A 144179-nucleotide genomic window follows, 5' to 3' on the forward strand; every position below is an offset into this window, starting at 1 on the left:
GCAAATTATATGCCTTTTAATTCAAAGCGTTTACATGCAAACATCCTGTGTTAAATAAGAAAAAGGGAAAACATATTCATGCTTTGCCGCTGAGGTTTAGATTTTTCTTAGCCGGAGTACAGAATGAGTCAGCAGCTGTTTGAATTCATGTGATCGGAAACTGAAACCTCTCTCCACAGCGGCTTCTCGTCGGCATAACGCAGGCTGTGCTTTCTCCAGCAAACATTTTCTGATCTTAAATGTTTTCTCTCAGCAAAAGTGACAATGCAGAGAACAATTTGATTCATCAGAGGTGCAGAGAGACTAGGATGCCTGACGTCTATTGCTGGGCTGTAAGTGGCTGTTGTGGCGTTTTTGAAAGGGAATTTAATGAATGGTCAATCGCTGGCTGTTTCTTTGTATCACAAAAGGTGTTCATATAATTCCCGTCCAGGCAGCTGTCTCTCACGAACCCACGAGACTCTCCTGAATCCTGGTCCTTTCTTTTTTTCCCTGCTGCCTCAGATTGTTGACGAGTGTTTTCTGGCAGCACGCTCCTCTCTTCTGTTCCTGCTGCCTGGAAGTGGCCTTTCAGTGGATTTCAGCTCTCGACTTTGTTGATGATCTCTCACTTGTCTTGTGTACTTTTGCCAGTTGCCATCATCACACAGTCTGTGTCTCTGCTGTCGTCTGCACCCTCTTTGGATTGGACCCTCTGGGCGTCATTGTTGACTGAAAAGTTGTAAAAGTTCACAACTCTGCCTGGTCTTCTTAAATCTGAAAAGAGATGCCTCCCGAGTCCCTCGCCGTGTTTAATTATCAACACTCTGCTGAGAATTTGCCACACAATAATCCAATGTACTTCGCACTTATCAGCAGTGATTGAGATTGGCTGCAGCTGACACACAAATCCTGGTTAAAAACAACTCAGCTGACCACATGTGAACATTTCTGGAGCAGTGTGGCGCTCTTGAGGAAATCCTTGGATTGAAGAAACGCTGGTCGCCCATCCTATCCTACATATGCATGACAGGGTGTTTGTCACAGTGAATGAGCGCATTCTTTAATCCCTGCCGGGTGAGCTGACAGAACCAGTTCCACACTAATTGGGTCCTTTAATCAACTGTTTGGCTCCCCAGCTGAGAGCCAGATGGCACACAATGAAGTCTTGGCTTAAACTGTTCAAAACATAAACAATAACAATCATGTGCAGAACAAATCATGACTTCTAACCAGTATAAGACCTGTATTCCTGGCGGGACTGTTCAGGCATATTGTGCATGGACGCTTGCAATACAGAGGATTTTCTTATCTTCTTTTTCTTGGAAAGTATGGCCTGTTTGTGCAACTATCTACTGATGTGTATTGTTTTAATTATATAGAATTCAGAGATAATGTGTTTGAAGGAGTTGAATACATGGTTTTGACGGGCTACATCATTTGCATGTAGTTTAGAATGCTACCTCCCACACAAACAAGGAAACCAGTGTTTGCGCAGCCAGCAGCAGACCTGGACCTGCTGCCAGTATAATGCATGTTACAGGCTCTTTTGTCCTCCTCCTATTTTAGTCTCCTTTGTGTTATTTTTTCCTTGAGGACTCCGTTCATTTGCAGGTGGCAGAGAGCTTCAATCACGGCGGTGAAAACGCTTGTTTAAATGGTCAGGCCGGGAAAGTTATATTCAAATGGAAATAGTTTTAAAGGCGTTGAACAGAAAAGTCATGTCATTTTGTTTATAGATATCATAGGAAAGCTTCAAGAGGGAAGACGTGACACCAGATAATATGTGTGATAAAGTTTAGGAAGGGAGTAAATATGCTGCACAAAGTCTGCACACTGCTCAGCAGCTCATTTCCATGGTCATACAACTAACCAGTGCTGGTGCTGATATATTAATTTGTTTTATACAGAATGTTGTGTGCATCATCAGTCATTACCAAAGGGTTCCACCAGGGGGCTGAATTTACAGTATTTTATGGGTTGTTGGTAGAAAATGCCCAGAAGGCTTTGAAGAAAGGGAGAGAAATAAGGGAAATAATGCAAAAGGGTGTTAACTATTTTGACAATGACAACAAAGCTGAAGAAGTTTTATCTTTTGCTTCTAGTGACCCCATCTGGCCAATTAGCTCCACTTTCCAACGCACATGTTTTTGTTTTTTCCTCCAGACAGCACATTTCCTGCTTTGTGTTGTTTCCTAATTGGAAGGGCTGCTCATATTCTGTATTTTTTATTATTTTTTTTAAGCCAGCTTGGAGAAACAAGAGAGACTCAGTGAGGATACACCTTGTATGTTTCTCCACAGGCCTGCACCACACAGCCTCCACCTGCGCCACAAAAACACTGGAAAGGGCTGAAAACATAAAGAATGCAGATCCTTATTCTGATGCTATATCTGGAATTTAAATAGTAGATGTGAAAGGCAAAACTATTTAGAAGGCTCCTGATAATTGCTTTCCTGATCTTGCTGGAGGAAATGTTAAGCGACACACTCATTTCCACCAGTGTGAGATTGTGTCATATTACGTAGGTGCACGTATACCTTTACGGTAAACATTCCTTTGAGGTGACATTCTTCTCTAATGCAAACTGTCTCTCGACTTGTTTGAGCAACTATGACTGAATAGTGACATCAGCTGAGGCTCATGGATTTTAGGACATTTCACTTCATTTTTTTGTCTCGCCATCTGTCAAGTGAGCTATCAAAAGCTCAATGGCAGGAAATCCTCCCGGGGAGGAAGAAACAAGGAAAAACAAAGCGTTATCTCAAATTTCTGTCATGGATTATGGGTTTAGGGTCTGTTTCTTTTGTTATTGACACTACTCACAAAAAAAATCATCCAGGTTACCATGGAAACAAGCTGCTGGCACTGCAGCATGAACTTACTTACAGATGTCAATCACAACGGCCTTGACAGCACAGTGTATATGTGCCACTTGTAAGCACAAATTCCTCATAAACAAGCTGCTTTACGCCACCTTGCCGAAATGTGAAATTAGCTGCTTGTAGATCAAACCTTGGCGCATTTTGTTTGTTTACATGCTCATATTGTCATAAAGGATCATATTCTTTTGCACCATCATGATGAATAAGCTTCAGGAACAGCCATTTTGCCATCTGGATCTTATTTTCAAAGGCAAAGGTACTGATTTAAGTGCTAAATGTAGCACTTCAATTCACAATGATGGTAGTTGGAGGTTGGACATTATCCACCAGCAGTGTGCTGTGGATGTTGCTGAGTAAGGTTTTTGCAAACCTCTGCAGCAGCTTCCAGTTGTTTCCCTCCTATCATCACGCATCAGTTTACAAAGAGTCACTTCAACAGCCAGAACGTGATGATACGCTGCAGCACGAGCCAGATATGAATCATGGATGCTGTAACACAGAGCGGTACCCAGGAAACTGTGCCTTTTTCAGATGAGTGTCAGCGATGTGTATGTAATTAGACAGAAATTATCACAAGGTGATTTGAAAACATATTTTCACAGGTGACTTAATGGATGGAAATGTGAAAAACATTTGATCAAAATCTGAAAAATGCACACACAAACTGCTGATTGATGCAGAGTGGGCAAAAATGACAGCAGGCGGTTTTACCTGCAGTCTTCAAACCAAAACCACCGTCTGCAACGGCAGTTTTTAAACACTGTGAGGGTAAATCTGAAACACATACACACCTGCACTGCACTGTGCACTGCATTTCCTTTCATTTTAAGCAAATCCAGGTTGTTCTGTTTGAAGGCAAGGAGGCAATTGGACCATTAAATGCACCAACATAAATTACTGAATATATCTGGGGTTTATTCATGTCTGATATTTTCCTAAAACTAATGGACAGTGAAGGCCTACACTGCCTCTAGTGGTGCAGCTGCCGCACCACAGCTGACTTTATCTGTTTCTACTCTGTTGGATATTTATTTTATATTAACAGACTCCAAACAAGTGAGTAAAAATGCATAGGCTACTTTTTTAAAACCTGATAGACTGTACACTGATGGAAGGTGACTGAAGAAAGCTTTGGCAATATTTCTCTTTCGGATATTTAATGTTGTGTCAAATCTCAGCACATATAAACTCTGAGCACATGTAACAGACTGACCATTCCAACAAGCTAATTGGGAGTAGCCAAAAGGCACGGACGGGGTTCGAACCCGCGATCTTCGGTTTACGAGACCGACGCCTTACCACTTGGCCACCGCGCCTGCGCTAAAAAAGCCGGCACAATCCTCTATATTCCTTACAGATCCTGGTATATGCGTGTTATGCGATATGTAAGATATACGTATGAGGGTGTGATCGGTCACAATTGGCCATTATTCACTGCCGAGGCCCTGCTTCCTCCCTCAGACACACATGTGAACCACGGGAGCTGCCGAGTCATGATACTTGTATAAATGTATTGTTGCAATTCGGCCGCAAGGGGGGGCTGTTCTCTACCATGTGCACCGACATGTGTCTTTATCTTTGCAGGTCTCTGCTCTCCTTCCTCCAGTGTTGGCAACAAAGAAGCACCAAAGAAGGAGGTGAGAGCTTACTCTTTACAGTCTTTTTCTTTGTTTATTATTAAACATGAACTTGTCCAATTTGCTGTGAAACAAACCAGTTCAGGAAAAGTAAAGGCAACAGGCTGCAATGATTGCACCTACAATGCAAATGTGCGATGGGATGGACAGGAAAACACACCATCCCGTGAGTAGGGGGCAAAAATATAAAGTTTGTCCTGAGGTTGGTAATGAGGGAAAGGCCAGTGGGTCATTAAGATTAAAAAGGCTGATCTTCATGAAGTCACATCAATCTACCCATTAGATTTTAACGGATCTTGTCTACCAGACTGATAGTGGCTGAAAATGCCACCAAAAGCTTTAAGTGATATAATCATCCATTTTTGTGTAACCTCAACTATGTATAATGACAGAGAGAAAACACAAAACAGTACATACCTTGTCAAGGTGTGGTCAAAGGGAAATTTCTGGAGGCCAGGGGGTCACCATAATCACCAGGAGTCCTCTGGGGACCATTAACATCCAAACTAAACCATGTATGTTAGGTCAGTTCTCCTGTCAGTGCTGCAACTATGACTGTATGAAACAATAAAAATCTTCTTAAACTTATAGGTAATCTGTGCAGTACCTTCAAGATGTTTTGTTCCGCATCAGTATCGAACAGGCTGAGTTTGAGCTTGCATAGCAAATAACTATGAGAACCAGTAGGCTGCGTGTAATTCTTTTCTCAGCAATACAATATGCATGAAGCCCGACTGCAGCTTTTCTCTGTCTTTCTTTTCAAAACATCAAAGATGAATCCTCGCCTGAGGGGCTTTTTCTCCCTTTTATTTGGATCAGATATCCTAGAGGCTGTTTGAAAAATGAATAAGACTCATTTCCATTGGGAATGAGTTAGCGGTGAAAATCACAGATGTGGAGTATTCACCTTGACCTGCTTACAGCAAGTCGGCAGCGCACAGACCAGAAGAGGGGCTTCTCTTCACCATAACCGCAGAGGTAGATTTAATTCAGAGCACAATGAAATGTGACAGGATTTCTCTGAAAGTCCATCTTTGCTTTAGTGTGCCGTCTGTTTGGAAAAAAAAAAAAAAGGAATTTTAGACAGCATTTATGCTCACCAACAAGTCATATCATATGCAGATACACTATACATCCATGTCCAAGTCCCAAGGTTTTTGGGGGAAGTCTGAATTCTGAATGTTGAACTATGATCTAGGGAATAAGGATTTGTTATTTCTCTGTTGTTTAGGCCCTTAAGATGAAGCTTTATTGAACAAAATATAAAAGCAAGTTACCTGTACCATCGATGACAAAACAGGATAAGCATCCATTAGTGACTCTGAAGGATTTTCAATTGCTGGAGGTGCTTATAGTCAATTTTATGTCGCATGGAATTGATCCTTTTCAACAGCTCTGCCTTTTTTGTAATCATAAACCTCTTCTACATCATAACCTGAGAGATACAGTATGTTCCAGTCAGAGATCACATGAATCTGGGGCATTTTTGTTCATATGGGGAACACCAAGCAGCTCACTCCCTCAGAGAATACGAAGTATTACTGTAGCAATCTATTTAATTATTTATTGGTGTATTGCTTTGAAGAATCATCTTATTTTGCCGTGCTTGTGCAAGAATACTCCTGTGCCCTGAATCTGTGTGAATATATATTTTTTTTGTTTGTTTAACAGACACACTTTTTTTGTGCAGAACTCTTTTGTTATGTAAACAAGAGTGAGTCTCAAGTGCATTTTCTGTATTTGAATTCTGATAACTGACCAGCGAAATGATGTACTGCAACAACCCAGCAAGCTTCCTCTGGCTGCTTTGTATTTCTCTAAGCATGTTAGCACAGTCATCTTGGCTCTGAGTTGCTGTGGTTTTTGAGTTTTTATTTAATGTAAAAATAGCTAGATTCCTGCAAGATGTCTCCATAGAGCACAAAAGCAAGGCCACAACAGTATCTGTGTTTCATAGCTCATAACATGGCATCATCAGTCACACTCAAACCCGAATGAAATAACTACAAATCAGATAAATTGCATTCCTTTCTGCATGACACATCCACAGACACGTTTATTTTCGTTCTACGATGCTTGACAAGCTTCCGTCTCATGGTACCACGTTTGAAAAGATTTCACTATTTTAATTTTAAGCAACAAGCGAACTCCCTCTAAAATCTTGAATTGTCGTTTTTCCGCCTCAGTCTTTGTATGGATTCAGTAAATGAGACATAATGTGTGAATTAGTGAACTGAAGATTGCTGGTAAGTGGATTTTGCTGCCTTTGGCAGACTCAACCGTTTCCACGTTTACAGTGTTTGTAGTAGTGCTAAAGCTAACCTAGCTGCAACTTCGCGTTAGCATTTAATGTAGCATTTATTGCTAACTTCGGCAAAAAAAAGCGAACAAACATGAGGTTATTTTCCACAATGTCGAACTGACCTAGATATTCAATCATGTATAGACAGTGTACAGCTGTGTTTAGTGGTTTCATTACTTTGACACAGATTACACTGTAGCCTTAGCTAATTGTTACTTGTAGCTAGGTGTGCACTGAGTATTAAAGTAACGTTGACGTTACAATTACCTTTCGCAGCCGTTTTCCCTTTTTACAGTCTTACACAAGGCTGTTAACAGAACACACGCGCATCAGGCAAAACAATGATTGGAGAAAATTATGATTGTTTAACAAAATTAAGAGGTAACGTTAACAAGTAGGTTAAGTTAGCTAAATGCTAACGCTAGCTTTTTGTGGAAGAGTTTTTGTGTTAAAGCAAGCTAAGGTACTGTCTTGGACCACCCTGAGGCAAAAGAATAACACATCATCTTAAACTTACTGATGAGTTTTGCTTCTATGTTGCTACATTTTCCTTTTTTTGACCTCTTATGCCAATGTACCTGCTTTTTCTTACTACTAAACTAAATTTCCCCAGTGTGGGATGAATAAAGTCCTATCTATCTATCTATCTATCTATCTATCTATCTATCTATCTATCTATCTATCTATCTATCTATCTATCTATCTACATTATTTGTTGTGGCTAGCTCATTTTCTGAAAAAACAAAAACAAAAACAAAACATTTAGAGACAAATCTGAAAAGTATAAAGCTTAATTAAAATCAATGGTTTGCTCAATTATTTTATGATAATGTGTAACCTATAATGTGTTCCTGCTATTCATCTGAAGAACATCAGACATCCTTAGTTTTTTCAGATCGTTCAAGTTATTTGGCATATTCCTCTTTATCTTGTGGTGTTTTATGATTTCACTCTTGCTGATCTTTTGTAACTTGTTTTATTTTGTGAAAATGTCGTTTTTGATATTAAGTAGGCTATGTGTTTGTACAGAATACTGACAAGTTAAAATCTGGGAGTAAAATGCGTTTAAAGGCATCACAATCCAAACAAAAAAGTGGCAGGCGGCACCGTGGGTCTTTGCTGGCGCAGTGCGAGGAGAAAATTGGTCATTGTGAGAAGGGTATGCTGGATCTGACCCTGGCTCCAACCAGACATGCAAGTGTGAAATCCACTTGAAAGGTAAGCAGCAGATAAAGCTACACAACAAAGGCAATATCATTTCTCCCCCCTTTCTCCAAAAATTCTTTTCATCCATCTTTTTCCTCCTTTCTTTGCATTCACCCCCTCAATCACTGGGTTATTTTCACAACTTCATACAGCAGATGGATGTGAGTTTTAATAAAATATCAATTAGTGACGCGATTCATTGAAAAGCCTTTGGGGCTGAAATTTGTAATGTCTAAGAAACCAATTTGATTTGGCACAACGCTGCTTAATTTATGTTTCTCTTTTTTTCTGTTGCTTAATGTGTACGGAGCAATTAGGTGCACAATCACTCATGCCTGTTGGGTCTGTTACCATAGCTACAATACGATTGTGCAGACAATCATCTGGTCCTTGTTTCCTCCAATAGGGTCGCACGGCTGAAGCTGCAATACAAAGTAAAGATGCTCATCTTTCAGCAACACACTAGGAAGAATGAGAAACAGGTTTATGAGTACGAGAAAGTATTGCAGAGTGGCAGGCAGGGGACTGCGCCCAGTCATGGCGGACAACAGAAACCAGATCCGACGAGCCACACAGCAGGAGAGGAAGGTGAGAGCATCTGCCATTTTGAAATTCAACTCCTCTTATTGTTCACTGAAAGAGTTTGGCGGAACAAAACAGTGACAGTAAACAAGATATGCCTTTGCATTCGAGCTGTGAATGCAGAAAAGAGCCAGGAGGAATCAAAAGGAAGTGTCACTTTAAATGAAATGCATTAGTTGAAGGGAAGCAGACAGTCTGCTTATCCATGTAGTCCGAGGCTACTCAGGTCAAATTTAGTTTCAGTTGGTGAGATCAAAGAGCCCCAGCTGAGCGTTGCTTAAAAGGAAGATGTGCTTTTTTATGTTATGTATGATGGAACAGCTGGAAATGGGGAAAAAAAGGTCAAAACTATTTATTGGCTTAAATGATCAGAATCTATGGTTTATAAATTTGCAAGTGGTTATACAGATGTGGCCTCAATCAAAGAGACCTCCAAATCCCATCAATCAGAGCGCTGAGGAAAAGATGCGTTCAGGGACAATCATGGTGGAGCTTTGAGGCCAGGCTTGTCTAAATCAAAGGCCTTAGAGCTGAAATAATTTTTTGCAGGCTGTCTGTATCATTCTGAGAAAAATAAATGTGGTCAGTTAATCTGCGGCTTGGAAAAGGACAACAGCCAATGCAGCATGTTCAAGCTGCCCCCCTACTGGGCGGCCCATGAGCCTGTCGATATGGTGGTTTGATGTTGGATGGAAAATAAGAACCCCCCACAACAAACAGAGGGCTGGAACAGAGAGACTGGAACAGAACGAGAGGCTAGAAAGGGAAGAACCATCGACAGATGGACTCTGTTGTGATTAAAGATGGCGGCAGTCTTCACTGCAGACTACGAAGGACTATACTCGATCCATAGAAAAGCGGTGGGAGTAGTCTGCGATTCAACACAACAAAACCAAGACCCACACAGTAAGGTAAACCGACAGGTATGATGTCTGCTTTTGAATCTCTGAGGATGAAACCTACGGTTAGCAGTAACTTTCCATTGTACTGTTTATCGTTCTATTATGTCTGTTATCGTTTTTCATGCCAGTGCCATACTGGTTTTGTTGTGTCCTCCCTCTCATCAAAACCGAAGCACATCATTTGATTTGACCAGTGAATGTGCATCCCATGACCAGACGGCTGAAGACCCCGATAGACTGAACGCTTAAATTAATTTGATTTTTTTTTTTCAAGCCAGCAGATGTCTGACAACGTACTTTCGCCATTTGGTACATGGCTACGGACGTACGTCTTTGGTATTATATCACCATAGGAAATAAGGGCCTTTTAATAAGATTTTTTCCTTTTTCTGGGAATCTGGTGCTCTGTGAGCTAAAATATCCAGCAAAATAAACTCAAGTCTGCAAATTGCTCAATCCTCTGTGCCTAATCCACTCCAAGCCTTGTTAGTCATGATATATTCATCTAGGACAAAGGATATCAGCAGGACTCCAGAATACATTTTCTGACAGTCTTTTGATATTACTCTCTGAATCATTTTCAGAACTTAAAACAAACACTGAATACCTTTTAATACGCCTGACACATTTTCATTAAAGCCCTCTTATCTAAATAACTTGATTAATCATGTCTGTGGTTTGGAGTGTCTCAATTTAGTCTATAAGCTCCATGTATGTTTTCCACTTTTAATTTTGAGGGCTTTAAAAGATGTCTTCGTGTCTTGTTGTTTCTTTTGTTCGTCTTAACTTTTAGTGAATTCTTTGAAGACGGCCAATTTGAAAAATAGAAATCTCTATTGTGTGCACTCAGAATGGGAGCATTCATTTAAACGCCTTAATGGGCTTTTGTTCATCAGAGAGTCTTCAATAGAGATAAGCCTATTTCAGCCAAGGCCTACTAGGGAGTCTAAATCCACACTGACAGGTGGAACAAAAGACAACTGAAAGGAGTGAATTGGGAAACATGAAGTTGTCCTCTGGTAACACTTAACAGCAACAGCATGTTTAAGAACTCCAAAATATTTGAAAACATTGTTATTATTTCCGATAAGGAACCAAAATCATTGAATGCATCCTTCGTTAGGAGTCACGATTGGAACAACTGTTTTTACAAGCCACAAAGTACAGAATTAGCATTTTTCTGCAATCAGAAAGTAATATCACTGATCAATGAACACGCTAAAAAATAATCGGGAATAACTCTTATTGCAGGCTTTTCACAACTACATTTCTTTCATAATTCTGACACTAAATACTACTTATACATAAGCTTCTCTGATTTCATAAATAAGAGGTCTGCTTCATACAGTCACACCTTTGAGCCGGACAGAGAAATGTCTGCTTATTGTTCCTCTGCCTACTGAGCAGCTCTGCTTGCCAGTTGCTTAAGGGCTTCTTGTTTGTGGTTGCTGAGGAAGGGAAGAGTATTTTTCCTTCACCCTCCGTCTCTAGCTGTTCAAGAGATTCAATTTACCAACCTCCTGGTCACACGACTTCACGCTCTTGTGTTTCTGAAACATTTCGTTAATGCAGTTTCCAGTAAAATGTTTGTGAAAGTAGTTTTTAAATAGGATGCCAGTACAAGTCAAACTGCATTATTATGACACAGGGATGGAAATCTTTTAGAATATTTTTGTGCTATTGTCCATTATGTTTTTCTTTAGTTGCAAATAAAGCTTTGTACAATGGATTAATGCTCTAGCAAATATGACCATAAACTACCTGATGTGACTGTTCGCTGTTATTTTGATTGTACTCACAGCTGTTTCTGTGCCGAAAAAGTTGTTTATAATAATCCTGCTTGATCAATATCGTGAAATGTGCAAAAACTAAAAAGGAAAACAAAGAAATGGGTGCAGCTCAGTATTGAAGTTCAGCAGATGCCCAGTTGGGCCACAGAGAAAAAGCACTAATGTATAGACACATTTCTTTCTGATGAGTATGTCAATAGTGAAGTAACCTTGAACCTCCGCATGTGAGAAGTCTGTCCACATCAGACACTGCTTTGGACCGACCCCAGCTTCGGTTGATCAGGGTGGACTGATACGCAGTCGCGTCGGCCCTCTTGAAGCTGTGTTTGTAGTTTGTGTTGTAGTTTTCATCGCCCTCCTCCCTTTGATTAAAAACTAGCTGCTGCTCTGAAAACACTCTGCGGCTCATCGTCTTGCCTCCACACCAGCTGCCTGCAGCACTCATTTACAGGCCCCTTTTTGCTTGTTTCATCAGCACTGCCCTCCATTTGATCATGCTGGGTCCTGACCACCGTTCTGATGTTTAAAACAGCACTGCTGATAATTCAGTGCTGCTCCAGCTAGCAGGAAAGCTGTGATGGGCGTGAGAGGGTGCTGTGTAAATGTCCACTCGATGTGTGATTTGCCTGTCTGGTGACTCTTCCACCTGCACTCTCTTCCACGTCAGCTTGTAAAAGCCAGAGTTTATGCGCTGCTCACATGGACGACAATGAAATCCGCTCTTTAATCAGCCGCATTAAGTTTAGCTGCTGAGGCTTCATGATGGGTCCAGGCATCTGGACGTAAGCGGTGACTGTTGAAGTTCTAATCTGTGAACACTTCATGTGTTATGTCTCACTGGATGTTAAGTCCAAAGGCTTGGTATTAAGCAGTAGATCGTGTCTCCATGAGTATGCCGTCTGTGTTGTAAGACAGAAAATGTACTCTCATGCAAGAAATCTTTCCTGGGGGTGTTGCAGGTTTGATTCTGACTCATTATGTGTGTGTTTTAGCGACAACAGTGTCACATGCTGTCGCCAGAGGGATAGAGAAAAGGAAATGTTTTCAATCTGGTAAATCTTTATATTCAGAAAGCCACTGTTGGGAAAACTTTGTTTCAAAAGCAGGCACCATGCTACCTGCACTGCGATATAAAGCAGACTTAACAAATATTTCTTCTTCTTCAGGAGCAAATGGATGGCGGAGACAAGCTATTATGGCGACATTCTGCTTTGGCCAGGTCTTCTTGTGTCGAGATGATGAGAGGGATGTTTCCACTACTGCAGCCCGATGTGTTTAATAGCCGTGCAATGGAATCCTCAATAAATGGATGTACTCCTGGAGGCTGTGTGAGGAAGACAATCAAACTCAAGGTAGACCATTTGCATGTTTCTCCATCATCTTCATGTGAACTGTTTACAGAATGAAGACCCAGTACCTGTACGTACACGGGCAGAAGACTTAAGAAAACCGGTAAAAGAAAAGCATTTGGTTCATCTTTAGCTCTTAACCTCTTTGCAAGTGGCAGTAACTTATCTTTATCTTCATCACATGCAGCAGCGTGACTGGTCTGTTGATGATGACACAGTGACACCCAGTTTGACCATCGAAATGAATGTTCAGTGAGAGGAAGCTCACTCGTTGAATAATGCACTTTAGCTTGAGTACCAATTAAAAAGCCTGACGTGCCGAGATTGTTGATATGCCGTTTGCCCAAATTCAATTTACACGTTGTCGTGACGATACCAGACCTTTGCCTTGAAAATTAAGTATGCTAGTTTTGCAGTTTCACCCGCCCTCACACGAAACAGCCTCATGGCTTATGTGTTTCAGCAGAGTACATGGATGGGCTGTGAATGAGGTTGAGGAGGCTTTGTATCTGTCATAAAACAGCAGATAGCTCTGCAGACTGTAGACTGTCAGCTACGTTGTTGGCAGAGAGAAAGAGTCACATCCTCAGCCTTAACTCTCTTTTTTAATAGTCAAACTTTTGTCAAGTCCAGTGTTTTCATGGTTCACGGTGTGTGAGTGTGATTGAACAGCATTCAGGAATCAACAGAGGAGTGTAAAGAAATCAGTGTTATGACTGGAAAGAAATTCAGAAAACAATTGATGTCTTATACAAAAAAAAAAAACTGAATATTTGAGTATCAGGATGCTTAAATTGTTGCTGCCAAAAAATCAATTTTGCCTTGAGGAAGCTGAAGTGCGTTGGGTCTTTTTCGTGTTTTATCTTGCTGGCATGAATATTGTAAGCACAGCGCACACTACACACTTTAACAGGTTTCTGGGTTTGAGCAGGTATTTCAGGTGATATGATGAGACAGAGTGTGAAATATATATTCCTGTTCTTTCTCGTGCTCTCGAATGGTTTGAGCTAATTACATAATCAAATGCATTTATGTTTTTATGGCTTAACATCGGCCTTTCATCTTCGACTCGGTAAATTCGCGCGACGGCTCAATGACTGCTTGGCATGAAAGCGTAGGAATCGACAACAACCTTTATTGCTGTGTTTGGTCTATCCTTTCATCTTTGCATTGTAAAGTTCTGAAGTAATGGCACACTAAAGTCTGTTTAACCGTGCTGCTAAAATGTAGTGACATTCTTGCATTGAGTTTCTTGTTTGAAAGCATCATCACCAGCTGTTACAGTGTATAAAGGCAAATTATTGCAGTTCTGCGCGCAGGCTTTGTGGCATAACGGTCAAATAAAGATCTAAATTATGCCTAATGGTGCAAAGTGGCATGTTGATGGTTGTTTGTAACACTGCGGTGTTTATGCAGAAGACTGAGACCAGCACTGATATATTGGTTTTATTCATAAACATGTTGAAACAGGTGTATCTCCAATGCAGTCGCAAAACTTTGGCGACTGCGGGAGCGAGGACACATCATTTAAACAGAGGAATGTTACAAGTCATTGCAAATTATTGTTGCATTGAATGCATCCCAAGCATTTGTGTTTGAGTGGCCATGTCACTGTTAAATATGACTCAGACAGCAGACAGTATGTGTGTACTGATGACCACTGATGAAATTGACTCAGAAATGTTGCTGTTTACCGCACCGTTATGCATGTTGTGACAGAGACTGGCCTGTTATTGTCCTTTATGTGATGCAGTAAAATATCATTAACTCATAAACTCAACTATCGTGGAGTTTCCTTCAGTTTATCGCTGCAGTTTGTCAGCTGTTCTGCTGAAACTTCCTGGTGCTAAGATTCATGGCAAAGGCCACCTGAATGCAGCACGTTACAGGAAAGCTAAAACGTGTGCCATGGTACAGTGATTTAACTGATGAAAGCGCCTTCATCCCATGTAAACTAATCAGTGAAGTGATCTGATGCAGTCTTGAAGTTGGAATGAAAACCCGCAGACCGGCTGTCTCCAAAGCACATTGTTGCCCAACCTGCTCTGTAAATACGTTTCACATCCAGATTGAATTAGTAACACTCAAATAGCGAATATATGCACCGCATATGTCTTGTAATCTTTTGCCTGAAAAGGGCCCCAAGCGAGATGAAGCCATGGCAGACGGGCCCTTTAAAACCAAAACAACTCTGCTTCTGCTGCATCAAGTTTGTCCACCAAGTTTGTGGAAATGCAAAAACGAAATCTCCGGAGTGCAACTTTATTGCTATGCAGGCTGAAGATCTGACATGATGAATAATCCGATTTGCATTTGTACAAACATCTTCATCATTTATATACAGCATGTACACAATCGACACACAAGATCGCCCGTGCTTATTTAATTCTTCTTGAATGCTTACAGTGACATTGAGATTAATATGTTGAATGTATTGATTTATTCCCCCAATAGATGTTTTTGTTTTGAATTAAGTCAATAAATAAAAAAAATAAATAAAATTTTTGGATTTTAAGCCAAAAAGCAAAAGAGGGAATACCACAAGCTCATTTTAAGGCATTTATTTTAATTCTTGAGACAGAGCGAGACACACACACAAAAAAAAGTCAGTGTACCACATGTACCAAAACTAAACACTGGCAGTTTGTGTAGTGAACGGGCGAGGCGCTGTGCATCATCTCCGCGTAGCCTCGGCTCCGCACAGACAGTGAGAGACAGCCATGGAGAGGTGGAGAGCGGACTGTTTTCTTTGTTATTTTTAAAGTCTTGCAATTCGCAACTATGACACTGTTGGCGGTGACTTGTGCGGGTCCAAATTCCCGATGCACTCGAAAGCAGCACGAAGATTTCCACCGGTTAAGTATATGTCACTTTTTTCTCCCCCAGCTCAGAGATTGGGATTGCGGTAGTCGGGAGATATGTGCCATCGCTTTGCTGGTTGTAAATCTATCCGGGGATTGATGTGGGGTTCCCTCCGTGTCCTCTGACGGTAGGGGAAATGTTTGCGGTCGTCATGTTGTTCGTTTAGTTTAGCAGCTGTTAGCGGAGGTATCACAGATATTAATAGGTGAATAGTGTGACAAAGTTGTGCACTTGTCGGTCGGCTGCTGAAAGGCCTGGCTGTGTGTGTGTGTGTGTGTGTGTGTGTGTGTGTGTGTGTGTGTGTGTGTGAGTATGTGAGTGTGTGTGAACGGAGTTTGTTTCTGGCTCCCCTCCCCCACTAGCCGCTGCTGCTCTGCTCATTCTGGAGAGGCCAAGACATGAATGTGATGAGAGGCTCACTTCAGAGGAACAAACGGATACAGTTTCGGTAAAATAGGGACATTTGCTGCACCTGGCTGTGACCGGCTGAATCCACGCCTGAACCTTTCTAAATATTCCTGTCAGGCCGCACACCTGTGATCGCAGAACCGCTAATTTAAATATTCGTGCGCTAACCGAGCAGCTCCGGAGCCGACGCATCATTACGTACAGGTAGCGAGATGACTGCTGGTTTGACCAGGGGATTCGTTCCTTAGCATTGATAAACAAGGCATGAAATGTATTAAAACTGCCTAAATTCTATAGCTGTCATTGTCAGCCCTGCACACCTGTCCTCGTGCACAGTGCACGCGCTGCTCACACTTCAGGATTGTGCAGCGAAAAGCCTCTGCTGCCAATTTTCTCTTTACTGTCTTTGTTCAATCAGGGAAATGATTTGTATCTGTATGAGCAAGGCAGAGAGTGGGTGTGCCCTAAAGGGAATGTAATGGCAACCATTAAAATAAAAATGTTTTTGATACCACAGCCAGAGCAAACCCTAGCTGTCAAAATTTTGGAAATGATCAAGCTACTTTTTCCAGATTTATTGCCAAACCATTAGCATTCATTTGCATTTAAAATGGCACAAAGTGAAGTCAGGGCCATTTGTGTAAAATGTATTTTAACCAAACGCTTACTCTCCTTGTTTTGATTGGTCACAGCCATTACTAGTCACCATGATTTTGTCCTGCCCACAGCTGTCAGGAAATAGTGACTGCTTGCTGTGTGGATGTGAGAATTGAAACACTCAGAGAAAATTGGCTGTTTTTCCTGCGCCGTGGTTGCATCAGGAAATCTGCACTAAAGCGGTATCAGGGAAGCTTAATCATAAGGTCCAAGTGCAGTCCGGAGAGGTGGAGATAGTCACTGCTGTGTCTCTGCTCAGCAAGAGAGCACGAGGACTGGGATGTGTCCTTGAACAAGACATTCAATCCCTAAAATCATTAGGTATGCTATTCTGCAGCTCTGATAACAGGGAAGTGCAATAAGGAGAGACAAAGATCAATAAAGTATCATTTGCAGTGCTGCTCATATCAGCGAACAGTAGAGAGACGAAGACTGCTTGATTATTGCGTTCATGCTGTAAACCTCCAGTGACTTTATCATTGTGATAATACACTAATACTAATTTGGATGAAGCTGGTGCAGCAGTGCGAAGTAATGATGTGCTTATGCATATAAATCAGAGGATATTACTGAAAACTGCATAAGCACTGTATTCCTGGTCCTGCCCAGCAGAAAGCTTCCTGGCACTGAAGCCATGACTCTTGGCCTGGATTACCACAACGCTGCCACGTACCTCTGAACGTGACTCAGTGCGGCACCATTATCGACTATCGAACCACGTTAGAAGCCCGATGACTCCAGTTTTCAATTTCTGCATAGGTTTTCAGATATAGTGCAGAATGCGTGCTCGCTTATCAAGTGCATGAAAGTTCTTCAGTGTATTCTTGTGTTGTTTTCTGATTTCATCACCAGTTTCAATAGCATTTCTACTGTATTGATTCCCTAATTCAAGTCCAAGTTTACTGTACCAGCACTGTAGTGTAGCCAAAGAATGTAATAATACATGTAAACAGCCAACCGCGCTGAACGCTCTGCATTTTAAAGCAAACCGGAAGCTACTTTCTGCTTTGAGAGCTTCAGAGTAGCTCGTCTCGCATTTTCAAATCCTCTGGATTTCTGCAGAATTTGTATTAATTTTAATGCTCAGCTGGAAACTGGCCACATGATGACTTTTTCATGAAAATGTGATGAAAATGCAAACTCTGCAAAATTCCACAAATCCCTCAAGAGGTACTAGTCCTCTTCTAACCAGGCATATAGTTGATATTTTTGACACATACTCCACTGACCTTTTGTCAGCACTGTATCTGCTAATATGAATTCATTTGAAGGTGTTATCAGTAAATTGCTGCATTGAATGTTTTTGCCATTAATCTAGAGTGAATGTTAGAATATCTTCTCATAGTAGTGCCCTGTCGTGGGTAGGACTACTCTACCTTTCAATGATGTGGTGAAGCTGCGTCTCATTGTATATTTTTCCTCCTTGCAGGAGTTTTTCAGCAGTGGCATAAGTAGAGGTCTGGATCTAATAGTTGTGCAGTGTGGGCTCTACGGGGACGTGGTTTTTGGATGCTGGGACTATGAGCATAAGCGACAAAAGGGGCTACTTAGCAGACCTGGGAGGCAGCTTCACTGAGGATGCTCCCAGACCTCCAGTCCCAGGAGAAGAGGGAGAGCTGGTGTGCAGTGATGGACGCCAGTACAGCAACCTTGGCTTCTCCTCAAAGAACGAGAACCTCAAATGTGAGGCGTCTGTGGCTACACCCAGGCGACCTGACTTGGACCTGGGTTATGAGCCGGAGGGAAGCGCTTCCCCTACGCCACCCTACTTAAAGTGGGCAGAATCTCTTCACTCCCTGCTGGATGACCAAGATGGCATCCATCTGTTTAGGACGTTCCTCAAGCAGGAGGAGTGTGCAGATATGTTGGACTTCTGGTTTGCATGCAGTGGCTTCCGCAAACTTGAAGCTAATGAGGGTAACGAGGAGAAGAAGGTGAAGCTGGCAAAAGCTATCTATAAGAAATACATCCTGGACAACAATGGGATTGTTTCCAGACAGATCAAGCCAGCTACCAAGTCCTTCATCAAGGATTGCGTCATGAAGCTTCACATTGATCCTGCGATGTTTGACCAGGCTCAGACTGAGATACAGACAATGATGGAGGAAAACACCTACCCGTTATTTCTAAAGTCTGACATTTATTTGGAATATACACGGACAGGAGGAGAGAGCCCGAAGCTGTACAGCGATCAGAGCTCCGTTTCCGGGAATGGAAAGGGGCTGTCTGGTTATTTACCGACTTTAAACGAAGATGAGGAGTGGAGATGTGACCACGAGCCGGAGGAGCAGCCAGAGTGTGACCCCACACCGAGCAGCCGGCTTACTCAGAAGCTGCTAATGGAGACGGCACCACAGCGTGCCGCCAACAGCACGAGATTCCAGGACAGTCACGAGTACAGGTAAATCCTCCCTGCAATCTAGAAGGCTTCACTTCAGCTCTAACTACATAGATTTTCTCTGCAAGCCTCTGAATTAGAAATAAACCTGAAACCCCACAATACCATGAACGCTGCTTGAAGTTTGAAATGAAAAGAGTCTGAGTGTAGCACAAGAGACAGCTGATAAGAGGAGGGCGGCGTATTTACACCTGTGGTGGAAAGGGATCTACCGAGGCTGTGTTTGTTGTTAGAAGCTTGAAGTAGTCTTCTTTGCTTTTCTTGTGCAGGTACTGTGGGAATCATGTTTTCCCATCGGGCAAGGTTTCGTAGTGAAAGAGTTCAACATGATTTTGTTAAAGGAGGAGCTTTGTGGAATCACTTACCCTGGAAACTGTAATCTTTGCCTTCCTCTTCCTCCTCTTCTTTGTAGTATCACGTCTGCATTTATGGGGAAAATAGTTTCTCTTTGCATAATGAAATTTGGAGATCCCACACTTTCATAATATTGACTGAACACAGCCATGGATATTGACTTGGTTTGATAGCTGTGCCTCTGATCTTGTCAAACACATTTTTAAAAAGGAGGAAAGTGTTGCAGCAGTGAGACATTGCACAGCACACCCTCTTCTTGACTTTATCTATTTACATTAAAATGCACATCTGCTGTGAACTTCTTGAATTTGAAATGAAGGACAATGTGCTCCTTAAAGGTGGAAATGCCTTCGACTTCACACACTTTTGTATCAGAATCAATACAAAAAGTAATGTTTTATTTTCCCTAAATTTGAAGTAGAGCACTCGGCTCGATACCCAGGTTCAGTCGAGCAAACAGCTCAACCTGTCAGTGGAAGCAGGTAGTCTAGAAAGTTTTGATTTCTTTGGACTGTTTTGCTGCAGGGCAGGAGCTTTGTTGGCCAACTATGTGTGTGTGCAACAGCGGCCTTAAAATAATGCTTTTCATTGTCAATGTGAGAGGTCAAAGTAGTTTCACCCTAATGTTTTAATCTGTGCAACGGCACATCTGCTGATTGATGCTGGAAAACATTATCTTTCAGTGAGTTTGATGCACGTCGATGTATAATTAGAGGGCTGTGCTAAGATTAAAATCCAGCCGTCAGTTGTTTTTTGGAATGATCAGCATCTGTCCTGCTCCTGTCTGTGTTTCTCCTTTGATGGCTGAGTTGTTTGCGTTTTATGGCTGTGTGAGCTTCTTGCGCATCCAGTTCATCTTCATTTAGCTCAGTGTTTTGCTTGATGTACACCTCTGCTGTTCGTCACGACAGTAGTTAAAGTGATAAATTAAAAGATGAAACAGGTGTAGAGCTACATCTAAAGCTTTTTTAAGGTATGAAGGGATTTTTTTTAAGTGGAAAAAACTTCCTCATATGTCATTCTGATGAACAGAGATGAGTTTTTTGAAGTTTAATCAATGCCTGGAGAGGAACTCCAATAATGTGACGGTATGATGGTATATACCAAGCGACAGTAGAAATGCGTCCACCGGTATAGACTTCACAATTCTGTTTCCACTGTGGAAGCTATTCTTTAAGCCGTACTCACACACTGTCATTCACACTGCTGCCCTGCCACACAGCGAGCCAGCGGGCGAGTCGATGACATTGATGACATTGGGGTGTACCTGCTTGGTACTCTTCTCTGCTTGCCTTTATATTGCTTTCCACTCTTTCATTGATATTGCGGATATGTTCAGATACATATGTGTGCCTTGCAAAGTCACGTGATTTGCGCAGCAGGATTTGGTCTGAACAGTCAATCAAAATGTTATCGAGTGCTATGTGCCAAATGCAATATCCAATCATTTTTTTGATGAAGGCGAAATGCGTCACAGTATACCATTAGAAATGAAGCATTGTGCTGCTGGAGACGCCCCGGCCTACAGGCCATATTCTCCAGAGGTAAGGGAACATGCTTGCTTGGTACAGACCCCACCAAAAATCACATCATCCCAACCCAAAAGTGACCACTAAAATCATGACTCATATCGCAGTCGTGTTATCTATATTAATAATTTTCACCTCAGTCATTTTGACATGTCACAGTAGGAAAAGCAGCGCAAATGTTATGGCAGTAAAAAAAAACAACATGGAGCCGCAGATTCATGTTCTGCAGTTCAGTTTCATGTCACATCCTTCTGAAGACTGCAGTTTTAGGCACAGCATGACAAACGCCCCGCTAATATTAAAACAAGCTCGCTACAGATTATAATGGATGTTTTGACAGCAGCCAGGTGGGAAATCAGAGCATTGATCTGCTCAAACTGCAAGAGTGGTATGCCAGAAATCCATCAGCTCAGGGAGAATGAATACATTAATCGTCAAATGGCAACCAATCTGGCAGAAATTTGGCCCCATTCTAAAATTAGTTTGGGGTGACCAATTTGTTCCTAAAATTGGGTTTAGTCCATACAGCGTCTGCCAGGCTGAACACACAGCAGCCTGTAGAAAAGGGAGGAAAGACAGTGATTGACTCTTAAAGGCTCTGAGTAATCAGACTGGGGATGCTTGTTTACATACTTGTGATCCTCTGGCATAAGAAATTGTAATCATGTTAAACAAATGAAAAGTGGCTTACCATTAGTGACATGTTTACGCTGTAAATCTCCTTGCAAATGAAAATGTAACTCAAATGAGAACTGAAGCGATTGCTAAGTACAGCAGCTCATGTCACTGAAACTCGTAAAGCTTATTTTATGTTGATGTTGGGGATTGTGCAGCGCTCATAGATCTGGGTATAACTCCGCGTGTCTACTGTAGTTTGATTGCACATGTGTGCTGCTACGTCGACTGTGTCTCTCGAATGCCCAAGTGAGAATTTTGCATTGTGCAGCACCTTGTAGCTCTGGTTTAGAAAGGCACTTTAGAAAGAAAGTTTACTTGCTCAAATAGCAGGGGCAGCACTGCACCGAACTCCTTAAGCCACACGAAAAAAAAAGAGAGAGAAAAGAGTTTATTTTGCCCGTGTAAGTCTTAATATTATTGTCCAGTCGGCAGCCTGAATATTGCTGTGACATTCAGCAGCCTGAATATCACTTTCCAACCAGAAGCCCCGCCCCCCGGTGATTTCAGTCAGATCGAAAATCGCCATACGCATTGATGCTTGCTCGGACGATACGTACAGCGTGCGGAAAAAAAATAAATAAATAAAAGATACTCACAGTGCGTGCACGCATCAAGACTTGGGACTCGAGAACGACATGGCTAGCAACTGCAACTCCATCATTTCTGACTGAATTACCATTCAGTCGTCAAGTGATGAGTGAGTGTGTTATTAAATGGTGAGTTGTGTTATGTTGTGCTCTCCAAATGTTGAATTGTAAATAGTTGTATTGATTGCATATTGCCAGCCAAATACTGTATATACTGAATATGTTCTGGAAAGATTTGATTAATTGTAGTTTTGATGATAATATAATATAATTTGATTTGATTTGATTATTGCCATGGCATCCATGATGCCTATAAATTGTAGATTGTGCTAAACAGTGATTTCATGGGCAAACTAGTAGATGAAAATGTATCTGTTCATGGCCACGGTGGAAGTGTTTTATTGTGGAACCTAATTTATTGTATTTGAGACATTTAGCTTGATATAGCTATACAAAAATACTGTACAGTATGTACAATTCATGTCTGGTGCTGCCATCTAGTGGTTGAACCAGAAAGCTAACAGTAACTAACAGTACAATGTAACATTGTAAAGTTAGCTATCTGACTTTTATTTATTATTATTTTACTCGTTGAACGGGTCATCTTAGCCATCATCGCAACAGTTGCCCCCCCCCGAGAAATTTGTCGGAGCCGCCACTGTCAAATAGTAATACGGTTACATTTTCAAAAGAGGATTAAGGCCCCTCGGAGTAGAAAACAATGTGTCACCGTGGACCATCTCAACAGAATGATTGAAGTCACTGTCAGACGCTGCAGAAACGTTCCCATATTTGACCTCTGCTGCAGCAGCACCAGTGTTATGTGGAGAGACAGGAATTCACGTCAGCTGACAGACAGACAATGCCTTCCAGATTAGACCCTCTCTGCAACTAAAACACTGGACACGGTGCAATACTGGCAGCGGAGACACATCCTAATGACAGTTCGTACAGTTAGAATATATCTGACGTCTGACATCGACTGGGCAGCTGCTTGTCTTTTCTATGGTCCGGTCTGGCGTCTCATTACGTTCTCCAGTGTTGGCATGCAGCTTTTCTGGTTGATATCCGCAGAACACAAGATGAAGAAAGTGCTTGTTTGTGTTTGATTTTTTTTCCTTTTTTTGGCAGGGGGGGCTAACCAAAAGCAATTGCATTGGAGATCAATGTTTGCTTGAAGTATGAGAGAAACACAGGAGTTTTAATTAGTGAGTGAAACACAGTTTTGGGTTTATTTTCACATCATTATTTCAGCAATCAAGCTTTTTGGCTGGAATTACAGAACGACACGCTTCATTTTTAAATAGCCTTTTAGCAGCACCCTTCGGGTTTTTGTGAAGCTAAATTTTACATCAGCTGTGTCTGATTTCTTCAGAGACAGGCAACAAAAGACATTAACTAGTCTTTCAGATCAGCTTTAAAAAAATCAGCCGACTTGAAAGAGAATGACCTACGTGTTCATTAATGTTCGGTGAGATTTCTGAAATGTGAGCAGCTCAGTTTTGTTCTCATTCAAGTAAGGCGTGTACTTCAAAGGCAAAACTTCATCGTCTTTGTAATTTTAATGAAAGTTGTTGTTTCCTTTGAGTGATCTTTTGAGGGTCCTAACAGTCTGCATGTGGAAGTAAAGCTGAGACAAACGGGGAATAGCAATGCAGATGAGCAATGTGTCAAACCAGATTCAGTTCAAGTTCAGAGTTTGGAGATCTTTTTGTAGAAAGGGAAATGATGCATTGTCTTTTTTTTAATGAGTTTTTGTATCCTTGCATTTATTTAACAGCTGATGAGAGAGAGAGAGACAGGCAGGACAAGTGGAGAGACAAGGGACATGCAGGCCTGCTGAGGACACCATAGCCAGTATCTTTGAAAAATACATGTGTGAGAAATGTTTGACAAAACGCATCTATTTCTGAAACAGATGTGACCAGCAAAACACATTATGTGAGCAGTGTCTCCAAATATCTTCATTATTTTCTCAACGAGTAATACTTTCTGACTCCTGCCTGGAGAGAAAATGTGCTCAGGCTCAGGTGGCGATGGGGAGTCTGGTGTTTTTATTCTGTCATTTATTGCTGTATTATTTCTTATCAGCTGGATTTTAAAAATGTGAGCACTGATTTGTTGATGGTATTGTGCAAAAATAAGGATTAAAGCGTCAGTGATGAGGGTCCAAGCAGACTGCAAGTACTTGGTTTCTTATTTAATTGACAAGAAGCAAAACTCCTGTCCCATCGTGGTCATGATGGTGGAGTTTATGACTGCGTTTGTTGCTGTTTTAATTCATGATGGACTGGCTTGTACGGTGGAAATGGATTGACGGATTGAAATATGTTTAATTTTCGAGATAAGTGACATGATTGAGTACGAAAGGGGCGTCCTCGCAAGGCTCAGCCGTTCCCAAGCGAGGATGGAGTGAGGATCACCACTTTGTGAACACATGATTAGATAAAGGATATTACTACATGGGCTCAGGAACACTTTGGAAAACCATTATTGGTAAACACGGTTCGTTTCACACAGCATCCGAATGTTTTGGGGTTTTTAAGAAGAATAATGAGAACAAAACAAATAGGGTTCCTGCAGGGAAGCTTTTCTGCTTGGACTCTTACTAAAACAGGAAACACTGAACCATTTTTCAAGTGAATATCCAGTGATTTCTATATGTACTGCACTGTTTCCACAATGGCTCGGCCACTGTAAGCAGCGTTTTGCTCAAGGAATAGTCTGTCTCTCGTCAAACGGCAGATCAAGTTAAATTATGTCCGCTTCTTTCATCGCGCATCATCAGAAAAATTGCGAGATATAATCACAACCAGAACTCGTTTTCTTTGGACTGCACGTTGTATTTATCCCGACTCTTCGCCAACCTGCCGCTGTAATTATTCACTGTTGCTGAATGTGGATGTTAATGAAAATCAGTCGGTCACAAAGGTTTCATTTTGAACTCTGGGCGCTTCTGCATTCCAAACAGGGAGAAAGCTGGGGATAAATGCTCCAGGGATTTCCAATTTGAATAAAAAGAGATGATGCCTAACATCTTTAATTCATGTGTACAAAGCCCTGTAAGAAGTGCGTTCAGCGAAGTCGGTGACTGCGAATGTAAATGGTGTCAAATGAAGCTCCCCCTTATATCTGCGGACGCTCTCGGAGAATGCGCGTCAAAATGTGACCTGCAGTCGTACTCCACTGTTCAGTTCAGTGTTTTCACAAAGGCTGTTGAGATATAATGACATACGTGGTTTGTAGAAAACACCAGTGTGCTCACTGTGGCTGTAGGTTTGTTTGGATGACGGCAAACAGAAGCAAGAGGAGTTTGAGGAGCTGACGGAATCAGAAGGGCTGACAAATTGCAGGCGATGGCAGTTTTATGGACGGGGGGGTGAGCTTGTGTGCACATTAAATGGTCAGCTGACCTGACTGCTATAACCTGACAAACACTGGATATCGATATTTGTGGCATGACTTTTCTTCTGTATATACCAATATATTCATTTCTTTTACTGGTCTAGTTATACTGCCTGTGTACACAAGGGCGACAGAAGCAAAATGGCATAAATCATTTGCCATTTTTTTGTCATTCTGACTCGTGTCATGTTTCTTAACATGTTACGCACGAACTGTCGTGTCATGGCTCGTCTGGAGCATCAAACCAACCCAAAAGAAATGGAAGACAGTTGGATTGTAAATCACAAAGTCAACAGTCAGTCAGACAGTGAACAGACAAACCACGTCCAGACAGATGTCCTCTTGCAGTGTCTAATAATTCATGATCAAGCAGCATGTATGCTCTTGATTTAAGATTGCATCAATGAGACGTGTTTATGTTTAAGCATGTCTACTATGTCACGGCCGTTTTCTCAGCATTTCTCGTCTTCCTTGGTTTTTCTAGGCATGCACCATGTCGGGAGCCCATCAACCCGTACTATGTCAACACAGGCTATGCTATGGCTCCGGCCACCAGCGCCAACGATAGTGAGCAGCAGAGCATGTCCAGCGACACGGACACAATTTCCCTCACCGACAGCAGCGTGTATGTATTTCATCATCACACACACACACACACACACACACAGACACACATTTCATGCATAAAAATGTCATCGCAGGTTATAAAGGCTATGCCAGGCTGCATTTTTTTGGCTGGAAAAGGAGTTTTGACTGAATACTCGACAAAGTTTTCCCAGTTGTTATTTTAACAAAAGGCATCCTGTGAGTTAGCATTGCTCTAAGACAGAAATAGGAGTTTAATTGGCTTCAAAATTGCACTTCTTGTTTACCTGTGCTCAGATTTAAAGAGCCGCAGCTGAAGTCCCCTCTGCTCATCACCGAACCAGCTGTTGGAATTAATCTCTAATGCTAATTAGGAATCCTAAAAACTCAAAACCGTGTCTGATAGAATGTGCAGGAGTGAAACTACTAACCTGCTGACCTCCTTTGCAAACGTGACACATGAGCATGTTTGAAATATTTCCACAGTGAGTCTTTACAGAGCAGAGCTGGTGACTTTCCGTGGGCACGAGTATGAGTCAAATGCTTTTCACCATCTGGGATCACTTGCGTGCAGGAAACCAGGCATGTGCTGGTGAAAGAAGATTTTAAAAATAATGTTTTCTAGGTGCAGAGATGGTACTGTGGAATTACACCAAAGAGACTTCAAAGCTTGCACAACTGGACAAAAATGCGTTTGAAGCCGAATGGATTAGGGGCTGTTATCACCTAATTGGTCCAGAGCTTCCAGCACAGGGGAGTGTGAAACCCAGCATGACCAATACCACATGGAAATACAGAGTCACGGATGTGTTAACATCCGTAATCTGCCAGACCACTTGCGGTGCAGGAGGGACGCAGTAAGCCTGTGAGAATGCCTGTCCTGCTGTACTGATTAATCAAGACTTACAAGGTGTTCGTTTTCGGCTAAAACGCAGCCCGAAAGCTTTCAACTTCAAAGCTGCCTGTGTTGTTTATTCATGAGGATGTTTTATGAAAATGTCTTTGTTGTTAATTCCAGAGATGGTGTTCCACCCTACAGATACCGCAAACAGCATCGCCGGGAGATGCACGAAAGTGCCAAAGCAAATGGGCGAGTGCCACTACCTCATATTCCAGTGAGTTATTCATGGGTTCTTTCCCTTCCCTCTCACTTTCTGCTGCCACACTTCTCTTCAACTGTCTGTCTCTGCCTTATTTTTTCTGTGCTCCACCATTGGAGATGTGCATATTTAAGTTCTGCTGTGTCGCAGGGCCTGTGATGGAGTATAAGAATAGCTGATGGTGAAAGAGAAGGCTGTCTAAATGCAGCTTGATGCTTTCCTAAGCTGTGCGCGCTGAAGCCTAGCAGACATGAAGCTCCCCTGTGACAGCCCGATGCCTCACTGTGCAGCTTACACTGTCTCTTGGTAGGAAAACCCTGGCCCTAATTAGGCCTCGGAGTAAAGAGTCAAATTAAAACTCCACACGTAGCATCCTATTAGGATGCATGAATTGACTGTATAGGAGAGCGCAGATTCCCCCAAGCATCGCTCTCACGTTTCCCTGCCCCAACAAATTAATCATGACTGCACGTCATTGGCAATAAGGAAAGTGACAGTGGCTGATAGGCCTTTTTTTCTGAGGTGACTCTTTTTTTTTTTTCAGGAGTTAACAATTTTGAATTTTGATAGTTGCAGTGCAGAAACTGGCTCTCACAGGAGAGGAAATAAAAGTCACTCACGTCCTTTGTGTAGCACATTTCCTACTCAGAAAGTGCTTTACATAATGCATTTTCCTCCCTGTTTTGTGTTCCCCACAAAATGTAGAAATGTAACATAAAACAAAAAAGTAGGTGTCAAATCTAGGTTGAGTCTTCTTGCCTTTTATTTGAAATGTTAATTTACAGCCCCTTTGGACGTTCAGCGCTTGACACGGTCTTCTTTAATGTTTCCTGCTTGTGTTTTAGTCTCTTCGCGTGGCCGCTGACAGGATGTTCAGAGGTCAGGGTGGTTAAACACCCAATGTGGTGTTGACAGCAGTGCAGCAGTGACAGATACTCACAGAGAGTGCTTACATTTTGACATTTCTTCCGCCAGCGCACAAACCGGATTCCAAAGGACATTCACGTGGAGCCGGAAAGGTTTGCTGCAGAGCTGATCAGCAGACTGGAGGGCGTGCTAAGGGAGAGAGAGGCTGAAGAGAAACTAGAGGAGCGACTGAAGAGAGTACGATTGGTATGCTCGCTTGTTTTTTTTTGTTTTTTTCCTGAACCAGCATGTAAAGCACAAGCAGATCCACTGTTTTGATAATTTGGTTTAACACGTGTGAATAAGCAGTTGTTGCAGAGGCTCACACTGGAGAGCACTGTCTGCACACTAAATGACCCCGAACATAATAGAGTTGAGACCGTGCAAGGAAGGAGAAGGGACAAACGTTTTGACTCTCAGACCGATTCTGAGCTGCTTTTAGTCAGCGAAGTTACTCGTTCGAATCACGTGAGGCGCTGTTAGCATCTGATTATTGCTGCTACCACGTTAGCTTCTGGTGACACCAGCTGAATAATATTAGTGGGCAGGGAGGAAAAGAAAACTGAAGTGTGGATCCCTGAAGTAGAGGCCATTTTGGGCTAAACGGCTCATCTTATTTCTGAGCATCAGTGTCTTTTCCAGTTGTTCCCGATGAGGAGAAAGTGTTTGCGCCTCCATGCTAGGCTGGAGAGAAAAGCGCTGTGCTCGGCATGTTTCTTAAGAGTGTCGTACTAGCTTCTTGTGCTCCCCAGTGCCCTGTTAGCGCTGTTCTTGGGACATGGGGCATCAATAAAATGTTGGAAAATAGTGAAAAATGCCTATTTTAATTTCCCAGAGCGCATGGTAACATTGTCAGATTCCTTATTTTGTACGATCAATAGTTCACAAACCTAAAGATGTTCAGTTTACTGTCATATTTAACAAAGAAAAGCACAAACTGGAATCAAAGACATGTCTGACATTTTGCTTGAAAAATGACTGAAACAATTAACTTATTATTATAATAGTCAGTCAATAGTCAACCCACTAATCAATGAATTGAGGGATGAACTTAGCTGGAGTGCAGTTTGTATTATAATGGAAATTTTTAGATTGCATCCTGACTTATTTTTTCATTCTCAGACTTTTAAAAGACAAAACATACGTGAGGATCCTTTTAAATCCTCATTCTTGATTTCAAAATACCCGAGTAACTCGGTTTTATTTCAAGAAAAGAATGATTAAAAAAACCCTGATCACAGATAAGGTATTGAAAAGCAGACTGAATATTGAGCAGCATCAGTAATACCACCAAAGCCTGTTTCTGAGCCAGAAAGCGAGATGTGTGTCTGGCCGTTGGGCTTAAAGTTTTCAGTAACAAAGGAGACTTAAATCCGTCTGGCCTTAATGAAATTAATGAGGCTAGCCATTTGAATGGGGAATAAAAAAACATCATGAATCATTTGGAGAGTTCCATCCTCGGCCTGTCAGCGATCTGGCTTTGTCGATGAATCAGATGGAGCACCTGCACGCTCGGCCACTTGTAAGCCTGGAACAGCGTGCCGCCTGTTTGATGTCACTTGAACGGTGATGAAATGGTTGCTGCCTCCACAAATGAAATCTCCCTCAGTGCACAGAGCCAAGTATTAAGTCTCAAGGCAGACAATTTGTGTGGTTTGGCCCTGAAAGGGAAAAAAGCTGCCATCACACAGCTCAGGGTTTGCTTTATTAAACCTGAAGGCAAGCATGAAATGAGTGCCTTCGTTCAGTGATACTCTGTGCATCTAGAAACGGAAATCAGAGGTATTAAAAATGATGTGGTCATAACGCATGAAGGACTCCTGTAGCATAAAATCAGCTTCAACAATCCAACATCTGTTTAAAAATTGATGTTATTGTTTTATTTCTGAGAAAAAGCAGTTTCACGAGGATGTGAGCAAGTTAACTTACTGACGCACAGTCTGCTGGGAATTAAATTGTGGCTTCACGTAATGTAATCTTTGGAACAATGGACCTTGTGGCGCAGCTATGCACTGGATAATTCACATGAACAAGAGCAGCAGCATGCTGTTCACACAAGTAAATCAACGGCAAAGAGACTCATGTGAGCAGGACGGTCATCGCTAGTCTGAATTGAATTGTTTTTTGATGTTAACGAGATAACAGCATGCAGCTGTGTGCGCTATCACTCGTCACAAGGGGAAGCGTCATGTTACTGCTGTTACCAGTGAATCCCCGTCCACCACCTGAGCTAACCTGTAGAATCTCAAATATCTGCCGTTGTTCAGAATTTTCGTTTTCAAATGTGTGGGAAAATGTGCTCAAATGAAGATGTCGCGGCTCCACAAATAGCTTCCTGTGGGCTCAGCTAGCACAGATACCTGGATCTGGTGCAGCGATATGCACACACATCAATTATTAAGAAGCTGCCAAGAAATATTTGGCTGTATACGGCATCTTTTACAATATCGCTGACTGTAAGAAAGCAGGGAGGTACAGGGAGTTTAAGTTAGGAGCAGGATGAGAAAGCCTTAAGTGTTTTATACGATACAGTTATAGCAAACGGATGGTGAGCGCAGGGCAATAGCAAACCCAGTAGGTTTGGCATGTTCACAAGTCAACATTTATTTAATTATTAACATAACCAACATAAAAAGTTTGGGCTGGCGAGAAGATAAAAGTGAAACCGCTACCTGCTGTTGTCTTCCCACTATATCTCTTTGTTCTCTTCCCTCCCTTCGGTCTCGGCCCAAGTGTTTCTAACTTCTTAGAAAAAAGCTTCACTGCTCCAGCTGCTTTAGAAACATTTTCCGATGCTGTTATGTGACCGTTTCTTAAAAAGTCAGGACAAAATATTCAGCGATGCAACGAAGTACGCGTCAGATGTGCAGCTCCGGTGAGAAAATATTGGGTTTAGAATTTCATTTATTCATAGCTTGTGTGGTATTGGTGGTGTTACAGCTTCACCATTAACAGTTGAAATGATTGGATTTCTCCATCTGCTGCTGTGCTTATCGCTGCACATCCTCCACTCCTCGCTGTGCCTGCTTATCAAAAGCTGAAATGAATGCCTGCAGCACCCCACCCCATGATTCCCCCCCGAGCAGACGGTGTCAGAGCGTGATTTTGTCCCGGTCGCACAGAGCTGAAACCGAATCGGCTGCACTGTCATTACATGAAACAGCACAAACGTGCTGTGTGCACGCTCAGTTTCCCCTGAATCTGACACTGTCGTATCCTTGGTGTGTCTCCAAACCTCTGCAGTAGGAATGAGAAGACACGTATTGGCATGTGGTGAAAATCTGCCATCTACAGGGTGAAATAAGTACAACATATGAAGCCTTAGGGAAAGAAAACATCAGCTTTGTAAAACGTGTAAAGAAAGCTGCTGGATGTGATAGTACCCCTCAGACAGTCACACCACGTCCTTATAACCTTTTTTCTACATTAGATTTCTTTTCTCTCAGTGATGTTTTGTTTTGTTTTGTTTTGTTTTGTTTTGTTTTGTGTGTGTTTTGTTCTTAAGGAAGAGGAAGGTGATGAAGTCATGTCCACAGCCACAGCGTTATACAGTCACAGGCTCCCCCCTGGTGCTTATCCGCAGAATTACATCCCCCGCTATGCTGACGTCACCTACAGTGGGCCTTACATGAGAGATGCTCATGAGGAGAACCCAGAGAGCATCCTGGACGACCACGTCCAGCGGGTCATGAAGACCCCCGGCTGCCAGTCACCAGGTACAGGCCGTCACTCACCCAAGTCGCGCTCACCAGACGGTTTCCCAGCGGGCAAAGGGATGGGACATGGGACGGCGCTGTCAGCCCCAAGTAAACATCTGTCCAGGCATGGTGTCAAGGGAGAGACCAGCCACCTATACCACCACAAACACATACACCACATCCACCACACAGGCGTCGGGAAGCCCAAAGAGCAGGTGGAGGCTGAGGCAGCCATGCGTGTGCACGGGAGCTTTCCCTGGAGCATGGAGACGAGTCATTACGGATCAAAGTCTCGCAGCTACGCAGACGGCATGGGATCCAGCCCGATGGAGCATACGTGCTATAGGTGTGTACCGAACTCAAGCATTAACACCCCTTTTCTCATTAATGCACCCAAAATGCTTTTTTGCTTTTCTGCTTACCCGGCGTTTTCTTCCATTGTACAGCAGCAAAGGTGGCACGCAGTGTAAAAGAGCATTCAAGAAAGGCGAGGAAGCGCGGCCTTATGACATGCCAGGGCCTGGCGACGAGATGGAGAAGAACCAGAAGATTCTTTTGTGGCTGATGGAAGGACAAAAAGAAATGGTTCAACATAAGAGGAGCCCGTACGGGTCAGTGATGACAGTTAACTGTATATGAGGCCAAGCACTTTTTTTAACATTTACCATTAAGAACATCTTATGAACAGATATGCACTCCAGCCAATCCAGTAAACAAGAGATGAAGTTGAATTGTTGATGTTCAAAAACTTTACATTTCAGGAGCACTGCAGGGTCCAAGAGGACCGCTGGCCACGAGGGGTCCCGCCTCAGCTCAGCGGAGCGATCGGGGTCGATGCACCCGTGCGTCGCCACCCAACTGCGGAACAACGTGCAGCCGTCTCACCCTTTCATCCAGGATCCCACCATGCCCCCAAATCCAGCTCCCAGCCCCCTTATCCAGCTGGAGGAGGTGCGCCGGCGGCTTGAGGAGGAGAAGATTAAGTCTGGGACTTTACAACCCAAGCAAAGGTAAGTGGACGGACGTGTCCCAGTACCACGGTTATCTGTCCCTTTCTTCAACTCATTCTATTTAACTTGATCCGCAGGGGAAAAGGCCAAGTCTGTCCTTTCTCTTCAGTCAAAATGAAACAGTTACTCTTTTGCTGTCTAGCCTGTGTGCCCCTTAGGGCCGGTCTGTGTCTAACCACTGGGGTGTTCGGTCCCTCAGGTATGTGATGGAGGTGATCCAGAGGGGTCGCACCGCAGTCAGGCCTGCACTGTTCCCTCCGCTCAGCGTGGTGCCCGCCGTTTCAGACAGCGAGCTCTCCGAGCCCGAGTATGTCTACTGTGTCCTACCAGTAACTTTTCTCCAAATAACCCCATAGGTTAACGCAACCCACTTCACTTCCCATTCTCATTACTGGTAGATTAGTTACCCAGGACTGTGTGTTTTTTGTAGAGCTAGAGCTACTGTAATGAGCGATTTCCTTCCCTAATCCCCTCCTCTGTGTGCCGCATTTGTAATGTCATCATGTAGTGTCCCACGATCTGTCCCTGAATTTGTTTTGATGTGGCATCTTGCCTAGTGTGCAGTAAGACTCAGCCAGCATCCACATACTCCTTATCATTTCAAGATGGCTGCTATTGCTTTATCTCTTGCATGTTAAGCCAGTGGAGGGTATTAAGTAGCAATAATATACAAATTGGTGTCCAGAAAATATGAGCTAATGGACTCGAGGGGGCATTTAGAACAGTGGTTAAACCATCGACCGGCCATCCAAGTGAGAAAAGACTATTTTCAGTCCATGGTATAAACCATTATCCCTCCATGTGACTTGATGGTAGAAAACATCAGATCCCTTGCTGCTTATTTCCCATGAAGACCAGAAACAGGATCACACAGGAAATAGAAGTGTTCTTACTGAGGAAGTATTGAGGAGAGGGTTGGCTTTTTGATGTTTTGTCAGAAATGTGTTTCTGTTTGATGTTCGACCGCCCTCACAGATGGTTTCTTAACAGAGGGAGGGGGGTTAGGGAACTGTGTAAGAGGTAGATGAAAGGCAGATTACGTGGCGCTGTCAGAGGGCGAAGCCTCCGGTCAGATATGTGAGGACTGGGGTTCAGGACTCGTGCCTGGATCACGATCGACTGAACCTTTCGGTGCCTCCGAAGCTGGAAAATGTGTGAAGGAGAGCTGAAAGATTGGGGAAAAATGAGGGATGTTTGTTGTGAAAGAACATGGCGCTGGTGTTTTGAGGTGCAATGTTCCATTTCACTGCTAAAGAGAATAAGATATGAAAGAGGGGCAGGCTGGGATGATAATTCAGGCTGAGTCATCCGTCAAGGCCACTCTCCACATTCACTCCGTTCACAGCAGACCACACTGCCTGTCAGCGTCGTGTTGGAATATTTTTTCTGTTTACTGCTTATGCCAGTAACATGTCCACAGTTTCAAAAGTTAGTCAAGTGCACTTCCATAAATCAGGCGCTTCTCGGGGTCCAGGCCTGACATGACAGTGTAAAGTGTAGCAGTATTTCCAAGCAGTACCAGCACTTAAAAAACACGATGTTTCACAGGGAAGCTCCGGAGTTTCTTTTTCCTGTGATTTCTAAGCGGTTTTATTAATTGTGTCTTGGGGAAATTCAAGTCAGACTGAATCTAAAGATATGTTTATTACATCTGATGGAGTTATGACCCAGATAAGGATTGCTGTTTCTGACGCAATTCCGGCAATCTGGTGCTAAGGGAGGCTTTTTAAGTGCCTTATTTGCCTCCATGAGCTGTTTGTCGCCACTGCAGCTAATCTGACTGTCTGTCATAATATCCTGTCATGTAACGCTGGCCACCCCCTGCGTGTTGGCACCTGTCTGAGGGCAGATTGATGTAATGCTGTGTAAATGTACACCCACAGTTCAGTGACATCACTCAGCTGCAAGGGCTTTTTTTTTTTTAATCTTTTCCAAATGTTGGTCTTAAAACAGTGTGTTAACCACGACACTGCTACATGTATATCTGAAACCTGTAGCAACCGGATCACTCTCAGGTCCGTTGTCGCTGCACATTCAAATGCTTTGCAGTGACAGAAACAGATGCAGTTATGTGGTAGTTCAAGTTACAAGATATGTTCAGCTAAAACCATCTGCGATCACGTATGATCTCACTGTGCATCATGGCACACCCAAAGGCTGCTGGTAAGATCATTTCAGAGCCTCTCCCTCTCAGAGGAAGTCATGAAAACTATAGAACACCCATTTACTGCCGGCCAGCTGACTGATAATGACCCATCAGCAGCAGACCTGTGCACAAGTATCTTTAAGCATATTTTCCACTTCCACGGGTGGTATTCAGCCCAGATATCTATGGGTTTGCCAGTATTTTCTCTTAAAGCAGAAGATAGCAAAAGTTTGTTTTGTTTCCCAGTTCAAAAGTGTACTTTTCACCAATACCTCCTGTTGACGCAGTGCTGGTCATTTTCCCTGTTTACCATGTGGTTTTTGTTGTCCGTCTCCAATCCCAATGCCCGAAAAGTAGACGTGTAAAACACAAATAAAACAAATGTGATAACTCACAAATCCTCTCTGACATATTCTCAATTTAAAACAGCACAAAGACAATATATTTAATGTTTCACCTCATCAGCTTCATTGATTTGTGTAAATGTATGTTTATTCTGAATCTGATGCAGCAACATGTTTCAAACAAGTTGGGACAGGAGCGACTTAAGACTGGGAAAGATGTGGAATGCTCCAAAAACACCTGTTTGGATCATTCCACAGGTAAACAGGTTGATTGGTAACAGGTGATAGCATCATGATTGGGTATGAAAGGGGCGTCCTGGAAAGGCTCAGTTGTTCACAAGTGAGGATGGAGCGAGGTTCACCACTTTGTGAACACATGACTGTAGAAAGGATGTTACTACATGAGTTAGTTTGCAAATGATTGTTCTCTTTTTTTTATTTACATTTTACACAGCCCCCCATCCTTTTCCAACAGAGGTTAAGCTGTTATCATGAGGCAGCGTCAGCGTTGTTTCCTCCAGAACTGATTATTGAAACAGTCTGCTTGTTGTCCGCCGGTCTGTTCTAATCTGAAACTCAGATATGTCCAGCTTGTTCAAAAGTCCGGTCAGTCAGCATGTGAAGCAGAAGACAAGGGGATGTCAGCTTTCTCCCCTCACTCGCTCTGTTAGTGCACGCATTGATCAGAAACCGGAAAGATGCAGAGCATACAATGACGTCACTCCTACACGTGTGCAGCACTTACTGTCACTAGACAATTTAACATGCTCATTCCACGTATTTCACTCGGTTATTTAGTCCTTTCATCTTTTTATTTGTTTTTTGTGCATCACTGAACATGTTCAGTATGAGCACGTTTGTAATCGTCATCCCCCCCCACGTCTTAGCGACCCATAGTCCACATGAACATGTCAATGATGGGAAAGTGTCAGGTTTTTCTGATGTTTTTTTTCTCTTTTCCACTTGCAGACATAAAGCCACTAAAAAGCAGCCATGTGAGAACATTACTGTGGCGTATTACTTCTGCGAGGAGCTGATACCGTACAGGACGTCTGTCAAAGGGCGGGTCGTCACACTGGGCCAGTTTAAAGAACTGCTAACGAAGAAAGGAAACTACAGGTGAATCTATGGTGCTTTTTATTTTCCAGGGACATGGAGATGCTAAAATTCACAGCTAAAATTCAGAATTTCTCTTTAATAATTAGCAAGCAGGGTTGCATCAACATTGTACTGTACCTCTACCTGGAGCCCTTAAAATGTTATTAGCGCTGTAGCCAGTTCAAAGAAATTGTCAGGTAGCTTGTGAAGATTTTTTGTTTCTGAAAACTTAATTTCTATCATTATTTAATTTTGGTTTCTGATGTTGTAACGATTAGATATCTCTTGTGTCACTGCAGGCCATAATGTAAGTAAATGTCACAGCTTCTGACCCTGAAAAGTTAACTTTGCTCTGTCCGTTTTCAGGTATTATTTCAAGAAGGTAAGCGACGAGTTTGACTGTGGGGTGGTGTTTGAAGAGGTACGTGAAGATGATGCTATCTTGCCCATCTTTGAGGAGAAGATTATCGGGAAAGTGGAGAAAATCGATTGAAGCCCGCATGTTGAAGATGAAAGAGTGGAAAGGCCGGCGCGCGATAGACCGAGGAGCGATTGGATGGTGAAGAGGAAGTGTTTTAGGACTGAAAGTGGAGGAGCGGAGAAGAAAGTGGTGCAGTAGAAGTGGATCTGGAGTTGAACAGCAGTCACAGCAGATGGCTTCTGACTTTGGAGGCTTGATAGCTCCGCCGCAGGGGCCGTGGACTCGAAGGAAAAAAGACCTCATTCACTTCTTTGGAGTGTAATGTAGCATTGTAAAGTTTACTAGATGAATGAAGAACAAAAGTGCTACTAAAGCTACATATTTTTGATATGATGTATCAGAAGGTGTCCTTTCTAAAGTAACCACACTTGTAATTTTTTATATGTATTGGTACCAGATGTGTACAGTTTGTGTTAAAAGATAACAAAATTTTATATCTATTTAAGTATTTAAAATGCTCATTTTCAATCCTATTGAAGCAGGAGTGTCGCCCCTGTTGAAGACGATCAAAATCCTTAATAGGGCTGCGTTTTGCTTGCTTTTGTCTCATTCATTTTAAGAGCCCTCTGGACTCTAATGTTTAGTGCTTTTAACACTTAACTTGCCAGTACTTTGTTCTGCCGCATTCAGTCGGGCTGCACTTTCATTGCATTATATACCACTGACCGTGTCAGCGTGGGCTGCAACATGAATTTCTACAGCTCCAAACATGAGCGACCAGAGAAATACAAATCCCTGTACAGTCTAATGCAGTCCAGCCCAGTGTCTCACGGTCAAGCTTTGAAGAAGATGACGGTCTGTTCCAAATCCAACAATGACCACAGAGTCATTATTTATTGTAGGGCTGTTTTATTGGGTTGCACTACTGCATAAAGCACAGGGTGTTGTGTTTTGCTGGTCATTCGCTGTGTGCTGCATGTAAACGTAGCTAATGGCTATGTTTATGTACGGTCTTCAACTTCATTGTTTTCAACCCAACCCAGTTAGAGTTTAAGAGAATTGCCTTTTGACTAACACAGTAGATGCAATAATACTGGAATAAAGATGTGATTGGAAACTGCAAGGTGAATATCTATGCAAGGTGGTTTAATCATTTATAAATAAATAAATGCATCGGGCATTTTTATTAATTAACCCGGTGAATAAGTAACATTAGAAAAATGTTTAAAATAACTGTAATCAACACATAAGAACAGTCAAGTTTTTAAAAGCCTGTTTGAATAAGTGTCCATTAATTTAATCCATTAGGCTGAAATTTGGTTTGATGCTAAAAAGGCTTTTCTAAAAATTGTACAGTTTTGGTGATTATTCCTGATTGTGGATGACTAATTTGATGTTTTTGAAATCAATCCCAATGAAAATTAGGCTCGTAATTACTCACAGGAGGCCAGTTTGGCACTTTTCTTTTGATTATTTGCAGTGAAACACTTCATTTTCTGGAGTGAAGTACTGCTTTCAGCATTAGAGGTTAGTGCCACTTATGGAATAGAAGAGCAGCTTGTAGACTTGCCCACTCGAGTTCATGCCTGCAGTGCAGAGAGGTCCTTGCACCTGTTCATCAGAGGTCATATCACAGTAAGAAGGCCGGTGACTGTCATCAGGATGCTTTCAAAATTTGCCGTGTTTGTACAGTGAAGGTCACATAACGGCATATTTAAGGACACTGTAAGTGCTCTCCCATGTAACAGCTCAGCGCAGAGGAGGGCTCAGCACTGCAAACACATTTTATTCCTGGAAGCTGATGAGGGCAAACGCACACTGAAATGTCCCGATTGTGTTTACATCAAGGTTTTTTTTCCCAGCTGCGACGTCCGTACGTGGTTATTTCTGTGATCCCGAGGCTTCAGAAACTTTTAATGAGCTGATCTCTAACCTGTAGCCTCCTCCAGCTCGTCACAGCTCCATCCTGTGCCTGGCAGGAATGAGTTCAGTGCAAACGATCTACTTTTGATAGATCACGTTACACCAAAGAGAAAACAGTAGATGGGAGGTACTGTAGGCTCTTGAATGACCCTTTCACGCTGATATCCCTCATGTTGTGGCAGCACTGGTTATTTGGTATCATGAAAACATTGACACTCTTGCATGAAAGGCCAGAATGTGTTTTTTGTTTGTTTTTTTTTGTTTTTGGGACAACATGTATATGATTGCAGTTTCCTGATGCATCTTTTTATGAACGTCAGATACGTCGTGAGGCTTGCGGGGCATTTAAATCTTATTACTGCAGCACTCACTGACAGGATCTCTCCTGCAGTTTCTATTTATTTTCTGCCCCTTCTTTTTGCCATTGTAATTGACCATTTTTGCACTGGAATAGCACAAATGAAAGTCATGATACAGTCAGCTGGAGAAGCTGCATGACATTAAGATTCAAGGCCACCATGTTTTTTTTTCCTGTACCTCATCATTGTGCTGGCATCCACAGTGAGGAATGTGCTACGATAAAAGCCTTTTTGTTATGTAATAACAGGCCGAAAGACAAGTGGACCTTGAAACCAGAGTGCTGTATCGCATGTGTCGCTGCATAGAAACCCAGCGTGAGGAATATCTGCTGGTTTTTGGTGCTGCCTTTTCTTTGACCCCTAACCTAAATCACTTTAATAAATTTAGCACGTTTGCCCCCAGTGGTGGTTTGTATGTTAAGTTATATATTTTTGAGTTCATGATCAAGTTAAATGCTGTGTGTTTTCTTGATTTTCATTGTTTGTTTCTTTGGAAATACAGAGTATCAGATCTGTTGTGATTCTTACTGTGAAAGCCCCCAAATTAAACTTCCCTTATTTAAGATCAATGAAATGTATATAATAAACATCAGAGTGCCTTTATTACTATGCTAATGATGTCTGCAGTGTGACTTTCAGACAGAAGTGGGGACATGAACACCAGGGACTTGCTTTATATTTTATTGTTTAGCCTTTTTTTTTCTTGTTTGTTTATGTAAATATGTACAATTTAAATTGCCATCAACCAGCAGCACATTCAGTACCCTGGACCTGTTTCTGTTCACTAACTAGCATGGTTACCATTTAAAGGTACCTGGACAATAAATTCATGCAATAAACCAGCGCTCGAGTCCTGAGTGTGCTTGAGAAAACCTTCATCGTCATTTGCCTCACGCAGACGCGAGTTAAAGGACCCGCAGAGGCCGAGCGTTCACAATGTGACAGATGACTTCTGTTTGCTTCCTAGTGAGTTTCATTTGCATTAATTACAAATGCAGCATCGGGTTCGTTTTGAAGTTGAGCAGAACTGCAGTGCCGCTCCGCAGACTGAAGAGGGCGCTCTTGTTTTACAGGTAATACTTGATGCTCTGTGTTCATGGGACAGAGGTTCCTCCACCAAAACCGTTCAGACAAGCACATCAGGTGATATGCAGGCAGCGAGCTGTGGCTCAGTGTGTACGCTGAATGTAAAAACACAAGTGAGGAGGTTTTCCTGTGAAATCCTCACTGAATAACCTGCACTGCCCTCCAATCACAAACACTGCTCCTCTCTCTCTCTGGCTGTTAACATATTGATTTAGAGTGAATAACAATTAGCAATTTCCTGCAGACATTGCGAGGAATTGTTCTGCTTTTACCTCGGCTCATCTACGCTTCCTGCTCGGGAGAGCTGTTCAACACGATGCGTGGAGCAATTAAGGCTGCACTGCTGCCATCGCCCATAATGTGTTATAGTTGTGCTTTCAACCCACAGGCTCATATTGGACTAATGATTGACGAGCCGGCTCATATTAGAACATAAATAGGCGCTCTTTGGGTAATATGAACATGCTGTTTAATCAATGCCTTAAAGCACCTTGTGGAGTAAATCAAAGACAACCTTTAATTAGAGTTTCCTTAAGTTAAATTGAAATCTCTGTGTACTGAAGTCTTCATAGCGTGTAGCTGCAGGTGATCTGACAATTACTCCGCAGCTCTCAAAGACACTGTGTGCTGCCTGCTGTTTCTTAATGTTCCTGGTGATGAGCTCTCTCTGCGACATGCTGACCTGCCTGTAAACAGCTTTGGTCTCACTCAGCTCTTCCTCTGACTCAAAGGGCTGCGGGTTAGTAACCTCAGTCCACGAGGCGAGGCGGCTCGGTTGTACAGGGCCTGTGCGCTTTTCGCTCTGCGGTAGATTTACTGGTTTTAAGCAATATGAGCAACAAGGACAAGATATTCACATCATAGTTTTTGAGTAAAATCAGGTCAGATTCCTGGAACAAATGTCACGATTAACAGAAAACATAAGAAGGCGAAACTGGAACAAGTTGTGTTGGATTCTGTATGATGGCGTGTCGATGAAATGTGTGCTGTGTCATCAGAGCGAGGTGAAGCACACAGAAAATGTCAGCTATTGATTCTCACTCAGTGTGCGGATGTACTTGATATCAGGTACTTTACTCTGATGGTCAGTGATCGCCTCAGATATTATGTCATTGATTTGGAGAGAAACATAATTGTGTTTTAAATACTCATACTATGAATAGTCATCCCACCCAGATCTGAGATTTATGTATCTTCGGTAATATGACTATTTGATAAAGTCAGACCTAATTATGGTAAATAATGCTCTCTTCTCACTGCAGCACCATCCTCTTAACATTTTGGTTAAAAGTTTTTATGTCATGATTAAAGAAAGTGCTGATGCATGTAAAGCCAGATGAAAATCACCCTTTGAAGATAAGCAGTGTCCCCAAAACTCAGCTGCTTTTACAGAATGATTTCACACCAACATGAACCTTTAACAAATTACAGGATGGTTTCCAGAGCAACTGCAGCACCGACGCAGACTCTGTCAAGGCTGTAGGTGACATAGATTTCCTACAGTCACCTCTAACCTTACAGGCTTAAGTTCTGCAGCTGATCACACGAGGCATCAAAATACACACAGAGAACACACACTCCTAACCGCACTTTGTAGAAACACATTCAGTGTCGATGTGTAAGACGTGTGTTTTAAAAGCTGTGTTCCCTCAGCAGCAGTTCATCCAACGTCTCTGATAATGGAGATGCTGTTGGTGTGGGTTTATGCGCCTCTCCAGATCAAGCACCCATCATTGCCTGGCCGAGCATGCTGCTAAATAAATGGATTTAACAGGATGCAGAACGTAGTACATGCTGTGTTTGTCGGCAGTAGGCAGATCCAGATACAGCCCCAGACTTCGCTTGTATGTGTGGTAAGCGTTCTGGCACAAATTGGCTGCTGTACATCACCCAGGTGGATGCTACATGTTGATGACAGATAGATTAGGTTGATATTCTCTAGTAGCGTTCAAACTAAAAATATTTGTGAGCTAACTCAGTTTACGTTTGCTGAAATCTCAGTTTGTGTGTCCTGTGGTGTCGTGATGCTCAAGCAAGTGGAGCTACGGGGTGAAAATGCTTTTAAATTACTTTTATTAAAAGTTAATGGGTCATTTTTGTTGATTTAAAAGAGAGCATTAACGGCAGGGCCAAGAAATCCAGTGTGGCTCAGTGTGAGGTCGTGTCAAAGGGACATCTTTTCACCTGTTGGGACAGGTGTTGATGCAGGAGTTAAATATAATTTATTTTATTTTATTCCCTCAATGCCCATTTTGAATCGGAATAAAACCTCTGCTAAAATCTCACAGCAGAAAATATTTTATTAAGCAAGTGTTTTAAGCACATTGCGTTCTAAAACATTTTGATAAGTATCTATTTAAATATATATATATATTCTTAAAATCTACAGGCTGTTACATTTGAAAAGTACATGACGAAATGGAACAGGGAGTATATACCACAGACACAAAGGGCAAAATCACAGACTGGAGGAAAATTGGTCAGTGCAAAAGGAGAATGCTCTGTCTGGAAATTATTCTCTGATGAAGAAAATTGCATCTTACACAATCTGAACAGAACACAACTAAGAGGCAAACAGATTTTTTCTTTTCACGGCTCTGAGGTAGGACACAAGCTTACAGCAAAACACAGAGAGAGAGAGCGAGGATCTGGTTTCATCTGGGAAAAGAAACTGAACGAACCATGTTCACAGCTTTCCGAAGTTTGGAATACACGAAATACACACATCTCAAAATACACAACTCATAAATGCTGAAGTGCACTCATTGATAAACATATTAATTTAAATACATAATATCTTACACCGAAGAGAAACATGCCATGAATACAATCATTGCAAAATACAAGAAAAGCAAGAACATGTCTTCTCCAGAGGTCCAGAAAGAAGAGCTGTTTGTTTTTCATCAAGAAAACATCACATGTTTCTCGAGTCCAGTTAAAAATTTGAGATTTTGAATGCTGGTATGAAACTGAAATATAACTGAATATCATGTTTGCACACATTTTCAGATCTTTTTTAATGTTATAACATAGATAATTCAAATATACCAGTAATATCTTGACAAGACAGAAGAGCATCTGCATGCAACCTTCATAAAAGACTTTCCAAACTAGTCGAGAGGGTTCAATCAGACTTTGAGTTTGACAGCTGTAGTTGAGACCCTGCGGTGGTGTGTTCACTGTCACAGGACGGACCGCTCTGCAGAGGAAAGCCTGTCCTTCAGACTTCACGAGCAGGACAGTGACCTTAAACCTGCATCAAAGCCTGTTTGAAGAGCAAGCAGTGCTGACTCGCTTGAATTTCCCCCCACAGTCGCAGACCTTTGAACGTCTTTGGGACAAATTGAAAAACATATGAGACACATTCTGTGCTGCTCTTGAGAAGTGCTGCAATAATGTAGATTTTCAAATGCTGAAAAAACGTGAATAAATAGAGGTGCAAGCCATGGTTAAGGCAAACGGTGGAAACAGGAAATACTGAGACTCTTTCCCTTTCAGTAGATACAAACCTTTCTGTTTATCTGTTAGAGGAACATTAAGAAACGCAGCTTCTGACAAAAGGTAAATGACGGCACGCATGAATCCTTTCATCTCCTCTCTGGTTTGCCACCAAAAGTGTGAATATTATGATGAAATTGCACGTTTTTTTTTTAATATTAGCTGCAATGTCTTTCGCATAAGGCAATCTTTACTCAGCAGAGCTGAATCACTTGTCAAGTCTGTCGCTGAAAGGGCAGATTCAGCGTCACCGTGGCCTCTCTTGGCTCTGCGATCGGCCTGTTAATCATTTCACATTCGTTCTGTCGTACGTTCTCCTCGTTCATCTGCGACACCTCTGTGGAGCCTGCTTCGAACCCGGGCACAGTGTTGGCCACGTGGACCACATGAACCTTATTTCTCCCATTTTTACTGAGGATGCAGCTGAACACTTTCTTGAAGCCTTTGCGAAAGTGCTTGGACACCAGAGCGTACACGATGGGGTTGACGCAAGAGTTGGCGTAGGCCATGCAGTGAGAGAGGAGCCTGAAGGCATACGTGGTCTGATTGAAGGGGAAGTCTCCGTACAGGTAGCACAAGATCACCACGTGGTACGGCAGCCAGCATATGCAGAAAAGAACAGTGACAATGATGATCATTTTGGTGACTTTGCGCTTGGCCCTCTTGGATTCTGACATGCCGTCCAGAGGGTCGACGGCGGTCCACAGATACTTGATGGTCCGAGTGTAGGAGAGGCTCACAATGAGCACGGGGATGACGTAGCCGAACAGGAAGGTGCACGTGTCCAGCACCTTCCGGTTCTGCTCCTCCCAGCCGGGGATGCACACCGTGCTGTTGGCGTAGTCGATCAGGTCGTAGTAGCTGAGATAAGGACCCGCGAAGACCAGAGAAAGACCCCAGATGATCACCATGGCGACCACTGCGTTACACGGGGTCCGTAGCTCTCTGGAACGCAGCGGGTAACGAATGGCCAGATACCTACAAAGAGACAAAACAATACTCTCACAACACGATAACTGTTAGACATCCTTAATCATTTTACCATGGATTTAATCTCAGATACACAGAGCACTGAATGAGCGAAGAGGAAATGAAACTTCACCAACAATTTGATCACATGAAGGGAAAATCCACCAGGGCCACCTCCACAGTCACTGCTACGGGCGTCACGGCTATTTGTGGGCTTATTGAATAAAAACGCCTCAGGGAAATGTGTTAAACAGAAAGGTTTGGAGGGATGTGAGCCATGATCTTGCATGTACCGCTTGGTAAAACCATGACAACTGCACAGAACATGACTGTGCCTCGTGGTGAGCTTTTGCTGTTGCTGAGCAGGAAGGCAATACGGGCGCAAATCCCAGCGCGCATCACATGCTATCAGGAGGAGACAGCCTGAGGTTTTTATAGCACCACTCACTTTCAAGGTGCAGGTTGTTTATTTCTCAGGGTTGTATAACGAAATGCTAGCTGTAGCGCCGTTATGCTACTCGCAAAACAACACTTGCATAGATGGATTAATAAATAATAAGTCCTAAAAATCTATTTTTAATGATGGAGTGCAGAGGAGCCTCACAGCCTGAGAACAGACACCACACTGCTTGTCACATGGTATTGCAGAAGTTATTGCCTCCTCACCGCCTGTGTTTTTCTTTTTTTTTGTCTTTGAACATGTTCTCACCGTATTCAGTATGCTGCTTTATAAGATAACGTTCTCTGAGGGAGAGGGTGTATTTGAGGTTTTGCAGGCCTTTTTGCCAAAGGCAGGGATTCTGGGTAAAGCTGCAAATCCGTGTCCTCCACGTTTGCGTTTACAAGACACTTCACCTGGCTCTCCACAACGAGAAGGAGCTGCCACTCCGGTCTTTGAACCCTCACTGAAATGAGGTTCAAGACACTCGAGTTGCACATGAAAGGAAAAAGCAGATTCCTTGAACCTACTTGTCACATATGGAGGCTCAGCGGCATGGACGACTGCGAGGACTCAAACATTGCATGCTTGAGTGCTTGGGTAATTTCCAAAAAAAAAAAAAAGCCTGTTAATGTCTGAGACGATTTTTGTGTTTTTGCTCAGATTCTAAATGATGTTTTGCTGAATCAGAAACCAAAAAGGGATAGTCGGGTATAGACAGTGGATGGATGGATGGATCCCCGACTTCCCAAAGTACTGCCCAACCCAGACCTCAAATAGATAACAGATAAACAGGATTGCACGAACAACTCCCTCCTCCACCACATCCTCTGAAATTCCAGATTAGGAGCAGCAATGCCAAGTAGTTTTATTTAATATGGAATCATACTCAGGTTGGATATTTCTCTGGTTATAAAATCACAGTAAATGAAAACGTGTGGGCAGCACTCTGCAGCAGCAAAGACTTTGGATTAAAAGACCCTGTGAGTGTGTGTGTTAGCTGCTCATTGAGGCTGAACTGGGATTTAATTCCTGCTGGGGACTCCTGGTCTGAATTGTAACTGCTGCTTTTTTTCACTTGTTACACAGGAACTGAGGAGGAAAAGCAGCAGAAATTCATTAACCTCCCAACTCTGCTCCTTTCCGGGCTGTGCAGGAAGCGTCTGGCTGGCAAGATGAAAAATCTATTGAATCCTCTAAAGTGTAAACAGAACCAGTGTGAGCAGAGGCTGTCTGCTGCAGAGGGCAGCTGCACACACACTCTGTCCATATTGACTGAGCTGACAGTGTTGCACAACAACTATAATGATAGATTAGAGGGGGGACCTGATTTACAGCCAGGGATAATGAACTAGCTCTCTTAAGATATTCAATTACACATTCATGCCCGTGATGTTACCAGACTTGTTTTTATCTTCAGGTTAGAAAAACACATCAGTGATTAATTAAATGCACCTTACTGTGACACTACGTGGTAAAGCAGCAAATGAAGGAATTCGTAGCAGCTTGAATAAAAGCTTTTTACAGCCGCCCCTTCATGGTTTTTTCAGCCTTGATTCGCTGCTGTCTTATAAAACCTGTTTGTACTAAGATGTAAATATGATTTCCATTAACAAACGCTGAGGATGCTTGCAAGGTTTCACACTATAATTCGGATGCAAAACATGTAGCAATGCATGATGCATTGATTCATGATGAATGAATCCTGTTAGTCACTATTAAGAGAAGCACAAAGAAACTGTGAATTAGCACTCAATGATTGAACATATGTTGAGTATTAATGAATCACATATACTGATTTGCTAAAAGTGATACATCCTGCTCTATAATGAAACCATCATAACTTATGTATTGCTGCAGCATTTCTCTCAGTACGTTTTTTTTCTGTGCTCATTATAAAGTGTTGGCCTTGCAGGTCAGAGCAGCAGCTGCGCTCCATTCGACGCTGTGTGTCCACTTGAATATCAGCTGGATTCCTTCATGGCACAAAACAGCAGGGAAGTGACATTCCTGCAGTGCAAACAAAGCTCTCAGACCTCTTCAGTTACTAGTCTGTGTGCTCAGTGGAGCACGCAAATCCTAGGATCACTTATTCAAAGCCTTAATAAATTCACTCAAATTGATAATGTGTGTCCTTGCATGACTAAATCTTTCATGCATTTGTTCTCTTTTGCTTCTGTTGTGGAGGCAGTAAATAAAAGGCAGTTTTTATGCATCAAAAGACGTCTGCATCAAAGTGTTAACTCTCTCCACTTTGAAGCCATAATACAATACTGTGCTCAACAGCCAATCCATATATCTACGTTGGCGTTTCAAACAAAAAATACATTTTGAGGGTGTTGAGAAGATGAATGGAAATAAAGGTCATGACTACAGCTGAAGGACTAAATGAAGCGATTTGACAGGGCAATGCAATATTAGTTAAATGGGGAAAAAAATTTTAATTTGAGGGAAGGAATCAACAAAAGAGGAATTAGCGACTCGAGAAAGTCAATTCTGTTAATCAATGAATAGTTTATGTCATTTATGAGGTAAAAATGAAAACATTGCTTGCTTCCAGCTTCTCAAATGTGAGTATTTGCTGTTTTATATCAGTGTAAACTGCATACGTTTGGAGTGTGGTCCAACAAAACAATCATGAAAAAATAATTGACAGAATAATAACTGCTGTGGTCGCAGCCCTAATAACAACAGCCTCTTGCAACAGGAAGAAAAATGCTTTATGGGCATTACAGCCTTCATTTCGCTAACAAGCATCCAACGTTGTCTCATTTAATTACAATAATTATTTCAAGGTCATTTGAAAATTGTACATGGATGTTTCAAATACCACATAAGGGCCTGGTGGGTGGCTGGAAATTAGCACTTGCTGTGTTGTATAATATGTTGCGTTGTGTTTATGTGCACAATTAAATAATTCCTCTAATGATGAAAATACCTGTCAACAGAGACGGCGGCGAGCGTGAAGCTGCTGGCGTACATGGTGAGGTTGATGAAGAAGTGGACCACTTTGCACATGAAGGAGCCGAACACCCAGCCCTCCAGAGAGTAGATGGTGGCTTGGAACGGGACGCAGAAGATGATGAAGAAGAAGTCGGCCACGCTCAGGTTGAGTATGAACAGGTTGGTGGTGTTGTATCCCACCTGGCCGCTCCGCAGGAGCACAGCGAGCACCAGGCTGTTGCCGATGGTGCCCAGCAGGAAGATGAGGGAGAAGACCACCGACACGATCACGCTGGTGGGGTTCAGCTGGTAGCTTTCAGACACATTCACCTGGCCTCCTGGCTTGCTGAAATCCTCGAAGTCAGACATTTTGCAAGTCTGAAATAGCAGAGGAGAGAAGATGCACATGTCAAGCAAATCCTAATCGCTCTCCTGGAGCTTTTTGCCTGTTTTACGGTGTCTCCTCTTGTGCAATTGCATTTCCCAATCCAGTATCATCCACTTCTCTTAAAGCCAGGGTTCATGCACTGATGGTCAGTATTGATAGGATGACAAAGGAGCCCCCTCAGAGGGGGTTTAATGATGAGTTAGTCTCTGCAACTTTTGAAATTGCTCTAAGAAAAGTTGACAAGGCTGCACGCACCAGAAGATTTCTTTATCCAATTAATCCCCAGTTGAGTCACGTCACACGTTAGTAAGACAAGAATTAGAGGCTGCTTTTAATTGGCTGGTGATGTCTTGTCAGACGTGTCCAGTGAATATTTTCACTGTTTAATCAAGATTGCCATGCAGCGTATCTCCAGATTTAAGTTTCAATTTCTATGCAGGAATAATGGTGATACTAAATAAATCTTTTTTTTTTTAAAAAAAAAAAAAGGTTATCACAGTGAGGAAGAGGGTCACTTTTAAATTTTAATACTTTGCTGGCAATTAATCTTGTGAGACACTGCAGCAATTTATTGGCTTCATATATGACATGGAAGGTTTTCAGGTAAGTGCGTTGAGCCACTCACAGAGGGTATTTCAGCCCCTCTTCTCTCTCAGGTAATTGTCTTAAACCCAGAGCTGTCTGAGTGCTGTCAACTGTCAGAGTTAAGAGCAGAAGTCCATCGCATCCGGGGGGTGGGGGGGTGGGGGGCACCTGTCCTTTCCGCCAAGAACACACCGTTTGTTCATGGTGGGCAGTGGTTTATCTCTGCCCATTTCTAACCGGCAATAATGTCATGTGACAGCTTCTGACGTGTTGGTAAAATGACGTCTCCAGTGACGCCAGTGTGCACTCACAAGCTTTTTTGAGGAGCAAAATTGGGGCTTGATGGTGAAGTCTGAGTCACAGTGAAGAGAGACACACACAAGCTTGATGACTTCAAATGCTTAATCGAAAACGTCAGAGAGTTCAATCCTGGATAGAGTACATGAAATGAGCAGCAGAGACTGCAAATCCTGTGCTCTTGGTTATGTTCCTTGGAATTTAAGTGTTCAGTGCTTGAACCATTTAGTAGTCATCAACCGGATAAAAATGACTCCTGCACTTAGCCGCCATTCAAAAGACTCGAGGTTTAAAGATTACTTGACGTTATCAGGCCTCTGTAATTCATCCTTCCAACTGCCATCCAGAAGCTTTGGAGTACCAAACGTAATGAAGGGATGCTGAAGCAGATGCACCATATGTGGTTCAAGTCTTTAATCAGCTCCTCGTGCTTCAACGATGGCCTGCATTTAGAAGTAGTGCTTTTGTTGTGGCCTTTTTGTATAAAAAAACAAACCCGAACCAAGCGGCAAACCACAGATTTTCATCCCATTCTGTTATCTTCCTGATTACTGCCACAGAATCTGTGCTGTGCTTGCAATTTCCAGCCATGACAGGGACAGAAAAAGAGGAAACAACCCACATACAGGATAACGCCACGCTATGCCAAGCTCAGCTTCAAGCATCACAAGCATTTTGAGAGTAAAGAGAAGAAGAAAAAAGGATTCCTCATGGAATCACCCTAAAGCAAGAGAGCAGCTTGATCTGAAAGAGCATGAATTGATGTTACTAATTAATACTGTACGTTTATGACAGCACAAATCTGTAAATAATAAAATTCATGGAGCTCAAATAATATCGCAGCACTGAGAAGCTCAGACTGCAACAAAGCAACTTGTAGACGGACAGATTTTATTTTGGCTGTTGATGAAGAAACCAATCACAGATCGGTGAAAATTACATTTCTGTAAGTACAGACCATTAAAAAGTGAAATGTTGTGCCATTATCTTAAGTCGTCCTGAGGCTTTTTTTTTTAACTTCCATGCCTCAAATCTCAGCAATAACCTGCTTACAATGAATTATTAAATGTTATTAAACTTTCAACATCCTCAGAGCGTAAACTCTGCTCCCAGTCTCGCTGCATAATCCGAATCGTGACTGAGGATGAAACGAAGAGGATGCTGATCACAGACAAATGACACTCTAAAGAGGATATAGAAGGAATATATTCTTATTAGCCTGATAAAGAGGCAGCATCAGAGCATCGACTGCTCGATGCTGCAGAGGAATTTTCTTCCGAGCCCATGCTTGACTTCAGCAGCCTCTTTCATGGTCTGGCTGATTCCCTTTCCTTCTCACCAGAGAAAACAATCTGGACTGATATTAAATTTCCGACTGCAGTGGAATATCAGGGCAAAGGCTCCAGCCAGCGCAGAGCGTGTGCAAGAGTCTCAGGAGGGATCAGAGACGGGAGGGATAGACATACAGAAGCTTTAGGAGCCGTTAATAGAGCGTGTTGGACCTGACAGGCTGTGGAATTTGCAGACTTTGGCTGAGCTCAGTGTGACAGATGTGACGGTGTAATTCAGATTCTTTGCAACAATGAGTAACGAAAACAGCAGAGCCAGAGAGGAGGAAGACGAGGAGGAGGAGGGTGGTGGGGATGCAGCGCAGGCTAAACAAGACTGTGGGAAAATATCTTCATTTTGACAGGAGAGAAAAAAACCATGAGCAGACAACAGATTGCATCACCATGCTTTGTATCTTTATCAATAAGCAGCAGAGCTAGAACTAAATATGCGATCTCAAATCTTCCTCTGATGAAGGTAACAGCCAAACTTTTGATATCAGCTGAGCAGCTTTAACATTTCTGCGTCTGCCAGTGAAATGTTTAGAAAGAAAATGCTGACTGTGATCATGAATCTGAATTGTTAATGTGCTGTAGATCCTTTTCAACATGTCTATTTGCATGCAAACAGCAGAATCAGCATGCAGATGCAGTGCGATAGACCTACCCGGCTGATCTGATGATGGCTGGGCAGAATCCAAAGCAGCAGCGCTCGGCTCAGATTAAGAACAACGCTGCCGGCAGACCTGCTCTGTTAAGATGCTCATACTCTTTACACTGAAGCCTCTCTTCTCCCACTGTACATCGCTATCTGCCCGTGTTGCTGGCATCTTACTCTTCCTCCGCCCCCCCCAGCCAACAGCCCCCTTCTCCACCCCATCCCCTCTCCCCACAGTGAGGACTCCTCCTCCACATTCACTTTAATGTTCACACTTCACTGCAGACAAGGATTGCAGAGCGAAGGTATGGAAGGAGGCTGCGGTGCTTGGCAATCTGTTCACAATCAGTGCATAATCAGGAGGTTCCCTGACAAATTCAAGCAGCACCGGTCGCCCCTCTAAAGGGTCCGCACCTGCACCCAAATACGCCTGTCTTCAAATAACCCAGTGACCTTTGCATTCATCTTAACAAGGCTTATTGTGCAGAGACCACTGTTTGAGAAGAGGGAGCACAATTAGCCAATCAATGCTGGAGGGACGTGGGGAAAAGCAATAAATTCTGTGTGGATGTTGTTAGAGCTTTAACGCGTGGGCAATGCCGGTTCAGCGTCAGCTCTTCTAAATTAAAGCAGGCGGGTGACGTCACGACAGCTGCCTGGGACTTCCAATATGATTGTGTCTTTAGAAGCCTGAGTGTCCCAAAAGTGAAAAAACTCATAGTCGCAGGAAGTCGCTTGTCATCCAACATCTAAAAATAAACCTTGCAACTCACATGATTATATATTTCCAAACATCTTTTGTTCCCATTCAGTAACCGTCCGACAAAATTTAGAATCAGATGAATGACTTCAGGAGTTTTCATATATTATTCAACAAACTCCATCCATCCATCCATCCATTGTCTATACCCGACCATCCCTTTCAGGGTTGCGGGGGGCGCTGGAGCCTATCCCAGCTGTCATTGGGCGGAAGGCGGGGTACACCCTGAACCGGTCGCCAGTCGATTGCAGGGCTATTCAACAAACTGTGTATTCAATTCCACATCCTCAGGCGAAACGTTGATGCATACGTGACCGTTGGCCCAGAGGTCTCAGTGGTTAACAGCTCCGCTGGGTTTGGATTCACTCGTAATTACTGAGCTGTCTTGGCCTGCGGGGTATCATGAAATGCATGCATAAAAAGTCTCTCCTGGCTTGATGTTGCTGTCGTCATTACTTGTTTTTATCAGTAATATCACAATCACAATGACCCCACATGTCTTGTACGAAAATCTGACTTTTAATATGTAGAACTATTTAACTAGACATGTGGTGAAAAAGGTAGTGAGTGTTTCATATGGACCGCAGGAAGAATAACTGCATGACACAATCGAATCCAGAGAAGAACGCCATGGAATGAATGAGCGGTGAGTGAAAAGGTTAAAAGAATCAGCAAAGGGTCAAGCTGACTTGCCATTTCAAGAACAAACAGGGGACAAAAGTGACTCACGCGTCAGAGAATAGGCAGCAGGCAGGACCAATGTCATCAGCTGTTAATTCGGTGCTGTGATTCACTGAGTCATGACCAGAACAATCTGCTCAATAAAAAGCCTCTTTATGACAAAGTTTGTAGGTGTGTGACACAAATGCATGAATCAGTTGGTACGATTGTGATTCTAAAGAGTTTATTTTTGAAATTTATTCCTCTGATTTAGCTTTATGTGTTTTAATATTAGTCCTGAGAATGTAATACTTAGTGTCTCCAGCCTCCCACCCATCCATCAAACTGCCAAGTGTACACACAACATCACCCGGTGGATCTCGTCACCTCTTATAAAGGATCCGTGTGCAGCGGGGAGAAGGTCTTAATAACCTGGTGCTGAGCTGCATTTGTTGAGGAAAAGACTGACTTTCACCTCATTGATTTACTCACAGCTTCGACTGTAAACTCAGATGAGTCATTTAAGTTCCCGGGCATCATCGCCAGCTTCTATACGCTCCAGTGTGGCTCAGAAACATTTTGCCAACAAGGTCCGTCGTGGGCTGCTCCTCCTGCGGTGGTTGATTTGCCTCTGGACCCTGAGCCTGATCAGACACAACCTCACAACCTTCAGCCTGACATGTTTCTGCCCCCTCCTGCTCCAAACACGAGCTCTGGCATGTTGTCTGAGCTGCCGTCAGCTATCATCCATCAGCAAACTGCAAGGCACCGGGGTCAGACATGACGGAGCGTCGTGTCCACACGGCCACCACCTGCGGAAAACAAAAACATGCTTTATCCTCCCTCACTTTGCATCAATGCGATTTACATTGCTGCCACTGTTTCTTTTACTTTTTCGCTCACAGGTTTTTCAATATCTTTGTCCAATTCTACAATGTTTTACATGGTAAATCTGAAACAAAGCCCATTAACTACTAACATTAATTTACTGAACCTTCTCATCAGAGTCAGTAAAGATTCATCTGACAGTGAAAGTCCAAAGTTGCCAGGCTGATTCCAGCTGAGATAAAAGGCATGTTTGTGCCGGCGCCTGACATCCGTATCTGAAATGCAGGATGAGAAATGTGTCCGATGCACACAGCTTGGCTCGGACAACAATGGATTGTGGCCTTGGCGTAAGGCAAATTAACATTCAGAAATACCTCTGGGTGTTGTTTCATGCGAATGTTTCCATGGAAACCGCAGATGGATCACTTTGAAAGGATGGTGAAAACATGGGATTGATTTCCATCCTGAACACAACGAGAAGCGTGACATTTTACAGAGTAGCCGAAATGCTGAATTATTAACAGGCAGCTTCAGGCAAACACAATCAAAAATAGTAGCCATTCTTTAAGTGATTATCAGCAACACGTGACTTAAATAAAACTGATCAATCCAGACTCCCCTAATGATCCCAGGCATATATCAACATCAGTAGTTTGCCCCCACTGAACATCCCTCAAACATTAAGAAATTGCATAAACAGCATTCTTCTGTGATTCTGTTATGTCTGATATGGACTCACTGCATCCAAAGGCGCTCTCCCAGCGTATGCAGAGCGTTCTGCAGTGCACCAGCGGCGTGCAGTGACACTGTTTCTGAGCTGATGAAAGCAGAACAAAGCGAAGCCACCGTGCACATGGCCTGCGTGAGTAAGAGCCTCAGCGTGGACAAGCAATCAAACACCTCCTGTAATAGAAGTGTGACAAAAATACTGATGGAATCATTAACTTCAAGCTCCAGCATCCCTAAAAGAAAGGCATGTTCTCAACTCTATTACTTTGAACAGACTGCTGTATTAATTAGTCTTGTGCTGAGGTGTAAACACGAGCTTTCAGTGTTGGCGTCATACAGTAGAAATCAATTACGCTGTGAGTGAACGGTTTATATGCTGCATGTGATCTCGCTTTATATGTCCCCTCTCAGTGCAGGAGATTAATCACAGCGATGGCCTCAGAGGAAATGAGAGACGTATCCGAGGTGAAGTGTTAATGTGGAGATCTACGGTCTCCTCCTCTTGTTTTCTTTCTTGTCTCCTGTCTGTCTCTCCGGTCTAGGCTGTGTTAAGCACAGCTGCGCTCAATCGAGCAATCAGACCCACCAGTATATAAGCATCCGGGCTCCAGCCATTCATTGAATTGTCAGTCTACCTGTGTGGTAATGACCATAAAACAGCCATAGCTAAGCACCTTTTGACTTTTTTGCCTTCCTGACTCCTTTGTGTCTGTCTGTGCTCAGGTGCGAACCCCACACCTGTCTTTGTCTGTGCCCTGCCTGTCTGCTCTCACCTGAAGAAACTGGACTTCTGAATTCACATGTTGCACATTCTCAAATTGTCAAATTAAAACTGCTAACTTTCCTTCATCTCCTGTCTCCTCTGTCTGAGCTCGGCATTTTGGGTCCTAAAACTACGCAAACCCTAACAGTTAATGTCACATGCTTGGCTCAGGATCACATAGAACCCATGGATCCTTCACTAAAAGCACCAATACAACAGGTTAAATTATACCACAGTATAAAAGAGGCCCTGCATTCAAATGTGAACGCACAGAAGCAAAATCGGCCGTACTTAAAGTATCAAAAGTACTTGTTCTGCAGAAAAATGGCCCTTGTGACTGATATTATACCATGAATGTTCATACTAATGAATCAGCATGCAAGTATGATTCTGTTGTTATGGCTTATTAAGGTTGAATTAGTTTTAAATACCTTATAGTTTAGTGGTTCCCAACCTATGGATCGAAACCCCTTCAAAGGGTCACATGATGAATCAGGGGGATCGTTCGTTGATTGAGAGATGAAAAATCTAACTTTGGACTTGTCCCCAGTTTTTGTTTTTTTAGTGAAACATTGAGTAAGCTTTCCTGTTTGGGCTCACATCTGAAACGTGACTATTTCTGAAAGATCATCATGTTTTTTTTAATCTTTAAATGTAAAATGAAAACAAACTGGTAAGCACCTGAAAATTGTACTAAGTATAGTAATTGAGTAGGCCGTTTATTTCATCTCCACCACTGGCTGAGTAACATGTAGCCACTTGAGTGACTTAACATTAATCAGTTTGTCTCTGAGCAGCCGGCACGGCCAAAACAACAATCATTATCACACACACGGCGGAGCGGGTGATTAATATGTTCAGCATACAGGGCTGTGTGTCACTCACCTCTGGCGTGAGTCTTCTCCTCTGGGAAAGCCATATTGAACACTTCCTCTGCAGCCATGCCAGCACAGATCTGAGCCGTTTACCACATTTATGTGTTTGTGAGCAACACTGCCCAGACTGAATCTGATGCTGGTATTCCATCTCTCCACATTGTGTCTGTCAATAAGTCCTGCTGCATGATTCATGCACCACTTTCATTGACTTTCATTGCAGATGAAGGAAGAAGAGGAGCATGAATCATGGAATTTTCTGCTCACCAAAGCTTTGAATAACTTTCTTTCACGCACCTCCATTCAGACCGTGTGGGAAGCCTTCAAGGCTGCATGGTCACTCAATTTACGAGAATTAGGTGACGTGACAAGGATCACATTTGTAATCTTACTAGCGACAGTAAAATGTTTGATTTATCCCTCGAAGAGTTTGAATTACTCTGCTAAGAGCTGGTGCTGAAACCTTCGTGAAAAGAGATGACTGTGGGAGAAACATGAGAATGGGATGAGAGAGGGCGAGATGCTTGCAAACCTGTGGAATAATGTGAAAGGCAGTATTCAGTGACTGACTGTGCAGACATCAGTGGCTCACAGCAGATCATTCATGCTATCCTTGAGGTATTTCCAAAAGTGAATGTGCTGGAATAAGTCCTTCAGATGGCCATTGTTTGCATTGCCATGAAATTTGGTGCACACTGTATGATCCTGGTGCCCAGCGGATGAAACTACTTTGGTGATCCTCTGACCTTTCGTCTAGCACCACCGTGAGGTTCACATTTGTGGTTTTGGGTGAAACATCCCAACAATGACTGGATGGATTGTTGTGACACTTGATACAGACATTAATGCTCCTTCTGGACTGAACTTCACCAGATCAAATTTTTGATTGGTCCAAAATAAATGACATTCCCATGCATTTCACCTGTATTCAGTGCTCCGTGCAAATTAGCAAATGTTAGCATGCTAGTACACTTAAGCTCAAAGGTGAACATGACAAACACTGTTCCCGCCAAACAGCTTGTTAGCATTTAGCTCAAAGCCTGGCTGTACTCTTTTAGTCTTGTTACGAAAGCAAAGCTTACAGATTACCTTTTTATTTGAAAGCTAAACTATACAGGAGGGTTTTCATCAAATTTTTAAATGAACATGGTGTTGGAGCAAATTTTTTCATCAGCAGGCAGTGGTAGTCTATTTCACATCTTAGGTGTAAGGTGTTTGAGCGGCTTTGCAGTGAGCTCTGCTTCTGTGAGTCAGAAGACTGAGATGAGAAAAGAAACCTGAAGCAAACACTCACTCAGCCTCATTAGCAGACTCATCGCAGCAGCAAAACAAGGTTTGATTGCACATGGAGAAGATTACAGTCCTGCACTGCAAAATGCCAGCGTGGGTCAGTCCAGGTCCCAGCTACCTTCTGTATATCATTATCCCCAGGTTGTCATAGAAACCAATGCAGATGATGTCTGCACATGTTGAGTATGATAAATTTGTCTTGGGGTGTGCATCCACTGGGGTTGTTTTTCAGGCTGAGCGGAGCCTCTGCATGGCTGCTTCAAAGAGTTTTTCCTCTGCAGACAACATTTCAACTTTTCAGCATTTTTCGCTCACAATTTAGAGGTATTAGATGAAATTACCCACACTGCGCTCGCTCCTCGGCAGCCACATTAAGCACCAACCTGATCTCGGGAATGACCATTAGAATCGTAGGTTTATTGTGTGCAAACTGTGTTACAGAGTATTTTGTCGCCTCACTGTAATAAAACACTAATTTCCAGCACTTCCCCTTTGGGCATTTTTCTTCACACAGTAACTCTGTTGTTGTTGTTGTTGTTTGCTTGAACGCACGACGATCCAGCTCCACATTCAAGCCCACCTTTGTGTGATCCGCTCTTAGTTTGATATATCAGCTCTAAAACCACAATTACATGGATTTAGCAGTGCCTTTCAAAAGGCCTTTATTAGAGAATAGACAGCGGTGGGTTATTTGTGCCTGCTGTCAATACAGGTATGAATGAGCTAGTTTTAACCCCATTCTATAATGGAACACACACACACACACACACACACACACACACACACACACACACACACACACACACACACACACACACACACAAATGAAGAATGCTGGGCTTCATGGAGGGTCCTTCAGCAAACCCCACTGGCTGACTGACGGAATTGATGGTCAGGAAAAGGAGGCATTCATTACCCTCGGAAACGCCACTTCAAACAAAACATCATCAAAACAACAGATGGAAGCGCTCGTGGTGCTGTGAACAAATGATTGCTTCTGCATGACGAGCAGGCGGGTAGAAACGAGTCCAAACTGAGGGAAGTTGAAGAGAATTGTACACAGCGTTCAGCAGTTTGTTTGGTTTGGATTTAATAAAGCAAACAACCTTCATCACCAGGGAAGCGGCATCATGACTGTTAAAATGCTGCTCGTATTAAAGATGATATTTCTTACTGAAACACTACTGCTAGCTTCTGAGAACATCACAAACCCACAGACGGCTCATTGAAGTCCGGCTCTGGACTCAGAAAGGAGAAGACAGTGTAAGCTGATTCCTGTATGTTCATACTTGGGATATGTTCCAGCCCAGCACACCACAGCTGTTGACAAATAATTTAAAGCCTGAATGATTAAATTGGAGATGCGAGAGGAAGGATTTTCTGCATTCTGTGTGCTGACTTTATTTTCTCACTGCTATTCAGTGGGTTTTATCTTCCATCTCATGTTATGCATTCTCTTTATTCTCTTTCATTCTTCTCATTTCATCCTTATTCCGTCTTATTTTTACCATCATTATCAAGCGGGTTTCATTCTCCAGCTCTTGTTACGTGTAGTTTCTTAGTTGTGAAGCACTTTGAGTTTCATTCTTGCATGGAAGGTGCTGTACAAATAAATTACTATAATTATTATTAAAACCAGGAAAAACCTGACTGAATGTGTGTGCATAATCATTAAAGTGTGTGCAGATGCAAGGAAGAGTCATGTAATGAGTATGATTCATCACCTCTATCAAATAAACCAACAGTATTTAATACAATTTGATGATGATTTCCCACAATCCCACCTGTAAAAACAATAGCAGGCATGCAACTATTGTGTGGGAAAGATTTAAGTCTTTGTTGTCAGGTTTCAAAACCTACTAAATATGATGACAGCGTTGTGAACATGTTGTGAACATGGCTGCAGACTCCTTGTCTTGTTTTCTGATGCCTCGCTGAGATTCAGCTCGATGGCTTCACAGTTGTTTATTGAACACAGTCTCGTTTTTGCTCTTTAACACCTGTGAGTTCAGATGATTGCTGTAGCTGGACAGAGGTCTTAATGCTCAGCTTGCACCCGCTGGGCATGAAAGACATGCTTCACCCCCCAGGTGCCACAGATCAGTGATGATGAATCCACTGTGGTGTTGAACAGATAATATGTCATGCTATCTTAAAGCTGTTTCTCTGCAATTATAGAAAATCTACTTTTATTCTTTCGATGGTTTTCTGAATTACACACGACTTGAAAATAATCTACCCTGTCATATAAATTTGATCATGCACAGAGGAGAGTCTCACCCCTGACTGACCTGAACTGGTTTCTTATTGATTGTGGTGCAGGGTCATAGCAGACGCTCCACAGTGTCCTTGGGCTCGCTGAAATATGAATCTGGTTTTGCTGAGATGAGAAGCAGAGGTAATTATAAGCAGGAGCAAAGAGCCACGGAAAAAAAAGAAAGACACCAGGATTAATGAGAGCTGACGAATGGAAGCACTCAGAAATATCCTGAGAGTTTCAATCTTCTCGTGATGTTCAGCCGTGGCTGGCTGACCCAAAGAGGTGGAGTGTGGGTGGAGCTGAGGCCGGCCAGATGAAGCCTGGTTGGTGAAACCTAGCACTAGCTGTCACTCAAAGCAGCCATATTCCCATAATTATGCAGAACTTTGAGCCTTAATAGAGTTTAAGTGAGTGAGTTACATAAAAATTGATCTTTGTACAGCTGTTGTCATGAAGGATGAAATTAGCTATTGAGACCAAAGCTGTTTTTTGTACCAGACAGGTAATCGTGTTTATTTCTGCTGTGAAGTTGTGCATTTGAATATGGGGGTCTATGGGGAGCTGCACGGTGACGCAGCAAGAAGGTTGCCGGTTCGATCCCCGGGTCAGGCGGGGCCTTTCTGTGTGAAGTTTGCATGTTCTTCCCGTGCATGCGTGGGTTCTCTCCGGGTACTCCGGCTTCCTCCCACAGACCAAAAACATGCTCATTAGGTTAATTGATGACTCTAAATTGTCCGTAGGTGTGAGTGTGAATGTTTATTTGTCCTTGCATGTGGCCCTGCAATCGGCTGGCGACCGGTTCAGGGTGTACCCCACCTCTCGCCCATTGTAGCTGGGATAGGCTCCAGCCCCCCGCAACCCCGAAGGGGATAGGCGATATAGATAATGGATGGATGGTCTATGGGGATTTGGAGCCAACTAAAGTGGCTGCAGTTTTTGGCACTTCTTGCATTGGCCTTGTTTTCCAGCCCTGGAGGTTGTTGCTTGGGTGGGACACGCACTGTAGCTTTAGCCACAGCACGGCGTCATGAATGTAACCATCAAGTGCACATTAGCAACCAAGCTAAGGCTAATACAATCTGCCTCCAACAGCTGGCTGTTTGGGTAGAAGCCTGATCTTGTGTTGTCTGAGTTAGAGGCAGAATTCCATATTTATTTCCATGGACATTAACTCTCATCAACTTTGGGAACAAATACTTTTTCTATTCAATTCAACATGAATACAAACTGGAATTATTCAGTCTGTACTTTGCATAAATGGACCTTCATTGGACTGAAGTATTTTGCAGCCCGCTGTTGTGTGTTTTATCCAAGAGCTTACAATCAGCCTCTCTGTGTTCCAAACTCTGACCTGTTCTTTGCTTGTACGACCACTCATCTGTTCGACGGCTGAACATATCATGGTGAGAAAATTACACTCAGCCGGAGTTTTTTCCTGTCCAGTCTGGCCCACTTTCATACCCCATTGAGTGTCAAGCATGCTTAATATTTGAAATAAAATCAGACCCACTGAGCTCTAGAGCTCTTACTGAACCTCTGGTTTCTAGGCTGTAATTGGTGTGTTTTTCCACTGTGCTCTCATCTGGTTTTCATCTATAATAATATCCAAAGACATAAATAAGACTGTCGTTCTTAGAATAAGAGCAGTGGATATTTAAGGTTCACCATATGTGGCATGGTGAGCACCAGCATGCTGGTAGAGCTCAATGCTCAGTAAAATCATTGCTTTCTGCTTGCTGCTGGTGTGTTTGTTGTCTGCAGCTATTGGGAAAATAATGAAAAACCAAGTGAGCTTGCAGCTAAGTGTGCTGGTGCCAATAGTGTCAGCTGTGTGAGGTTCTCTGACCAATTTATGTCAAACCAGTAGGCCAGGAGCAGGTGCTGCTGGTGGACCAGTTGGACGCCTCAAGTGAAGATGATGCACGCTTGAGCTGATGAGTTACTCCATATTCACTCACTGTCTCTCTCTCTCTCTCTCTCTCTCTCTCACACACACACACAGACACAGACACAGACACAGACACAGACACACACACACACACACACACACACACACACACACACACACACACACACACACACACACACACACCTGAACCCAAGTCTTCACCCTAAAATTATTATGTATACGGGAACTAGATTTATGTTTTGTCCCCATAAGCAAAGCAAGTCCCCACAATGTGACTGTGTGAACAGATCTATGTCTCCACAGCTTAAGTAATACACATCTAGACACACACACAAGCTGTTGTGTTACCATAGCAATGTACAAATCTCCCAAAGCTGCTAATGAAAGTGTCCGTATTAGCTGCGGATGTGGAAACTGCTCGTGCACCCTGATCTAAACAAATCTTTTCAGCAGAAGCTTTCTGCCGCCTGTCCAACTTCTCTAACTTTTCCATTTGCGCCGACGCAACAGGAGAACATTTCAGTCCACTTTCCTGTTTTCCTGCTGTGCTGTGAAATGACACTTGTGATACCAGGAAATTGGAGCCGTGTTAGAGCTCTGTGTTTTCCTCCTCAGCCTCCAGGTGGTGAGCCTCCAGCTGGGAAACACGTCAGCTCCTTTAACACGGACACCTGTTGCACGCGTGCGATCAACCCTTTTGCAGTTTTTACAGAAATATGCGGAAACGTACATATAACAACCTTTTGGACCTTCATTCTTACCTTTCTCCACTAACACAGCGTGTACAATGCCAATAAAATCCATTTGACTTCAACAAATAAGCAAAATTCAAACCCTGACTTTTGCAGGACTACTCACAAAGGCCTGCCAGTGACAGACAGACAATTTCTCCTCAACTGGCAAAGCAGCAGATGATCAGAAAGCCTTTAAATATGCTGCAAGAAATTCAGATGACTCAAAGGCAGCTGCGTCCCCGTCGCTGAGGCGTTGGGGATCAGGTGCATCAAGGTTCTGCCTCAACAGGCCCCGCCACGACCTGGACGAAGATCGTCACAGACAAGAGGCAACAGAGGGGAAGAGTTTCTGTCTTTAACATGTCAGAGGCTGAATTCAACAACCACAGAAATGACCTTTTCAGCAATCACATGGAGAAATTCTGTTTTAAAATGTGGTTTTCTTCTAAACTTCTGTCTCCCCTGCTAGAAAAACCAGCAAAGACCAGCAAAGCTAGCCACCAGCAAAACCAGCAAATGTTGTGTTTTGATGCTGGTGACCAGCATCCCGTGCTGGTTATGCTGGTCACCAGCAGCATCACTAGCAACAACATGCTGGTCCACCAGCGTTATTAGCAACACAATGCTGGTGTACCAACATAGCTATGTTGACTCACCAGCTAAACCAGCACAGACCAGCATAGACCAGCATGGAAATGATGCTGGTCTATGCTGGTTTTTCTAGCAGGGTCTAGTAAGCTTTCTCTCCTCAGCCCGCATCATGAGCAGGGAGCGTGAGGGATCGGCCTGCTGTCCTGCCAGTGACTGCTTAAAAACATTAAGTACTGGGACCAGAGTAACAGTTCTGCGTCACACTTGGCACGATTTTGAATTACTTTGATAATGTCACAGCCAGTTATGAGCAGAATCCATCTTTCTCTGCCTTTCTAACATTATAATGCTAAAAGTGGCAGATGACTCCGCTTTGATAACTGCGAGGCACAAAATGACTGAATCTCACCAGGGGAAATTTTGCACAAACACCCATTTTCTACGTTTAACTTGAAGTAATTGGTGCTCTTCTTCCAAATCACTGCAGACATTTAGCGTGTTTAGCTGTAACTCAGCAGTGTGTGAGTCATCTCCACACATCTCCCTACTAGTGATAAGGGTGACTCACACACAACCCCAACACCAGGAAAGTTGGGATGCTGTCTAGAACATAAATAAAAAAAGGATGCAATCATTTACAAATGAACTGTTTACCAACAATGGCTTTACAAAGTGCTCCTGAGCCCATGCAGTAGTCTCCTTTATCCAATCATGTGTTCACAAAGTGATGAACCTCGCTCCATCCTGCTCCAGCTGCCTTTGGAAGCACTTAGAAATTCAGAATAAGAATATATTTACACAAATCGACGAAGCTGATGAGGTCAAACGTTGAATATATCGTCTTTGTGCTGTTTGTCAAAAGGATTATGAAATGATCTCAGCCTGTTTTATGTTTCACACAGCGCCCAAACACTTCTGGAGTCGGCTTTTAGCAGTTTGAAGAAAATTACTTTCCACATGAATATGCAAATGTGTGTAGCTACAGCTACTTCTAATGTATAATTCTGTTAAATAGGAAGGCTTGAATACTTTTAATAAAGAACTAAATGTCAGGTTGATGTATCAGCTATGACTTCTTCTGATGGTGTTTTTATTATAGTATGATAGTTTAACAGAGGCGGCTGCATCACCGGCCTCTGATGATGGTGATTAGGTATTAGACGCATGCTACCTGCAGCAGGTTGAAGAGGTCTTGTCCAGCAGATGTACTCCTTTCAGCTGTGGCCATTAAATCTGATGATTTAAATGTGTTTGACCAGTTCATGTCACGCCTCTACTTCCCAATGCAGCATTTTAACACGCCAAACATCTCAGCGGAGCAAAACTGCAGAGATATTTTCTGACCGACAGCCGTGAAGTAAACGTCTCAGCCTGCTGTGACAGATTAAACATCATCTGTGAAGGCTTACTGCCCTCTGCTGTACAAACCCTGAACGACTCGTACCGCAACAGCTCTCACCGAATCTGACCAAATCTAAGTTCATCTGAATCAAGTGAGCAAAATTCAGCATCTTTGAAATAATTTATTCAATATTCATATATGGTAATATAACAGTTTCATCATGATCAGCATATAAAATATGTACAGAGCAAACCATTACTAAAAATGACAGATCCTGCTGGGAAAGTATGTGCTTATATTGTAGAAGGCGGTAATAGTATTTCTTCATTTAACAATCATTGATCCTGGGTATTGATATCCCAGATGTGCAGTTGCTAGTAGATAATTAGCACAGCTTGAAGTGTGAATGGAGGCCGGGGATTAAGAAAGGCAGCAGTTGGACTGTTTGGACTCTCTCCCCTAAACAAAGAGAAAACACAGTTAGAATCAAACTCACACTTTTCCTGTAATAACTCAAAATGCATCAAAGATATCAGTGTTTCATCTTCTGCCAGTGAAGACAGGTCAAAGAGGATGGGTTGCCATGGCATAGGTGTACCTTCCTGTTAGCATGCTACTGACGGCTAAGCTTTCCGGGTACCTGCTGTCTCTGCTGCTGGCGTCTGTATTCTTCTTCGCTGGCAGCAAGAGCCTGAGCGAGAGCCAGATCCTCCTGCTCCTGAGGGCTGAGACACAAACGACAACACGTCATACTCTCCTGGATTTCTTCATAGGTGTGTTTATGTGTGGACAGGGACGGTGATAAATCAGCGTAAATATCAAACTGCTTCTCACAGCCTGAGATTTATGACCGAGAGCTCCACAGCAGCTCAGGAGTGCGGCTTTGTGGTCAGACTGTGTTTATCAATCACAACGTGCTCACCAAAACCTGCATGCATCAACCTGATAGTAGGCTCCCACACACAGGGGGAGAAGCACGTCACAGCGACGCTAAGCATGTAGGCAACTGGTGACAATATCCAGGAAACTAGTGACAAAAGGAGTCTAATATAGACAACATGAACTGCATGTTTCCTTTAAGGCATGCTTTCTTGTGAGTTACTAATGAAAATTTATGTAAAAATTGAGCTTTTAAAACACAAAACTTTTACCTTTGTAGCATGTTGTAACCTCTTTAAGAAATGTGCTGCATAAGCAAAGATTATTATTTTGGATTTGACTGACGAGTTTGCTTGAGGAGTGTCACTTTAGACTTGTTTTGATCTCTGTAACCTTCTAAGTGTCAGAGTTTGTTTATGCGCTCATGTCCAGTCAACATTAGTTCAACTGTTTCAAGTTAAAAATAAGTAAGTTCCAAAATAATTTCACGTCTCAGCCACAGCACAATGACACAAGTGTACTAGGAGTGACGTTGAGCTGATAATAGGATATTTCTGGGATTATGGGTTTTGATGACATTTACTCACCTCGGGGTCGGCTGAACCGTCCGCCTTGAATCAGCCAACGACATCTCCAGAGCCCTTTGTAGAGCCTGCTCCTCTGTCTGCAATCACAGCACCAGAGCAGCACACTCATGTTCACTTTTCCTAGCACTGGGGAATTTCTATCAGGCGATGTCATGGAAATAATGTGCTTACCATGCCGGCCTGAAAGGACGCTGATGGTGGTATTACATTCTGAGCTGAAACGGAAGTGGGGATCCGCTGGGTGGAGCTGAAAAGAAGGAGACGGAGGTGTGAGTTAATTTCAGGTGCCAGTGTGTGAGAACGCTGGTTTTACGAAGAACATTTAAAAATCAATACTGAGGAGGAGCGCTTACCCGCTGTTGTGGCCTCTGCTGTTTGCACTCACACCATTAGAAACAGGTCTAGGGTTTCCTGAGGAAGATGAACTAGAGCTGGAAGCAGAGGTGGAGGAAGCACTCTGGGCCCTCATCGCAGCAGCATGACTGAGACAAAACATAAAGTCATTTTTGCTGTGATGTTTCATATCAAAAAACAGCATCTGATGGCGGAGAGGGACAGTACCCACCCTGACTTGGACATCGGTTTCCCGTCAGTCTTACAGTCGTGGTCTAGTGGGTGCCGGTGTTTAAGACAGTAATTTAAATGACACTGATCACAGGTCAGTCGCATCATTTCCTTCTGCTTACAGCCTCCTTTGGAACATTTATTTGTGAAAATCTGAAAGAAAGCAAAAAAAAAAAAAAAGTTTGTTATTGTTGTTTAGGGTCAAATTGACTGTCGGCTGGAACACCTCTGTTTCATACTAACCTTTCTCTTTCTCTGCGCAGGATCCGATTTGCAGTCCCGATCAATGTGTTCACCGACTTTAATGTCGGGCATCTCTCCTCTCTTGATGGGAATGGGGATGTTGCACAGAGGACATACTGGGACCTGGACATCCTACAGGAGAAATGAAATCAAAGACATAACATAACAAACCAGCTCATGAGATTTTTTTTCTCCATTTCACTATTTTATTCTAATAATTTTATTGCAATATTGATATTATTACAATAATTAATATTAACATCACCACTGCTGTCATCTCTGGCCTTAACAGAATGAAAAAACTGCATATAAAAAAAATAAACACGATATGGAAAGGACAGTGGTTTTTTGACACTATCCAGAATAAATGTACCGAGGGACTGACAATATGTGCAATAGATTATCAAGATGATGAAAATCTGGTGGGATATATTTATTTATATAATTTATGTACATATACTAACGTGCTGTGATTCAGTCAGTAATGACACATGGCTTTCCTCAAGTTTACAGCAATTAAATTTGATCCAAAAACAAAGTTAGTAAAGTACAGTTTACAGTTAGTTACATGCATGCTGAACACAATACAACTGCCTAATTACCTTTTTGTAGGAAGACATGCATTTGTGATTTGCATAAGTTATGTGGTCTTTGCAGAAGATCTCTTGGCAGGCATCACATCTCATGGGAAGAAAATCTGTAATGTGATGCAAGGTTTCATGTTTCAGGTTCATGGCAGACTTTTCGCAGAACAAACAAGCAGGATATTGTCATCGTTCCCAAACAGTACTCGCCTAAACGTTTGCAGGTCTTCTCAGAACAGTGCTCTCCCAAATCTGGAAACTCCATCGTAGAAATACCTCTACAGGTAACAGCGTGATACCTCAACAAACTAAAGGAGGAAGAAGAGCAGATGTTTACAGTCTTATGAAGCTCTGACTGTGTAAACACTGAAATGGGTTGAGCATGCTAGCTAACGCTGATAGCGGGATAATAAGCCAAGTCATCGTGACTTTCAGGAAGAGTTCTAGCATCATGTCAAAAGCTCACGATTACACAATGTTACAGGGGTTGTCTTGGTCCAGCAACCAGTGGAAAACCAAATGTTGTGAGACCTTTTGAAGACCCTGCTACAGCTTGCTAGCTAGGCCAGGCTACCTTATACGATTAGGATGATTACATAACTCCACCTCACGTAGGTTACGATCGTATAGCAGAGATACAAGAAGCTTAAAAAACAAACAGAAATATGTGTAACGCTCCGGTGACCAAATCTGGAAAATAACATGTTTTTCACGTAGCTAATGCTTCTTCACTAACTGCATAAGTGATGGAAGCTAGCTTATGTGTCGATAAGCAGTAAGCCAACATGAAAATATCTTGCCAAGAAAACATTATTTATGTTAAGTGGGTGAAGACAAACAGACTCTCTCCCTCTCCATGAATAAATACCGTTATCATCCGATTGGTTTTGTTGCCCACCGTTAATCAAACTGTTCAATTAGCTGACTAAGCTAGGTTAGCTAGCTAGTTGAATATGACAGCCAGTCTGAGCCTTTGTTAATTCTTTACTCACCAAATCCCGGTTCCTTGCCTGTCTGTTGTGTGGTAGCAGGAGGCGACAGCGTTATCTTGAATTATCGAGGTCTATTCTGATATTCCTGTGCCTTTTCCACTACAGTTTGATGCGAGCACCGCTGCCTGTTAGCCGCTGGGCTGTCTGTTTTCATCAAGTTTTGATGTGTCACGCGCGCTCCTCCCACGGCAGAGCGTCACCTGACGTCAGGAAAAACGTACGTCACCGCAGTCGTGATTTTATAGACGGTCGTGGGCGTGACAGGTAGAGTATGGAAAGAGCGAGACTTTCTGGAAGGATCCAGACTTTTCTACTTTTACAGATGTTTGTCGTCTGATGGACAGTCTGTGTCAGCTTTGCCCCCTTGTCTCCATCTCCGTGCCCTCTCATTATATTTTTGAAATTACTCTTACAGACTGAAAAAAACGTCAACCGTTTCTTTTACTTTTATTTTGAAAGTCCATACTGGAATTCTTAATAATTGGAGTTTTGGGCAAACCTGCATGTATTCAGAATAATGAGTGTTTGCCGCCATCAAGTGATCGACATGGAGAACTGCAACACATTAGATTAACGTGAATACTGTGAATACTTTCAAAATAAAGTTACCAAATTTAGGCACAAACGCAACAACAGCTGAATTGAATATGACTGTTAATTGTCTGTAATGGCCACAGTTAGTGCACATTCACACATTTATTTTTTTGATGAGAAAATTTGAGAAAATCAATCAATAGCCTCTGTTTCAACGAAATACGCTTTGTTATCAAATAATACAAAAGCCTGTCTCATGTAATGTATTCCACTAAACCATAAATATTACCTCTATTAATATTTTGTCACCTTCATAAGGAGTACATGCTGTGTTGGGCTGGAAATCATACATACTGCTGTCGCCTCGGTTGTTTTATTTTGAAAGGGTTTACCGGAGATTATTGTACAATGATGCCTCTATCTTGACGCTATGTTTGCCGTTGCAGTTTCCTCTAGTGGTCACAAGGAGGAACTGCAACACTCCATTAAGTTTGTGGTTAACCCAGTATTAATACTAGTATATCCATCCATCCATTATCTATACCGCCTATCCCTTTCGGGGTTGCGGGGGGCTGGAGCCTATCCCAGCTACAATGGGCGAGAGGCGGGGTACACCCTGAACCGGTCGCCAGCCGATTGCAGGGCCACATGAAAGGACAAACAAACATTCACACTCACACTCACACCTACGGACAATTTAGAGTCATCAATTAACCTAATGAGCATGTTTTTGGTCTGTGGGAGGAAGCCGGAGTGCCCGGAGAGAACCCACGCATGCACGGGAAGAACATGCAAACTTCACACAGAAAGGCCCCGCCTGACCCGGGGATCGAACCGGCAACCTTCTTGCTGCGAGGCACGCGCACTACCTGCTGCGCCACCGTGCAGCCCTAATACTAGTATAAAGTTATAAATTTCAGTAGTTTGGACAGCTCATTAATAATGTGATTATAACGAACACCAACAGTGGCACTAGTTTTGATATAAAGTATATTAATGACCGTTAATATATATGTTTTTGATGTGCAGGCCAGTCTTGGCCTGCTTACAGGATCAGACAAGGATGACAGCCTGCCTGCCTGGACGGGCAGCAGATTCACAGTTTGGGAAATGGGTTAAAATCGTTTTTGTCACACAATGGACGGAATATTTTTTCACCCACATTGTTAGAAATGTCTTCGAGGATTGTGGACATACCCAAAGAACAACGGTAAGTGTCTCTAAACGACGCTCTGGCCTTTTCCAACACACTACTGTTTATGTTTATGCTAATACACGAGATGCTAATACCGGGGCTAACGAGGGTGTTGCTAAACAATGAGCAAACTCTAACATCAACAACATTAATTGTTCAGGCTGAATATTTACGACTACTTTGTCTATATACTTTTATATTTAAATGCTTCTATTGTCTGTAATCACACTGTAACGTTTGCTAAATGAGCGTCCACAAACTTTTTCACATTATAGTTGTATAGCTGTATTTGCCCGCTAGTGGTCACATTTGGAACAGCAACAAATTCGACTGATTTAAACACTTCCGGTATTTACTTACATAAAATAAAACATCTAAACAAACGTAAATTATTATGTTTGTTGTTTAGTAGTCGCACTGAAGCCAACAAATGACCCCGTTAGTTAGTTACTTAGAGCTGTAATTATTTCCGTACACTCTTCTGTAGCTCCTGATTCAGAGTTTAATTACTTTAGGACTTTACAGTCAAAATGCTCATTTTGCACATAAATGCTACAACTTTTAGTAAGAAAACAAGTGGTTTTCTCATCTTTTTAATCTCAGTGTGGTTTGTGAATTGTGGTAACCTGTGCATATCAGTGTTTGGAACATTTAAATAAATTCATTATTACCAGATGGCTGTTTCTCAGCCGTGATCTGCGAGCTGAGGAAGTTGAGGAAGCTTATTCCCCAGAAATGATTTACAGACATGAAATTTTATACTGTACTTTGGAGTGTTTCACACAGACATTGTATTGTAGTATTACTGGACTTCTGGGATCAGAGTATGTTCACCATTAATGGGCACCTGGACCCCTCTGTGGTGTCAATAATTAGTTCTCACATAGGATAAGATAAGGGGTGGGAGACCTGGTGTGTGTGTGAAGACATGTATTTACCTGAGAGGCAGAGTTTCCCATCGAGCGGACAGTAAGACAGTTGTTTAACTGCTGAGCTGGCAGCTTAATAGAAGGCCAGTTGGCAGCTGCGGGTACCTGTGCTCTCCTGCTGGTTTGTTCACAGTGTGTTTGAGGAGGGAAATTTGCTCACTGAACCCTGCAATTATTCTTTCTCTCATTATCATCAGCTGGACAGCGTGTGAGCATTGCATTGTGGGAGACGCTTTATGCGAACAGTTAACATTTTGTACCTGCTGTATTACTGGGGAGATGCAGCGAGGGAGTCAGGAAAGTCAAGTTCCTTTAGCAGCAGGGGAAACTGGACTTTGACTCCTGTGCGCTTTATTGCTGTTTTTCATCTGTTTGATATGAGCTTTCCTCTGTCCGCGACAGGAAAAGTAATAATAGATTGAAGAGAGGATTTGACTTGGAGTTGAGTCCATCCTGCCTGAGATTTCATTCCAGTGTCCTCCCTAATCCGCAGTGCCCTGATCCCAGTTTAGATAGCGGATGTCCGGAGGCGTCCACAGTAGATTATCAGCAGCCATTGGAGCTCTTTCGGTATTATTTTGAATAGATTTTAAGTTCATGAAGATCTTCTTGCTGTTTTAGGCTATATACTACTCTGTATATTTGTGTTCAGTATTCTATCAATATAACTTTAACAGTAATTATATTCATATTATGTGTAATGCTGAGGCCTGCAGAGACGCACCATCACTCCTCTGCGCGTAGATCAGCTTCATTCACAATGCTCAGGTCATTTGCTGTATTTGGCCAAAGTATTGTAATGTACAGTTTTTACAGTAGTGCAGTCATTTACTGACTTTTGTTATTTTCCCTCCTGAAAGTGAAGATTTTCTTTAAATGAATGCGTGTTACTCACTATTAGTCACAATCTTCATCAAGAACTTTGTGGCATTATTCCCAGAAAAAATGCAATCTCATGCAAACTGAACATTTCCTACCGCTGCAGCTTCACATTAAAAGCATTTAACTGGCGAAACACAAGCTGGCTTTTATTATGAAGTAGACACAGGAAATGCATTGTTTTTGTCGGTGAGCTTATTGTTAATCAAAAATGCATCTACAAAACAGAATAATAATCATTTTTCTCCATTTTCTAACAGCACATCACCTTGAAACATTGCAGGAAGCAGCTGAAGTGAGCGGTTAGATAACGAGCTGCAGGCGACAGGCTGCACACCTCCAACGTCTCAGCGAGGTAACAGCACCTTTCACTCACCTGCTGTCTGCAGACTCATCAGGGTCGCTCACAGAATGATGGAAAAAGGAAATTATTGTCTGACTTCTTTATTAAAATGATGAATGTCCTCAGAGTTACATGACCTGTGGTGTTAAAGTGTGCTTGCTGTTAGCCACAGGTGTCGCCAAATCTCTGAGATTGTGACTTTAAAGTTTATGTTAAATATGGCCACCAGTATCTGCATTTTACTTTCTTTCAGGATTAGCCAAGACGAGGGTTGATTTAGACTTAATAGGAGTCGTAATGAATTCAGTCTCATAAGCCTGGAAATATAAGGCTCTCGCTACAGCACCTCTGATAAACTGATCACTGAAGACTTGCCAGATAGAAAAATAGTCATGTGCTTTCTATCCGTTGAAATATTTAACCCCAAAAGAGTCTTTAAAAAAAGCCTAAAGTAATATTCAGCATTCCTGAAAATGTGTGAATAACTCAGTTTTATTAAAAAGTGAGACAGAGTCATATAATTCCTATATCACAATTTGACATCAATTATTTAAGCTCAAGTCCAATCATCCAATCTTTTGACAATTTACAGAGAACGGATCTTAAGTTATGTTCTTGAGTGTGAGTTTGGGCTGCTCCTCAGATGAGCGAACGCGGCGGAGGGAGACGTGGTTTCAGGCGGCACACGGCCGAAATCTCACGCACTGATGGCTCCAGATGTTGATGCATCTTGTCGGTTTAATGGCACCAGGCTGAGCGGTGCCTTTTCCGGTTTAGCCAGCTGATGGCAGCAGGATTCCTCTGCTCGCTGAGCTGAGGAGGAACTCTGAATGGAGATCTCCGTAAACAGCGTGTGTGTATCATCACTGAATGATGAAAATCTGGTATTACGTTTAATTATTTTTAGAACATGAAAGCATCCAATTACAAGCCTTTTGCAGGACAGCAGGAGTCTATGTTAACTGCTTTTAAAGGTTCCTAATACACAAAAAGGAATCAAATTCCCCAACAGGCTTTAATGAACTCCAGGAATATTTAAAGGGACAGTTCACCCCAAAACTGAAAACACATTTTTCCCTTGAACCCGTTGGTTACTCAGGATCATCTATAGACCTTGTGAGCAGGTTCACGCAGAGACTTTTTTTTTTCTTTCTACTGACCCAGACCCACCATTGTACCATGGATGAGGCTCGAGCTCGTGACAGCGCAGCCTGAGCGTTAGCTAGCAGCATCGATTAGCTTTAAACTAGTCTCCACAAGCTAGCAGACAAGGGTTAGGAGTAGATGCGTGCTTCCTTTTGCTCAGTGATACGCGTGGCAGGTGTAGTTCGGTGCAAAGAAAATAATTCCTACATGAACCTGCTCACACCAGAGTAATCTAGATGGAAGAATGGCATCACAGGTAAGTGGGTTTTTTGGAGTGAGCTGTCCCTTTAAAGATGGCAGCCATGTTTGCCATTCCTCCCCTGCACATTTCAACAAAATTATTATGAAGGGATCAATAAAGTAAGTGATTTAAACTGCAGTACGAGAACATATTCCTCCTCTGAGATGTTAAATATAATGTAAGAGTCCATCATGAGGAACACACAGAGGCAGTTACAGAGAGCATAAATTTCTCTCCCGTGCTGCAACACCTGCCTCATAAGCTGCTAACGCTGCGGCCAGATGGCTCTGCTCTGGAAACACCTGGCCCTCCACGCGCCGCTGTAGACCCAGACCTCCTCTGCAGTTGCGGTTAAGGATGCAATTTCAGATTATCGGTCTTAATGGAGGATTACAGAATATCTCAGCAGAGCGGTTGAATAGCGCCTCGTGCATCAAGTCCTTCCACTTCCACCAGAGGGAGGAGGGTGCTGACAAACGCTGTCCACCATTAGATAAATCTTGTCACTGAGCACGATTGTAATTGTTTTTTGGTTTCTTTCAACCTGTTTTTGCTGAAGGTCTGTGGGGTTTTCTACCCAGGGCCACTCAGTGAGTGCTAAGTTCAAATGTTTAACCCACTTTATTGATCACTGTAGGCAAACCAAGAGGTCAGAGGTCAGTGATGGAGGTCAGAGGTCAGATCTTGCTTAAGAACTGCATGTTTTACATGTGTAGGTTGTCTGCTCCATGGCTTTGTCCACCCTGCCACATGTTACGCGGTTGACCCTTGAGACGTGTTCAGTATGTGTGTGTGTGTGAAGGCTCCTGCTTGTGGCACTTTAAACAGAATAAACAATGGAAAGCAAACAGCCACTAGAGGGCACAACAGGTCTTTTTTTTCCCCCCACATTGAAGCATTTCTTCTGGTTTGATGGCACCCTGATCTGAGGTCAAGGAGGCCTAAAGGTCTGTGTGCACACTAGTCCGCTCACATTTCTGAGTGTGTGAGTGCAGGAAGCAGAATGAGGCGTTTGTGCTCCTGCAGATTGTGACGGTAAACTCAGCTTCACGCGATCAGACGCCACGCGGTGATGCCTAAAACGTGCATGTTTTTGCAGCGTCTGTGGGAAAGAACGACATAAGCCTCATAAGTTTGTTGGACGTGTGTCTCAAAAGTTCACATTCAGCTCCAGTCTGTCTTTCTGTGCCCAAACACGCTGTCTCGTTTAGCTGCAGAGTAGTTGTACAGTAAGCATCTCTGGGGTTTTTCTTTTCTTTTTCCTCTTCTTTGTACAGCAGCAGATGGCCGGGCTGCAGAGTACAGTCACCGCTCTCTCTACCAGATCTTTGCAATGTGAGGAAGCGGCAAGGGACCGCTAGCTACCCTGCCATCACGTCCAATTTGGCTACAGCTGAAATAAACTACACAAGCTCAGCAACTAGGCCTCGTTAGGATTTGATTGTAATAAACGGCCACATTTCTGGGGCCTTGTCTAAACTTTTTGTGCTTGGGTTGGTCTCCAAAGTTTAGGGATGCCTGAGGCAGAGGCCTTGCAGTCACCTGAATGACGTGTGGGTAGAAGGTGACCTGCAGGGCAGTGGGGTTATTTATTACATCTCTCTCTCTCTGGAAACTGATGTTACTGCAGAGAGTTTTGTCCAAGATGCTTAAAATCAAGCAAACCTGTAATCTTTGCAAGTCTTCTTATGAACACATACATGAAGTAGTCATGCACAGAGACTATATGAGCTGCAATAACAGACACCCACAGTGACAGGCAGACGATATTCACCTATTCATATTTCCACCCATCCAAAACCATTTGGGATTATATGGAGGACGGCTTAAAATTCGGATAGGCTACACTTTTTTTTTTTATATTCCTGTAGAGTTGAATTATTAGATTGAAGTTGAATAATAAGCACTGAGTCAAACAGCACACCCTTCATCTGCGGAGCTGTAATTAACGGGGGCAAAATGCAGGCGGTGGCGAAGGAGGAAAAAAAAATGCAAATTATTCTGCACAAAGGCTCCTCACAAATTGGCGTCACCATTTCTCAAATTATATCATTACTATATTTTGAAAATGTTAATCTGTTGAGCGGATTTCCCGGGGGAGTTGAGTAAATTAGTTCTATTTCCGAGACTGCCTCTCTGCAAAGGCACGGCAGCGACAAGCACCTCTGATTTGCTGATTACAATTAGACTCCCCAGTTTGGGCTCCTTCAAGCATTGATAATTTTCGGCATATTAAGCACGTTTTAGCAAAGGTGATAAGTCAGTTTTAATTGAAATGAAATTATTATTCTAATGGAAGTTTGGTTATTATTATTAGGAGGCAGCAGTCATTCTAGCTTCATTTTTAATATATAAATGCTGGGGAGTAAAAAAAGATTTTGAAGGGCATTAGGGTGTCAGGATTGAATGAGGTAATTTGAAGGGAATTACTTTCTCTTCTATCAGAAATGAACTGAATTAAAAGTCCAAATCAATCGCTTTCACTTCTCCATTCTACTTTGACAGCGGCACAATTACAGATAATTAGATGGGAGGAAACTTTTAATTGTGGGATTAGAAGGAGAGAGAATTTGTAGGATCAGAGGAAAATTTCGAGGCAGAGTTTCTTGCTTAAAATCGAATCAAAGGATTTGTGAGCTTAAAATGGCAACCAGCGTTTTTTTTTTTCCCCTGCTGTTTAATTGGAACTGCATCTAGTTCATCCAAATCATCCAAAACAATTAATTTAGATTTAATTCTATAATTATCATCAAATCGAATAATGTGCAACCTAATTTAGATAGTTAAAAATTAACGTGCGTGAAGTTAATTGAGTAATTAAACTCCTAAACTGCTGCCTATTAATTTGCCTGCCTAATTAAAAATGAATTCGATTCTGTGCAGCTAAAGTAAGCATCAGTGTTGGATGGGCGTCTTGATAAGACCTGTGTCTTATTTGAGGTTGGGGTGTATCTGAACACTTTTATTTTGTTGGCACGCCTCTGAAATTCAGTTATCTGGTTATCTGGAGGCAGGTGAGTGTGCTGCTCCTCAAAATCCTCTTACACTAACAGCCAAACAACACAGAAAGTTGGCATTAAAGAGATTATTTATGGAGGGGGGGATGATAAGATGCAGGTAGAGGTGGTTAACTTTTATTTGTTTAACCCCAAAAAGAAACTTTAAGGGTGCAGAAAAATATGTCTGAATGGCCAAAGTTCATGCCTGGACGTTTGAACTTTGCGTGTGTTTGAGGGCGTTTTCCATGTGCTCCATACATGTGCATCAGTGGACTTAACTTCAGAGCACTCCTAAGCAACATTTAACACTCTGCCATGATTAAAACAGACATTTAGCATAAAGCAACAACAGCTTAAAACAAAACCATGCAGCTGACTCTGAGCATAAAGTGGCCATAAGTCAAAACCATCGTCTGCAGGCTTCAGTGCGCCTTATTGGTCACATTATCTGTCAGACACTCCTGAGAATGAATTTTAATGCATCTCTAAAGGGAGCAAAGGGTTGTTTTATCATCCAAAGGGTGCTGCAGGTGGAGGGCTATAAGTGACTAAGCCTTGAGGTGGAGAATGAAATGGCATTAAATGAAATGCACTGTTGATTTGAGTTGTTTCAGAACGGTTTAAAAAGTTGCTTCCTGTAATTTTCTACATGCATCACACAGGGAATACCCCCCCTTTTTTCTTGTAAATACCCTAATATATGACTTTGCACACCTATTTTTGTATATCAAAGAGAAAAACACTCATGATCTCTCCTCCACCACTTATTTCTCCTGGAATTTACCTCCTTAATCAATTAGTCCACAGGCCCCTGTGTGCTCCCATTGATTCAGATCAGCAACACATAAATGCAATGAAGGCGATGTGTCCGGCTGCAAGAGAGGACTCTCAGTGAGAGGAAGACAATATATTTTTATTTTCTTTGCCTCTGAACAGCTGCCAAAAGGGCCAGTTAGAGGAAAAAAAAGGTAACAAGGCAGGGCAGCAAGGCTGGCCTTGTTCGCCTTATTATCGGGTTAATTAAAGCTAGAATCTGACAATGTCACCCGGTTGTAGAAAAACGGATTTAAATGCAACGTCTCTGGAGACTGTGTCAAGGGCTGCCTTTCACTGAGCTCCCCGCGTGCGGCCGAGCTGAGGACGGCCGGCGTGGACGACTGCACGCGCGGAACCGGCGAGAGGCAATTATTGAATTTTAGATGTTCAAAAAGAGACGAACGGGGGAGGAATTATTCATAGGAGCTCGTCCGCGTGCGTTAGAAATTAAAGTTAAAATACAAAGAGAGGGAAAGGCTTCAAAGACGAGCCCACTGCTGCCAAAAAAAGAAAAAAAAAAGATGGATAAATAGGCGAGATCATTTCTGAGGAGTTCATTAAAATGTAGGGCTACACACTGAAATACAGAGGGTTGTTATTTGGGCTTGGGGGTCAAGTGACGAGCGGATTATATACTTCCTCATAATAATATTAATTAAACAATTTGCATGCTAATAGGGTAACAATTATCGCAGCTTCTGTTGAGAGATTCAGGTTATTACAACATGCCAATCCGGGTGCCAAGGGTCAGGGAATGAGTGGGGTGCGAAATTTCAACTCTGATTAACATTATGACAGCGCCAGACTTGGGATAAATAAAGTCGAATTAATTATTTGAAAACCTAATGAGCAGATAGGATTTAGGCTGGTCACATATTGAGTGCAGGGGTTGCACAAGTGGAGGAGCTTTCCAATTCGGGTTGCCTGACAGGGAAATGTTGTGAAACGCACATGTGAGGGTGGGATTGTATTCTGCTGTGTTGGGCTGTCTTTAAGTAGCTGAAGGCTTCCTTTATTTGGTCATATACTGTGCTCATAACACAGCGCAGGTCGTAACTGAAGCTTTCTTCTTGTAACAGTAAAAATATTATAGTTTGACTCTCGCTTTGTGCCTGCAGCAGTGTCTCAGCTCCCCTTTAAATGCGCCCATATTTCAACAATCACCCTGTTTGCTTTACGTCCTGCCTGATTGTAAAGCTTTAATGTATTTAAATGATGATCCATAACTAACTCAGAGGGTTCCAAAGTGGGGCTCGGGGACAAGAAGGAGCCCCACAGTGCAAAGAAGGTTGCAGGCATCCCTGGAAAAAATAAAAAATAAAAAAAATATCTGAATTCATCAATATATTAACAATCATTATTGTTATTTCTGATCAGCTGTCGCTTTTTTCCTCATATTTCAGGAGATGTGCCCACAATAAGGATACGAAACAAAAGCTACAAATAACAATAATGATACTAAAGAGCCGTGGCTTTTACTCTGATAAAATATGATCACTTTTGTTGTCTAATCTGCTCTAACATTCATCTATTTGCGGCTCCTCCGCTGAACAAAAACTCCGGCAGCCTCTGGCCTAACCTATCCGCCTGTAGCCTTCCCTTCCCGGGATTCAGTGAGCCCTTCCTCCCGGTGGGTCCCCCGTGTAGTTGCGATGTAGTTCTTATCAAAGCCCTCCTGTCTTGTTGTGACAGCTCTGATATTGTTTATTGAGGTGGATGTCAGCTTTAATTAGCAATCGATACGGGGAGCGTTTGCAGAGCGCGTCTCTGACGTCAGCGTCCATTACCGCTTCTCATTGGGTCTCATATTCCCAGAGCCTGGGCTAATTATTGGGAGGTTCATGTGGATAAAGTACAGCTCATCCCTCCCTTCACATCATGTCCCCTACTCGTTGGCCACACTCACTGCATGCTTTTTAAATTCCCATCACCGGCCTCCAGACGTCGTTTCCTTTTGCCTGCGGGATGATGGACAGCAGGATACTGGATCCACCTCACGCCCAGTTCGGAGGCTCTCTCGGCGGGATGGTGGGCTTCCCGTACCATCTGAGCCACCATCACGTTTACGAATTAGCTGGGCATCAACTTCAATCTGCGTCCGCGGTTCCTTTCTCAATAGACGGATTACTTAATGGTTCCTGCACGGCTTCCGTTGGTAATTCCAACCCCCTCTTGTCTTCGGGCTGCGGGATGAATGGAGATAATCAGCATTACAAACTGACAGGTAAGCCACACTGCACACTACAAAATAACCTCTCCTCTAGGTCGGCTGCTTGCACAGAGACAAACACGGACAGAAACAAAGGCAGGATGTTGCGATACAAGTTATCCTCGTGGTGGTGTGTTTTAAAGGGCAAGCCGAACCTCACACACAGGCAGAGGAGGCGCCTTCGCCCCCCCCCCCCCCCCCACTCCATTTCCACCACCGTGAGCTGAAGATGCACCGAAGCAAAAACAATGTTCCTGTCAGTCAGTAAACACCAGAACAAGGAAATGCTTGTTTTAACACGTGAAGGTTTCTTAATAGAGAAAAGGCGACAGACTTGCTTGAAGCTGCAGGCTGCGTGTGCGCGCGCTGCGAAATGTCAGATGCAGACACCCTCTGCAGCTCGAAAGTTTGCAGGATTCTTCGCGTATGCACGAAACCACTCTTGTTATAGGTCTGTTAAAATGTGGTAATTTAAGAAAATATATATGTTTTCTCAATTGTTTGCATGTATTCTCATTCTGCTGTCAGACTCGGGGGACCCAGACAAAGATAGCCCCGGTTGCAAGAGACGGAGAACTCGCACAAATTTCACTGGTTGGCAGCTGGAGGAATTAGAAAAGGCTTTTAATGAGAGCCACTATCCCGACGTTTTCATGAGGGAGGCACTGGCTCTCCGGCTGGACTTGATAGAATCAAGGGTTCAGGTAAATATTTATTTTGTTATATATATATTTCGTTGTGATTTTAAGCTTGTGTGTGTTTATTCCTTTGTTTATTATTCACTCAGGCTCAGTCTTTTATTTTTATGTTCCAAACTGGTGAAAACAAACTGCAGAATTCATCTATAATATGATCATATATTGTAATAATTTGTAAGAGTAATCAAACCCCCACTGCATGGATGTGTGCTGTTTGACCTTTGGTGCCTTATGTCAGTCAGATAAATCAATTTTAATAATACCTTTATTTTGAAAAATAATTGTGCCTTTAATACAAGCTGATATTTAGTCTTTTTGTATTTTTAAGAAAAATATTTTGTCAGAATTTTTTTTTATTTGTGAAACATATCGACAGTTTTGGGTAAACAAAAAAATAATCAGTGTGTTCTGGCTCCTAATCTCAGTTAGTTGAATTGCATTAATGAGATCAACCTATTTTATTTTATTCTAAGAATATTATTGCTCACGAAAACAAGGACTTTAAACTAAGTTGTTGAGTTTACATAGAAAAAAAATATTACGACCTGTCAAGCTGCTTTAACGATCCTGTAAATTTAAAGCCTCTTTTGTTGAGATTCACCCCAACTTTTTGTTGCCTTTTGTGCACAGATTGCTTTTTAATCAAAGGCCTAATTAAAGGCCAGCATCGAGCAACATGAACCCTCACTATTTCTTTTATTATCATATTGTGAAAAAACACCTTTGGCCTAATTAATTTACCCCTTGCAGCGACAGAAGTGCACATTACACATGTTTTCACTTCTGTCCTCCGCAGGTATGGTTTCAGAATCGCAGAGCCAAATGGAGGAAAAAGGAGAACACAAAGAAAGGTCCGGGTCGACCTGCTCACAACGCCCACCCCACCACCTGCAGCGGGGAGCCCATGGACCCCGAGGAGATCGCCCGGAGAGAGCTGGACAGGCTGGAGAAGAAGAAGCGAAAGCAGGAGCGACGGCTGCTCAAGTCCCAGAACAAGCTGCTGTCTGGCGGGGATTTATTTCACACCCCGGGATCGGACAGCGACAGCGGGGTGTCGCATGTGACCGACAGTGACCACACCATGGGCCCGCTTTTTGACTCTGTGGGGGGAAAACAAACGCAATCGAGCTGCGACCAAACACCTCTCCAGACCCAAAACCAGAACCAAAGACACATGGACCAGGATGCTGGCGGATCCGAGCTGGACTCGCCCGACGCCAGCCAACGGTCAAGCCTGTGCGCCAGCAGCGAGAGAGCCTCCGGCGTGCAGAAACTCAACCCTTTTAGCGTCGAGAGCCTCCTTTCGGACTCCAGACCGAGACGCAACCCCGCGGCCTTACCCTCCTCACGGCCTTTGATAGGGAAGGGACACTTCCTGCTCTATCCCATCACGCAGCCGCTTGGATTCATTGTCCCTCAAACTGCCCTGAAGACGACGACAGCAGCGAACTCCGACAGTGACAGCCCGGCGGAGAGACACCAGCCCGGCGTCCGCTGCAGCGTCTCTGCGAGCTCTGCGGGATGTAGGAGCAGCTCGCCGGACTCTGCGGACACAGACACACAAAGGGGACAGGTGGGATCCGAGGACAAGACGCGTTCACCGCACACCAGCCCGTCCAGGGCCGCCTTTCCCGCTGGCAAAAGTACTCACACCTCTGTTATTTGCAGCGATTCGACTTTCGCCCACGAACACAGTCCACAACTCATTAAGCCTGTCGATGCAGACAGAAAAGAGCATTTAGAGAGCAAGGACCAGCCTGTCAACCCCGAGTCTGTCCTCAGTGACTGTCCAGCAGAAACAAAGACAGACTCTAAAGAAGATGTCGACTTGGAATAAATCATTGGGGGTAAAAACTTAAAAGCAGAAACATACTGATATAGCCTCTAAACGACACCTTTCATTAGGCCAAAGCTTGACCACAAACTACATCTTTGCATCTAATATCTCTAGGTTTCCCCACTCAGCAGCTGATGTTTTGACAATGGTGTGCTCTCTCTCTCTCTCTCTCTCTCTCTCTCTCTCTCTCTCTCTCTCTCTCTCTCTCTCTCTCTCTCTCTGCGAGTGTGTGTTTGCGAGTGTGTGTGCGCGCGCGTCAGGAGTCTCTAGATATCCCTTAATGTGTGATAACTTGTCCAAAAAAAAAAACGAAAAGAAAAAAAACAACACCAACAAGACCAACAAAAATCCTCAAGAGCTGTAAAAAAGGTATTATACTATTTATATATGTAAGTTTTTTCTTAAATAAATCTATTGTATACAAGCACCACAAACCGTGTGAGACCTTAAATAGCAGCACACATACAGTGCAGGGCTACAGTACAGTAGGAAGGGCTTTCTTAAGAAATCTCATGTTGTACTTTGTATATTGCCTTAACAAATTTATTCATCTATAAGCCCCCACTGAAATGAGGTTACGAGCCTGAGGCGAAAAGGACCCGCTCGACTCCTGCAGAGTTTTGATATGAAAGTAATTATTTTCCCGGTGGCTACTGCAGGGGGATTCAGTTTATTTTAGCTCAAAGGGGGTTATAATACATTACCGATTTCTAGTGATATGAAATCACATAAACTTCCAAGAATAATAGAATTAGCATGAAAAGGCCTGGGTGTCAAATTGAAATAGGAAAATAATAGCCCCGGCAGCTGGGAGTGTGTGTGTTTGTGCATATTGGATAGGAGATGGGGATTCGTGGGGAGGCATTTTCATGAGCTTTTTTTTTTTTCTTCCTCTTCTTCTCCCTCTCTCTCTCCACTTTGTCAGGGCCCCTTGTAGCAGGGCTATATTAAGATAGATGTTCGATGATATCCCTCATTGTTCTGTCGCTTTACATTGATGTTTCTGTGTTATCAGCCTATTGATCATGCGTCGGCTGTAATAGGACGGGCTGAGGCAAACGTGCCTATTTACAATAGCAGAACACATTTGTTCTAATAGGGTTGGTGGTCCCCGGGGAAGCCATGCGGGATCTGGGACATCTGCTCCCTTTTGCAATATTAGCAGTGTTGACCACAATATCACGTCGACCCAAGGAGGAAATGTCGAGGTTGCTGTGTGGCGTGTAATAGCATGAAAAAAAAAATCTTAAGACAAAAAAATAAATAAATAAAAACAACATCCAGTCCAGCTATAGCTGCTCACACCCTTGTTAAAATCCACAAGCCCTTTAGTGTTCTCTTTGGGTCTTGATTTGCAAATAAATTGAAAATAATCAGAGGGGTGAGCTTTACGTCTGAGCCGGCGCAAATGAATTTCTGAGCCAGTGTCCCTTTCAAAATATTTACATAAATTTCAACCCATGCAGCTGTTTGCTCTAGGAAGCAATGTCTTATTAGGGTGGTGGTGGTGGGGGGGACTGTTGGGGGGGGCAGGGGCAGCCACAGCCAACATGGCACACGCGGTGAACATGCAGGAGATTTAGGCCTGCAAAGGCTGTGCTTTAGAGGTGTGACCTCTGCGTCTGCAAGCGTGCGCATGGTGCTGAGACGGCGACGTTACTGTGCTTTATAGTGTCTTTTATTATTATTACTTTTATTAATTCGTCTTTGGGATCCTCCAGGAAGTTTTGAGGGGACTTGCAGAGGTGTATGCATTATTTTATAAGGCTACAATAGCCTAAAATCTTTGCATTATCAAAGCAATTCAACGCGTAAATTGATAAATTCATAGGTTGTCAATTCTTAACAAGGTTTATTTCCTAAACTGTGGGATAACCGGGGCCAATGTGAAATAACCTCGGATTCTTCGCTGTGTATTTTTCCATGCTACTCTTAGGCTATTTGGGACGTATGCCCAGTTCATCCATAATTCATTAGCGCACTGAATAGGAGTATCGCTGGCTGCACATTGGTGGCCTTAAGGTGAAATTAGCGATTTGCTTAAGTAGTTAAGCTTTTCTTGCCTGAGAGCTGCACGCTGCATGATTCAAGACAAACTATCAATCGATATGCCCAGGCAGCCTCCAGGAGATGTGTCGTCCATGAATCATACTTTATGAATTCAATTTATACCCGGAGAAATTTTCAATTTGAACGCCGGATCATTATGGGAGAGTGTAAATTGTTTTTGCTCTATTATGCATCGGACGCCATCATTTTTCTTTCTAATTACGGAGGTGTCAGGTCGGGCTGTCATGCAGACGCTGATTTTCAATTTAACTGATCATCATGCATTCATTTTCCCATTTGATAAATCTGCTATCTCGAAGCTTCTCCATGCCCGGAATGCTAAAAGAGAGGCACAGATTGGCAAAGTAATAGGGGCCTGTATGCGGCAATAAGTGCAGATCAGGCAGCTAATTTAGCACCTCCTGGTATTTCCATTTCCATTTCTCATTTCCAAGTCTCAAAGGAGGAAAAGCAGCCCAAAGGCAGAAAGCTGGTAGGCTTTTCACTATCGGAGAAAGACAGAGAAAAAAATCTACCAAAACGGCTTGTTTTCAGCCACACATTTCCTAAATTAGGATATCAAGCTTAATTAAGGCTAATAGAGTTTTCTCAGTATGTGTTAGTTTTATTTAATGGAAACAAATTTGCACAATTAATTATGGCCATGATATTAAGGGTCTCATTTGCAGCATTCGAGCTGCAGCCGAAATCAGCGTCTTCAGAAATAAGCCTCTCATTTCCAAGCCAAGTGACTAACCAAATGTTTTTATTCCAGCTTCCATCACAGACACCATATCGGTTTATTTCCCGCATTATAACCAAGTAGACCAAGTCAGATTAGACATAAATGTAAATATGTGATATTATTTATATTTATTGCAGGAAATTCGTTATTTCGCGTTTGTTTTTTTTTAACTTCATGATGCGCAATCCAAGCAGTAATGTTTTCTTTGAATATCAGGTGGAGCTCTTGCGTATTGCTCCATATCCACACAACTCATTTGGCCCAAATGAATGAATTTTCAAATAACTGTGGCAGGGAAGGATTTTTACAAGTTTCGTGCCCAAATCAACTGAAATGGACAACCTGTGTTCTCGCCTCAAATCCGTCTGTCTGTACAGGCTTCTCTCGTGCGCTTTGTGTCGCTGTGTGAGATCTTAGAGGCTTGGATAAGAAAGAACCGTGTCACTTTTAAAAGGATCCTCCATAAAATAAAATGGCACTTGACATTTGGCTTCTCCTGCAGCAACTCTGCCATGCCTTTTAGGATTATTTTACATCTACATATTCATTAATGCGCCGGTGGATTTAATCAGTCTTATCTTTCCTGTGCATACCTGGGATAAGCCTGAAATTACCATCTGCATTGATTTCTGGACGATCCTTAAAATAATTTTAATTATCTCGCAGTATTTCGCGAAAAATCCCTATAATCAAAATTTGCTTAATAACACTTGAACATTCGCATCTCACGCCCCTGTGTGCTGTTGACGCAAAAAAAGACAACCCAAATTTAGCAGAATTTAAAGGTCCATTAACATTGTACATAGCCTTTGCAAAATGAGATTAATCGACCATATAAACAATTTAACCATCTGCAGTTTGACTTTGTCTGGTTTATTAAAATTTCCTTTTTATTATATTGATGATTTTCACACTACAGTTAAACTCACAAAGTATTAAAGATATATTTTACTCAAAGTTCTCACCCACTCTGGGTAGTGGGCTTAAAAATGTGGATAAAAACATGAACAAAATGTCACAACTTTATGTTGTGGTGAAACACTGCTGTTAAGGTGAAACATTATAACTTCTGAGATGTTTCTGTAAGTGATGGTTCCCACAATCTTTGAGGAAGGAGAGACTTGTGCAAACAGTTCAGAACACATACAGCCTTTATTAGTGAAAACAGAGAAAAAGAAGACAAGCTTGCTCTTTTATTATGTAATGGTGATCTGCATTGAGTGATGAATGAGGATGTTTTTTTTTTTTTATTATTCTTTGCATCAGAGGTAGTGCTATTATGACATGCTATGACAACTGTTATAACAATATAAATTTCAGGCATTCCAAATCAGAAATTAACCAAAGACCACTCTACATATAGCCAAGATGTGAATTTCACTTGCATTCATACTTGTGGTGTTGAAAGTGTGACCTAAAAGACAGAAACAGAAAATATAACAGTATGACGAAGCCATTGGAGAACTCATTCGGTGAAGTTATAAAGATAAATGTTTGTAAAAGGGCAAACATCTATCTTTTAAACTCGCTTGAGAGGCTTATATTCATTATCAGGAGATCCAATCCAAGCAATTGTCCTTTCTTTTTTAAACATGCTTTGTTTCTCCCACATATGGCTGACAAAACATCAACCATAATGTAATATTTGGAGAACTACTGCTGTAGCAGCGCAGGAAAATAATACAAATGAAAGTCTCACAGTGGCCGGTCAAACAAGTATAATCGTCTTTTCACTTTGAAGTTACGCAATGCAGACAAATGAGAAGTTAAGTGCAATAACATGAGTACAATATCACACCACTTCTCTTTCTTTAAAAAAAAATGTCTGTCTCATTAAATATAGCCTGGTTCTGCATTATGCCGGCTCTATATTTTCTTGGAATAGCTGAAGGGAAGGATTAGATATGAGACTCCTCTTCACAATAAGAGCACTTGCATCCTTGTATGCTGATGTGAGAGGTGTCAGGAGTCTTTTCACAATGGTCACACCTGTTACTACCTGTCTGCTCTCATTATCTAAAGTGACCTGTATTGTGCTTTTGGATTCCAGATCCAAACAATTCACAGGACAAAGAAAATATGTGAAAAAGCTGATAATGTATTTAGAAATGTCTTGGTAATTTAAGGATAAGAGGGTCCTCTTGTAAGGCTACTGGCAGACGTGCTTTGGCATAAATTGCAAAGCAAATGTGCAACTGCTTGCTGATACCTCACTGTCTTTAGTGCTTGAGCTGGACACCTTCCTCTTTCCAAAAAGCCACGCCGAAGTCATCGTGCATCAAAATATTTGATCTATTTGATTTGAGCAAGTTTGGCAACTCTGATGTCCTGCCACAGTATCCGAAAGACCATATAAAAGTAGCTCGGTAATCACTCATTTTGAGGAACACTTTGACGGCACTTTTCTCAAATTGTTGTCACTGTCAGATCTATTTCAATACAAGGTTTGCATACCGACTCGACTCCCAGGTGAGTTTGATATGTAATAAACAGAAATGTAAACCAAATAAGCAAAACAGATTTGGAATGTATTTCTCAGTGGGCAAGTCTAGAGGCCCTTCTTCAGGTAGCTTTGATACTCACTGTGTGTACAATTGGTGTATCTCAAAGAGAGTAGGCTGTATATTTAAGGTATAGCTCAGTTTCTCTGGAGGTCACAATGATTTTGATGCATGGAGCTCAGGCTACAATGCTTATAGCCGACATGATAACACACTTGGCAGAGTGATGTGTGAATGGAGTCCTTGGCATCTTCTCAGGTGACTTGGAGTGATGTCCGAAAGTTCAGTCTTCTCTTGCACATAATCAACAAACTTCCTAGACAAATTATTGCTAGAGGTTTATGCCAGTTTGATCACTAATTGAACAACAAAATTCTATTGCTGTAAAGCTTTGCATTATCTCATGAAGCTGTTAACAAATCTGAAAAATTATGTTTTACATTTATCTATAACATGTTGGTACTCTTCCACAACACATGCTGTAAGCTAATATGGCAATGTATCTTTACATACCACACAAATATTGACATATATATCTTTACATACCAATTATCACCTTCTATTTATGAAAAAATATGGTATAAACAATTTACAATAAAATCCTTGGCCTTCTTTTGGCTCCAATCTCGTACATGTGTAGGCTGATTGGCAGACTATTGCCCATGTGTAGATTAAGTATTTGGAGCCTTCAAATATCCTTTGGATGGCCTATTCAGTCAGTTTCATGGCACACACCACTGTCTAGCTCCTTTTTTACACTAGTATGCCAAAATGCCTTGTCACAGGTATGTATGGTATGAACTATTTTAACAGCGCCACCAGTGTTCAAATGTAATTATTTCGCAATACCAAGCGAAACAAAAGAGAGGAACCGAGTGCAGTCCAGAAAGTGCTCAAATTGATCATATAAAAATGTTCATTGCCAATATACAGTCATACTAAAACCTGATGGCAGCTAAAGCATGATTAAGGCATGACTAAGTGTGAACAGCTCAAAGCACTTAGTCAAGGGTTTGGGAGATAATGTGGTCATGGTTGAATGCTGCGATAGGACACAATTGCCAAAAAACTTGGACAGGACTGCGGATCTATAGAAATTAACTCACATTGCTGGCAATAAGGTGCCAGGAGGCATGCATGAAACACTTGGTGAAAGTGCCAGTGGATGAATCACACAGAAACAACTCATGGTGGGATATAAGACTTGCCAGATCATGAGGCAGCACACAGACAACCCTCCATGTGCTGGTGGCTAAGCCAAAGCAGAGACCAAGATGTAGGTGGAGTTAGGTTGCCAATCGGGAGTGGCTTCAATTTAACAATGTGAAAGCAATTCTTGGTTTAAGAGCGAAGGGCGACACTGACAGAAAACTCCAGGCAATAACACCAATTGGCCTTCCTTCTAAAAGGTTTTGTGCGGTACGTGATGACCAGTGGCTATGATTAGCCAGCTGAGGCAGGGGCTTAGGCCCTTGAAACAGCACTTCAAGGAGGTATGAGATGAAGTTATGGGAACTCTAGAGGACCTTTGCTTCTTGATGAAAAGGAACCTTTCCAAAATGTAGAGGGCAAGATATCACAAGAGGTTTAAGGAAAACAGGTTGCAGTGCACCAATGGGTTCATGAAAGAGCCATTTGGGTAACAAATACTTTACACCCTGCAAAAAGATCAGTAGCCACATCCATAACACATACAGTAGTTCAGGTAGAGAAAAACTTGCACTTCCTTTAGGAACCCAGGACCTGGTGCATGAGGAAAAAGTATTTTCTGTTTTGCTGAACAGAATACCTCTAGAGAGATTTTTGACACAGTAACCTCAAGCTAAGGGTTGTGCAAGAAGATATAAAGCAAAGCCTTTGTACTCAACCAGCCAAAGTGACAATAAGCTTTTGTTTCGTGGCAAAATTTTGCTTTCTAGATTTTTACGACTGCTGCCAAAAGACTTACGCTCCAGATTTCCAAAGTTAAGCATTTTGGAACAGCAACTTTCTTTTTAACTGTATCCATCCAAGGAAAGTAAAGACTACCTTTGTGCTCAGTCTTGTTTTAGATACAATAAGTATTCATATACAATACTCATTGTGTTAAAGGTCTGTCCCTTTAACTTCAAGCCAGACCCCTAAATCTACCATATTATGTATGGTAGATCCTAGTTCCTGGTGATGAGAAGAGGTTTTCATCTCATGCTATTCATCTGTCCAAGCAGGGACTAGCTGCTTCTCGTAGCTGTGGGCAAATTAGTGCAGCCAGGTAACCTCAGTGCTTGAGGTCCTAGTATAGGATTTCATAGTTCAATGAGCCTATAATTTCTTTGAATCTTTCTTTCTTTGGATCAATGCGACTCACCACCAGGTTGTGTGTAGCTCAGACGTGGAACCCTGGAGAACATCCTCAACTGATGCCTGAAAGCTTTGGGAGAGTGAAACTATCTTTTGTTCAATAACCACATCCCAAAGGTCTGCAGAAGCATCATCCAAGGCGAAACATTGCTTTGATCCAAGGAAGAGAAGGACACAGCTCCAGATCAGAGTCCCATGTGAATTTCTCAGAACAGCACAAGACTGGCAGCAGATTGTTGAAACAGGGGGTGCAAAAATTCTGAGACCATTGTATTGACTACAGTATGAGCAGAAAAGTGAAAAAAAAAAAAAAAAATAGATGTTTGAAGCACCTACACAGTCAAAGTTTAGCAAGCGGTTACCCAGAGAGGCGCAGCTCACACATCCTCACTTCAGACTGTACTAACTCTTCAGCTCAGCCTGATATCAGAGTTATGAACACCACTGTGGTTGGCTAATCAACTTTACTGTGTATATGCACAACGGACATAATAGATTTCTTTCAGAATGTCTTGATTGATGACATGAATTCAGATGACTCAGATTCAGTTTCAGAAAAACTTCTGTCATATCTTCAGGAAAATTGCTTGAGTCAAGGTCCACCACCAAGGAATGGTACAACGAGAGGAAGTGATTGTTATATTGCCTAGGCTGCAGGTAGGCTAGCTAGCAGCACAGCACTGCTACCTCGACGACAAAGGCAGAACCATGATAGATCGAGCTCACTGATATTGTTGGATTCAGTTGATGCTCAAGTGTTGTGTGTGGCATCAAAGGTCTAGCTTATTCCAGAAAAAGTAAGTTCAAAGCTGTTAACATTGACGTCGTCATTTAAGGTCCACTACATTTGCTAACTTTTTACCATATTTACCATATCATAACATATACTGATGTCAGTATAGTAGTTTTGTTTGGAGATCAGTTAGCATGTTCTTTGTCAGCCTTTAATTTATTTAGTTAGCATTTCTAGCAATAAAGAAGCAACATTACAAAAATGACCCTGCAATTAACCCCATTGGCTTTGGTTATTTGTCTTTATTAAATAAATAAAAATAAAAATCTTAACCTTCCGTGGCTGCATCTCTGATGGTGTCTTTTAATTATCACCATTTAACTTTGATGTTTCCCCATGCATGAAAAATGAAACTCTATAGCAACAAAACATAATATCACTTTGAATATCACCAGTATAGCTACAATATGAATATTACCAAGTATTGTAACATGTGCAAAGAATTAGTGGTGAAAAAGACAAGGATCCATGGCATTAGTCTCTGTACTGTGTTAGGCACATGTGAACCTTGTGTCAATATACACTAGCAACACCTAATCCTATTCACTGTTGAATTTTGTCGTCTGAAAGATGTGCGTGCATGGCAGAAGTCTGAAAATTCTGTATACGTGGTGATGTGCGCAGACCTATCAGCAAACGAAAAATGAAAATACATTCAACAGAGACCAACGCAAGTGTTAGTTAGACTGCTTTGAGTATGTAAACACTTGTTTTGGTCACTGGCATATGTCAGTTTAATCTGGAATACTGAGACCAGCAAACTTCATTTTATCAAAATCATTGTTTTTGAGATTAGTGCAAGTTTGGCTTTCACAGTAGTGTTTGTAATATTGTGTTTATGCACGTGCACATGGATATTTGTGATCGAGACGTGAAGGTGCGTATAAACAGCATTTACTGAATCGCACCTTAACCGAAATATCAGCTATTATCTGGAATACTGTGTGCATGTAAATGTGGTCACCGGGGGCTTTCTGCTTGGTGGTGATTTATATGAAAAAGACAAGCATTTTCCTTCCTTGACTTCCCAGGGAATCTGTGCCCTAGAGGTTAATGAAGTGTGAAGTGTGAAAACTTCCTGAGATGGGATGAGTTAAATAGTGTTCTCAGATGTTAAAGCAACACTGTCCAAATTTATTTGTGTGTGTTAGTTCTTTATAAGTCTTAAATCTGGCAAGCATGCCCCATGGGCCATCTGCTACCACAGTTGGGGCTAATGCCATCTTGTGTGTTCCAGTCAGTCCACATAACTGGATATAATAACAAGATCTAAGTAGGAATTTGAATTGAATTCATGGATTTTACTGACATTTGTTTTACTGTTCAGTGGTTACAATATTACATATATTGAGCAATTTCACATGCAAAGGTAACAAACAACACCATCTATCTTCATATACTGGGTTTGAACACAAGTTTGCAGCAACTGAGGATGACAGCAATCAAGTAAAAACAGCATATATATATATTAGCAAGCAACTTAGATTAGAATTAAGAGCATCAACAATTCACACTGTATTCGTCAATGTGTTTGATCATGTCGTAAATGATACGCACAGTGCTACAGAAATGTTCATATTGGAAAATGATTTGACCTTTGCCATTTTAAGTTGACTTTCATAACTTACAAATATTTGCTTTAATAATAATAATAATAATAATAATAATAATAATAATAATAATAATAATAATAATAATAATGGATTTGGAATGATGTATTTCAACCTAACAGTATGACCTCTATAATGGATACAATATGTGCCTAAGGGAGACTTCACTAATAGACATTTTTGGTTGCAATTAAAAATGGTTCCCATGAAAGACCTGACATGTCCTCCAAGGCAAGAGCCTCAGACCCGGCTCTCTCCTTTCGTCATTAAAGTGATATTGCAAATGTTCTTAGCACATCAAGGCCAAGACCTCAGATCTCACTATTACATGCACATTATTTAATCCTTGGGCTCTCTGGTAGTAGTGACATGTACAATTTCTGTCATTAACGTGCCTGTAAGCTCAGGGATGGACCAGACTCAGAGATCCACTTGAGGTCCAGTTTTTCATTTAATGGCCCTGGGGAAGTGGGGTTCAACTGGGCCTGAAATGTTACTATAAAAGTGCTCTGTAGAGGAGCATGTTATGGCTCTGTAGCTGGCCCAATCGATCACATTAGGGCTAAGGAAGTGGCGAGATGTGACAGCCCAGAAACATTTCAATACTGACACAGTGTGTCTGAGAGCTTCAGGCACACTTTTGAAAATAAAAAATGCCTTGTATCAGTCCTGTAAATGGGTGTGATTAGTCATAAAGGAGCTTATTGTGCAGAGGCTGGAAGCAAATTAGAGGTGATAGTGGGACAGAATCAATGCTGTTTACCTCTTGAAGGTGTGAGCATATCCATCAGCAGCACTGAGGATGGCCGAGGATCCCTCCTTCCCAACTCGTTATTGACAGTTTCAGGAGGACCTGAGGAAGGAGCATTTTAAGACATAACATTCATTTCTCTGCTATCGATGAGCAGACAGGGCTTTCAAAATAAGTGATTGAGAAAGGGACGAAATAATTAAAGCACCACCTGCAGCTTCTTAAGCTGGATGTATAGGCAGTTTAGAGAAACACATACACTCACCTTGTCCCTTTCTTTAAAGGCGTATATTGTTATTTAAACACTGTCTTCTCTCCATAGTCAGCAAATAAGGCCCCAATGTTTTTGTTTTTGTTTTTTTTAAAAAAAGACAGATGTTGAAGTCTGATGACATTGGTCCTGTGGTGGCTGTTTACATATAACTGCAGCGATAGTGTCTAATGTGACAAATGACCAAATCTCTGACAATCAAATGATTATCAAATGTGATGTTTGACCAGTTTATGGAATTAAGAAGTCATGGCAGTAAAACATTCATCAGTCCAATACCTATCCGTGGATATATAGTGTATAAATTTAACAAAATGAGTCAGAAGAAGGATTTTTTTATGCAGTATATTAAGCTATTTTAGCAAATTAGATATATATACGTATCGATCATGTGATGCTAAGTAAATTTCTATCATCGTAGTCCTTAGTGGGTAAATGTTCCTTTAAGACACCTCAAGTCAGCAGACTTTCATCCCTCTGTGACTGCAGTAAGTTTAAATATACAGTGTCTAAATTGCATATTACAGATTGTGAAAGTCTTGTTATTTTGAGTTAGTAATTTAGTTTTTTTAGTTAGTATCATGCAGTCTTTTTAGTGTAATACTGATTCCTTGCTACAGGAGAGGGATAATAACATAAAGATGGACTTTTGTGCTAAAAATACAGTATCTCTGGAAGATAACTCACTTGATTGTCCAACTTAGACTGCTGGAGCCTTATATTAGCCCAGAATGCCCTTTTGCACAGAACTAGGATTGATTTTGTTCCTGATCTCTTACATCAAAATTGTTTTGGTAAGGGACCTCTCCAAGGCCACTATGGACAGGAGGAATGATTACAGCAATTGAAAGCTCCTTCATATGGGCCTGTGAGTATCGTATTAAGACAGAAATGAAAAAATGTGAACCTTTCCTTTAAAACCACCCGACCTGACCTGACCTCATGGATGCATTACAAGTTTTTCCTTACCTGGTGAAACAGCAATGACTACATACCGGACACAGAGCCTTAAAGGGTTGGATGCAAAAGCAAACATGCAGCTTAATCTGTCTGTCTGCTAGAACTGTACCTGTTGAATCACTTTTCTTTCCCTGCCACAAATGTGTTTTGGCAGCTCCGTCATCAGCAGTGGCTGGAGAATACGCCAGACAAGTCAATCACAAGGAAAGTCACACACTGGGAGGGAGAGACGACATTAAGGAAATAATAGTTTAACTTGCAGCAAAGAGGTGAGCTGACCTAGTTCTGGCAGTAGACTCACAAGCCACAGTGTGTCCCAGAGGACTCAATTCTCCTCCAGAGGAAGGTGACTTTGTCCTTGATGGAAGGCAGTCAGTGGCCTCTCCAGCACAACACAAGTTTTTCCTTCAAACAGGCAGATATGATGCTAAGTCCAAGTTGAGTCTAGAGTTTGAAGATGCTATTCAGGAATGATCTGTAAAATTAGACTGGAGTCACTGTTTGTGATGTGTAGCCCACAGCATGCACAATTGTAAGTGAACCGCAGTTTTTATAAAGTGTCATGCTGAGAGGACTTCCTCTTGGTAGAACAACAATTGTGCAGTCATAGCTTAGCATCCGTTTAGACATGGCATGTCTGTCAAGTTTTGGATTTCTCAGCATTTGAAGTGGTGTACATGGTGCTTCAGTAAGAGTATATATGGGTGATGGTTTCTTTTTTGACCCTTGACAAAACCAAAAACAGCCAACAACAGCTATGTTTGTATTCTCTAAAGTTAGCTGCAAGCATTAGCATGCCTGGCTAACTAGCTCACTAGCTCATTACCTACATAGAGGGTTTCATAAATATTTTGTGTGGTTAAAAGAAAAGCTCCATATATGACTAGCACATCCAGCTGTGAGCAACTTTGACCAGTTGACGGGTAAAATGGCAAAGTCGGTGCTGCTATCAGAATATTGCTTGGACGTGCAGCCTTAGCCTCAGTCTTTTAGCATGATATCCATATGTAGCTGTGCATATTTAAGACCACTCTTACAAAGTTCCAGTTTTAACACTAGAAGGTCAGCTTGAAATATGAAAAGGTCAGCAGGAGATAGTGTTTTCATCCACCTAATGAAGCCAATATTAGCTTAATTAGCTAGTTAGCCGCTAAAATACGATAGCCAACAAAATCCACAGTTGCTGGCTAGAAAATGTGAGAAAACAAGGACCTATCGTTTGAAAATTACTAAGATTGAACGGAACAAACATCAGAAAGCTTGACAGGCGTAGGCCTGACGGGGTGTGTGCGTGTGTGTGTGTGGGGGGGGGGGGGTTAACAAACGGTCATTTTGAAAGAGTTTTTGATCTCAGTTAATCTTTAATTGAGCATGAACTAGCATAATTTATAGATAAAATGTAAAGTGGTGTCATTGTTTTGGATAACCTTACCTTAACCTTACTGAGAATTAATTATTTTTATTCTATTGAGTAATTGATGGGAGTATTTCTCAGAGGAGATCTACTCTAATTTGACAAATTCATCAGATTGAGTCCTCAAAGGACTCTTGTGTGGTCATGTTTCAAGCTATTTTCAGAGTTTCAGCGCTAGTTTAGTCAACATGCCCGCTGTGTCTATTCTAAACAACTGTTTAGAAGTTGAATCGCTTGGCGAATGTAATTTCCAAGTATCGTTAAGAGCAGCCTTATTTTTTTTTTTTTTTTTTTGTAATAATTGACAAGACAACACACTGACAAAAGCCCATTCTGTCATAGATCTTATAGCATGTCTGCAAATTCAAGATATCCTCCACTACAAAAGTGCTTTCCCATTAATGAATAGAACATGAGCTGAGGAAATTATTCCTTGAATTCTCTGGGCAGATAATGATTCTCATCTTTATCAGTGGTTTATCTTCTAAGGTCAAGATTAAAGTGAAAAGTGATGTGAACCCCCAGTGTCTCCAATTAAGAAGAGCGAGAGAGAGGGAGAAAGACAGAGCGAGGGAATGAGAGAGAGCAGAGGTGGACTCTGCTACATAACTCTGCTTTCCGGTCCCTAAAGTATCCCTGAGAAATAGAAAACAACACAATTAAATTATGACACCTGACACCTAGACCTCACATCAGTGTGAATCATAATGGACTAACCGCTGAATGTGAGATCCTGTCAGACGATTAATGTGATCACACACATTAGCACCTTTCTAACTTGACGGATTTTGATGTTTTTTTTCTGTTCTCGATAAAGACCTTCAGATAGATAATCTATAGAAACTGTATATAAAAAAATACATTGCAATGACATGTCTGTATGTGGTATCTATTAAGCCATTGTCTCAGTAAAAGAGCATGCCCTCAGCAGGTAGCCAGTTGCTTATAGGCATAAGCACCCCTGTCAGCCTGTTTCTGCTGTGCAGTTACTGCGTTTTCAGACCAACTATAAAAGAAAACCTCAGTAACAGAGAGCTGAAGTCTCATTTTCACACATATTTCCAATGCTTTCAACTGAAAATGTTATGTTTTGCAGAGTTTTAAGTTTCTAGTGACAGCATTAATTTGCATGCAGTAAACACAGACAAAGAACAGACCCATCAAGCCTTCTACCTTGTTGCAATTTGCCAAATATTTAGAAAAGATGACTTATGTTTTGCATTGCCTGGAGTTGGTTAGCACTGTCACCTCACAGCAACAAGGTCCTGGTGCCTTTCCGTGTGGAGGAACCCAGGTTTCCTTCCACGGTGCAAAAACATGCAGGTTAGCTTAACTGTCGACTCTAACTTGTTGCCAATTAACCCTGATAGATGGATGGAGTTTATCTTGGCGAGGATGTAAAGAGAGATGACTGTACGCCACATTTCATGATTTTAAACCAGCTGAGTGTGATGCTTGATTAACAATAAATCACATAAGATTTCCTTCTAATCTCATTATTTTATAACGTATGTTAAACAAGTATTTTAGTAGCTGTACATGGTTACTATAGAATATAACCCCAGGTCTTTTTTTCTTCTCGAACATGCTGTGGCTGTTAATGATTTTTTTCATGTGGGTGAAGGCGAAGAAGCTTACCAAGTTTGACAAGCAGGGGTGCTACTAGAAATTCTGCCTCTTCTGACAAGATGTCACACTGGACCCTCCCTCACCCAGTTATCATTTAACAGTAGCGTGTCACTGCAACTGTACCCTCCACCTTGGGGTCCTATTAAGAATACTCAGTGCATTTTCATGAGAACCACTGTGCCCTGAATTAAGAGACTTTCAACACCAGTGAAAATAGCTGCCTAGAGCCGCGCCTCCCCACAGAGAGGTTGAAGGAGCTCTCAATCAAGTGATGGAGGGGAGTTGTGGTCATGTATATTTTAATGCTTAACCAATCCAATGCTATATATGTCCCTACACTACTCTATCAAAATCAATAACTTTTTTACCAAGACATTTTTGCCAGCTATTTGGTCATAAAATGGCACTGTGCTATTTCATTTTGTTGATACAAATGAATCAATTTCACACATTCACACAGAGTTCAATCTGATAAATCTTTGATGTTTGAAATCGGGAGGTCCTCCAATGTCCATTCAGTTTGAGGAAGGGGGTAAGACTGGCCTCATTCAGTAAATATGGTTTATTTATAATCTTCTTTTATATCTGCACAACGAAAAAGTACAAGCAGTGCATGGTCAGTGACAGCACCTCAATTGTTTTTAATTCTGCTTCAGCACTCAGGCCTCGAGTGTAACGACTTATCTGTTGAATCAGACCCTTCATCGGGTCAGCAGCAGCCCTTTATTCCTCCTCTCACATTAATCTTTCACTCAGTCCTCGATCCATTTCCTCTTGAAAACCTCTCAGCAGTTGTTGCTCCAGAAAACACTTCAAGTTAGTGGTCAAAAAGAACCCAGAATTGACTGGTGCCTGATGTTTACACTTCATGAATTTCACATATCCTCACTTTACTCGTCAATTTGCCCGTGGTAACTAGTATTTGTCCCTTTATCTTTCTCCTATACTGTACAGACAGTGTTGCACCTATAAATGTATATTTAGGAAGGTCGCCTGTGCAGTCCTGCTTGGACATTTAGGGCATGTTTGTCTTCTTTTCTCCTGGTAAAACTAAAGATCGCCCAACTGAAAACTTGCACATTTGGCAAAAAGGCGTGTACAAGCAGTATAGATTATTTGTGGAAAAACTTTTTTGTTCACCTGCTTGTCCAAATTAATAAAACATTTGTATGACATAATTGTGGAAGGATGTCATGGATTCAAATTCTAGATCCCGATTCAGTGAAAAGATGCAGTTAAAGATGCATCCTTGTGTTATCCTTTGATCTGAGAGTTTTGCTGCTATATAAAGCAGCTAAAAACAGGCTTGTGCTGTATGTTACTGGCTGAAAGATCATAGATCCAAAGACGTGCTTCGACATTTTCAATAAATGTTGAACTTTGAGCTACAGTTGTAATTCTTTGTTTCCAAATGGGCAGACATTATATTCCAGCACTAAAAACACACAAGAGCACACACGCTCACATAACACATAACACCTACACATTATGCCCACATTGCAACAGTGGGTGCTTTGTTATCAACACGACGCTTGATTCAAGCTGTAAATCCAAGTAATTCAGCGGCAGCGCAAAACAAGTGCAACACATTTAATTGCTGTATGGTATGGTGTCACTATAAGAAACCAGAACAATTTCTGTTATTTAAATAAAGCCCCCTCAAAGATGAAAATATCACAGCAGCGACAGAGAAAAAAAGGATGTGAAGAGCAGTAAAGTCCTTGACGTTGTAGTACTTTATGGTGTTAAATATTGACACTTGAAACAAATACCACTGGTTCACTCAGAGAAAAAACACATGTTAACAAATGAGTAGCTTTGATTCATCCAGGAGTGAAAGTACAGCTGAAACGGCATCCTAGGATTCTCTCTGGCAATCTTTTTAAACTTTTCAAATGTTTGACATATTTTAAATTCACAGTATTTATCACCTCTGAAGCAAAACAGAAGATAGAGGAATAACTGCAGTGGTGAAAGAAGTATTCAGATCCTTCGTAAAAGCAGTAATATGACTCCACAATAATACTCAATTACAAGGAAAAGTCTCGCATTCAGCAAAGTTTACGTATTGAAAGTACTAAACATGCAGAATGACCTCTTTCCGAGTGGCATATCTTCACACCACAGACATATTTTCTTATGGCTGAGTTGAGTTAATGATTCAAAATGAGAGATTTGTCTGATGTAATACTTACAGTAAGAGTAGGGGAGGTGCATTACGTCCAACTTGAAATTGATTATTGAAAATGTCATTTTGCATATCCTTGTTATCTTGTGACACATATCATTATTGGAAAAGTGTTCTTGCACTCTTCACAGTATTTTGATATTGATTTCATCGCCCCGTCCAATCCACACATTAACACGTCAGTAGCGTTTAAACATTGAAGCTGGTTGCAGTGAAGCTAACTAACATACTGCTGCTGCGTGCTTTAGATCAGATGTGTGCTTCAGCACTATACTTATTTGAAGACTTATTCACTTTGAATTCATCACATCACAAAACATATTGTTAACTGAATTTTTGGGACATACATTAGGATTGGAGCCCAGCTGGCTGTCACCCATCACTGAAGCGCCTGAGAGTAAATCTACATTCGAGAGCAAAGTTTACAAAAATTTGTTTTAGGTCTGGAATAGTAAATTCTCATTGAAAAGAAATGTAAGCATTAATTTCACAAGTTGTACTGAATGATAATAACAAGGATAACCAGGATTTATTAGTCTATATAATGTCTGCTGGAACTGTTTCGGTGACAGAATCAAGTAGTCTTCAATCAGTTTAATGTGCTAAAGAGTCTCATTTTATTTTGTACAAACAATAGACGAGACAAGGCTACGCAGGAAAAGAAAAGCAATCCTTTTGCTCCAGTGGTCCATGGCAGATGGATGATTCCTCCAGGTAGATTTTTTTAGTTCAGCTGAGCTGCATTGATTTGGCAGCATCGGGTGGATGTCACACATACACTGAACAATGCTCAATGACTTTGCTATCCTATTCCCATTTAAATTGCTTCTACGTTTCCTTTCTGACACCTGTTTAAATCAATGCCTTCCTCTGCAGGTCATGGGCTGAATGTACTAAGGCGCACACCAGCCGCCTCTCAAATCCACTAAAATCAACACAATAATTGAAATATTTTCAAGCTGATTACACCGAAGCCCGGGGCTTGGCTGGTTGCTAAGAGTACGCTCCCTAGTTGCTAGGGGGAGTAAATCATCTTGCATTATTTGATTTTTGTTACTGATATGAAACTGCTAGTCCCTCGATTAAATGTCTCACAGTCAAACACCTAGGGGATGGACAGCAGAGAAAAAATAAAATAGTCACCGCGAACCTGTAAAATAGCATCTCTAACTTCTCTTTTCCGTGGGGCTTCGACACAAATCTATCTGCTTGTTTGTGTTTGTTCCTGCTGAAATAAACAAAGCTCCTGTTCTGCTCTCGTTGAGGAAAAACAGAAAGGACAGCGAAATATCCAGAAATCCCACTTCACACTCAGGTTTGGTGAGATCATGAGTAGTCTATCTGTCCCCTTTATCAAAACAGATTGCAAAGTGGAAACCGTGATTTATTTATTTTTTTTTTTTTTTGTGGCAATCTTAGTGTGATTTTGGTCGTAAGAGTCTTATAAATAGTCAAATAGAACGAGGGAAACATTGACTGAATGATATACTGTCATAGAAGATTTAAAGATAAGTCACCTTGACTTGCTCAGGAGTTTTTACATGTGCCACAATTTATGGATCTTTCTCAGTGCAGCCAGTATACTATCATATTGAGCAGGACATTTTGCTGTGAGTAAGAGCCATGAACATGAAATTTCCTCACTGCTGCACCAGTTGATTATAACAAGCTCTAATACATTTATTTTCTCTCCTTCAGCGTGAAAAATAAGGGGCCACAGTCTACTACACTCCAGGATCTGATGCTTCCTGATTATAACTGGACCTTCACTCTCATTCCATTTAATATTAATACTGCATTGAGGAGGATTTTCTCCAAAGACTTGTCAGACATTGAGTGCTGCTCCAGCCGGCCTTGTCAAATGAGATCAGTGCTCACCATAATGGTGAGGTCAAGTGGAGGGGCAGCCTCTCAACTCCATAACAGGCTGACAGCGAGCATTATATTATGCTCTGTAAGTATAGAGTGCATAGACATACGCAGGCCTACACATTACAAACTACAGATGCACTTGACGCATATCCAAGGTGTGCCATATCATTAAAAAAGTGTCAGCGTAATCCTGCAAATGGGTGTCAGATGAATTAGTTAATCTACTTATGCAACATTAGATTCTATCTATCAAAAGGCTAAACTCCCGTGAAGAGAATACAAGCCATTTAACAATATTCCTTGACCTCGGCTATGAGCTGGCCCCTGAATTTGTCGCTCTGATGCCAATAGGAAAAAGCTGGCTGACAGCTCAACTAAAGGGAGGGTGAGTGGTTATCGGGGTCTGGCTGCTAAATAAAAGCCTAACCACAGACCAGAGTCCCTTCATTAGCCGGCCATCAGGTCTGGCTCGTGGTAGTTGGATCGATAAAGCGGTGCAACTGCTTTTTATTTACCAAGCAGCACATTTCTTGTAGCTGAGTTGTCTTTAAACTGTGCCGCTGTTTAACTGCTTTATTCAGCCTCTGTATGAGACCATCTGGTCCCCTGTCCTGTAAGTCTCTTCTAAAGCCCAAGCCTGACAAGCAAGAGATATGTCAATGCAGTCCTCAGCACAAAGCAACATCTGCCATGCCTGACGCCCACTATTGTATGGCCATTTAATCTGTCCCCCTCCTCCCCTTAACGGCACACAACAGTTCCTGGTATTATGTTTTGCCACTCAATTAGCATTATCATCCCGCTGAAATAGAAGCCAATTTACCTTTAATGACGTGATTGTTAGATGAGTGACAGCAGTCGGTGCTGCCACTATCGCTAGATAAACGGAGGCCTGCCCCTGTTTTCCTGACTGGTCGTGCCGAGGGCTGGGAAGTCAGAGCCAGCCAATCACGATGGCCTGACTTCACCTCTTCACCACCAACATTGTTTCCTCCGGTTCATAGAGGCAGTGTGCTGGAAAATTGAGTCCAGATTCATTAGGTTTTCAGTGTGCCGCTCGAGTCAGTTAAATTGATACATTTCCTAACAAAATTGAAGTGCTTTTGTGGTGCCTGCGGATGGCTGGTGACCCCACTCGGCCCACTGAGCAGCCGAAGCAAGCTGATGGATCCATTAGACCGCTTAGACTGCTTATTCCTCTCTCTCCATCTCTGACTGACACTGTAAATCTGAACCAATTTCAGACTCTAATCACCATTACAAACCCCTTCCACTGTCCATTTGTTACTCTGCAATTCGAATACACTACCTAGATTGGTTCAGAAATACCAGTTTAGAGGGGCCCTCCTGCTTTCCCATGGTTAAATGGTTCATGACTGGTCCCTTTTCTCAGCTGAAGCAGAAAAGCAGTGGCTACTGCAGGAGGAGGGGGGGAATAACATACAGTGAAACAAAAGGCCTTGAACAATTCCCAAAAGATAAACTGGAATTAAGAAGAATGATAGATAAATGAATAAATACGAGGAAAAAATAGGAAGTGTGAAATTCAGCGAGATGACAGACAGGCCTCAAGGCCACACTGGCGGCTGTGGTAGAAGGGTGTCCCTTGAATAACAATCACTGTTACACCTCCAAAACATTTCCTCATCCACTAGCCATTTTTACCCAAGCTTTTATCTGCTCAGTCAACCGCACAGCACTAGCGAAGCGGCTGGAGGATATTATTTCCCTGTTGGCCCCAGTCATATAACTCTGCTTAATATGCACTCTATAATTTAAGAAACTTGAATTATAACCCGAATACGCCTTGCTTTATATTATCTATCTAACCTTCAACTTTGTTCAACTTTGAATTGGTGACTCCGAACATTTTCACATAACAGGTAAAATGCTCAAAAAGTAAAGCCTCACATGCATTATTTATGCCCTTATGGTGGTTCAATTGAAGGGCTTATATTGAAAACCGGTGAGCTCACCCGTCAGTCTCTACATCTAATTAACTGCTGCACCTCATATCCTCTAAGTGCAGTAGAAACACATTTTAATTGATATTGAGATGTTTATGCCCTTAGAAAGTAATTAAGATTTTCAATTAATCCTGTCTTATTTCTGGACATCTTGGTTCTGTGTCCTTGAGCGTCCAGCGATTAATTCCCCAAACCTCCTCCAAATGAGGGAACTTCAATTACTTTGCACTGAATCACAACCCTGTGAGTGACCTCATCCAAGGCTGCATCATCATTTAAATTAAAGGCAATACAAACCCAATTAAATCATATAAGGCTGGTGAAATCACCAGTAGCTGAATGGCTGTGAATGGTGTATCCCACATAGGTGCTGGTGAACTGGGGAATTTCCTTTATGTCTCCTGAGGGTGAGAAGACAAGCTATTATAAAACTGGCTGCTTTCAGGTTATCAATAGTTCTATAGCAATCAATTAAAACATCCTTCTCACAGAAAGCTGTGTTCCCTTCAGGATCAGGAAAAGCGGTATGTGCCGTTTACGCTGACCTCTTTCCACTCCCCCGTGTCTCCATTTGCTTGTTTGCGATATTACCTCAGAACATGCACCACACTCCGCCACAAAAATGTTTGCTCACTGATAGGGAACAGGAGACACACACTTTATCAATCACCTCAAAAAAAAAACCAAACGTTTGTTTCCTCTTCCCAGACACACCCTCACCGATAAGGGTAAAAGGTAAGGCCTGATATGAAAACATAATCCATCTTCTACAGTATTTTTATACCTTTGGAATTACATCTCCCCAAACCTCAAATGTGTACATACAATATGACAACACTCTGACTGTCCAAACCTCTATTGTCATGCCAAGAATAAATAATAATTTCTCCTTGCTGCCCTTGCAGTGCTGTTTTGCTCACACATAGAATCACCTGCCCATCTAGGCAACAAAAAGCCTGCTTGGGGATTATGGTGACATAATCTTAGCAGTGGCCTGTGAGTCGGGGGCTGAATGGGTTTGAACCCTCTATGCCACGCTGAGATAACATTTGTCACCGGGGTTCCTCGGCGCCCTATTCATAGATTAGTGGACTGTCGCCTTTTCAGAATGTGAAATGGCTTTGGCACTGCTGCATGTTTATTTTGAAAACCTGTGCCTCCAAGGATGAGGCGAGCATCTTGTCCTTTTCTTGAGAGCACCAGCGCTTGGCCTCAGACATGCACACAGACATCAGTGGCCTCTGTTGTCTATGTGAATCTGCGAGGACCGCGAACACTGAGGAATACTGTTGCATCTTCTTGTTGCTCGGTGGATCTCCTGAGATAATACATGATAGGGTGCGTAATAGGAAAAGTATCATCATTTTAAGTAAATCTAGCCAGTATTCTGTTTTTATTAGACCTCTGTTTTGGGGGGAAAAAAAACCCAAAACATTTATTTGCTAGTTAGTTAGCTAGTTAGCTTAGTTTACCGGCCTCCTGTCAAGAAATAACCCCCCATAAAATGGTGAACAGCTGTTTTTACACTTTGCATTGTGTATGGATTAAACAATATTAAACAAGCCAAGATTCAGTGAGCTTTAGATGTGCTGGAAGGTGATTTTGTTACCTTTGGACAGAGCAAGGCTAGCTCTAAATGCTAAGCTAAGATAAGCTAAGCTAACTGGCTGCTGGTTGTAGTCTTAAATTAACAAACAGACGTGAAAGTGGTATCAATCTTCTCATCTTACTCTCTGCTAGAAGGCAAACAAACCTTTTTTTTTTTTTTAAAGTTGGACTATTCCTTTAAGCAACGAGCTTTATGTTTTCTTGCTGTCACACCAGCATCAAGTCAGTATGAGCCATGAGTGATTGGTTGCTTATTTATTGAAATTCATTCAGAACAGAAGATTTGGGGATGTTCACTGCTGCCACATCTCCGCTGTCCCTCTCTTAACATCCTCAATGTATTATTTGAGCACGCTTCAAGGGGTCTTTAATCAGCCCGAGCGGTCCCCACAGTTAGCATTTAAAGCGTATCTTTGCATCACAAAAGGGTGGGATGTGTAAATGAGATGTGACATTTTATTTGTGCGAGGCTATGCAGCAAATAAATAAATATCAGCCCATGACAGACAGAGACTGCTGGGAAAATCTCCTCTACATTGCACTCACTGGTTAACTGTCACACCATTAAATTGACTTTCACGTTGACATGTTGCCTTCCGATTGGTTAGCAGATGTAAAAAGAGGGAACACTTGCCAAACAGTTTCCAAGACCATGAAATTGATATTGTGAATCATATGTGACAGTGACTCTTCTGCCCTATAATTGATCTACATTAAGGCTACAAGGCTTCAGCCTGTGATTGGAAAGCGGGGCACATCATGAGGCTCTGTGTATCCCCGGCTGGCAGCCAGAGGAGTTTATTCTTGCACTGGAAAGATTACATCTTCAATTTTACCTGGGGTGTATAGACCTCAGTGGGCCAGCAGATATCTCTCTATAAGTGGGACCTTACTTATTGCTCTTTCAAGTGGTAGATCTATCCATTCACTCTAATTAAATTGAGGTTTTTAATCTGGTTCCTCTAATCCAGAGTCAAGTGTGTTGGGACTTGGATGATGTGATTTGAAAGGGAATACTCTTGATTCACTGAAACACTGTTATCTCTTCTCCACTATTGAAATAAATTTGAAAATTAGGTTTGTGCACTTAAGCACCACACACTCAGATGGCCTGAGCTGGGTGCTTTGGAGTACAATGTATTCCAAGTAAAGTAGAAGGATATAACGGAAAGTAAAAGCCCTCAATCGGCACCTGCCATCTTTTTAAACTGAAATGAAATTACAGGAGAAGGGGCTAAAACCAGATCTCAGCAGGGCTTCAAAAATAACATTACTTTTTATTTTTTATTTATTTCAGTTTTGGCCAAACAAACATGGCATTATCATGTTGCAGAAACCTTATCACATGTGCCAGATTGGTGAAAATGCTAAATCAAAATTCCCAGCCAACCGGTGAATTTTAGCGCCAAATCCCTCTCGGAGAATGTGGAGAAAATAAATAAATAGATAAATGAGATGGATCTGTAAGTTGAAGATGACCTCTCCTGGCAATCCTTGCATCCATGTGGCTAAAGGTAAGCCCCCCATCTTAAAAGCAGCAAAGCATCCATCACTCCACTCTATAACCTCTCTGCTGGGGGAATTCATGCAGTTTGGTCTTTAAGATCCAGATCAGGACGAGGCTTGATAAAGCTTGTTCTAGCTGGGTATCCAGAGATAGGGGTCTTACCTATGAGTCATTTTCAGCATGATCACCCTTATCTGTGTTGAGCTGGGCTCCCCTGGCTACTTGGAGGCCCCCGTTTAACCCTGGCCCTCACATGGCTTCACCACCAAACACAAAAACCACTCGCAGCCAAAGATGCTTGTTTGTCAGGGATTAAAGGTATTTTCCCTGCCTCTGTCGCAGCATCCTTATTTGGCAACAGCAGCCCTCTAATTCAGGTCATGGTGCCATCGCTCTCATCAGCAAACTGTAGGCCACTTTCCAAGTTACACTGGCTCACATAAACCTGTGCAAATCATGTTGAACAAACATCGGAGCAGCCAACTGCCCCAGCGAGAAAAATAAAATGTTAGAAATTAAAAATAAAAGTTTAATGGCAGACATTCTGTCATTATATGTGTTAAAATCATGAGAAAATGAAAAAATCTGGGTTGAGATCAAAGCTATGGGAGAAATGTTTCACGGATATGACTGAAAAGAATGGGACAATGAATATATTTTAGGCAATTACCTCAGAGAGCAGAGTTCCATAATTTATGTCTGCCAAGATAAAAGTAATCCACAACACAGAAACTAAAGAGCTGATCTCATAATGGATATTTTAATCAAGTCCCTCAAAAAGAAAGAAGAGCCTATTAAATTCCAATTTTAATTTATGAATAAAGAAATGATTTTGCACCTCAGTGAAATTACCGAAGGCATGCTGCACGATGTTGTGGCGGATTACACACTGAACTTAAAAATACTCCAACGACTTTGCAAATGCATGATATATTTTTCATGCATTTATTTTAAAAAGAATCTGCTGTCGCTGTTATGCAAGAAAGGACTGAATTATGAAGTGGAGCTTGTGAAACTATGAAAAAAAATGCCCTCCAAAGATGGTTTTCATCAATATTTCATGGGGGTTTAAGGGACTCAGTGAGGCCCGCTATAGGTTGAAGTGTTGTCTCTAACAATATATGTGGTATATTTACATTTCTTCCCCATGGGAACGTCCATGCATGTAGGGCCACCATCCCCAAAAGGAATATCATAGTAAACTAATCATGAAGCTCTGACACCAGCATCCCTCACGTCTGTGCATCCCAAAGTGGAATACTATCCTCTAGACTAATTGCCGACATAAGCCGCGCTGTGCACATCCACTGAGACATCACTCACCATGGCTTCACCACTTTATTAACATTTATGATAAGAAAAAAATCATCAAATCAGGGTTTGGTTTTTTTTGCACAATCATCTGGCAAAGTCAAGAGGGGATCTCATCTTAGGCCTTGATTTGGATAACAGACAAACACCAATTCTGCAACCCTGATTCCATCCATTTAGGCTAAGACACATTAGAGCTAAAATAGCCTAAATGGACGCCTAAACGGCTGCTTGTAAACAAACAGCAGCAGGGTGGGAATGGTCTTTGCTGTGGAGCAAAGCATTGCACTCTGGGGGGGAATCTCCATAGTGACAGGATGTGATCAGAGACGTCCCTGCTGAAATCTATCCAGGTTACACGTTACCCACAGCAGAGGAGACTGGATTTTTAAAAACTGCGGCTGTTGACCTTAAATGCATGTACCCTACAAAAAAAACAAAAAAACAAAAAAGCAATTCTGGTGAAGATGTAACAAAGGCAAGACCTTGGAGAAAACGAGGAAGGGGCTAGCAATGGGGAGAAGAGGAGGGAGGGATAAAATATGTGTGTATATGCTGGTGTGTATTAGTCCATGTAAGGCCAAGAGGGAGAAATAAATGGGGAGATGGGGCTAAAAAGACGGGAGATGACAGAAGAAGTGAAGGAAGTATTGGGGTCACAGTGATGGGCACTGAATTGTGTTGTGAATTGAATGAACTCATCTTTAAAAGACTACTGTGTATTTTCCCTTTATTGAGAGAATAGCCATATTAACATCCTGTTCTCTTTGCGAAACAAAGCCATATCCGATGATGATTGGGTTTGGGAAACACTCTGATGGAAAAATAGAGCCCATTGCATCCACATCACCATCTCACACCACATTGGCATATGCGGCTCACTGCTTCCCACTTTTGGCCAAAATTGAAGAGCTTGCACAGAGGAAAATAAATAGATGGTTGAATAGCAATGGCCTCTGCCACTGAACCTTTTATCAGTGGGAATCTAACAGCCGTGCCGTTTCAGAATTTCAGTTTAGCTTCCGATTACGGTATGTCCCGGCATTTTATTCCCTACATCTCTATGCTTCATAGCCTTCAAACACTTCTCGGTAACTGCCTATTATCCAACAGTTCCACTCCAGTGACCCTGCCAATAAAACTTTTCATATCCTTATAAATGAACTCAATTGCCGCGTTCTAAACATTTACACTGCACTAACAGATCATCTCCACACCTTGGAATTGGGTAAATTCCCTTTTCCTTATGAATATATAGGAGGAGATTAGAGATATGATAGCTTTTCAGATTGCTGCACCCAGTGAAATTAGTTTAGTGAGCATTTACAGACTAAATTGGAACCATTAAATAGCGGATTGAATTGATGGCACATTCATTGTCTCTCCATCGGTACCACTGTAAAATCAATTAGCCGTCACTTTTCCATTCTCAATAAAGTATGATTGTCAGCCACGGATGAATAAAGAAGACCCTGACAGCCACTCAGACCAGAACACCGTGTGAAAACAAATCTGTGTGTTGGCCAGGCGCTGGCAAATGTGACCTGTAATTGTGCAAAAATGCACGATTGTCTTCATCAAAAGGCCACTATGCATAGGATGGGTCATTAGTTTAAAAATGTAGCACATCAAAGCGATATAGAGAACAGGAAAAGCTGCAACAACAGTGTCAGTGCAACGATAAATAAAGAAAGCTTATTGAATTTTTATTATTCAAGCTATTATTTCTTTCGCTATCAGATTGTTTTGATGGTCACGTATAAACACCTTTTTTGACTGTGAGACTGCTTTGCAATTCTGTGGCAGATGAATGTGTTGTCTGTTTAAATAGTTTCCAAGTTATTATGTGTTGCCAGAAATGACCCTACCAACACTGTGAATATCTATAGTTTTCAAACAGATGGAGATATGAAACATCTTATCATCATCATACGTCATGAGGCAAGCCTTCTCGCCTTGTATGCCTGGAAAACATTACGCCGCAGTTATACATAAAAGATAGTGCCCTGCTGGTTTTCTATCATGTGATACTCCACTTTTCTTTATCAATGAGGGGGATATAATTTGCTTAACCAAACACTCTGTTTGTGAAATACATTAATTGCCAGTCAGCTGTTCAGTTTTGGTTGCAAATCAAACGGCATTATGTCTGTCAATTTGCCAGAGGCACTGCTAAGTGTCCTCTGAGATCAAGACTTTCATCTAATTTTTCCTTCTAATGAAATCAAATAGGGTCTCCCAATATCCCTCATCACAATGCTTTGTGTAATATCTGCACCGAGAGCCTGCGCTCCAACTGCTGATGTCCCCCCTCTTTATTTTCTCTGTATAGAGTAACATATGAACATGCATATGAAAATTACCAGAGGCAGCAGCATCACATATGCTATTATGCCATAGATGACACAATGAAACAATGCCAGTTTTTCATTAAGCCATTTTGTTGAATTGATAGAACAGCTGAAGCATTTTTTTTTTCTCTTTTTTTTGGATATGCCAACAGCCTGACGGACTGCAAACACTGACTTTTAGGACCTGCCAACAATTGCTAGTCAGGGCTCCAAAGCGCTGATGCTAATGCAGTGTACCAGCCATATTGTGATTTCAAGATTTACAGCTTTGTTGCATCGCTCTTCAGTTTTTTTGCACAGAATTCGCAAGTTTCAACAAATGTTACTACATGAAATTCCATCATTTAAAAAAGCAACTATATTGTTCGCCGTAGTTGAGTTCAGCCTAGATCACAGAAACTGTCAACAATAAGATGTTCAGCCACAATATTCGTTCCCGCATTTTACTGCATATAAACACAGAAAACGTTTTGATTCCCAATATTTCCAAAATAAGTCTCTTCAGCGTCCTGAAGGAAATGATTATATGCAGCTAAAATGCAAGCCAAGCCGAGTAGATGATAAAAAAATAAATAAACGTGCCATAGCATTTACAGGTATTAAATTCACTGTCAGGACCACATTGCTGCAATTTTCTAAAAAATTAATGAATCCTCATCTCCCCGCTGCAATTACTCTGGTGTGCACTGTACTGGCAGAGGATTGGTTATCTCCACACAAAGTAAAGGGCTTTGAGATCCTCAGATGAAAGGTGAGATGGAAATGCGATCGGGTATTATTGCTCCATGTTATCAACACTTCAGCTTCCAGTATATGTACTGATACATTGTAGATGCTCATCTCAGAGGTAAATACTTTGATTTCATGAATACAAATGGTTGTTCACAATAGGCAGGGTAAGAATTCAATCTATATCAATCTGATTCAGCGACTATTCCGGGCCCTTAGAAGAGAATGAAGGGATCCAGCGGCAGCCTTCAGATATGAGCTCAGTGTTTGGTTAGAGCAAAGACGGAAGGTATAATAAACCGCCTGTGTGTTTTGCAGTTGGCCAATAGCTGCTGAGCTCTCAGGTATGGTGTGAGATTGACAATGTTTAAGGAGGCAGGCCGAGCAGCGTCAGGGTCAGAGGATGTCCCAGGTAGCAGATCAACCTCAGACAAGCTGAGGAGCTCTTTAATGTTCAGGAACTAGTGGAAGGTGAGAAAAGCTTAGAGGGGGCTTTCTCATGAACCTGGGCGACCTGGGGGAGAGGCTGTAGGGGAGGCCTGGGGCTTCAGTGGAAAAATAGACAGCTGATGTTTGGTAGCAGGTGGGGTTCTGCTCTGTCCACAGGTGCTGCACAGATGCCTCCGAAGCAGAGCAAGCACCAGTTATCCAGGGACACTGGGACCCGCTGGAGTCTCCTGATTCCGTCTCACCCACAGCCCTCGCATCTGCTCAGCCATTCTCTAGGAGTAATTACACGTGGCACCGGGTGGGCACATGATGGATGCTGGGAAACAAGGACAGAAATCTGACATGGCTTTTTCTTTAAGGTTCAATGGCAACAAATCAAGTGTGATTCTTCTTTTTTTTTCTCCTCCTTAATTTAAATGATGTTTTGCATGTATAAGTGGGGTCAGGACTAGCTGCTCTCTTCCGAGGAGAATTTTCAAGATGTTTGGTATTTCAAAGCCATAATGGAGAATGAATGAAACGTATGAGGAAATGCTGTCCAATTGGTGTCATAATTGCTATTTGGAGGATTCATAATTACAGAGTGCAGCCATCAGATAAAGGAGTGCAGATAAAAAGGAGTTGGGCTGGTAATGGAAATCTGTTTGGAGAGGAATAGTTTCTAATAAGTAATTTTGCCTAATAAACTATAACCGATTTAATCTCCACCTTATCAGGCCAAGATTTCACCACTTTCCTTTTTAATTGGCTATTTTGTAATCCCGATTCCCAACAGAGCGGATGGTCTGTCTGCCTCTCCTGAGAGTTAGCATGAAATCAGTTTAAAACACTGTGTCAATCTCATTCTGAAGTGGCCATCTGGCCAGTGTACAGAAGCCCGGGATGGAACGCTGAACCATGGGGTCTCTGTGAGGCAATCATCAGCAGATTTACACAATGTGTTAATGCAAATTTAATAGAGACTTCCTATCAGCCACTTTAATCTTCCATGTGTTCTCAGTGTCAGCCTGACCAAAAGCTACACTACAACAGGAAATCATGCTCATCTCTTGCAGATGTATTCAGCAGCTGCAGGTCCACACCGCTTTGTCTTTGTTCGCATATGATTTTCGTGTATTTAATCAAGAGTGGAGAAGCAGTAAATGGTGTTTCAAGTGAAAATATGGAAATGGAGAAACACTGTAAATACAGGAATTCAGTCGCTCATTTACACAACTAAGCGTCATAGCTTCTTCTTGTAGTCCAGCAACACAAATGCTAAATAATGTCGATAATGTGTCGTGTCTTGACTTGTACTTCTGCTGCACAAGCCAGACTTGTGGTAGTTATTTAAGCAAACTTGCTGATTTTACCGAACTGTGAGCTGAGCTTGTGCCCAAGACACCAAACAACAAGTATGTTGTCTTTTTAGGTAATGACACTCCAGCAACTGACGCCACTGGTCTTTCAAGTCAGTATAGTCTCATTCAATTTAAATTTCCAGCCGTTTAATGAATTACATTTTATAGGTTGGAGTTAATGATTGCTTTCAAAACCCAACACAAGACTTCCACTGGAACTCTTCTGTGCGAACCCTGAACACTAATTTCTAGGATGCTGTACGAAACTATGTCTATTCCCTCTATTCATTAAAGTGGAATATATCACGCAGGGCCATAGCTAGAAATTCTAAGATCCTTGAAAGAATATTGCTCTGGGCTCTGCTTAATTAATTCATACACCCTACTATGATTTTTACAGCCCCTCTCAAGCTGTGGGCCCCGAATATTATCCCCACCTTTCACTCTTCTCTATTTGTATTGGCTTTTCTCCCCCGGTACAATATTTAATTTCAATTAGGGAAATGTTGGGCATTTTGAATGTGTGCATAATAAAAACAACACAATCAAATCTGATTGAAATGGCAAAAATTTTCATCATTTTCACTCTTGGCTTAGTTCGTTCGCTGCATAGTGCAGGGCATGCGTCTGTCTCTGTAACGTTCACCAGAAAACAAGCATACAAAACATATGAGGTCACATGAGCTCTTTTAACTCTGTCATTAGATAGTTTGTGTAACTGCACTTGACAGATTTTTGCAAGTTTAAGATTGTGTTACATTTGAATAATATCAGTGATGGAAAGTGCGTCCAGCTTCATGAACTTAAACATCTCTCAGACAGAAAACAAAGAACAGCCGTACAGCCTGAGGGCAGCTCAGTCAACGGGACACAGCCTCACTATTGCAGTGCTTTTCTTTCTTTTCTTTTTTCAAAGCTATAATATGTAGTCTGATCACCAGAAAATTATCCTGGCTGCTCTCTGTGTGACCTTTTTGCATTTTTCCACTCCATTTTCTACGGAGGGCCACATCAGTGTGACATCACAGATTACAGAGTGTGGAAAATCCGCTCTTGTTTCACGTTACTGCAGAAATTACGGATTCGGTTCCTTGAAGTGTCCCAAAATGTACTGCGGCAATAACACATCTCAAAGCTGGATGCTGGGACAGTCCTGGAACAATTCAACTTCTTGGTTTTTTTGTGTTTGTGTTGCTTTGTTTGGTTATTCTACATTTTTTCTTCAGTTATGGTGGATGTCTTCTTCCCTCTGCTTTCCAGGAACCAGAAATCAATAATCTATCTATTAGTATTAGTTGTGGAGAAATAATTTTAACCCCATTGTCTTTAGTTGTATTTACACTAAAATGTTAGTCTAAGAAGTTAAAGCCAGTAAACATGGAAAGCAACTTTATGAGCATTTACTGGCAAGTGTTCCCACAAGCTTTCACTGTTTTTATCACGTTACCAGGAAACAACTTTTGCTGCCAAACCATTGCTTTATATCAACACTCAGTACCAAAAATGTCTGTCTTGGTGCATCCTTAAGCACTCCTTCTGTTCATACTGTCCATTAAAAGACCCCTTCTTAAAATGCTTTCATTGTAAGTGATGGAGGACAAAATCCGCAGTTTTATGTCAAAATGCCAATGTGACGCTTTAGCTGATAGATATAGAGATATTGTCAGGGGTAAAAGTCTTTTTAGCATAAAATTGCTGCGTTTCCCTGTTGGGATCCAGCAGAAGATCAATATCAAAAAGAAAGAATTTTGCGCCAAAAACTGTAACTTTGCAGAAATGCATTTGATTTGTCTAACTCAGACGGCTGGAGCCCCATATTAGCTTCAGATAAACTTTTAATACATTTTTGCACAGAGAGAGGCCTGTACGTTTTGTCCTCATATCGGACATTTGAAGGACAGTGAACCTATCGTTTAAATAAATCAACGCTAGCAGAATGTACGATGACCTGCGAAGGGGCAGAGCAGCTGTAAAATGTGAAACTTTTAAAATGTGAGACGTTTACTGAACAGGTTCAGCTCAAAACGTGTTCCCTAAACACCTCATATACGCAACATGAATCATTTCCCACTTTACAATATGTGACTGCATCACACTGAAACGATATTATGATGATTCGGATCGTTTGATTTGGCTATAAGTGAAGTGGAGCCTTTCTGGGAGCTTTTAGAGTAAATGTGAAAAAGAGATCTCTCACATGAACTATTTCTTCCCTTGTTCTGCCTTGCAGCCCAAACACATCCCTCTTCCCATTAATGCTTTCAGTGTTGAGGCAAGAAGTGGCTTCTACTCCAGTTTACAACTGACCTTTTGTTTTGTCTCCAGTCAAAGTGTTTTATTTTCATCCATTAATTAGTCCACCACCGGCTCTGCATTTGCACATTTTACTGGTCTTGTGTGTTATGAAAATGTGGAGGAAAGAGGAGTTGAAGTGGAAGATAGCAGCGTTGCTCCTTAGTGAAAGGACATTCTGTGCCTTTGTTCACAGACAGTAAATAGACATTGTCTTGCCAAGTCCCTCTCTTTATTATTTGCTTTGCCCCTGTCAGGCCCTTTGTTGTTTCATAATGCAGCTCTACAATGCCACTACACCAGTCACATATGCATCAGTAGTCTCCAGTGGGAGTATTGTTATGTAAATGTATATTAATGAAGTTCCCTATGAACAAGTGCACTGCCACTGGTGTTGGAGAGGCAGCGAAGGATATTATGGCCATTTATTTAAATGCTGCAGTATTTATATATGCAGTAGAACGTAGAAACTAAGTATTGTAGATATCTTTTGCATTTACAATTAGTGAGCGGACAACAGCTGCTACACATCAGTGCCTTCCATCGACTGATGGTGACTTCCAACAAATGTTAGAGTTCATTAGCATCACCCATGAAAGACACAAATCAACTCAAAAAGAGGCTTCAGCAGTGACAGAGGTGAGACAGTCCCGCTCACCTGAGACTCAGACCGAGAAACATCTCCCAAACTTTCCAGAAACAATTAAATAAACCAGCTAAACTCGAAATGACAATATTCATTCTAATCAGCCAAACACTAAATTGTTTTGTTTCAACACTCCAAACATTTTGAATTTCATTTTGTTTATACTTGTCGGACCTCTTAGCTTTTAGGCGCTCTCAAATAGTTTTGGTCATGCTAAATTCTGAACTAATTAAAACAGTCAGACACACACAGAACGGCTTTTGGCAAAATGACATTGTCATATCTGCATAACACAGGGGGCTGAATTTGTATGAATGGCTAAGAACAGGTAAATAAAACCTTTGATTTCATTTCAGCTTGAGTGTTTCTTAACAAAAGAGACATGGCTAAAGAAAGAAAATGGATATCAAAATGGAAATTTCCCTGGCTGTTTAATTGGATGGCCACTTTTACTTAACTTATCTTTGCAGCCCAACTCATTCACTAGAAGTGAGCATTTCCAATTAGAGAAAATAGCTATTTCTTCTCGGTTCAAAAGCATGTCTTTTACTGTTATATTTAGTTATGACGGCATGCACAAGTGTAAAAAAACGAGACGCTCTGCGGTGTCCTCTCCTCACCCCGCTGTCTGTCAAATGCGCTTGTCAACACATATACTCTAATATCACTTTCCCAGGTTTATAAGACACATGTCATTCAGTCTCATCTGAAAAAAACTGCTCAACAACATAAAACATATACTTATTTATAGCTCAGAAAAATGATCCTGGCACAAACAGCCACCCTGGAGATCAGCTCTAAGTAAGTCAATATGACATGAATCATGATGAACGACACTTTAAATGGCACACTGTTACAATCTTAACAATATTGCAAGCTGAGTTAAGAACAAATGATTTCATCCTGTATAGCCTCCGAATAATGGAAAAGACTCCTACATTATTGCCCATTTTCTTCTGGATGCTATAGAGACTGACATTAATCCCAACTGTCTGTAAAATTGAAGCAATAAAAACCACAAGTAGTGGCATCAAATTCCGCCATGGCAATGCTCTTCAGAAATATAGATCCACGGACAAACAATGATATACTTGATTGTTTCAGTAAAGATTCTTGGACTCTCTGCATTCCCTTTGTTGTACATGAGAGAGACATTACACCAATGGTGGAATATGACCTCATTTGCTGCAAAGAGGAAATTTAATTAACAGAGCAAACGGCGTCTGCCAATATGCCTCCGTAGAGACTGCAGAGGATAAGAAATACCTTTCACAAGAACCTGCAATACTGTCTTAAGAATGGACCAACAGTTGGACACACGGTACCAAACCTCTGCAAGGCTTTCCATTCAATTCAACTTTAAAACACCATTAATCCAGATAAGTGAAGGGGTCCACTGTACATATAGCTAATGCACACAAGATCATGAGGCCATGAAAGCTGCGTGGATGGAGTTTGGACAACAAAAGCCAACAGAGTGTTTCTGCGCTTCAGCGGCAGAGTAAAAACTCTAATATCGTCTCTGATATTATCAGCCTTTTGTGTTTTAACTTGTAAAACTGCTCACTTTACTTCATCGCTGTTCTTCTTTGCTGCTTTTGTTGTGCCAAAGTAAACTGAAAATCCTCAGAGGAGCTATGTGTGTATTTTTTAATCCAATATAATTCATCTGGTTGCCAAACTTACTTTAAGACACATTTTAACAGTAGCTATATTCACTGTTTTGTCGTTGGCACTGTGATTTTCAACCCATGATCCAAATGTAAATAAAACGGCGGCCTCGACACAAAAAATTCAAAAGTATCACGCTCAAATAGTCTTATTAAAGTATTTCCCTATAAAATATTTGTCATTAAATAAGTCTGAAAATATTGTGTTCATGTAGGATCAAACAACTAAATCCAAATTATTATGGTCTAACGCCATTAAATGCTCGCTTTTATGTTAATTTTGTTATGATCAGGTGATTAACACAAACTTCCATTATAAACTTGTCTTTAGGTCAAATCTATATATCGTTAAAAAGTGGCTTTTAACAAATAAGACATGGCTCAAGAACCCCAGAAATAGTTGTAATAGAGTTAAAAATAGACATTTTTTTTCCTTTCTGGCTAAATCGATGGCCACTTTTACTTTAGCAGTTGCCTCCATCACATTCAAGAAAAGTGAACATACAGTCAGGTGTATATATACACTATGGAACAAGGATGTTTGATTGAATTAATGCTTCACCTTTGAGCTTTGCTAATGACTCTCGGAGCTGTCTTGACCTTTCGCTGCCTTTACAATGTGCTAACATCTTGCAACTTGTGTGAAAACAACACCTTCACATGCCAAGCTGCAATAGCGGTGCTGCTCTATTACCCATGTAGCCTATTCATGGTTATCATTATTATTTCTCTCTGTGCTCTGCCTGAGACTTAAAACACTTCCAGAGTGGACTAGCTTCACTGAATTGCTGGCACCCTGATGGTTGAGTGGACTGATTTGTTTGCCCTGGGAATTGTGCCATCAAGAATGAAGAAAATACACAAAGAGCCTGGGCCGTTTGGACTGGAAGCACATCGGCTGCTGTCAGAATTAAAAAAAGAGAACAATATATAGCCATAGTAAATGTCACTATATCTAGATTTTCTTCTAATTTGTAATCTTTTATGCAGCAGCATAATTGGTTTCTGCTATATTAAATTCAGAGCTAAAGTGAGCAGCATCCAAACTTCAGTAAACAATTTTAAGCCTAATTTGGTATGAGACATGACTGGCCCAGTGGCAGTGTGCAACTCCAATTATGATAAGGATTAAGCACATGCAATCAAAAGATAGAACAAGATAATGTGCAAAGATACATTTGGCAAGCAAGCAATTAATTGGAGAAGCATGACACCCTGCCTGCACAAGATGAGGCAGAAGATGATGTTTCAACACTTCAACATTATTAATGGCAAAGACTACTGATTTCTCTCTGTTCCTGTGAATTGGCCGCAGTCATCACAGGAAAGGCTGTCTGTATGATTTGGAGGAGCCAGACGGAGCTGTCAGGGAGTCCACTGCGTTTGGTGGTCGCTGTCTGTAACTGCTGTCTGTGCCTAGTGAACCCAGGAGGCAGAAAATGACCGAGTTCACAAGTTGATTAATGAGTCTGCTGCCACCAGTTGTCAAAATTTGACACTGATTGTGAAGCTTTGAGCTTTTTTCACCGGGCAAAATAATAAAATACTATATCCTTTGATGAATCAATTTAGAGCAGAAATTAATTAGGACCCGCGCTGACTGGTCGGGACCACACATTTAAGGGAACGTGTGCCGCCTAGACTCAAAAGCAAACAGAGTAGATGTGGAGGTTTTGCAGAGTTGGCTGATTCTGTGAGCAGATCAAACTCGGATCCTGACGGGCTGACTTGGATCCTTGAGAAAATATAATGACAGATCTGCTCCTCACTTTGCAGGGGAAACGGTTTCAGAGTGGTAGTCGCGATGATAACATATGTTGAAAGTGTTTGGCTGCTGACTGTCCAACTGTTAGTAGAGATGATGAGATTAATTAGGAGTGGGATGGCTACTGAGGGAGAGATGAAGCTGTCATTATACAGTAGGTGTTGAGTAATGATGACTGCCTTGTCTTTATCCTCGGCGAGGCCGTCTCTGCCACGCTTTTAACTCTGACCCAATTAATACCCCAGGTAAACAGGCTCTTGCCGTGGTCACAGGCTTATTCCTCCTGAGATTACCAGTGAAATGAAGCTGTACATTTTATCTGTGCATCATGGTTGGAAAGTCAACTTGACAGAACACGGGGCACTTGATAAACAGTCTATCTAGGGCACACACTGTATAGCAGGTCTCTCGGGGGGGTAGACAAAGCCCAAGACATTACAGAGAAACCCAAAGCAAATTATCCTGACATGGATGAAACAATAGCAAATTGGACAAATGATATAATTTGAGTCATATAGGCCCCAGCAGAGTCTGGTTGTTTCTTGCACTCGGAGGGATTTGGAAACAAGAATAGTGTTTGATGGTAAAGGTCAGGAAACAAAGGTGGCTCCCTGCATGGTTTCCATAGTAGGAAAACACGGCGTCCCTGCGAAACACCCACAGCCGCCAAATGTATTCATTATTTCCTTCCTGTTTTGTAATGTGCCTCATGTAAGAGGAGCGCTGCTTTCATTATTCAGGAGTGTTGCCTTTGGTCTTTGCTCAAAATACAAAGAGATTTGAGGGATTGCAGAGGGTGCCATCCAGGAGGCAGGGCTGTCTCATTTTCTACACACTCTAAATCATTTTTGTGTATTTCTGACTCACCGGTGCTGCGACTCAACGTCTTCGCAGCTTCCAAAGACACATGCTGCACAAAAACAAGCACACCTTCTCCGGCTAATTTGATTTGATTAACCACGAGGGGATGGAGTGACGAAAAATGTGACTTTCCACCTTAGAATCAATTACATTTTTTTGGAGTCAGAGGAACAAATGTGTTAAATAAGTTCAGGAGGACAAAGGTCTCTATGGGATTTGAAAGTCGTCAAACGGTCCACGGATGTCCCCTCAGTAAGGAGGTGGTAGGTTGGGGAAATCTTAGTCTAGACTGAGTGTGCACTTTTCAGCAGGAGGGAGCCACAGCGAGTCATTAATCACCCGCCACTGACACTGAAAACCTTCTGCCCCTCATAAGGGCAAAATAACCTCTAACATTGAGAGGAACTAAGTGGCCAGAGACAATGGGATATTGCGTGGTAGTTTATGTTCCTCTCATAAGCAGCCCAGCCAGCCTCAGAAGATGGAGCAGCCATTCGACGCAGCTCTCTGACTGTACACAGCAGCAGGGAGGGACATTACATGGTCGGCCTCGGCGAAGCGGCCTACAGATTCAAAGTGCATAGTGGAACGTGAGTCGTTTCTCACAATGGAGCTGACCCACGGCTGCATCATTACATGCACATTTAGAGCTGAAAAACCAAAAACGAGCTATGGCAACAAGAAAACTGCTGAGTTTAATGGCACAAGAAGCATAAAAAATATTATACTTCAGCGAAAGTCAGGAGCCAAGATTCACCGCTGCAAGTATAAGTCTTGTGTTTTACTTTTGATCTTTTTGCCAGAGACAGTGGACAAAGTATTCAGGTTATTTACTTAAGTAAAAGTAACGATTCCCACCTGTAAAAATACTGCATACAAGTAAAAATCCTAAATTCGTATCTTACTTTAAGCAGTTGTGTTTGATATTTTTCAGCCCCTCTGCACCTGAAAAACAGGCCGGCAGGTAGTCTGTGCAAGTAGTTTATTATGACTAATATTTACATTTTACATTACATTTGTTGCGCTGCGCCCTCTAGTGGCTATGGTAATTATGACGGGAGCAAAGGAAGAAGTCATTGACATAGTATAAAGAGCAAGAAAGTCCACTTACAGAGGAAGTGGGTATACGGGACTTTCACCCAGGACACCGCTCTTTGTGCCAATGTTGACTTATCTTAAATTACGTAGCATACTTTATGCAAGAGTAATGATTTAAACCCAAACCACGATCTTTTCCAAAAACTAAGTGCAGTTTGGTTCTCAGTTCTTCATGTCCCAGGTATTACTAGCAAAATATACTTAATATACCAAAGTTAACGCACTAAATGCAACATAATAGCTCACTTAACTCATTGGCACTTAAAAGAATAGTGCGACATTTTGGGGAAATACACTCGTTAGATGTGGAAATCGATACCACTCTGAAAGTGGTATTGACTGTTTGCAGTCTTTCTGCTAAGCTAAGCTAACATCATGCACGCTGTAACCTTTCATTAAACAGACAGGCGAGAGAGTGGCGTCAGTCTTCTCATCTAACTCTACTGGAAAGCCACCAAGCATATTTCTAAAACTGTTGAAGTACAACCTTTCATTCCACCACTGGAGATGGATGGTACTTAATTTTTCTTTTAATCATCGCGCTGCCAGATTTTAAAAACACGTCATTGTCAGATTATTATTATAAGACACTATTCTTGTCTGGCAACGGAGGTGAATGATATTGAATTTCAACACTCATATTTATGATTCCTCACCCTTTAAGTGTGTGTTAGTGAGCGCACACAGCTGTCTGTGAATTGTGTTGTCAGCTCATCACACTCCACCTCTTCAGTAAGAATAAAGTGGGGGGGAAAGAAATCACAAATTTGACGGAGTGAGACACCAGGATGATTTTCATGGAAGATGTTGAGTGAAACAGAGAAAAGCTTATTTGATTATAAATCCTCAAGCACACAGTTGCATGTATCCACAAGTCAATTCATTCTTTGCCAGCTGGAAAACACTAACTCATTTCAGTGTTTGGTCATGTTTAGTGTTTCCCAGATGTAATAGCTGTGACTTGTGAATTCTTAAATTAAGAGATGTTCTTCTTTGCAATTGATTGTATTAGTCCTGTCTTTAAGATACATGTTTGTCAGAGGAATTTGGCACCTGAGGCATGAATGATTACAAAAAAATAAAAGCTTGCGAAACAGGACCTTCAGCTGTAAGACACATTTGCATCCCCGGATCTCATGAAGGCCTGAAGGTGATTGATTAATAGAGACAGAGCATGCCGAGCCATATCAGGGCTCCTGCACAGGTTAAGTGGTGCTAAGATTGTTTTATATAGTCTATGATTAGAGGATGAGGAAAGAGAGTTTGATCTTTCAGACTTGTTGACCCCCTAATTACAGGGGGTCTTTCAATGCAACCTGCCCCAACAACTTCAATCAGACACACTGCTGCGAGTTTGAAACTGGCAGCAGGGAAAGGGAAACAGTAACGGGGGAAGGAGGTTTACATTTTCAGGAATACATATGCTGGTATTTGTTTTAAAGATTGGTGTTGTGTTGCTCACATTATAAGGTGTTAGCTGACTGATTTGAAGTCTGGATAAACCTCCAGGCGACTCGTTTTCAAGAGTCAAAGCAGAAAAACGGCATTAACTTCATTGGCTATATAGCCAATGAAGTTAATGCAGTTTTGACTTCAGTTATGACTTCAAAAATGGTTAATTGATGAACAACTTAGATTTGAATGCATTTTCAAACCTGTCCTTGCACAAATACTTAAAGTATAAGTATTTGTTGTTTCAGTAAAGTCACTATTTTAGCTCCTTTTTGATCTAAAGACAATACTTTCTAATACAAATCACCATTGCAGTGACATAAGGCATAAAACTTGCATCTAAGACCTCTGCAATCACTCTTCAAGGAGTTATTCTGCTCGCAGTTATTACTTTCACTTGCATTTGCACTCAAGTGTCCCAGAGATGAACACACACTTTGTGAGCAACTAAGTGATTTTAAAGCCTGATAGTGTCCCATGAAAGTGAAATAACATTTTCAGCTCAAGAATATTGGTAAAATAATATTTACATGGGATAGTTCATCAGGAAACACAAAGGTTTGGAGGTTTTTCTGTAATTTGCCCTGTGCAAAAACTCTCTCCCGAGTGCAACATAATTATCTACATCATCAAAAGCAATTATGGATGCATAAATTGAATGCATGTCTACATCCCCATTGTCCCCTGCATATTTGTCCCTTGCACTGATAAAACAGCATTAACATTACAATGGAGGGGGAATAATGGAGTTGCCCAGCTGGGGTTAAAGGGACATGACAATAAGTGTGACAAGCCTCAGTCAGATGCTGCGCACTAAAAAAGAAGAAGGAAAAAAAAAAACTTTTCATCCCATTCAAAAGTGGGCGTGTGGAGTCAAATGAATCACAGATCATGGCTTCAGAGATGAGCTGCCATGCTGAACATACACTTTACGCGTCAACGTAAATGTACTCAGTACTTAAAAGAGGTCAACATTCGAATGCACAATTAGAAAGCCGTAAGGTTTAATAATAAAAACAAAAAAAAGTTCCAGCTGATGCTGAGCAGGTTTTCATGCCATCTAGCTGGAGGCTGATTGCTTTTATTGTACCTTGTGTGGCTTTGGACAAAAGAGTCCAGCAAAGGAATAAAACAAATAAGCAAGAAACAAGATTAATATCTTATGGAATAGTAATGAGCTCCGTAAGCTAGTATGTTTTAGTGCTATTACATGATTGGGCCTCCAGGATGCTCCATTTCTGTTTGAACAACGACTGATGTATTACTGGTCACTGTTGATTTATGTACTGCCCCTTTTCCAGTTTGTGTCAGAATACAGATTTTTAACACGTGCAAATACGTATATAATCTTTGCTTTACACCACAAATTCACCATCACCTTTGGATGGCACTGACAAAGGATGCGGTCCTGCAGACAGCAGTGTCAGATCAGACTGTGTCGTTCTGAAGGGCGATCACTAACTGCGGATACCGTGTTTAACTTGGAGGACTATTTTGACAATTTTGGTAATATTCAGCATTTACACCCTTCAAAACATTAACACTGGAAGTCAAAGTCAGTCTCAAATTTTCACACTCCAACCGGAACTGCAATTAATCGTGAGAACTGCAATTGATGATGTCAGTCTGCAATGTGGTTACAGCATCTTTGCAGCGTGCTGGCAGACCGTGTAGGATTTTTCTACTTCTGCGGTTCGAATAACTCCTCCGTCATCGTACGGAACAACAGCTTCAGTCAGACGGGCTCATTTGTCATTCGCCATGATGAACACAAACAGCTCTTAAGTCTGTTTGCTTTGGTGTGGAAGAAACAATCTGCGGTACACACAGACTGCAGTTATTTTGCACAAGAGGGACAGAAATATGGCAAACACAGCCACTGCTTGAAAGAAAATTAACAACATATTCAATATTTTGATAACAGTGAAGGAAAAGTAAGTGTTTGCTATTAAATTAATATTGTTAAGCCTCTTGAGAATCTCAAAAATTGTTTTTCTCCTCTTTTTATCAAAGGACCAAATTCCTCCGTGGACCCTTTAAATAAAGAGCCTCAAACTGACTATTTCCTGACTAACTATAAATGGTTCGGATGTAAATACTGAGACATGCTCCGATGATTTCCAGTCAGCTGTCTAATTATTTGTCAGCAGCGAACTCCAGGCTGAGCATTGCTTCTTTACATTTTGTCTGCATAGATAAAAACTGAAAAAGATCAACAGAACAAAAACCATCGGTTCAGAAACGTCTAATATTTGAGCTTGTTGTTCAGAGAGTGGCGTTTGTCAGACGCTGAAGAAAACTCCGGAGATGCTGGATTGTCACACATCAGTTCATCCCCTGATCTATCGTCCTTATCCTCAATCAACAGGAAGTGATAAACGTCTCCAAATGCTTGATCCACATTATTATCGCAGTCTACTGCAGTGAGTCATTTTGGGCCTTTTTCCTGAGCTGCAGTCAGCACACCAGGCCTTCTCCTGCTCAGCTGAGACACTTGGAGAATCCCTGGCAGCTCATATATCAAGGGAGATCCTCACAGCAGCGCTCCTCTTCCTTTTTCAATGCACAGGGTAAGTATTTTAATTAGTTGGCTAATTGTCTAAGTAATTGGAAGACAACTTAGCTCAAAGAGTAATCAATCTCTACAGGGCTGTGTTCTATCACATCAAAGGATCTGTAATTAACACTGCAAACCATGGGATGGTCTTTGACTGAGCTCGATAGCGTGGGGGCGTATGATCACAGATAACACCGAGGTTGAGGAGACGGATCTGGGAGGCCTCCAATGAGCACGGAGAGGTGTTATCGTTTAGACACAACCGGAGTCAGACCCAAACACTTTAAAGGCAGAGACAGTCAGACCTTTATACTCAGGCTGTGATGCAAGAGTTGCACCCGGTAAACAAAAGACAGATAAAGCCATTGGTTATTAAATACAGTGTGTAAGAGCGCGCGCGTTCGGCTTCCACACATCTGAGCAACTTTCATTGTTTTAAATTCTGGAAAAGTGTGCTTTTATTGTCAATAAAATAAATTCAATATAAACGCCTCACTGCAAAGCTTGACTGTTGAAGTGTGCATCCTCCCCTTAAATTTCCCCAAAGAATATCTGTTAGCTTGATTTTGACAACAGAATTGGCAATTCATTAAATGTTTTCATATACCGAGTATCAATTTCACTTTGCAGCAAAGCTCACACCAGGCATTAAAAAAAATTATACATGTGGGATGAACAAGACTAATCATGTCTCGGATTCATCCATTTGAGGCCCCTTAATTTCCCCATTGTAGAAAACAAGACGTATAATGAACAATTATACATAAAGTCAATTTCAATGTTGTGCAGAAGACTTAATTAAAATTACTAATGAAAAAAAGGACTGCTTACAGTGTGCAAGTTTACTCATCAATTTCAAAATGAGTAAATGCTTTGTCTGCATGGGCTGTAATGAAAATGACCTAAATGGCAACATGCTCCATTTTTGTTTACAAACAAACATTATATATAAAATTAGTGACCACAAACCCACTTGTTATTTATTCTGTAAAGAATTTGACATAATTGGCCAAATTGTGGACGGAAACAGCCACTAAACATCAATACCATTACATTATTCCAGGACGTATTATACGTATTATATTATCAATTAACAAATGTATTCAAAATGCAGGAATGAATGTCATGCTTGTGGCAGCAGCCTAAAATGGATAATTATGATGAAACATCCAGAGGAGAGTAGTCATTGGAAGACATGATATTCCCTGAAGTGATCCCCTCCCCCCTCCGGCCCCGCGCTCCCCCGCCGCAAGGCACAATCCGCACAGTGGCACTGACAGATTGACAAATAAGGTTAATAAGTACTTTCCACCTCTCCTAAAGGCTAATCAAATATTAATCCTTGAGGTGTGGTCAGCAGAAAAAAAAAAAAAAAAAAAGCCAACAAACAATTGGTAGAGGGGAATTGATCGAATTGATTCTTTCGTAATGCTCGGGGCCCGGCAGAGGAAGTAGAAGAAGAAGAGGAGGAGGAGGAGGAGGAGGTGGGCAGGGTGGGGCTGTGTTGACTTGGAACTGTAGGAATTCATTTCAGGCTGAGAATGGACAAATATTTGGATATAAGCGCTTAAAGCAATTTCAATTTTTAATCCATCTCCACATTCCGGGGGGCTCGATGGGGGCAGTTTATTCAACACATGCTCGCGATATTGTGGGTGTGAATCTGGCTCGGGGCCCACCCACACCAAGCCCTTCCCAGACCCTCCAAGCACACACCCACCCCCCTCGCCTCCGAAAACAATAGTTTTTATGTTGCTCTCCAATGCGCACTATAAACCTTTTCACCTAAATGCCACAAAAACTGTCCTCAGAATCTAATTTGAAAACAACAGCAACAAAGAGCGGAGAGTTTCATCAGCGCAGCATGAAAATAAAGCCACCCACATATGAATATGAACTTTAGAAATGCCACCTTGTGCACGCTGGGGCCAAGAATCAAAAAACAGGACCCTTAAAAAACATACTATTGGTGACAAATTTGAATTTTACACAAATCTCCTTCCCCCCTCAAACAGTTTTCACTAATCGGAAGCCTCGGGACATCTCGAGGCCTAGTGGACCATGCGAGCGGAGCCATGTACTGATAGGGCAAAATTGGATCCAGTGAGAATGCAAAGAAGCTTATCAACCAACACTTGCAGGCAGTGCTCTCTGCAAGAGCATATGTCAACATCATTTATTAGATGTGGCCAGGGACTAAATTATGTATGATCACAAAACGGGGAGAAAAAAAGGGAAAAATGGGATCACACGCAGCAGGTGGAAAGAATAATATTTGGAGAGAATATGAAATTATTAATAGAGGCCCTTAAGGGAGAACATTTGTTAACATTAACTGGTGAGTCATTTGTAATGCTTTGAGTCTTTAATTAATCATATTGGACATTTCAGAATCATATAGAGTTAAGTGAATGTTTTATTTGCTCTGCTGTTTTTGGAGCGATCCATATTATCGCTGTCACGTATAATCCTGCATTAACGTGCGCAGATACAACAAGAGGCGCACCAAACATTTTCAAATTGCATCCAGTAAATTGTGTTTAAAAAAAAGTGGATGTGGATTTTAAAAAAACCTGTTAACTGTATTTCCTTCACTCCAGCCAAACATATACTAAGTAGCTTTAATATTGCCAGATGAGCAATCTCTCAAGCAAAATACTCTTCAGAGATACTATGTAATTGACTCCACATCTAACAGTATGGAACAAATCCCACTAGCAGAGGGAGTTGACAAATTGCATTAAAAACACTCAATTGGGCCAGGATTGGATAGAAGCTCATGTTCCTCCTTATCCCATTAAACATGAAACAGTTTAATCTCTAAAACTTGCTGACATATGAGGAAACGCTTAAGCATGCAGCCTGTATTTGATTTGAAGAAGAAAATCAAGGCACAACAACATGGCCTCTGAACTACTGTGGGCTTCTGTGTGTGCGTAACATGTGTAGACAAGAGCAGAATTTACACTTGCCTCAACACAGAAATAGCATTATTTTAATCAACGTCAATTACTGCGTCGTTTAGCAGCAGACTTAACAGCGAGAGCGTAGACACGCATATCATTTGTTTCAGCCCGCTCAAAGTGGGAACTATTAAAGAGACTCGAACTGTCAAATGATCCAAGTTTCTTCTTCAATAGCTTACCCGATTTGAACATGTTCCGCTTCTTTTCATGACATGTAAACAGGTTTTGACATGGGTCTGGTTAAATGTTAAGACATGCTGAAAAAAAAGGAAAGGGAAATGCCTGTGCAAAAAAAAAAAAAAAAAAAAAAAAAGCCAAACCTGTCAACACACAGTACCTGCTTTAAATCTGTTCCCCATTTCAGGCAATCTGTGGGAACCAGGCCTGTGGAGTCTAATCCTGTTTTCATCCGTACCCCCCCACACCCTCCTCATCTGTATCACACTTTCAATTCCACTTGCTGGTGCCTTTGTGTGATTTTCATTTGATCTCGCTTTTAAAATTCAAAATCTATTCAAGGTTTTTTTAGTTGGATTCACGCTGTTGCCGTGAAGCCCTATTTATGTTCTAGATTTGGACTTGCAAATCAAGAGTGTGTGATTTAGGGGGGAATGGAAGTCCAAGATTCCCCGGCATCACCTTTTATGATTCTGTAGGTTTAAAATGTTAACAAGGGTGTTTTAGCAAGCTGATTTGTGCAGTATCAGCCTGTCTCTGGCTGTGTGTGCACAGGACTCTTTCTGATTGTGTCAGACAATAATCATGGTAAACTTACTCTTATTTACTGAGTCTGGTAGTCTGTGGCACAGAGGCACTACGGTGTTTTTAATTCTGAGGTCTAGACACAACAGTAATCCAAATACAGAGTCCTATAAGGCAAATACCATGCACATGGATGTTGACGATTTTAAGCAGTTTGTATATTTTAAAAAAATTATTATTTTTTATGTGCGCTAAGAGTCAATAGATCTTATTTAAAATCTGAAAACGTTAGGGAAAAGAGTGGAAATACATTTTTTAAGGATTCACTGGTCTGTTTTGCTGTTAGCAACCTGTCACGGAAATATTCACAGCCGTATTTTTTCTTCACTTTTTCTCAAAAAGCTCATATTTAGCTTCGCATAGCTTCTCCACTTTGCGTCATAGTGCAAAATTATGCATGCTGAAATTTGTAGCTACTTCATTTTTTAAGGAACACCACCGAACAAGAGACCAAAGTTCAAATCTGCTTTGCATAGATTCTTTTCAGCTCTGTTCAACTTTGCATTTTGGAGCAATATTTTGCATGCTGGTTACTTTTACGTACTTAATTTTGTCATTTTTCTCGGATGAACGTACCTGAGCTCTGATTTCCTGATCATCGCGTCTCCAAAGTCTCAACGAGCTGCAGGATTTGCAGGACTGAGTGATAACGCTGAAACAAAAGCAGATTGTAAGCACGTTATATCTCAGATGACTGCTGAGAAATAACCTTTTCATTTCAAACAGTGCCGCCAAATGTCAGCATGATATTGCATTGAGTTGAAAAGAGAAACATCTGCATGTACTGCAGAACAACCATACCAAAAGTATAAGAAGCCTATGTATCCATGTGCAAGTCCCTGCAACCATAGGACAGTATGGCTTGACAAAGCATAGCAAAAGCATTAGTATCCAAGACAGCACGCACTTCAGATTGATTTTTCCTTAGACTTAACTCAGCCGTTATAGTGATATCAGTGGGACAATATCAATATCAACCAAATTAATAACTTCCCCACTGTGAAAGATCTCAGACTGTGCTGTGCCCATATCTATTCAGAGTCCATGAGAAGTAGCGAGAAAACAAACTTTGGATCTATTGAATAAATTCCTATGAGCACTTTATGCAAAGAAATTTAATATTGCTTCTGACTCATCCGCCGTGCAAATAAATGGTTACTTCTGCACTCAGATACGACTCTAAAGAGCATATCATGGAGAATCCGCACTCGGCCGATTCATATTCCCGGATCGCGGACGTTAACATTCAAAAAAGATACACTTGGCTGTTTTTTAAATGTCAAGGCATAATAAACATACTGAATATTTTGTGTGTGCGTCTCAGCTCAGTCGTATGTAGTGTATCTAAAGCATGAGCTTCACTAAGTGTATGTGAGCCTTTGATGAGCGTCATGTATATCTTATCAGAGAATAGTACTGCCATACTTGATGCCCAGTGGGGGATTTAGGTGAGCATTATGAACTCAGCCATAACAAGCCCCACTTCCTGTGATTATCTGACACAAGGTGCTGACAGACTCTCACTGTTGACATTTCTGTTGATATTGGCAATGAAAAGGACAGCAACGGCAGAGTCTTACACCGCTTACAGGACTTACATAGATGCATTTTCCTCTTTGTTGGCCTGTGTTGTAGGACTTAGCGTATCATCTGCAGTTGAATGAGCTGTGGTTCTGACCTGTCGTGACAGCCTGGCATCATACATCAGGGCTGTTTTCTCTCTGTCATCACAGTTGTGCGGTCAGGCCTGACACCCGGAACAGCTGAAACATCACAAATGCAAAACGTAAAAGCCCCATTGTGGAGCAGCATGTCAAAAAGTAGTATGTGTAATGGATAGAGGGTCACAGTGTCGCTGTTTTTTACATTGCAATCTGATCCTAACCTGATTGGTTTCTGTTAGAAGTTATTATTAGAATAACACAGACCCTACTTACCATAAAATAACAGGTGAGGTTAATGGCGAATGATTTGTTGCATTAAAACCACAGTTTTAGCATCTCCCTCACTTTTTTTCACCTTAATGGATTTTATTTTACTGAATATTCGCTGAAAGCATACATAATTCTGTGTGAAAGCAAATCTATTTTTCATGAATACAAAGCAATATTAAAAGCACAACTTAAGAGACTATGAATTAATAATTTTGTATTACTGAACATGAAAAATGCACAATTACGAACATTTTTTCACACCTTCCTGCGCGGTGGCATAGACGATATACTGTAGTGTGTTAAACTCTGCAACAAATCTGTAGTTGTCTAGAGTCCTCACAAACATGTGGCATTGAGTTTAGATGCACAGAAGTAATTTACCAAGCGTCATTATCATATATGAGACATATCAAAGTTATGATTTGTAGATAAACATTTTGTCTGTGAGGTGAGTCAGACTTGCCGCTGATCAAGCCTCCATCCACAGAAACGCTGATACTTTAGTTATTGTAACCACATGACACCTCCTCCCTCCAGAGTCCCATAAGGACTTCAGACTAATTAGATCTAATTACACCTAGCAGTGTTTACACTGAAAGGACACGTCTCATAACTGTCAAATGATCTCATGAAAACACCTAAAATAACAACACACAGTCCATCTCTAAATGCTTTCCAGCTTCTTCGCCCTTTCTCTGGCTCATTGCCTGCAGACCACTGGGTTCCACTGAAGACACGCAACTAAAAATGGGTCATGAATAAATACTTTAATGCCTTTGTAAAGGCTCAGTACAGCTGGGTACTGTAGTTTTTAACAAAAGTTACTCAAACAGGAGTAAATAGTTCATAAGTTTTGAACTATTTCCAGCTGCAGAATAACGAGCTAGTGAATATTTAGAGGACTGCGTATGTGGGATTGAGTCAAACTACAGCACCCACGTACACTGATATGAAATAACACGTCAGCCGGTGCAATGATGTGCTTTTAATCGCCTTTGGACAACAATGAAGGTGTGTATCAGGCTTTGGCTATACAAACAATACATCTCACAAGGTCAATTTATTGTTGGTTTTGGTCTTTTCATGAGGATTTGCCAACAATAAGGAAGATATAGACATTTTCTTTAACCTATAGTTCCCTTCCAGTACCACCAATAGCACTTTTGGCCTTCTACAGCCATGCACAAGCTGGACCAATGTTCAGGGACTCAAGCTGAAACCAGCAGCTGTGGATGAATGAAGCCTTTGCTGTGGTATCTTAATCATACAATGCATTTTAATCTATATAAAAGTCCTGCAGAGCTACTATATAATTGACAAATGCACGTGTTATATACAGTATAGTTCACTGGGGTCTGTCGCCAAGCTTTTCTTACCTGAAGCGCATACAGTAATAGCTGTGGCACCAGCTTTTCCCATGACATTTGGAGGTTAATTTGCACTGGTTTCATGGTCATTTATCGATGGAGGGCTCAGAAATTAGCATTCACCACGCTTTTTATTGACAGAAGTGTTTAATAACCCATCAAATCAAACAGGATGGACAGCCAGGAAGTGCTTCTGTGCAGAGAAAATATGCTCCATTCAAACCGCGAAGGTTTTCAGTTCAAAGCACACTCGTGATGCTCAAGCCCAGAAGTTTCTGTGAATTAATTTTAGTAAATCATGCCCAGCATTGTGACAGATTTATGCCAGGGAAGCTTTGTGATAAATTTTGTGTAGGGAACGCTGCCTGATGTCGGGCTAATGAGTGCGGAGGGATTTGCAGATGACGAACCTGCGTGAGCTGCTTTGATCCAGATGGACCTGGTCAGCGTAGTGGAGACGGATGAGGGAAGAGGAAGGAGAGGTTTCTTGTTCTCACCACAGGTTTCCTTTCATTTTGACATATTTACACCCTCGCTCAATCTGTTATATCTTTTTGCAGCTATACGGCATGTTTAGCCCTCCACACCGCCTGAGATTCACAGTGTTTCTCCTCACTCCCTCTCACAATCCAACTTTCGCCACATTCCTTTGAGCATGAGTGAAATTGTTTACTTTTGTGCTTGAGCGAATGATGATTTTCTTTCTGAGCCTCCAGTGGAAGCATTGTAAGCTATGGAACAACGTACCATGTTCACAAACATGTGTCGCATTCGGAGAGAACCTATTCATCAGACAAAGTGCTCCTGTTAGCTGCAAAAGCCGAGGAAAATCGTCTGCATTTTTGTCTAGGAAATTAGTTCAAACCCATAAAATACACTGCACATAATTTTTTGTGATCTCCTTTTATAATTCCCAGCTTCCTCCTCCATGCTTATCTTCCTCTAACCACTGTTGTGCTGGAATATGTATAATTTCACATCCTCAGATTCACACGGCGTGTCACCAACTCAGAGTGAAACATACTTATGTTCAAAGGAGTCCTAATGTGGAGTGATGGGTGGGCCTACAGTAGCCTCAGAGCCGTTGACACACAGCTGTATTTGCTATAAATCTTGCAAATCCACAAAAAAAAAAAATCTCTCTTGAGACTTTTTTGAGTGGTAAATTGCTTCAGCTCTAAAAGTAAGTGTAGTAAGAATCGTCCTGTATGAGCCACTGTTGAGCAAATCATTGAAGTCCAATGGAGAGAGGCGGTCAAAGATACAGCTGCGGCTCTAATAACACGGAGCAATTCTTTCAGATTATGTGTGTGTGACCAAATGTAAATAAGTAAACAAGTCTGGCTTCTAACATATAGTTACTGGACAAGGTTAATCCTGCAGGTTAATAAATACAATGCACCCCCCTCTTAACAGCGCGCATGGCCTTGTCAGAGTTCCTTTATCTAAAGGCTTTGTCTGTGAGGCTATTATATAATTATATCACTGCATTTGTCATTTGCGTTCACCCTTGGGATGAAGAACAAATTAAAGCACTGAGTATGTTAGCTTTATAAGCAGAATGTCTGCAACACAAACCATAACAAAAGTTCATATTTTCTGTGTAATGAATGTTACATTATTTATACTATGAATTATGGATGAACTTGTGCAGACCTGCGCAGCCCTGAATGGGATGGCTTGTAATCAATCCTTGTCTGATGGACCTCTCCAACAAACAGTTATTAGTGGTTACTCTGTCTCAAGTCTTCTTGGAAAAACCTAACTGCTACAGAGCAATAATAGGAGCTATTATTACCTGCACTCAAGGTGTAAATTACACTATTCACAGAAAATTCATTGCCAGTAATTTGGGAATAACCGTTAAGATATTGTAAATGTGATGATTTAAAGATTGTGGCAACAGAGATTAAGCGGTTCACTGATTTAGTGACATTGAAAGGCTTATTGAGGCGAACTGTTAATACTTTTCACAAAATACTAAAGAGAATGCACATTAAATGACAGCATCCTTTGAATTAATACACTTTGTAACTTCGCAGGCAGCGGCATAAGCACTGAGCCGAGATAGGGAGGAAACATTATTCATGGTGTTTTTCATCCTAACTCTACTTTATTAGCTTATTTGATTCCCCATTCTCCTCATAGTTGATTCAATACATTTCCTATTTGCATAAAACTGTCCGGTAAGATTATCTTCACTTATTCGATCTATCCTAAGAGTCACCTTGTTCAGGATCTTATATGAATAATGAGATTTTAAATTGGAAGACACTCACACAGAGAATGAGGCATTTACAGTTAATTCATCTCATTGAGTTACATTGCTTAGAGGTATTGGAGGGTTTAGATTTTCATTCAAGCATCATATTTAACAGTGTCTGCTTCCCCCACTTTACTGCCATTGAAATTTAAATGGCCTGAGCCTGACAGATCCAATATTGCGACCCACTGTTGCTATTTTCCTGGGAGCAAATATATTGTCAAAATCCCTATATTCAGAGAATGAGAAAGCAAAAAAAAAAAAAGAGAGAGAGAGAGAGATCACACAGAGCCCCACACGACTGTGCCCCCCCCCACCCCCCCACCCCCTTTTTTCAAATATTTCAATAGCACCAAACTTCATTCTTTATTTGCCTATTTATAGACACCGATACACATCTGAATGCATGCAGGAGTGACTTCAGACCTCAAGGATTTCAAAAATTACTTAAAAATATTCATCAGTGTTTTATGTAATGAAACAAATTTGCACAATAGCATCACGTACTCAAATTTCTGTCACACACGCACACACATTCAGGGTGATTTGACAGAGAGAAAGAGACAGAGAATGAGAGAGTGGGAAAAAGAGAGAGGGGGGAGGGGGTTAATTGGCTTTTTATGACTCCAATTAAATAACATTATGCATATACTGGCTTAACGGCTTATATGTGGCCTCCATTAACAATGTCCTCTTGATTGGTTCTTGGGCTTAAGGTCTCCTCCAACTCAGGAAGCGCTTGTCATAGTGTTTAAACCCATATGTGGCGAAAAAGCTTGTGACAGTAAGAGATTTTATACGCGTGTGAATAATTTAAAAGGAAAACTACAAATCTGGAAAGGATCAATGACCCCTTCTATACCGACACAACCCTCAACAAAGACCAGGTGAAACGTTATCTGTCTGCGATGACAACTGAATAAAATAAATCTCATCATTAAGACCTTAGTGCGTTATCTTGAAAGCAAAAGAGAGAGAAAGAAAACAAGCATGTGCCTGTCCTGAAACGGAGCTCCTGAGGTGTTAACTAATCTCTAGTGGCCAGTCTATGCACTGCCTCCTCTAATTGCTCCCTGTATTTCAGTCTGGTGTGAGAGCAGCCATTGTAGCGAGCGCCCAGTCAGCCCCCAGAGGTCTCACACCTTCATTATCACTCTTTATTGCAGAACCTTATACGGGCACTCGGCACCAAACAGCCTGCCCGTTAAAAATAGAGCCTTCTCCTCTCCTCTCCTTTTGGTGGTTTCAGTTTTAATTACTAACACAGAGCCAAAGCCAGAGTCCTCAGCAGGCCTGGCGTTTTTTGTTCACTAATTAAAGCGAGGATGGAGTTTATTGAAGGGACCCTGACTCTGCTCTCTCATCTATTATTAAGAGGGCAGGACAAATCATTTTCAAATTTATATGCTGAAACCTGTCCAGGGACAGGCACGGGGCGGTAAAGGTTGGGGGAAGGTGGGGTGAAATGGTGCTGAACACAAGGGAAGGTGGTTGAGACACTGTATATGCGCAGAGTGGAGGAGGTCCTGAAGAAGGACAAATCCAGAAAACCGACTCTTATATAATGCAACACAAAGGAAGGAGGTGCACGAGATGAATGCAAACTGCTATACAAAGTTCCTGTGATGCAGCACACCTTAATTTTGGTCATTAAGGGATGAAAGTCTGGTAGACCTGCACCAGTAGTATTAGCAAAGATAATGGCATTGATTGGAGGACCCCCTCTGTGTGCTCTGTGTAAACAGTGGGCATAAATACCAAAACAGCAGGGTGGTAATGTGAGAGCACAATGTCCAGCCAGATTGATGTTCTTAGTGATTCACTAACCCCCTCCGTCTAGCATTCTTAATTGTCTAAACAGTCGTGACCCTGACAGCTGCACAGGTACCTCACTGACAGAACAAAAAAAGACAAGCCTCTGACTGGAGGGATGGGAAGGGGCAAGACTGGCAGTAAAACATCACGTCGAGCAGCGGAAAGAGTGAAATGAGTGTTTACACATGTGCTTTACGCCACACAAATACTCTGTTTGAACAGATTTTGGACAAAAATGTGAAAGATATAAAATGCTAGGATAAAGTTTAGGAGGGAGGATTAGGTAGGTAATATCAACGGAAATCTTAAAAAGCCCTAATTTTTCATATAGGTTCAATTTCTGTAAGCAAGTTAAGCAACATTTTTTACTTGTACGTAGCCTATGCCAGCACAGTGAAATTGTTAACACATGAAAGGCCGCTATGTTTGTCGAGCCTAAGAGAAAACAAGCTGACTACTGATGAGCATAAATTCTAACATAACCAAGACTTCCTTGCATTATTTTGAAAATCCTGCAACACCTATATTTCATGCGCACCCTCAAAAAACTATGAGCAAGTCGAATGTGCAGAATTCAACCTGAAAACAAAAAATAAAACAACCTCACCCCCCGACTTCCAAACTGTTGTACGTGTACAAATGAATGCTTTGACAAATCGCTGCTATACGTTAAATTGGCCTCTAACCGTCACAGCATGCGAGGTATCCGCGCTGCGAAACACAAGTGAGGAGCGAGTCCACATGGAAAATTAGCAACATACAATTAGAGAAAGAAAATCTTCATATCTGGTTTCTAACCTTTATAAGATGAGGTGGAGTGAATTGAAAAGGAGAAATAATTAATTTAGCCGGGTGAAGAGCAAGAGAATCCTCCCTTTGCCTAACAAGCAGCTCGCATCCTCAGGGCAATTAGTCACTGTCATATGAGGGCAAATGTAGAACCCTTTGCATGCTTGTTAAGTAAAAACTTACACAGAGGTCACTGACATGTAAGAGAAATGCAGTGTAACCACTGAGCTATAGAAGATTTCCAGAGTAAAATAAGCCAGACAAAACTCCACCATTGCAATAAATCTGTGTCCGTGTGATTTTAGATCTAATCTAGCTTAGTCTTATTAAACACATGTAAAGTGGCACAACACAATGCGCTCTGGTGCTTTGACTGATATTGATCACATTTATTCACACGTGACACAACATTTAATGTCGATGGCCAGAACACATAAGCCTCCAGACCTAAACAATTCAACAAATTCAATTTTTCCACTATCTGCGTAATAATATTACATGTAGCTTTGTTCTCCTCGTAATGAATTTTAGATTATGTCCGAGACATTTAGCATAAAGTAACCGCAGACAAAAACAGCCCTCTGGCATATCACAGAATCTGGACACTGCTGCTTTCATATCATGCTTCATCCCATGTTTGTGTAGGATTTGTTGATTTTCACTCAACCCTTCATGTATTGCATGCGCCTGATTTATTTCCATCTAGACAATTTGGCCCAATGCTTCACCCAGCAAACACCAAACAAATCCTCCATGTACAGCAAGCTGAGGAATAAAGTGAATTTCACAGCCGTGCAATGTGTGATTGTTTAATTTCACCATTTCTATGCATTATAAATGTACATTTCTTTCAGGGCGGATTTTTCCAATACATACAGGGAGGGATATATAGGTCAGAGACCCCAGTGCCTTATCAGTAATTCGCCATTGCCTGGTTATTAAGGACAGCTTAGGTGGAGAGGGCTGGAGTACCAGGAGGGGTTAAGGTGAATTGATTGCCTGTGGACATGTTAAACATGACCCTGTCAGGCCTCCACTCCACTCCTAAAATGCACCAACCTGTGCACCTCACTCCAAGTAATCAGCTGTAGAGGCTTTAATAAAATTCAGAAAGCGCCGAGAACTTCCCCCCAGGGACTGCACCAAGTTGGAAATAATCGAAACCCGCGGCAAGAGACATTTGCACTGTGTTACCGTAGGAGGCATAACAAAATGCCTGGTGCTCTGAACCCTTAAAATGTTTTCAGGAGGGAAAAAAAGTTGTGGTTTATGAGCGTAATGGAAGCACATAGGTTGTTGTTGTTCACTGTTAAACAGATTGGAAAGTAATCACCAAAGTGTCTGTTCCTCTGCTGACTGGGTTCAGATGCAGCAGCTTGCAGCAGAGGGGCAGTGGCAGGGTAATTACGGGGTAACTTGGGCTCAATCTGTCTGTAGACGCCCTCCCTCTTGGAAGGGGGTGTTTCCCTTGATTAGCCCGACTCAGGGTGAAGCCCCCTCTGCAAACGGCAGATTGAAGTTCATCACAGGGGTCTCAGCTGCCAGTATGTTGCAATGAATTGCTTGCTGTAAGAAGGTGTTGACAGGAGCAGCTGGACATCAGAGAGTGATGAAAAGAAAGGGAAATTCATGGAGAACCCAGACAGAACGGTCCGCTGGGGAAAAGATGGAGAATTGGTCATCTGCTGGTGGAGAGCAGAACTGCAGTCATTGTAGTCTGGCCTCAGGGTGTGCGCACACATACAAGTCATATTTGTTTATGTGTGGCCTTCATCGAGGAGGAAGCCTGCGTTTGAGAGTTAAGAACACTGAAGTCTATGAAGTTCAGTCTGGCTGATTGATTGGATCACCGCAGCCTGTGGCGATTACTCAAATGAAAACCTCCCTGAAATAGATATTTAAGTCAAATGATAATGTGAACCATTCAAAAAATTCTGATACGCCTGCAGCACGTTGATAAAATTCCCACAATGGTGAGAATACATGATAAATATTTCTATTTTCTTTATGTCATCTCTTGGCAGGCAGAGTGCGCACTGGCAGGAATTCATGTCAGCGAGCGTCGAACGCGTCGCTGTTTAAGACACAGATCACATCAAACCTTGTTTAGCATCCAAATTATAAGCAGTGACATTGGACGGGACTTTCAGGGTGGCTGACAGCAAGTGCAGGACGTTACACACATATGCGTCTATTGTCTCGCAAGTGCTGCTCCTTAGCTCAGCAATGGTGACTAATGCTAGTGAAAATGAGAAATGTGTGTGTGTCTTTTGATGAATAGAGATGGTGCCCTAAGGTGAGGACAGACTATATTGGTGTGATTCTACCATTCACTATATTAATGAACTGCCTAAAGGTGCAAATTACGTTTTAATGGGTGTTACTTTACTAGCTTGCTCCCACCACACACAAAGCCCTTTCACTCAATGTTCCTCCTGCACCTTTTCTTGGAAAAAAAAAGCAATTACAATTTGAGTCATTTCAGTAATGCCAAAATAAAATACAAACATTAGCAGCTCAACTTCTCAAGAGGAAAAAAAAATGCTTATTCATTTTGTTATGACACTATGTTCCGACTCTTTTCCCTCCACACTTGAAATGCTTCAACTCATACTGCCAAATTTTGTCTTCCACCAGCTTACTGTTAACAAAGCCAAACCATTTTGCATGCCTGCGTGTTTGAACCCTTCATGCTGTATAATTTAACGCTCTTTATTTTGCGGCAGGAGAATTTGGAAAGAGGAAATGTAGATTGCTACGTTTCAAAGAAATAGGTGGGAAAAAAAAGAGAAGTTTAGGGGGAAAAAGACTGAAACGCCTTTAAAGTCGGCGGTTTGAGGAAGCAGCTCCCTGCCTAACGTGGTCTCTTAGTGTACTTGACACCAGCCACTATACTTAATTAGCTGCCATCATCTCTGAGCCCCGGAGAAAGAGGGACAGGCTAATGATTAATGATAAAAACGCCTGGAAAAAAAACCTTTGACAAAACACAACATGTCATCCCGTGTCCTCTACAGACGTGAACCACTGGCTGTGATTTACCCTCCTTGAAGCCGCCGAAGATCATTTATGCTCACAAACATGATTAAGCTCAGATTCGTTTCTGCTTTTCCAAACATGGATGACATTTTAGGACACTGCTTGTATTTCTAAATGACGTCGTCTCCCCCCCGCGATCACTAATTCATGAGGTATTTTTGACACACATAATGGCTGACTGTGCAGAGTCTACAGGGAAATCTGAGGAGTCATGTCTCTGTCTGTATGTAACGGTCAGGTTATATTGCATTTTTCATGCTTTAACTCCTCCACTGAATCTCTGAGCATACTGCAAAATCAATTTCTTTATTGATCTATAACTAATTAGGGGAAGATAAATGGTTCAACTAAACAAATACAGGCTCTATAATGAGCCGATACAGTGCAAGGCATATTAATTGAGTTCTGGATAATATGAGGCTATCCTTCTATATTAGACCTTGCACGGTGTTAAGCAAGACCTAATGTGACTGATGTTACTCTGAAGCCAGAGCAAAGCTGGAACATAAAATCATTTATGTGTATTTATTTTAGCTTACAGTCAAAAAAAAAAAAAAAAATCCTAATCTCCACATCAAGGTGTTTTGTGCTCTTACGCCAGTGTAGCAACCAGTTCCCATGGTAAAAAGCACCTCTCCGGTGTGACTCGTGTTGTGTGCAGTCACCAGCGATCAAAGGCTAATTAGTTTCAGCTGACACGGGGTATGGCCCTCAGGTCAAAGATCATGACTGATGTTATGGAGATGATGGCAGAGAGAGGGAGAAGCAAGGGAGAGCCCAGAGGTCTGAATCCTCATTAGCCAGAAATTGTTGCGCCTACATCCAATCCCAGACTAAACTTAAAACGAACACATTTCCTATTCTAATCACTTGTATTACACTTTAAAAAGATCTGAACTTTGGGCTGTTTGCAGGAACAGCTCGTCCCTCGCTGTGTGTTTTAGCAGGAATGGGGGGAAATGGAAAGATCAGATTCCATAGATGCGCCGTATGTTTCCCCAAAGGCTATTTAAAAATCCACAAAAACATACACAGTGCAGTTTACATCAGTGTAGTTCATAGACAGACTCATAACCAGGGGCTCCCTCTACAGGCCGACTGCCACCTCCAGCAGCAGGCAGCTCAGTCTCATACTGACAACACGCTCTCTCGCAATGCTTCATTTGTCATAGCAGATGTTCAAAACTATTTTCCCTGGAAGCCTAAAATCTGAAGAAGTAAATTAATATCCCCTCCCCTCTCGTTTTAAGTCCCTCAGACTCAGTTCATAGCCTGCACTAAGTGCCCTTGTTGACTCAATTGGATTAGCACTAATATGTAAACACAGGAGGTAAGAGGAGTAATCCTCTAATAAGAGGAGAAAAAGTGAAATAAATAAGTTGAAATGCCATGCCTTGCCTTTAACTGAGGCATCTGTCAGGTAAGCTGGATATGTGTAGATTGAAAGTCGGTATTAAATGTGGACCAGGGGATATTCTGAGGTAAACAGTTGTGACCATTCAGTGACAGCGTAATTACTCGTTTGTAACTTAGTTGGATAATAGGAATACAGCCTCTAGGGGATAAGACAAAGACTTGTTAATTATTAAAGCTTACATCAGCCAGGCACAAGAGAGTTGCAATTATTAATGTTGTTGTTCTTGTTTGTGCTTAAACACTACCTCTGCTGTTAATATGCTCATTAACCAAAATGAGTGATTTTATTACTCTTGATTTGGTTTGGGGTTTGCTGAACGTATCAGGGCTCAGCTGTCGTTGTTTGCTGAGGGATAAACACTTGTGGACAGGTGACGAGACAAACATCCCACTGATTCTTATTTTCTTAGATCAATTCCAGCATATACATTTACATAAATATATATACACATACATAAACTCTTTGCTCTTGAGTCATTTAGTGTACTACTTTGGGGTGCAGTTAACAATATTCCCTCTGTAAAAATATATTCCTATTCAGTTTAATCACACAGATACACAGCAAGGCTGCCTCCAGTTTAATGTCACTTATCGCACTGCAAAGAGTCGCTCCCAATTTAAACATAATATTGAGTTGTGCTCAAAATTAAACAAGTTCTGTCTAATTAAGCAAATGTTCTCGCTCTCACTTGCCCGTGCCATCGGAAGTCCTCACTGAAATGGTGTGCTGCTATAACATAACGCCTTCCCGTAAATGAAAAATTTCTCTATTAATATCTGTTGCATAAATTATCAGGGCTGGAAATGTGAATGAGTTACAGCGCTACAATCCACAAATTTAATTCAGTAATAAAACATTATTTTATTCTTTTTATATATATTTATAAACCGTTTTCTCAAAAATGTGGCATGATGTAAATTCAAAGAGAATTTCTCTCGTTGTTTCTCGCTTGTCTTTTAAACTCACAGCAGCTCCTCAAACATCCTCTGCCAATAGTGATTTCAGTTGTCCACACTGCTGTTGCTGCTCGTGAAGACCCTCTAATTGGACCTGTCTGTTGATCGAGGGCAGATAAAAGGATCTAAACAGCGGTTGTCTCTTGTAGTACAGCTGTAAGTCTGACCAATAATGTATGACTGTGACTTGTTATAATAAACAATAAGTTGAACAAAAAGTTAGATATATCCGTCCACAACAATGCTGAGCTTTTAAGTTCGACATTTCTTTTTTCTCGACTCGTATCCGTTGTTCCATTAGTTCATCGCTTGAGAGACAGGAAGCTGTAACTGCTCCAGCTCTATATTTAGCCTTTGCGCAATTTGAATAAAAAAAAGAAAAACATTAGACGAACATGTTCTTGAAATACACAAACAGCAAAAAATGTTAAAGTAAACAGGCAATTATATTTGTTCACTCTCCATTGTGAGTTAAAACCATATGCAGCTTTAAAGGGTGTTCCTCTTCCTAATGGGCCCCGTGGGGACGAAGGGGTTAATTGATGCAGATGTTGATCGCTTTTACACACGATGCAGGGAGCATCTCCCCGGTGGCTCCTATTAGAGGCAGTTTTAATGAAGTGCTAAACAGAAGGCTTTCCTACAGTGTGGCCTGTCCTCAGGAATACTCGGCAAAGAAAGCACTTCACAGGAAAACAAGGTCCTCTATTGATCGCCATGCCAAATAACTGAATCCTTTCCCAATCAATGCTTATTTCTCAACTTATGGAACCTAATAGAAGACAACGTGAGAGAAAGTCAATCAGAGAGGCATTATATTGCTTAGGGCGCATGACTGAGTGTGGGGTTGTCATGTGGAGAAAAACCACTGCAGTTTTTTAACCTCTTCATGGTAATGGTCCGAATAATTCAGCTGTGATTTCACTGCTGTTTAAGGGGTGAATGTCATATTGGGTGAATTCTGAGGCTGTGTATTGATTTTTTAAGATTATTTTATGGAATATCAGCTCTTTTTTTGTTATGTTTAAGAGCTAAATATTATAGATTTACAAAACAGGGAGCACATTTTGCCATCTCAAAATTCACCCATAAATCTAATTCCAAAAATCACCTCTTTATTTCTAAAATTACACACGAAAAAAGAAATCATACTCCATAATATGTACTAGTCAGTGGAGATTGGTCAAAGTGATGGTAATGTAATGGGGCTTCTCATGCAGTGTTACCAGCCCATAGTCACTAAATTCTGCTCATTAAAATGACAAACCCAAACACACAGTTACTCAGGCGTGATCTTCAGCTGTGTATGGCATCTGGCCCTGACGCACCTCCGCCCCCCAACTCCCTAGAGCATCACACACACACACACACACACACACACACGCACGCACGCAGGCAGGCACGCACGCACGCATGCACGCACATGCATACAGAGAGTGTAACCCCAATCAAATTTTAAAACAATCAGCATTCCTTTCATTTCCAATTTAGTCACCTGCCACAGCCTCCTATTAGTGTCCACTATGATACAATATTAGAGGTTTATAAATGAGGACAGCGTCTTCCTCCCCTTCAGTCTGAAGGAGTTTTCTACATTTTTCCCAGTCAGCCTCTCACTCCATCCATCAGCCTCTTCCATCCTGATTATCAGGAGACACCAATTTCAAAGAGACATCTTAATAGTGATGTCAACGTATTAATTAGAAGTGTTAATGAGCTAAAAGCAACCCAAATTAAATTAATGCAGCAATAGACAGAGAGCGAAATTAGCTTCAATTTCTGTAAATGATTCTGAAGTGTGCACAACGTATCAGCCTGTCTGAACATTCCCATCCCCCAAAGCTAATCAAGAGCTACATTGCAATTAGCTGCTTAATTAAAGCAACACTCTGCTCGGAAAATCCGGCACAATTAAGTAATGGCTGTTATAGCATGAAGACAGACTGTATTTTTCTTCTGGAGGAAAAAAATAGAAAACAACATATTCTATCCCTAATGGCCTGCAGGGGATTGAGCCAGCCAAGATGTGCCAAGATGGAGAGGTTTCTATCTCACGCTTCAATGGGGATCTTTGCTCCAGCTGGAAGCCTTGTGAATCAATGACAGCAAGGCAGATCAAACCGCCGTGCCCAGGGTAGCTAAGACATCTGAATTGGCACTGACTGAGGTGACTGTGTCCTAATCACCAGTTCTGTTTTAGCAGCTCAATGGCTTCCAGTTGGACAGAGGAGCTCCAGACTATTGACACTTTGCACATATTTCAGCAGTGGACCTGTTACTGATCCCTGTGGCTGTGGACACTGTTGTCCTTCAGTCCCTGCTGGTGTGGCTGGAATTTACCCGCAATGAGGGATAAACAGTGTCAGAGCCAGAGGAAAAACGTGGCCGCAGCTTTATCTTTACATTTGCTGTGGATTTCCATACATTTGATTCATCT

The 144179-nt window shown here is 41.7% G+C and overlaps 4 protein-coding genes and 1 non-coding gene across 15 annotated transcripts; 2 read left to right on the forward strand and 3 right to left on the reverse strand.

The window, feature by feature from the left end:
• Positions 1-4108: 4108 nt before the first annotated feature.
• Positions 4109-4180, reverse strand: trnat-cgu (transfer RNA threonine (anticodon CGU)). The gene has a single exon. It is a non-coding gene; the product is annotated as a tRNA-Thr (tRNA).
• Positions 4181-8430: 4250 nt separating this feature from the next.
• On the forward strand, positions 8431-39947 carry axin1 (axin 1). 10 transcript variants are annotated; one of them, XR_011603111.1, is made up of 14 exons: positions 8431-8597; positions 9141-9514; positions 12450-12635; positions 17989-18960; positions 25995-26135; positions 27114-27210; positions 28171-28308; positions 31607-32145; positions 32246-32410; positions 32561-32809; positions 33009-33116; positions 36269-36418; positions 36764-37650; positions 37721-39947. XR_011603111.1 is itself a non-coding variant. In XM_070981650.1 (13 exons), the coding sequence occupies exons 4-13, from the start codon at positions 18080-18082 to the stop codon at positions 36888-36890; spliced, it is 2595 nt and encodes an 864-aa protein (XP_070837751.1). In that variant the 5' UTR covers positions 8431-8597; positions 9141-9514; positions 12450-12635; positions 17989-18079; the 3' UTR covers positions 36891-39947. The 10 variants fall into 10 exon arrangements, 3 of the variants coding, with proteins under 3 accessions (XP_070837751.1, XP_070837752.1, XP_070837753.1); XR_011603116.1 differs by having other exon boundaries at positions 27135-27210; XR_011603112.1 differs by having other exon boundaries at positions 9141-9502.
• Positions 39948-42469: 2522 nt separating this feature from the next.
• Positions 42470-51499, reverse strand: galr2b (galanin receptor 2b). The gene is made up of 3 exons (XM_070981315.1): positions 51301-51499; positions 48031-48413; positions 42470-44662 (listed from the first exon to the last, which is right to left on the reverse strand). The coding sequence occupies exons 2-3, from the start codon at positions 48402-48404 to the stop codon at positions 43900-43902; spliced, it is 1137 nt and encodes a 378-aa protein (XP_070837416.1). The 5' UTR covers positions 48405-48413; positions 51301-51499; the 3' UTR covers positions 42470-43899.
• A 12698-nt stretch (positions 51500-64197) lies between these two features.
• On the reverse strand, positions 64198-68083 carry zfand2a (zinc finger, AN1-type domain 2A). Of its 2 annotated transcripts, none has more exons than XM_070981128.1 (10): positions 67882-68083; positions 67100-67197; positions 66908-67002; positions 66306-66437; positions 66064-66215; positions 65852-65980; positions 65670-65745; positions 65499-65575; positions 64673-64757; positions 64198-64491 (listed from the first exon to the last, which is right to left on the reverse strand). In XM_070981128.1, the coding sequence occupies exons 2-10, from the start codon at positions 67152-67154 to the stop codon at positions 64453-64455; spliced, it is 840 nt and encodes a 279-aa protein (XP_070837229.1). In that variant the 5' UTR covers positions 67155-67197; positions 67882-68083; the 3' UTR covers positions 64198-64452. The 2 variants fall into 2 exon arrangements, with proteins under 2 accessions (XP_070837229.1, XP_070837230.1); XM_070981129.1 differs by having other exon boundaries at positions 64631-64757.
• A 10728-nt stretch (positions 68084-78811) lies between these two features.
• On the forward strand, positions 78812-81832 carry uncx (UNC homeobox). Its single transcript, XM_070981534.1, has 3 exons — positions 78812-79187; positions 79701-79876; positions 80667-81832. Exons 1-3 carry the CDS (start codon positions 78929-78931, stop codon positions 81705-81707), a joined length of 1476 nt encoding a protein of 491 aa, XP_070837635.1. The 5' UTR covers positions 78812-78928; the 3' UTR covers positions 81708-81832.
• Positions 81833-144179: the final 62347 nt, after the last annotated feature.

This window comes from Chaetodon trifascialis, chromosome 15, assembly GCF_039877785.1.
Source record: "Chaetodon trifascialis isolate fChaTrf1 chromosome 15, fChaTrf1.hap1, whole genome shotgun sequence".
Lineage (NCBI taxonomy): Eukaryota > Metazoa > Chordata > Actinopteri > Chaetodontiformes > Chaetodontidae > Chaetodon > Chaetodon trifascialis.

Bases quoted from the DNA above. Each gene is read 5' to 3' on its own strand.
- uncx (XM_070981534.1), top strand. From the start codon at position 78,929: ATGATGGACAGCAGGATACTGGATCCACCTCACGCCCAGTTCGGAGGC. The intron at 79,188-79,700 runs GTAAGCCACACT...TTCTGCTGTCAG, and splicing joins TCAGCATTACAAACTGACAG to ACTCGGGGGACCCAGACAAA. The intron at 79,877-80,666 runs GTAAATATTTAT...TGTCCTCCGCAG, and splicing joins TGATAGAATCAAGGGTTCAG to GTATGGTTTCAGAATCGCAG.
- galr2b (XM_070981315.1), bottom strand. From the start codon at position 48,404: ATGTCTGACTTCGAGGATTTCAGCAAGCCAGGAGGCCAGGTGAATGTG. The intron at 44,663-48,030 runs GTATTTTCATCA...GTCTCTTTGTAG, and splicing joins GCCGCCGTCTCTGTTGACAG to GTATCTGGCCATTCGTTACC.
- zfand2a (XM_070981128.1), bottom strand. From the start codon at position 67,154: ATGGAGTTTCCAGATTTGGGAGAGCACTGTTCTGAGAAGACCTGCAAA. The intron at 67,003-67,099 runs GCGAGTACTGTT...ATCACATTACAG, and splicing joins GAAGACCTGCAAACGTTTAG to ATTTTCTTCCCATGAGATGT. The intron at 65,576-65,669 runs GTAAGCACATTA...CTGTGATTGCAG, and splicing joins CGTCCTTTCAGGCCGGCATG to ACAGAGGAGCAGGCTCTACA.
- axin1 (XM_070981650.1), top strand. From the start codon at position 18,080: ATGAGCATAAGCGACAAAAGGGGCTACTTAGCAGACCTGGGAGGCAGC. The intron at 32,810-33,008 runs GTAAGTGGACGG...TCGGTCCCTCAG, and splicing joins ACTTTACAACCCAAGCAAAG to GTATGTGATGGAGGTGATCC. The intron at 36,419-36,763 runs GTGAATCTATGG...GTCCGTTTTCAG, and splicing joins ACGAAGAAAGGAAACTACAG to GTATTATTTCAAGAAGGTAA.